General features: G+C 32.9%; 4 protein-coding genes, 1 long non-coding RNA gene and 1 pseudogene across 8 annotated transcripts; 2 read left to right on the plus strand and 4 right to left on the minus strand.

Moving 5' to 3' along the window:
* Positions 1-11,920: 11,920 nt before the first annotated feature.
* On the minus strand, positions 11,921-15,661 carry LOC128173798 (uncharacterized). Its single transcript, XR_008242568.1, has 4 exons — positions 15,549-15,661; positions 14,416-14,485; positions 14,107-14,182; positions 11,921-12,118 (listed from the first exon to the last, which is right to left on the minus strand). It is a non-coding gene; the product is annotated as an uncharacterized LOC128173798 (long non-coding RNA).
* Positions 15,662-20,013: 4,352 nt separating this feature from the next.
* On the minus strand, positions 20,014-36,152 carry LOC128174264 (uncharacterized). The gene is made up of 6 exons (XM_052839856.1): positions 36,093-36,152; positions 35,863-35,953; positions 24,683-24,913; positions 24,004-24,258; positions 22,727-22,861; positions 20,014-21,977 (listed from the first exon to the last, which is right to left on the minus strand). Exons 1-6 carry the CDS (start codon positions 36,150-36,152, stop codon positions 21,802-21,804), a joined length of 948 nt encoding a protein of 315 aa, XP_052695816.1. The 3' UTR covers positions 20,014-21,801.
* A 1,366-nt stretch (positions 36,153-37,518) lies between these two features.
* On the minus strand, positions 37,519-97,805 carry LOC128173777 (delta-like protein 4). 4 transcript variants are annotated; one of them, XM_052839447.1, is made up of 12 exons: positions 90,244-90,330; positions 67,625-67,706; positions 65,243-65,581; positions 56,928-57,264; positions 52,604-52,684; positions 48,128-48,466; positions 46,028-46,312; positions 40,986-41,123; positions 39,011-39,151; positions 38,663-38,800; positions 38,379-38,528; positions 37,519-37,911 (listed from the first exon to the last, which is right to left on the minus strand). In XM_052839447.1, the coding sequence occupies exons 5-12, from the start codon at positions 52,662-52,664 to the stop codon at positions 37,829-37,831; spliced, it is 1,335 nt and encodes a 444-aa protein (XP_052695407.1). In that variant the 5' UTR covers positions 52,665-52,684; positions 56,928-57,264; positions 65,243-65,581; positions 67,625-67,706; positions 90,244-90,330; the 3' UTR covers positions 37,519-37,828. The 4 variants fall into 4 exon arrangements, with proteins under 4 accessions (XP_052695407.1, XP_052695404.1, XP_052695403.1 ...); XM_052839444.1 differs by lacking the exon at positions 90,244-90,330 and adding an exon at positions 97,727-97,805 and having other exon boundaries at positions 37,520-37,911; positions 52,604-52,864; XM_052839443.1 differs by having other exon boundaries at positions 37,520-37,911; positions 52,604-52,864.
* LOC128173783 (uncharacterized) lies at positions 59,754-64,179 on the plus strand. The gene is made up of 2 exons (XM_052839456.1): positions 59,754-60,320; positions 63,583-64,179. The coding sequence occupies exons 1-2, from the start codon at positions 60,113-60,115 to the stop codon at positions 64,176-64,178; spliced, it is 804 nt and encodes a 267-aa protein (XP_052695416.1). The 5' UTR covers positions 59,754-60,112; the 3' UTR covers position 64,179.
* Positions 97,806-107,605: 9,800 nt separating the features above from the next.
* Positions 107,606-110,170, minus strand: LOC128174265 (multiple epidermal growth factor-like domains protein 11). Its single transcript, XM_052839857.1, has 5 exons — positions 109,927-110,170; positions 109,291-109,545; positions 108,597-108,731; positions 108,043-108,189; positions 107,606-107,763 (listed from the first exon to the last, which is right to left on the minus strand). Exons 1-5 carry the CDS (start codon positions 110,168-110,170, stop codon positions 107,606-107,608), a joined length of 939 nt encoding a protein of 312 aa, XP_052695817.1.
* A 12,846-nt stretch (positions 110,171-123,016) lies between these two features.
* On the plus strand, positions 123,017-124,356 carry LOC128173780 (uncharacterized; annotated as a pseudogene).
* The last annotated feature ends 19,823 nt before the right edge of the window (positions 124,357-144,179 follow it).

The raw sequence follows: 144,179 nt of genomic DNA on the forward strand, positions 1-144,179 counted from the left end.
CCGTGAAAAAAATAGTTATGTGTTGAAAATTAAAGACTTACAGGATGCATTGCTTTAGCTAGGGGACCAGTGCAATGATAAAGATCTGTATTAAACTTCAAGGGGTGGTTTCTGGTGGGTATGCTCTAAAAAAATAAATAAACGAAACACATCTTTGAAAACTTATGTTAGAAACGTTAAAGGTGTTATGAACCAAAAATACCAGTATGTATTCAAACAAAGGAATTTACAAAAAGTGTTATATTAATGGCTTGAAAATACCGTTTAACCGTATGAAGCTCAGTGTTTAGTGGTAATAAAAACATATGTGTTGTTGTAATGTACAAACACGTCTTATCAAAGAGATGCACAGAGAGAGAGAGAGATTGTAAATGAGTTAGGTTATTTACATTGCGACTTACTTTTTTCTATCATTAAATAGATATCATTCTTTATTTGCACGATGCAAAAGAGAAAATCATCATACAAAAACACAAAAATGACTTTAAAATATTTGATCACATTACAAAATCGTTAACTTTTTAAAGAAAGAAAAACTAATCTCATGTTTAAACGTTACATTTATTGAATGTCTTGTAAATCATCGAAAAATGTTGTTATAGAAGAAGAAAATATATCTTAACTTACTTGAAACACAAAATTCTCACTCATTTTCTCAAGTATAATGCATAAGTTATTCGTTGCTTCTACACTTCCTGGTGTATCTTCTGCTTATAACATGTTCCATTGTTACGTGTTTCAATGACTTCTTGGAAAGGGAAAAAAATTCATTTCTTGTAAAAGTATGCTATAGCTTTCAATGATCGTTTCGGGATACATGCTCTTTCATTTTAAATGATTTTTTTTTGTGGAAAAAAAAACCATAATTGTAACAGTAAAATTACATCTTTAGTAAAGTTTATTCATTAAAACTTTCTTTTATTTTGACCCATACAGGTTGAATCTGTAATTAATTATATTAATAAGTAACTAAAAGGTTACTTTTGCAGACATTTCACTTACGTTTCAGTTTTATACTGTGCTAGATAATTATTTGAATCATAAAATGATATAAATTTTATATACACCTGGACGGTTGGTGTCTGCATATTTGTATTTTATCCCTGTTCAACATAAGTTAAAAATCTAAATCAAAATCAGAATACACCAATACTGGGTTGTTTTTTTTTTAATAAATATTAGAATCTATGTTTATCGGAAAGGTACTATAAAATATTTAACGAATTAGTGTTATCAATCAATTTACTTGACAATTACAATTGACAAGTGCACATAAAACATATATACACTTCCTAGGAGGTCAATATTTTTGGTTTCAAAGTATCTTGTGTGCACTGTTGCAGTTTCATCAAGAAATTACATGTCGTATTAGTAATTAAGTGATGTTGATCTTTCAGTACTTTCATGTTGTTAAAATATTGTAGCATGAATATTGGTAATGCTATTATAGAAATGCATTATAAAGTTACAGACGGTGAGAATTATGATTAAAACACTGTAAAATTTGAGTCTCATTCAAAACTATCGAAAATAACCATCACCTTATTGAAACTTAATGCACAGGAAATCCGGAACTTTATTTTACATTTTCATTGTCTTTGATAATGACGAATATAAACTTTACTACCTTGTAAAAACAGATGCCCTGTGGATGTTTGCATAATCATACCCGTTAGAAACATCGTTCATTCAAATCTCCTGTGATCAGAATATATAATTATCTATCCTAAAATCGACGGGTTTCGGGTTAATGCATTTAGACATCTTATTTAATGAGACTTTAACAATATTGAATGTTAACGACGGTGCACCTGAAACTGTTTTGTACAACGGAATGCGAAATTTGAACTAAGTGTAATGTACGGCACACAATAATGGAATGGGCCATGTACAGCTCACCAGTTTAAATAATTGTAAAAGCTTTTTTACAAAGAAAAGAAGACTTCGAAAGAAAACTGATGTAGTAATTATTTATTGGGTTTTTTTCCAGAAATTTTCAGTTGTAAAATAAAACTTCATAAATTGTAAAAATTAAACATGAAGTTAAAAATATGACACTATAGATGGCACCGAACCGAAATCAATGGAAAATATTCTAAACAGTTGTACTATTATTTTATGTGAAACAAGCACGATTTGTACTGTTTTAGTAGACAAAACAATTAATAACTAATCCATTTGGTTTAATATTTCATTTTAAACGCGTATCCTTCTGGAAAAATGTCATGCTATGAATCATATATTAAATTGGTCGAATTTAAGGGCTCTTTATTCCACGATGTGTTTTCATATTTATATTTTATTGGAAACCTTTTGATACCTAGAAAAGCTTAGTTCAAAAGAACGGTAACTTCAAACAAAACGAAACATACCTCATTTCATATACATGTATATACACAGGATGAAGCTCAGTCACCTTTCCAGACAATTCAGTTATCATTCAAGTGACTGAATGGCAGAGCTTCATTATGTGATAATCAAGATATGGTTTTGTAGTATGGCAATAAGAAGTCAAGTAACTGAGCGCTCGAAATGCACGATTTAAAATATATACTTCTTGCTTTAAGGTACTTTGAAACAGTCGATTAAATGAATCACCTCTCAAGTGTAGAAAATATATCCTAAAATAACTAATCAAACCATTTTTTGTTCAGATGACATGGTTACGAAAGAGGAGTCATCTTCTGGAAAAACAGAAAGTACCTGGAAGTTGAAAAAATAGGAATTGAATGCACTTAACCTTGAAATTTTTTATGAATTATTACAGACATTTGAATAGTAAAACTTCTTAAAATGCCATTTACCACTTCTGTTCTCCTTGTTGTCTTTGGGGCTTTTTTTAAAGGAAATTATTGCATTAAATGAAAAATTATTAAATTATACTAATAATTACTCGAAATTTTTCTCTTTTTCTTAAAATTTACTGTATCATTCAAAAAAAAAAAATACTAGCAACCACAGATTTACGCGATCCTTTCAGTCCAACGAGCTGTCTGTATAAGAACGATTATCTTATTAACTCTAGCAAAAAAAGAAAAAAAAAAACAGAATCAAAACTGAAAGCTTAATAACGTTCCGATTGCATAAATTAAACGATGTATTACAATAACTACATGCATTAAAAAAGGTGGTCTTTGTGTTTTAGGATTTTAACTGCCATTAAAGAGTACTGTCTTTTGTTTTATATATTTGAAACATCATTAGTACTTGAAGATATTTTTTCTCAATCAGGCTTCGTTAATAAATAATCAACGAAAATTCCTCAAAATATTCCGGATATCATCTGAATTTTTGGATTTTTCAATCTTGCGCATGCGCATTACATTCACACTAAACCACGGGAGGCTCTTTATTTTATGTTTCCACATTTATAATTTGGAAACGATCAAACAAATGCGTGTTAATTTTCATTGGAATTTTTTTCTGTTCATCAAGAAAAATACGGGAAACTAGAGCAGAGCTCGTGGCAAAGCCACGAGTAGGTCTTCCGTTGTTGCTGCGAGTTGAAAATATATGTGATATGGTGTCAAACGATTATAATTACTAAACTTTCAGTTCTGCTTTTGTTATAAAAACGTGTTGTGATTGAAAGCCTGCATATAAAACGTGTTTTGAAAAAGAAAATAAGAAAATGTTTTAGGAAAACTATTTGTCGCACACAGTTTATGTAATCGTAACAAACATTATTTAAAAAATGAGATATTTAATGGCGAGTTAAATTTTCAGAGGGTAGCAAGCATTGTAATAAACAGTATGTACTCATGTGTCATGTCAGGAATTGTGGTTTTTTTTTTAAACCGAACCCGTTTACAAAACACGTAACCTTTTCTCTAAGATAACTTCTTTATTTAAATATTTGTAAATTTTTGAAGACAATGTGCAATTTAGAATTGTTGCGTGCTGACAAAATTTACAGACCCGAAACGTACTACTATACAACAACAAAAAAGCGTGCGACTTACGTGCGAAAAACGTTTCGTAATAACCGTTTAGCGTTTCGTGTGAATCGTGAAGCGTTTCGTGTAAACCGTTTAGCGTTTCGGACAAAGCGTGCAGAATTTCGGACAATGCGTTTAAATCATTTCGAGCAAAGCGTGCGAGAACCATGTGAAACGTTTATCAGATTTCATTCGGAACTCTCTGACAATTTGTTTCAAAATGGAGCCCGTGTTTTACATTACATGTACTTTAAACTGTTTGTGATTGGCAAAACTCTCTTGTAGGTATTTTCATGAAAATAAAATCTAGAAGAAATGATATACTTATCTTTTAACAAAATTGAATTTATTTTTAACAAACAAAAGAAAGGTATATGTATTAAAAGACGACTAGTTACAGAGTACATGTATATATAACGTTTTTATACGATGTTTCAGTACTGGTACAGTTTTACCGGTAACGAAAATTTGCCAGTATCGAATAATTTTTAGAAAAATTATTGGTGGAAGACAAAGTTGAGGTTTTAAAAAATTCTAGCTAGGTGATTATAACACAGAAATAAATATTATATCAGTACGTGAAGTTGTTTGCCATTTGCACGATTATTTACCGAATTGTTTACAAATTAAAAATGTGCCCCAGATATGAGCTACCGGATGTTCAAAGCAGAAAAAACGAAAGTGTGAAAACAATTAAGCCTAACTATGAAAATAAGTTTGTTATTGATCCCTATTTAGTGAATAATTAGTAAATATAATTCATTTAAAAAGATAATACATCATATCAAATAATAATGGAGCTTTGAATGAAATTACGACTTCAAATAAGTTCAAGTTCAAGTTCTTTATTAACTTTAAGCTATACAGCTCATCAGTACAATAAATATAAACAATATACACATACAGGTAGGTTAACAGGAGAATGTGGCAGAAGTGTACATACTATGATATCAACATCTAATTTGCATTAAGTAAATCTTTTCTTAATTTCAAACCAAAGTGAATAAATTTACCCAGATTACATAGTTCCTTTACATTTTCAACATTAAAAAGTTGCAGAAGTTTACACATTGAAGGTTTTTTCCAGTAATAAGGCTTAATGTATTTTTTGCGATAGCCTTCGTATATGGGACATATTAAAATAAAATGAAATAGAACCACGTGTAGTTTTCCTAGTTACGGTTCATTGCGACAGCAGTATTATTTGGCTGCAAAAATTGATAGATATACGGGAAAAACAAAGGAAAATGGCAACTACTTATCATCAATTACTATTATAAAGTGTTTTTATGAAAATTCAATATTATAAACTAACGGAAATGAAAACTGTTCAAGTCCAGTTTCAATTTGACCGGAAAACGGTATGATAAAAATAACGATCATATAATTTGTTTAAATGACATATTCCCACAATCGTTTTTCCTTGTTCATTTATAAGTCCATTAACATGTACCTCTAGAATATTTTTGAAATTAATTCGCCTCAAAATATTCGGTCAGAAGTGATAAAGGGCGCTTAATTCGATACTGGGAAACGAATTCGAAACTAGGAAACTGGAGGGGGTGTTGAAATTACTGTCTCCGTAATTCATCCTTTATATTTTCGGAAGTTTGATACAGTTTAGAAGGACAAAGAAACGCGATTTAAACAAAAAATAAAATCATTTGGAATTTTGATAATAATAGTTGCATGCACGAGAAACCGCATACTGATTCGTTACCGGTAAAATGACTGTACAATATTAAAATTCGCTATACATAAAAAATATTAAATACAGTTAGCAAAACATGATTTCTGTTGGAACAAGCCTTAATCAACTTTAACTTACACGAGCATGTTTTGATAAGCATGTATCTTTTTTAAATTTATTTACATCGATAACTCTTATTGAGACCACTCGCGGCACACATTACCTCGGACATCGGGTGAGACCTGCACCTGGCTGAACCTGTCAATCAAACTCTGTGTATTTGTTTTCATTGGATGGTCAAGCGTCTCTTTTTTTGTCAATAGCCAATGGAAAAATTAATGACTTCAAGGTAATTGGAATCAGTATCTGATGAAGCACACAATTTAAATGATAGAAAATTTATTAATTATTTGAACAAAATTAAATGTAAACATAGAAAGAAAACATACTGATCATTTCTATGAATTGCGGGAAGTAAGTTCTTTGGAATCCCGATTATAGATATTTTTACAAGTAATTATTTTAATTACTTAAACCACTGTTAACGGAAAACAAGACGTAATTAACGCACAGGGATTTGCCTACAATGTACACAGCCATGCAATAAATTATTAAGGGAATCTTTACGAATGGAACTTAATTCAAATAGATCATGATAATCTATATACACTGAACGCCGTTATACATGTAAGGAGCGCCGGTAATATATACGAAGATTGAGTCAAAAATTTAAATCATTTTTATTTCTTGTTCGTTTCAATACAATGTTAAATTACTTTGAAAAAAATCCGAAATAGTAATTACAACTTTCTTTTTTGTTTAATCATCTGAATTTTTTCTGAGGTACATGGATATGTACAGAACATATTTATTTACGCGAATGATACGACATAGGAAAAAAATTATCGGATGTTTGTATAACATCGTTTTCTAACGAATGTGACTGATTTAATTTTAAATATTTTTCAACATTATCAATGTAAATAATATCAGATTTATTTCCTGTTTGTATTTTTACATCGTATTCTCTGAAACCAATAAAAATACTAATGTTAGAAGAAAAAATCAAATCCCGCCGAATACTGAAAAACCGATTTCAGTTTGTAATCATACGGATTTTTATTTTTGGTATTGACTATTGAGTTACGGTAACATTTTTTCTGGATGATTTTTTATTTATATTTTATGTAGTAAAAGCACCATTCCAACTGTTACTCAATTACATAACAATTGATGACCCGGGGCTATATATGTTCTGAGCTGTGTGCGCTGAAGCGACACAAGATTCTCGGTCGCACGTGGCGATTGAATTAACACAGACTGACCGAATAAACAAACGGTTGGGAAAGTGAAACAAAATGTTACACATAAGAAGAAGCCACCAAAAATGATTTTCGACAGATCTTGATATCGTTTCGCCCCCCCCCCCAAAAAAAAATAAAGCGCGAGCTCCTGTCAGCGGGGCGGGAGGAGGGGGGCGGGGGGGGGGGCAGCAATGAGTTCGCTTCCATAATGAAACGAACATGTAGAAAAACTGCAGAAGTGATTAATATGTGACCGACAGAATCTAATCTAAAGTTGTTTAAAACTCATGTGAATATTCTTTTAAATAATCATCGAATGTCTCAACTCAGGACATTCTTTTATCGTGCTAGCACCTACCGCAAACATGTAACATGGAACTTTGATTATAATTTGATTTGATTTTTAAACTACCTTGTACGCTATCGTATACACCAATGCTTAATCAACTGTACAAGTAAAATAAATTTATCTTTTCATCTTAAACCAAAATAATAGTTGAAAACATAATAAAATATAGTTGTGTCCGTGCAAAATGCCAAAATATGAAACATGAACGCGTGATAAGGTACAAGATCACGAACCGACCGCGGATCACTTGTCCAATCGTGCCGGATCTCCTCAGCCATGGGCGATGGATGATCATCATTTAAATGTTTAATATTTAGGGGGGGGGGGGGGGGGTGTTGTTGTTGATTTAAAACATTATTTGTACAGTTTATAAAATATTTTATATAAACAAACCAACCATTAATTTATGTCTGACGATGTTTCCGATTTGGGTTAATATCGTTCATTAATATTCATTTACACTCAAATTTAATTAAATAAATACAAAATGGACAAACTTTTATAACATAAAATTAAAACAGTTCTTGTATTTACGACTATATTAACTCAAACACGTTCATATGCATGGAAGTGTGCGTCTCGGTGTGCGAATCTTGTGTATAAATAACCGCTATGTAGTGCAGCCGTGGCTGAGATCCTCGGCCGTGGGCGAACGATAGATTACGTAAAGGTACAACGCACAGACCCACACAGCTCAGAACCCAGTAAGCCTTGAAAATTGCAGTATAATGACCTTACTCTATCAAATAGAAGTTATTTATTTTAAACTTAAAACCCACAATTTATCTATATCTATTATTGCTTTAGATTGAGAATGACATTGCTTTTATTAATTAACTGAACGATTTCTTAATTGACACCCAATCGTTTAATCCATAAAAAAACATGTGTAATCAAAACGAAAACAATTCTTGGGTTTGCGGATAAATAAAATCATATATGAGAGACGCAACTCTCGTATATTAGATAACCCCTGACCGCTAGGTAGTCCAGCCGCGACCATGGTGACCGATTTTCTCGGCCGCGGGCGAGGGAGAGCTTACGTAATGGTACACACCAGCTCTGATTCAAGGTAGATTTTAAATGTATGGAGTTAATAACTAAAATGTAATGCATAGATTTTTTTTAATTCCATATTTTGTGGTTTACTAGAAAAGAAAAACAATGATTTGTTTTCCAAATCCCGTTTTGAAGGGTTGAGCATTATAAGAACTTAACAACAATGACTTAAACTCCTAAAAAAAGCACGTATATTCTAAAAAAACAATTCTTATGAATTAATGCCGTTTGTATAAACCAGCATACTTTCTGCGGTGACTTTATGCCAGTTGTACGCGCAAAGACTTTCGTTAACTTGTCAAATGAAAACAGGTACATGTTAACATGTAAAGCTTTTTACACTCATACTACACAAATCACATACAAAATAACATTGTAGCGACCTTTATGAGATCCCAACAAACAACTTTTCCAGCGACAGCCATATCAAAATCCTAACCGTTTTTGAGTTATTAAGCAAACTTTTTTAGGGGCCATTGGCCCTTAATTTAAGGGGCCAGCCCTTTTTTATTGGTGTCAAATGAAAGCCCTCTATATTTTGCACAACTTTTATTCTACATGTCTTAACAAAATATTTTTCGTTTAAAAGATATAAAGGAAAATATGTCTAAATTTTCGCACTTTTTTGAATCCTGTTTTTTGACCCCCTACCTTTTCCTAAATAAAAAACGTAATCTAAAAACAAAAACAGATGTGCACAACTACAATGTCTCTGTTATTCAAATTCGTTGGATTCCCATTCCCTGCTATCATAGTCTCGGAGCCTTTGTCTGGAAACAAAAGGCCCTAAAAATTTTTAAAAGGGGAATAACTCTTTAACGGAAAATTTGAGCAAAAACCGTTCAGAAATAAGCAAGATATGAAGCCTTAAAGTTCGCGTCTAGGAAGAAAAAAAAAATATAATCTTTCCCGCACAATAATAGAAAGGTCTTCCGTTGGAAACGGAAGACCTTAATAACTATAACACAGTGCATTTACTATGAAAAAAAATTCATAGAGTTTCGAATGTCAACATGGTGTGTAAAAACTGTTGTTGAGATATGTTGAATTCTGCAGTTATAGAATTAAACTTTTCGAAGAAAGGTATTTACAGCTTCAAAATGGTTTGTTGTGAACAACTTGACTCTGTTATTTTCAGTGCAAATTTATTCATTTTCTCCAGAGACATAAATAAAATGTTATCCATGTTTCTGGCTTCTCCAAAATAGGTTTGGAGCGACTCTGCAATTTTCTGCTTCATTACGGGTATATGGGAGGCATTCTAACTGTGGTGAAGGCCTTTCCCGAGACACAATTGTATTATTCAAACTCAGCAGAGTGTAGTAAAATTAATAGCATTATTTTAGACGAAGTTTGGTTATGCCATTGTCAACAATATACGGTGTTTCGATGTATCTATTTTGTAGGTGCCCGATATCATTTGCAATGTCAACCCGGCCTTGGTGCAAGTTGAGACTTTCATTGCCGGGGGGGGGGGGGGGGGGGGGGGCATATGGCCACATATGTATTTTTACCTAGGATAAGTGTTGTGTGTTAGCCATTAACAATTTAACTTCAGTTTGAAAAGAACATGGGGAAAAAGTCACTTGAAAATATTGATTGGTGGGGGGGGGGGGGGGGGGGGGTGGGGGGGGGTAATATATGGCTACATTTATATTTTTACCTAGTATAATTGTTGTGTGTCAGCCATTTACAATTTAACTTCAGTTTGAAAAGTATATGGAAAATTGTCACTCGAAATATTAATTTAAATCTGTGTTAATTTCAGGGAATCTGCAAAGTTCTGTGTATGGTTTACTTGTAGAAATAAGATGTGTGCATTTTGTGTGAAATGGTTTGTTTTCGATTTAACTGTGCATTATAAAAGATGGCATGCAAGTCTTTTATTATCCAAGTTGACATTTTTTGGCTTATGGAGATACTTTTGAACCCCGCATAAATTCCAGCCACATATTTGTGAATAAATGTTTTCATTCTTTTCAAATCTCAAAAATAAAAGCGGGATTTCAGTCAACGAATACATGATAATAATTGACAGTTTTTGGCTGTGATACTTTGTATGTGACCGACAAGGCCTGTGTGCCTGTATTTCTAATGCAGTGGTTCTATGGAAAAATTTATTCTTGTTTTTTAATTGCAAGATTGCCAACCAAGTCATAATTTTATGGGTAGTCATAATGGACACTCCACTCATGGGGACAACATTTAATAAAACGTGCCTGTTTGGGATGGTAACAATTGAAATTGACACCCTGAGAAAGCATTGTAAACCGAAGTAAAGGTTTTCGAGGGGTTTCAATCACAACTGTTACCCTCATATACACGCACTATTTATTTTATTATACTGAATGTCCTAATTTTAAAGAAAACTTTACTGATTTTATATAGGAATGACGTAAATTTTACGACAGGCCGTATGCGCATAGTTTACGCGAATGTATGAGTTCGTTGTGATATCCGTTGCCATGTGTGTTGAGAAATAGAACGGATAATAAACTTCGTCTGTTTGTAAAACACTTATCTTCCCTTCCTTTGGGAACATTTGCGAAGAAAATCAACGGAAACTACAATTAATTGACATTTTTCTACATGTTAGTCCAATGCAAATAGCTTTGTCAAAAATGCTTGAACGTACCCAAAATTAAACGTGATATAGATATTATTATGGTTAACCAGCGTACCAAATTTCATTTTAATATGTGCATCCTATGCGTATAAAATGAGCGGAAACTGCAAATAATTGGAATTTTTCTACGCCCAAGGGGCACAACTCTGTCAACAATTGCTTGATCGCACCTTAAATCGAACTTAACCTAAATATTATTATGATGAACATGTAAACCAAATTTCATTTCAATTTGTGTATCCTCTGCGATGAAAATGAACGAAAAACGGCTTGTGGATCGACCGAGCCGACCGACTGACATAGAGCAGCAAAGAAATATGCCCTCCTTTCTTCGAAGGGGGGCTTAATAAAACAAGTTGTATTCCTGGACGAACCAAGCCTTCTTTAAACTACAACACGATGGGAGTAAGGTCGGGCTTATGGCGGATTTAATAGTTAAAGATATGAGGCGTAAAACAACACACCTGATGGACACAAAGAAAAAGTGCAATTACCTATGCCTTACACCAATACTAATGGAAGGTGATTCCCGATGTGTCAATCCATAGTACTAGTCCTAGACTGGAACCTATTCCAACCTGTAACATAGAGCACGAACACCGAAAGTGCAAAATACATCACCAAGGAAAAAGTCAAAGGTGTCGCTGCAAATTAAATAAGCTCTGTCGTAGAAGAACAAAGGGTAACAAGTGAGCACCCGATAAAATTGAAAATTTTGTGAGGGCGCGAAGGGCCTGAAATAAAATATCAATGATAATATTGTAGTGAGATATAATAATGCATTGACCTTCAATTCAACAATGAAAATACAGCTCTGTAAGCGCGACTACCTATAAATAGATAAAAATCACTCAGGTATGAAACCCCTATGCACATGCCCCAGGTAAACCCCAACCGTTCGATAGATACAATCGATGACTTTCAATGCGAGCCATAAAATGTAATTTTGAGAGATTTTTATTAATCTAAAAAAGTCCAGCATTATAAACATGAAAACTATTATATATTCATCAAATTGCACAGTCAGATTGTTCAGCAATTCACAATCATGATCGTTTTTTTCATCTTTCACTCCTGTTGCAGTAGAACCACAGTAAACTGTAGACTGTCTCAATTGGGCGTCGTGGCGTTTGTTGGTACAGAGTTATCCTCCTACAACACACATTAAACTAACTATTATATGAAATATAATATTTATAAATAAACAATAAATTAGTACCACCCCCACCTTATCCAAAAATTGGCCAAGGGTGGGGGAGTGTATTATTATATCTCACTACATATTACTATATAATTTTTATTTCATTTCGGGCGGTTTGCGCCCTTACAAAATCTTCAATTATTTTTCCGTGATATAATAATGCATGTTTAAAGCCGAAAATTACCAAACTCACCATGTTCAAATCATTATGTGTATAAGATATATCAGATGAAGTATTGCACAAATAAAAGGTTTTAAATGTTCGCGCATTTGACCAGTCTGCTTTTGATAGAATTTCTCCTCATGCGCGGATCTAGAGGGGGGGGGGGGGGGTCGGGGGGGGGGGGTCCCGACCCCCCCTGGAAAATGAAAATTTATTAAATTTACATAGTAAAATTATCGCGAAAATATGCCTCGGACCCCCCCTGGCAAACACAATTATCCTTCGGACCCCCCTGGAAAAATTTTCTGGATCCGCGCATGTCTTTTAACGGTATTCCATTATAATTCGCTTTCCTTGAAGAGAGCATCCTGCACGGATGCACTTGAAATCTTGATGCATCGATACCTGCATCTACCATAACAAGATTACATCCAATTGCTAACTGTTTGTGCAGAAACTCTTTTATGGGGTTTCTTTGTTGTTCGCAGCAGAGGATCAGGTTCGGATTCAAGCTGCGATCTAAATGATTCAGTTCGATTCCGTTTCTCGTAAACGGAACAACGATGCAACACGCAGGGTTTTTCTTTATCTGTTTTATCATACTGAACAGATCTACATTTGTTATCCCTTTGAGATTTTGATAGACCTGGTAAATGAAACACGATACTCTCCCCCTTTCTTTCCTTAAAACGACGATCGAATCTTGCAATCTCTGAAATTCTCTTTCGGGCCCCTAGAGCAAGTAAAATTGTACATTTTTTGCTAAACTGTAAAGGAGAAAGTTCGTTATCATTAAGCAAGTCTAATAGATGTTTAAGAACAACATTGATATCCCATGAAAAGCCATATTTAGGCCGATTGATTTTATTAATATGCCCCTAAACAATTGTTTTACGATAGGAACCTGATCTACAGAAACTCAATTCATTTGCGGTAACACTGAGGATATTGCCTATCTATAGACATTAATCGTTCGATAATTATAGCCCTGAAAAAAATCTAAGCTAAAAAATCTAATACAGAGGCCAAAGCGGCTGAAAAAGAATCAAATGACCGATCCAAACACCTGCTATTCCATTTCAACTAGGCACTTTCGTAAGCAGATTTTGTGCCTGGTTTCCAAGAGTGCAAGAGAAGTTCTTTAAGGTTCCTCACTACACCCACACTTATACTTTTTATGACACTACGTCACAAGATGACGATTTATATGTTTTCATAAAATGTTTATATCGTTCGATAGCGTTGTATATCGTCGTGGGTCAGTGGTTAAAGTATTGGGCTTCTGAACCCCAGATAATGAGTTCGAATCCGTCCAGAGCTTTTGTTCATGTTTACTGAATTAAATTTTTAAAAATGTAATTTTTCAACCAAAATTGAACATTTTTTGCCTATTAGACTTAAATAATTCTTATCCATTATATCTATCATAATCAAGTAATATTCCGCTGATTAGCGAAAATATTTCACTGTGTAGTGGGCCACCTTAACTTGGTCTGAAAGACCTTTTGAAGTGTAACATCTCCTGATACCTTCCAACCTGCTACCTGTAATGTGTGGTTGACTATCAGAGGGTGAACTTCCCCCTGGGGAGAGTAAAGGTTCTCGAACCCATTGGTATCAGCACTGGAAAGTCCATCGACATCTGAAGGAGGATTTGTTTTAATTTTACGCTCAAATCGTGTCCAAGTCCCTTAAAACACGTGTGAGATGGTGTCAGTAAACTATACTTGAATTTAGGCTGAATGGTTATTATCATAAAGTTAATGGGAAACCTACTTCCAATTTTGATAAACAAGCCGGAAATAGCAGAAATGTGAGTAAGGTGGCTAGGGTGGATCCAAGTCGAGGTAGTCTGTTTCAAAATATATAGTTACATATAATGTAGAAAGAGTATGTAAAGAACTATATAATGATATGTTTAGAGTATACATAAAAGTTAAGATTTGACAAATGTTGTTCGCATAAAATGAGCCAATTTGTTTCTTGAATAAATGACTATAGGTTTAATTGATAGAACGCTTGCGAGGCACAACCTCATGTGAAAGTTCAAGAACGGGGTAGCCAAGAACGCGGGTGACTAATTACATTTAACGGCATGGTGAAAAGTGTAGGACAACGCGGGCAGATACCTTGGATCGGACATCTCTCGTTGATACTGAAAAAAATAAACGAAATGGAATAACTAAAGGCAATTCTAGTTTTGATGGAAAAGGGTTTTTCAGAACAGAGTTCACCAGGAATGCAGGTTGACTAATTAACGTAATTGCGGAAAGTCTAGGGAGAGTTAACAATCGGGTTAATACTTTAGACCGGACATCCTTTGTTTTAAATATGCAAATAAATGAATGCACTAGCGTTTTCTTTTTTACTTTAATACATTTTTATCCCGCCTCAGATTGGTTAAGGGGGGGGGGGGGGGGGGGGGGGCTTCCCATTTTAAAAAAATCTTAACTCTTTTTATCTGAATTTTTTTGTTTTTGTTGGGACAATAATAGCAATTATAATAAAGATCAACATTTTAAGATACGACGTACTAAAAATACCTACTCGCTAGTTTGAAATAAAATATTTTTTTCAATTCTTTAACAAAAAGAATAAAGACCACTTACATATATATAACATAAATTTCAGTTTCGAATTTGCTTCGATTCTTTACCCCTATCCGCTGCTTTACCTGTCTAGTTATGTAGTTAATTTTCTGTCTAAATAATAAAGGATGGGTTTATTGGGCAAATAAGAAAATAAGAAATAAATCGGAATAGTATATACAACAATTAGCATAACATATGTTTCAAAATATCACCATTGTACAATATTAATGTGTAAAGGGTTAATTCCAACGGTATAATTTACACGGTATATCATCTAGTATTAATGATACATGTAATGATGTGCATATCCAAATTCGAAAATAAGTATGATTTACTTATGTTAAAGCAACACATATTAAGTGAAAAGCCAAAAATCTTATTTTGTTCAATTTATATTTCAATTTTCTTTCAGAGTCGAGTACATTATCTTTCATAGAAACAGCTTATAAATACACAAATACTTTTAACCAACAAGAACGTTTAGAAAATAAGTAATTTGATTTGGATCGTCCTTTTGAATAAAATACTACGAATTCAGAGTTTCTATTTTCGAAATTCTCCGTACCTTTGATTTTGTTGCATAACTTTTCGCATTCCTTTTACTATGATTGAATAAAGAATACTGACCTGCTACTATCTGCCTCTCCTTTAAGCATTGTTATCAGTTCATCGCTTTCTTACTAGAAGATTTACGAACCTGTTCAACTGATTTAAATGGCATTTAAAATCTAGATGCAAAGACCACCTGCTTCATTCATGTAGTTATCTTAATAGACCATTCAATTTATGCAAATCATTCGTCTGACTCAGAATTTGGGTTTAGATATCATTTCAGCTAAATAGATAAACCTGAACTTGTCAGCTATTAAAGGTGTTACTCTAGAATTTATGCTTGCGTTAATTGTATTGTAGAATAAACTAGATCGCCTGTATCCTATTTTTAAAGTGTTGAAATTGGAGGAAGATTAAAACTTGTACCAGGATAAATTGAAAAGTGATAGTGTAAAGAAACATTTATGATAGCCTTAAACTGAATGTATTTGTGTATCATAAAAAATTCTGAAGTAAAGCCATTTCAAAACCACATACTGTCACTTACACTTTCTGCTTGTTTATTTGGGTGAGTGGGGTAATTGTCATCGCTTATATATTTAAAGTTCAATTCACAGACTCTTGTTGTTAATTTGAGATGATATGATTTTTTTCAATATTACTTCTAGGTCAAATTAAACAAAAAAACCCTTTTTTAGCAAAAAATGAAATGTTCTTAAGATAATTTGGAGCAAAATAGAAATTCACAAAAATCATGAACATTAACAACATCTAAACATTGAATGCAGGACAAATAATACAACTTTTCAAATATACGTTATTATTTACACATGTTGCATAAGTATTATGTTAAATCTAATGTTGCTCTTTTGTTGTTAATTAAATTATTAATGAAAATATTGCATCAGCTTATCGTGTTTGCCACAAGTTATTGTGTCAAGGAAATTGTAATATAATTACTTTACATTATTTGTAAACAGTATGGAACTCGAGCCTTTTCTTTTTTAAATCAGCTCAACTTATTTCCTCTGAATCTTGCTTTTAACTGGACTTCTCGCATTCAGATGTCCGTGAACCATTTAATATACACAATTAATCATATTTATGCATGAAAATAAATTTTCCATTTTAAATCGGGTTCAAGTCCCTTTAAAAACAACTTTTAAAACACCTATATGCATGTATATGTGACAGTATATGTATATGTAATAGTATGAATATTATGAATATCATATTATATAAACATATAGATTAAGTATATAGATTTTAAAAATAAAACCAACCAAATCTGACACACATTTTAAATACACACCACACACACTTAGATCCACCCTGTACCTTTACAAACCTGTATATATACCCATGGGGCAGTAAACATTTGGTAAACAATTTGTGTGCTCGAGTTTTATTGGTTAGATATTTGTTAGGGTTGTTGTTGTTGGTTTGTTGATCTGAGTATGATATTTTGCCGCCAAGTTTTGTCAATCTTTGTTTGGTCAGCCAGAGGGTAGCATGTAATATATAAATATGACCTGAATAAGACCTACATCGTAAAGTTTGACAACAGACTATTTCTCTTTCTTGTAAATAACATATTAACTAATATCCCATGTATTAAAATATCAACATGTACTTTTCTATAAATTAGCAAATAAGTAATTTCTTATGAAGCTCTTTAACTAATTAGAATAAATGAGTGTCATGAAAGAGTATTATAGATTTATTTAGTAAATATTGATTATAAAGTCAATATTTGATTCTTATTCAAAGGAGTAACTGATTTTCTAATCAGTTTACAGAGTGTTTTTATGATGATCAAATATTTGGTCTAATTGTTCAAAATGTAAATTTATTTAATTCAATACTATTTTTAGTATTCTGTTAATTGAATTACATATATACATAACCATTATAAACTCATCATTAGATGAATAGAGGAATTTCAAAGCTTATTCCCACAGAATGGTGAAACAATTTCTAATGAATAATATGTCTATTATATTTTCAATTGCAACCTATTTTTATGATTATTATGGGAAAAGTGCATATCGTTTTAACATTGAAATTGTATGAGTTACCTCCATTTAATTGCTTTATGTCAATATATAATATGAATTATGATAACGCTATGATATTATGTGATAATTCAAATCTAGATGGATATTAAGTAAACTATCATAGCATGAGGATTATTGTTTTATCTTTGCAGGGCTCTCTATCATATGATTAATTTCAACCACTGTCACTGTGTCCAATATATATATTCGAACCCTCAACAGGCGTTATTTATTATAAGTAAAACCTGTAACAATTTGGCGCCCACGTTGGGACACAGTGACAAGGAGGGAGAGAGACGAAACCAACCGGAGCAGACTGGTAAAGTTCCGTCGAGAGAGTATCGAGGCACCTCCTAGATGCAACGCACCTCCCATTGAATCACGCTACTCAGAGACGGCCTGGTAGATGGTAGATCCGCTCCAGTCATCGCCGCACGAGTGAGTTTATTTTCTGTGATTTATGTCATAGACTTTGGCCCGCTTCAATTCGTGTATCGATACAACAATACTTGTAATTTAAGTGTGAATTCAGAACCTTGTGAAATCAACAAAAGACTCCCGGGTGAATTGAATCAGCTGACTTGCACAGTACTGACAGTTTGGTGAGTCGGTGCACCACTAACATTAATCATCAGATTATAATTGTTAATAAGTACAGTCCTGATTGCATATAGATATTATGTTTTTAATTTGTAATTTAGATAAGTTGTGAATATCTGAATGTTTGCCGTCCGAGGTATACCACTTGCGCAATTTTTGATTGTGTTATTCACTCAAAGTGCACTTTACTAATTTTTGACATAGTTTATTTTTTTCGCATTTGATTTTTTGGTAATTTCTATAATGGCAAGATAGAAGAGTGCTATTATGGTTAAGTGGTGTAATTGATAGTGCACATTACTTCTATTTCTTTATACCCTTACATTGTATTAATCAGTTAAATATTAATCGCTATACCTATTGACGTTCGACCATTATTGACAGGACATAGTTTTTATAAATCGGGTTTTGTCTTGAGTTGTCAGAGGTTTTGCATACTGTTTAGTTTTTGGTGTGCTACCTTGCAGTTGTCGGTGTGTTTAGATAGTGTTTGTTTTTGGTGATTGTATTGTATTCTCAGATACAGCATTTTAGTCACCACATATCTCATATAAACCACAGTTTAATACACATAAGCCCATAAAAAAATTCCAATATATATACTACAGTGTAGATAAGTTTTCCTATTTATTTCCATTTCAGTGTAATCTCATACAGAAATCTAATCGGGATCGGCGACTATATTTTTGAGAAATTTCGATCGAGCTCGAGCTTCGCGATATTCGTAAGCGGTGTTTCTAGTGAAAACAAGTCGAGTATTTTCGTGTTTATTTGTGTTCAGTATATGATTTAAATTTGTTTATTTCAGCCCAGCATTTTACATACAGTATTAGGTAGACTTGATTAACTTGTATCTTCTATTTCAGGTGATCAATTACTTTTCTTATCGCAAAATCTGTATTTATTTGCATTGAATTCTGTTTGGTCAGATCAGCTGATATTTTATTTGAGTTTGATTGCTTATATAATTAAATCAATGGATGACTCTTGTTTTTCAATAAACAACAACAATATGAAAAAAATAATCAATAAATTTATCTACATATGTACAAAGAAATTATAAATCATAGTTCTCAACGGGTTTCCATAATCTCGACTTTCCACCACGTTCCACCACGATACACCACGCTCCACCACGATCCACCACGATCCACCAAAATCCACCCAGTCCCCTCAGGTTAACAATAACTTAAGAATTATAAAATTGGTCAGCTACAATTAACTCACAATTTTCAAATAAATCATTACAAACATAAGTTTTATGCAAACCCACTAATAGCTATTACTTTAAAAACAAGTAGATTAACGACATTATAGTACACACAGTAATACGTTTTTGTTCTTGTAGGTGAATATGATCAAACACGTTCCAGACAATTTATGTAATAAATAGCAATACAATTCATAAGCCGACACAATAATCGTAAAGTTAAACTTACTGAGTTGTGGCAATAAAAATACAGAAAATGTAGGCAACCAGGTCTCGCAACGCCAGTGCTAACAAAATCCACACAGGCTGCATGTTCCCGAGATCACGCAGCAGGGGAGACACAAGAGACACACCCAAGTTCGCACAGCAAGGGTTTAACATACACGAAAATCCTGCTCGGCGTCCAGACCTCTTCTCACAAAAGTCAGCCCACACCCCATATATATATATAGTCATATATATATAGTCATATGTATAGTCATATATATAGTCATATATATATATATATATATATATATATATATATATATATATATATATATATATATATATATATATATATTTATATATATAGTCATCAAACTAACCAAACAAGTTTTACTACTCTAGATACTAAATATAGCGACATCCGGCAACACCCCTTATAAGCTTCTTTGTGAACCTACCAAACAGGTTCGAAGAGAATCCCAATCTAAATATAGTAACATCGAGAGCGGAACAACCCAGTAACCAATAAAGCGTAAATAAATGAACGATAAGTTAGATCTATAAACGATAACTCTAACATTAAATATAGTAGATAAATATAGAACCAATTATAATAAAAAAATGTCATTGGCATAATTTCTATTGTGACAATGGATTATCTTTTAAAATGCCGGATTGGTCCTTTATAAATTCAAGCTTTAATTACTTTGCAGACTTCAAATGAAGTAAATACAGAAATCTATTTCTGATGTTGTCAAATGTTGCATCGAATTGTCGCAGTAACTCCGTACTTGCGTACGAATTGACAAAGATGTAGCACCGACATTTTAGCGCGCATCAATGTTATGCACCGCGTTCTTGATATAAGAATTATTCTTAAATGGTTTAACTTGTAAAACGTATTAAATTGACATTGAAAATACATTGTTAAGCCAATTTTCGTTTCGCAAAATAATTCTGAAATTTATACTCGAATCTGATTGGCTACAGGATGCAGGATATAATAGGATAGAACTTAACTTTTATATTTCTATCATGTATCATACATCCTATCCTATCCTATCCTTGTCAACTTTCAGGATAGCAGCACTGTATACTTGGGCTCGGGTCGAAAACATAAAGCGGGTTCAGTAAGCATAACCCTCTGTCATGTCTTTCTTACCCCGCCTACATATATCTTAATACATGTATTTTAAGACAGTAACCATTTATTTTCTTTTAATGACCATTATTATGTGATGTTATATATTTAGTTATTACTTAAATATGTCTGAATATTTTAATAATACTATTAAGTTTACCATTTCCGCCTTTGTCAAATAAACAATAGCCATTGTTTGACAAATATGGGAAATTGGTAATACAAAAATAAACCAACTTTGATAAGACCCCAGGAACAAACCAGAAGCTAAAAGTTTTTGTTTTTTTTAATTTGCCCCGTTGATGCCTTTTAGCAATAACTTTCATATGTAGAACAGAAAAAAAATGCTAAGGCAGACTTTTTTAAAAAATGGAAAAATGAACAAAATTAATAGATTTCAAGCAAAATCCCACAGGGTCGTATGCCAAAAAGTAATCAACTTTGAGATGACCCTTAAACATTTTATGTTGTAAATTTCTGATTTTTTCATCTTAAAATAATATTTTTGTAAGTGAAATGCATGTAAAAAATGTCATTAAAATATCAAGGACAGAACAAATTAGACCCGGCCTCGTAAAACATAGTCATCTACCTACCATCACAAACAGATTGTTAAGAAGAACAGATATGAAAGTAATTAACAGACATAGAACACGTTGCTGAAAACATAAGACCCTGCAATAAAAAGCATGCAATTTGAAAAACAAAAACTTAAAAGTATTTATAAGAAAGCTAGTCTCTAATCGTTGGTAAAATACATGCGTCCGAAACAGAAATGAGTGGTTTCCATGTGCTCATTGTTAAAAATGATTTCAGCTAGTCTGCTAAGGTTAAAATACCGATGATACATCTTAAAACCAGTTAGCCATCTGCCATGGGTGTCGTGTGGCATCATTGTAAAAAATATTGATCGCTTTATCAAACAGTTCTTTTTCGCAGTTTTCTTTTCTCTGTGAAGCGGTTAAAATATACATCTCTATCGCTAAATGTCAGATATATAACCATGTATAATTTAATTTCATATTCATAGTATATTAGTTCACTGTGTGTAGAAAGTTTGAAAAATGAAAAACATAAATGAAACACATAACGCATAATGCAAAAGACATTATATTAAAATGATAGGCCAGGCACAAAAGTACCTGAATTATCACTACCTTCATGACATAAATATCCCCTCCAACCTTCAATACAACCAAACTCACAACTGCCGTTGACGTTATTACAGCATGTACATGTTTCATTACATCTCTTTGCACAATTTTGTCCAAAAAATCCATAGGGGCAAACTGATGTGAAAATAAAAATGAATATGTGACATTAGAGGTACATATATCTATCTATCTATCCATCCATTTATCTATCCATCTATCTATCTATCTATCCGCCCCTCTGTTCAAGATGCTTTTAACTTATCATTTTGATAGGATTCTTCATATTTGCAGTATTATTAATATTATTAATCTTATTAATATTATTATAAATATTTAGATTGGTATGTCATGAACCGAACTTATCCGCTCAAAAACCCATTTAACTTAGATTTTCTTTAATACGCCATCAAACATTTGTTATATAGGATTAAAACAGTCTTATAAAAATATATAATTTGTTTAAAGAGCTGTGCTTTATGCTATCACATTTTTTTTCTTTTAAAAGGAATTATACATCAATTACACATTACATATAACATACTGTTTGCAAATATAGCTCTACATCACATGGCTTTCTTAAAGGCGCAAACATTAGGTTTTGTAATGTTGTCAAAAATACGCATGAGTGCTCCAACATCAGAATCAGTTAGATGTTTTGGACAATTGGTTACAATGAACTCTATAAAATATATGTTAGCTTTTTTATTCACCTCGAAATGACAGATAAATATTAACTGTTTAGCCATACCTTTACCCTAAAAAAATATTTTTAAGTCACGTATAATTATTTAACACATTTTGGTTTTAAGACTGTGCAAAAATATATGTTATAAGAATGTTGGTAATATGCTTTGATGTTTTTATAAAGTCAGTTTGGAATTCACCTGATTCACAGTGATGACCTCGGTACCCAGGTTTACAGCCCTGACAGGTGCCCGTCTCTATGTGACAGTACTGACAGTTTACATCTGGACAGGATATTAAACAGTTATTTCCATAGTATCCAGTTTTAGGGCATCCTTTGAATAAGAAAGTAAATAGTGTTATAATTTGTTACATCTTTTTATTCTTTTTTTTATTTCTATTACTATTTTTGGGGAAAAGGGTGAAGTTCTAAAAACGGGTTTGCATGTTTTAGTAAAGGAAACCTGAGGATAATTTGAAATGTTTTAAGCCCATAAGAATGTTTGTAACAATTGAAACTACTATTTTTTAAATGAAAAAGAGGTTCATGGTCATAAACAGTCAGTTTATGCAATCTTAAAAAGGGTTTTTAAAATGGCAATTTGATGCACGCACTTGTATAAAAATAAAAAGACAAGCTTAAGCGAAAGAGAAAAATATAGGGTTGATCAAGAAAAAATTTAGTCAGGTAATTTTAAATTTTTATTCAAATAATTACTAAGTAGAAAGTAGAAAACTATTATTAAAAAAATGTATGAACCAAACTACGACATTACGAGCTTGCGGGTTAAAACTATTCTGTTTTCATTGTTTTAGGTGACAGTGTTTAATGCATGTTCACACAGGTTCCTTACATTATATAATAGAATAGTGAGGTTTAATATTGAAATTAGTGTATGCTAGTATATAAATCATGAATTTACGAATGTACATGTACATGTACTTATCATACCATTGGGTACTTGTATCTTTAGGTTGTTTTCATAAAGTATGATTGCTAAAAAATACAGCAACGTGTGTCCCTTTTTTAGTAATTTTATGTTAACCTGAATTCTTTAAAGTCCATATCAATCAAATTGATTTGCTTTTACAGGAAATGTGATAGTACCGCCCATATGCAATTGATTTGAACAATATTCTATTCAAAAGACTGTACACCTTTTAATTCATCCTCCTTGCTATTGACGGTTAATCGTATTCATCAGTGTTTATGGGGAAAATATTTACATTTTTAATTATTAATATATACACAATTTTTCATAGTGTGTCCAGTATTTCAAATGCTGATATACATCAAATCTTTATTTGAATTTAGAAAGAAATTAAGTTTTAAAATTCCTATTTTTCAAACGTAACACACAATTTTAAAGGGTTTGGCGAAGTAAGACTTCACTACATGTGATATGCATGTATACCTCATCCCCCTAATTTCGTTATAAAGAGAAACATTTATTATCCTTGCATATACATCACTCACCATACACTTCAACTTCACAAAGGTCACTCTGAGCGAATGGAGAATAATCCTTTGGGTAGGTTTCACCGGACAATCGCTCGTTGTAGTATATGACATATTGTCCATGTATAGGACACGTGATGGTGAGATTAGCAGGTATGGTATCTAGTGTAAAAATGTTGTTCTTGAAACACAGAGTTCCTTCTAATTTATCTGTTGTGTTGGATATATACACTGAGAGTCCCAGAAAGGACGGTGTGAAGAGATTCGATGCACCTGTATACGAAATAACATGTTGCAAAAATTCCATAAGACAAAACCGAAATGAATATTTTATTATATTAACCAGAAAAACTACTTACACATGAAATGAATTAGTACAAACTAAGGAAAAGCATTTTTTTTTCTAGCAGAGCAGCTTACCAAAAGAAATTCAAATGCACTTCAAAAGAAACTGTCACAAATTCACTGTGCTAAAAACTGTTAATTTTTCTTAAATACTTGATAACTAACCGGTGTATTTTGTTTGAATTATATATTTTTGAATTATTTTTTTTTTCAAAACGCTTTAAAGAAAAGGAAAGAACCTGATATACTAAACGAAAGGTACCTTTATAACAACCGAACAGTTTAATAAAACAGGCTATGATAAAGGCTAACGGAAATAGAATAGTAAATTTTTAATCGTTAATATTTATACCCCATGGTCTTTGTCCCACCATATAATAGATGGTTATGTGATGAATGCTTCGAATGTCTGTCAGATTCACCCACCAGGTTGCGGTTTCTCTGCCAGCTGATGCAGAACATTGACCCCCATCCCATGTTAGGTCAGATTTTCGCCCATCTACAGCATTACGCGCATTGCTTGTGTTGTCATTTAGGATCAGCCGGTGCTGCAGTTGGGCTGGTTTGTTAAGGGCAATATTAACTGAAAAATAAAATATTTAACATTTCAAATCTCCTTAGAGCATCTTGGCATTTAAACTAAAATAAAGAATTGGGGAAATAACAAATAAAACAGGAGATTCTAGCCGATATTAAATATGTATAATTTACTTTTATATCGAAAGTGTTTCAGTGTTATAATGCCGCAAAAAGTTATATTGCTTTGAAAATATGATACGTGTACCTTAGAACAAATATAAAGTAGTTACGTTTATGGCAGTACTAGGTTAAAATTATGCGCCTTCGGTGCAAGGTATTACGTATAACTTTAAGAACATCCTTTTGTTGTGGTAAAATGCAAATGCACACTTGAAGATCAAGTACAAAGTCTCTCATATAGCAATGTTATTCTTTGAAAAAAGTTAATATGAATAACAGTTTCTTAATATTTCAACAAATAATTTTCAGAAGCTTTTCTTAACTTCTTTAAACACTACTAATAAAACGCACAAGCTGCTAGAAAGAGAATGATGGTTGTAAGGTAGTTAAATACTGTTCATAATCGTCATGCTAGTAAGCAAGTCTCCAGTTAATTATCGTTCTATCAAACCGTTGCTAGTAAAGATAAATTATTAACGATAATACATACATAGTTAGTTTTTGAAAATAATTTAAAACATATACACGGCATGTCTTTTACACCGAAGAGCTATTGAAGGACTGCTTACATGATCATAAAGGAAAATTACATTAAGACTATTTGTTACAAACATCTTATTGATACATCGTCTTGATTAAAATATATAATTAACATGTATGCTTCGGACATTCTGTCTGGTGGATTATATTGTAACTCTTTTAAAACCCCCGTCTTATCTTATAAAAATCGGCAAACAAAAAACTGGTTGGCGTTCGATATTGTGGATGTTTTTCTTCAATACATAGAGTACCCCCCTGAAAAACCTGCTATATAGTTCCCCCCCCCGGGGGGGGGACCTACAGTATACATGCATTAGTTTTCCCCCAGAGTAAGGTTTCTCCCTCACAGTTTTGGATAAGATTTTATGAAGATTATTCATCAAAACGCAATACAGATTAAAATAAATGTTTTTATAACCCTAGGTTGCTTCCTCTGTACAGGCTGAGTTTTGCTTTGCCATTTTCAATAGACAATGTTGAAAATTGAACAGACGTATCATGGAACACATAGAACTTATTCTAGGTATTTTTTGGATAAATTACCTGGTTTGACAAAATGGCGATATGTAGAATTTTGTATTCTGGATTTGTAAATAGAAAAAGAATTTTTTAAACAAATCTAACAGTATATATATCTGTTTTTGCAATTTTGTTCATGCTTAAGCCCTGTGTATGAAAATCTTTGAAAGTATTGATGGATTGCTCCAAGTCGCATCTTAAAGGGGCATGGTCACGATTTTGGTCAAATTTTATTTTTATATTTTTGTTATTTACAATGCTTTAGAAATGCATTTCTAATGATCAAATTAAATCTAAGAGTAATTCGTAGAGTTAAAAGCACGATACAGGGCTCACAATTCTTTAAAATGTAAACAAGGCTCGTGCCCTGTTTTTGTTTACATAGGTTCAATATACCAGTAAAAAAAATTCAAGCTTATTTGTCTATTTTTTTATTTATTCTAAGCATAGATAAACAGTTCCTAACGTTTAACACATTTGTTTAAGCTTTAAAACTGAAATTTTTACTTCAACTTTCAAAATGTAAACAAACGCTTTGTTTACATAGCGATGATTTTCAAGCTCTGTAACTTGCTTATAACTCAGCAAATGACACTCAAATTTCGGTTGCCCATTAAAATGCCTTTCTGAAGCATTGTAAATATTTAAATCGGAAAAAAAATTTTGACCAAAATCGTGACCATGCCCCTTTAAATATGTATCGCCTACATGTACAAGTATATAGAAAACTGATAATTATGAAATGGTTTTAATCAAAGTGCAATGAACAAGAAATGTTTTTTTTTAATATGTTCGACCTACAAATGCTGTGCTATAATGCGCATATGTGCGAACTAAATAAATTGGGACTTTATTTGAGTTCTAGTTTTGTATAAATTCACGTTGATTTGAACGAACAAGTAAGTGCATAGTTATCGCAAATAAGGGGGAGGGGTAATTAAAAAAATCTTGATACGCGAAATAATTTTTTTTAAACTCCAAAATCATGAAAATCTTATTTCGTGGAGGGGAGGGGGGGGGCTAGTATATCTGTTCATTGTTCATTTTCTTATTTTCATTTTAATTTTTTCTATGTTAGTTTAAAAAAGATATGCGCAAAGAAGTAGGAGGAGGCAGCCCCCCTGCCCCTCTCCCCTCCCGCTTGAAGCTTCCTGACTGAAGAAATTGTAAATATATATATATATATATATTAGATTAATCTTTGGTGCTACAGGGTTTTTTCCAGAGTTATTTAATATTACGTGTAGTGTTATTATTACGGACGGATTTAACATATCAGAGAGTTCTTTGTGACAGTTACATCCTACCGTCACCTGAAGCAATTAATTTCTGTTTAAGCTGTAATATTTGTATGGTTTATATAGGTTTGATATGAAATGCAGAATGTGTTTTTTAATTAAAATTGATTAATGTTCATTTTTATAAAATTTCTGAGCGACAGTTCCGGTGACTTTATAAATGGTTTCTCCTAAGGTCACCCGCGTTCACTCCGAGTTATAACTAAAATCGCTTCTTCTTTTAAATATTTTAAAATTGACAAATTGCATTTCAATATGTTTTAGTGGTTGACAGTCATTTTAAGGACGTTTCTTAAAAACATTATTAGTCCCCTACCGGTTTTTACCGGAGGGGACTATAGCTTTCCTCTGCGTCCGTCAGTCCGTCTGTCCGCCCGTCGGTCTGTCCCACTTCAGTTTTCTACACTTTCTTCTTTATGCGTTTAAGTAATAATATGAAATTTGCTGAACAGCTTCAAAATGTCAAACTACAGATCAAGTTTACAATTTTGTAGCGTCTGGTTGACATATTTTCGAGAAAATTAATTTTTTATATTCCAATTTTTTAATGTTCGGGTTCGATATTCTGCGTATTAGTGCATTGTTTTCACAATTTCCACAAACCGGTAGGGGACGTGTATTGCTTATGCAATACTCTCAGAATGCCTGTGTAAACTGTATTTTTAAAGAAACAAAGTGATTAGAACCACATTTTTTTGCATCTTTCTTACCGTGCAACAGAGTTTTCCACGGTTTTTAAAACTTAAAATTTCACGCATAAACAACTTTTTGTAGTATATGTTTTGTCATCTTTCACTTCCGAAGTAAGATGTGAAAAACTTTATTAAGTTTTATCATCTCAAATATTGCAAATTACTACCACGAATAGTCCAGCATAAAATTTACTATATAGGAGGTTTTCGGTGGGAGTAATCTGGCTATAAAAAGGGTAGTAATCTTACCACAAAGTCAGCTTTCAGTGGGGGAATACGGCTATGTAGCCACTTTTCCGGGGAAAAGATGGATAGGAGGAAAAGGCACTACATAACACCGGTTATAAGATGATGTTCTAAGGATTTTAGAAAAAAAAATAATATGGATCTGGTTGGGACTTTTTGAATTAGCCGATAGTGAGGGATGTTTGTTTTAAGGGGAGCCTGTATATTAACGTTTTACTAAGATTTTCTAAAGATAAGGTAAATCATGGGATCGTCTTACTGTTCCTGACAATATTTACGCAAATTACTACTAACACTAGGTCATATTGTTTTTCGTCGAGTAGGTACATGTACATTCGTAAATTAATGATTCATATAAATACAGTGTATATGCCCTGCCTCTCGGTCTAGACACCTCATGAATTTCTTGTTCAAACTAAATTATAACGTTTACACAATAGTAATTTATCGAATCAAGTAGTTTAAGGCGGTCTGATCATTTGTTTTCTTTTTTTACTTTACGTAGAACTTTTGCATTGACAACTAAAGATAACCTGCTAGTATGTCATTTCCTGAGACGCTATTAAAACAGTATAATTATTTGGGATTTATTTACAATGGTTTTATCGGTATAAATGCATAAACATTTTGTTATGCGCGGTAGATCGCATGTATTTGTTGCTTTATAATTAAAAAAAACGAATTGTTCATCAAAAACATTTACAAGTAATAAAAAGTCATGAATTTGAAAATATGAATATTATCATATATTAATTATTTGTTTTCAGGCGTCGCTAAGAAAATAAAATGATTTAACTCACCATAAGCACTTGTGATTGCAAAAACACCGACAAGTAAGTACAACGATCTCATAGTCATGACGAAGTATGTAAACTGGAATTGTATCACAAATTCCACACTATATAACGGTGTAAAAATTACGAAATAAATGATAGCATTATAATAAGTAACAAAACTGATGTAACATAGCAGGTGCATCTCTTGCTGATATCGTTACTATTTTAGTTTAGTCGTGCTTAAGAAAATTGCTCAAAAACACATGGACGTGAGAGTGCAATAAAATAACATATTTAAGTATTTTAAAATAACGCAAAAAACATTTATGGTAAAGATTTTAAGCATGTAACTGTCGACTGCATAGGAAGCATGCCTTGAAATCCCTTGTTACATTATTAGTTTGGAGTAACAATAAGTTATAATTACCTCCAAAATGAATATATATATTTTTAGAACCGTGCTTACATTTGTTTGTTTATTTAATCAGAAAGTATAATTTTCGTTTCCTTAATGTTCTTTTTACCGATAATAAAGAATAAATTATGTTAAGTTAGTGTATTCATGTATTAAAAGGTTAACTCGCGGAACGAATGTTCGCTCAATTCGCTGAAAAAAATTCGCAAATTTAACATCTAGTTAAAAAAAAACGAATTTGGCTATTCTTAACATTAACAATTACTAGCTGGAAAATTGAACAACAATAAACGTCCTATTAGCTAACATGCTTTAATTTTGTTTTCTTCATCTACTTCTAGTTTTGACAAAATCTGACAAAGCGTACATAAAACAATTTGTATTTAATTACCTCTTTAAAAAAATAAAATAAACCACAAGATTTATGCAAAAACTTTTCTTTGATTTCTTTAGCACATTTTTGTTATTTTTTATTATTTATTTTTATCATAATTCAATTTTCATAATACAAACATATAAATGAGCCAATCGCTTCTGCATACATCATATATTTTCAAGGATACAACGTATATTAAACAGTAATATAAAACAATTGCATCAACATTGAATACATAATGAACGTTTACACATTACCATAGTAAGTGATATACTGTTTCCTCAAAATTTTATTTTGCATAATTTTCGCAAATCTTTGAATGTTCCCACAGTTCGATTTAAACAAGGACAGAAATAATTCTTATCAGTTATGATCATCTATTTAGGTTCTCGTAATCTAATGTGAACAAGGAAGAAACAAATCATCGTCAATTACAACATATCTGTCACTAGTGCGAACTGTGGACAATAGTTTGGGAATCATACGACAATGATCGTGCTATCTCACGGTCACCATCCTGTCTATAATTTTCAATTAGTAAGATCATGAGAAATGGTTTTGGAGAAATAACACAAATGTCAAGTTAAAACAAGTATTCCTTTTAAAGGCATGATTGGCAAATATAATATATTGATAGCTAAAAGCAATCATCATAATCAGTTTGATGTAAAATAATTAAATAAGTATTGTATTTTTACAACATATAGAATATTTTGAATATGTACACTATAATTTCATCATTATAAACCGTCAACAAATTTAATTTTGAAATAAATTTGGGGAAAGCCGTTCGTAAAGTCCTTGTCTAGTTTTACATTTTTAACGTAATTATTAAATGTTAATGTATCTTCTCCTTCAGAATACTGAATAGGGCTCTTCAAAGAGCATTACAGTACACGCAACGTTATTTTTTACAAGATAAACGATAGGATAGGATTCACGCACGATAGGATAGCATTAACGCACGATAGAACAGTATACACGCAAAAAGGATAGGATTAGCGCACGATAGAACAGTATACACGCACGATATGATAGGATTGATACACGATAGGAAAGGATAAACGATGTTCATGCTAAACGTATGATCGCTTTAAACGATATTTACGAACAAACTGATAATGGCAGGATTTGAGAGAGAACACGTACAAATAAAGATTTACGTGGAATTTCTTTTTAGTAACTATTGCGGAGTTGTTAAGCATCGCTGCATTTATAGAATGTATAAAAATGACCAGTTAATTTTTTTTCAACTAAAATTATGAGCTTTTATGATCAATAAATTTTCTGTATTTTTAAAATTGTTTTCATTACCGAACACCCTAGCCGACCGCCGCGAACATTTCAGCCCGAGATTAAATCACTCGGAAAATAACGGGTTTAATTATATAAATCCAACTCTTGTATAAAGTAATTAAAATATAAAATCTATCATAAGTACATTTTTTTCTGTATAAGAAAATGATGCATTAAAAACGAATTATTACAGTCAAGTTAAATAAATATTTACGCAGATACACATTCCGCGTACGATTTGTTAACATTGTTTTCATCACCACACACCCTAGCTGATTGCCGAGAACATTTCAGCCTGAAATCAAATATCACACGGAATATAACGGGTTCAAAATACAACTCGGGTTTTAATCAAATATAAATTATATCATAAATAGTTTTGTTTATGTAAAATATGATGCATCAAAATTATTTTGCATAAAAGTTAATGTTTACGCAGGTATACACTCTGCGTACGATTTATCATATTCGATTTACAGGTAAATACGTTACCTTGTTCCTAAGAACTTCGTTTTTCATTTTCAATGTTAACAGATATGATTTACATATAATATTGGTTAATTTGATCTAAAAAAAATTTAAAAAAAATAGTATCCTGACGGAATGTTAGAGAGGATTTACAATTCTTGTTCAATAAATATTCGTATACGGCGCACCAAACGAGTTGCAACTTAGTAATAAATTTACTTGCTTATGAAAAGGCACGAAACGATTAACACGATAGGATAAACGGAAGAATTGTTGAAATGAAACGATAAACCTGATAGGATTAACGCACGATATGATAGGATTAACGCACAATTAAACAGTATACACGCACGATAGGATAGGATTGATACACGATACGATAGGATAGAATTGTAAAAAATAACGTTGCGGGTACTGTACCACGTATACAAAGAAAGAGTTGTATTAAAATAATTTACAGCTGACATGAATTCATAAAAGCATTTGGTCGCCATATTAGTTTTGATCGCTCCTCTACTGCCACTGGGGTATATATACCGGTTGAGAAAGTTACGGTCGGTTGCTTTCCGATCGAGGCATTCGCGTTGCTCGGACTTCTAAGTGCATGAACTACACATTGTAGTAAAATGTAGTAATAAAGAATAAAAAAACAACAAATAATGAAATACAAATTTTTAAATATATTTATTCTTTGAAAGGATTCTAAGTTATCTGTATTATTTTGCACATACAGTGCTGCCTTACTTCGCATGCACATCGAACACGTGGGTCGTTCATACAGAGTGCATAACGTCTGCATCTTCTTGAAAACCCCGGCGACACTACATCCAACACAGTAGCTAAATGATAGTAAATCCAAGAAAGTAACAACGTTTCCATCCGTTCCTACAAAAACGCCCCCATTTCTAAAATCCATGCAATAATTGACATTGCTCGATCTGCCACAGTGTGTGATTTGCGCATGTGCGATGTGCCTGGATTTCAGTCTGTCTTGTTTCGTCGTTTATTGGATATATCTTGCCTGTGAAAAGGTTGTCATATTATTTTTGTTCAAAACGCGTTTTTACAAGTCTTTTCGTCCAAGGTAACGTGTTCGGGTGTATGAAATTCCTCAATGCGGTGAAGCATGAATAGTGCGCTCGGTCTTATATAGGGGGTGTGTAGCGATGAGCAGAACAATAGAAATCGACAACTAATATGGCGGTAGTCGGAGATAAAAGGGAAATAATGCGTATTTATGAATTCATGTCAGCTTTAATGAGACTGAAAAACATTGAATGCCATCATAACTTGCTATTGAGGTCGCATTATAACGTGACCTTATTTATAAATCAAACCGTCTTCCTAGCTACTATTATGCAACATCAATTGATCGAGGTCAGTTCATGGATCATCTTCTTATGATTGAGGTCAGTTCATCGAGGTCAACTGTATTACTGAATGAATCTTTCGATCGAAATTCTTACGCATGAGACAAAATGTGCATTCTTGAATTAACAGGTCGAACTGTATTTTATGTATGTTTGCATCTCTTCAGGTAAATGAATTGAAATAAAACTGAGTAAAATGTTATATAAATACTAAACCAAACTTCAAGTTTTTATAAGAACTACTTATGCAAGCGGAATGTGTGCGCACGTGGAAGCATTTGCTGGATGCATCATATGGACACAACAGTGATCGGCCGAAGCCGATCACAAAAAATCAACCTTTTATGAAACACCTAAAAGAGTTAAACATTTTAGTATAATCATACATTTCATTATATCAAAAAGCTATATTCTATTGTGACTAGAAGATATCTCGCCTAGGTGTTGGAAATAACAGTTTTACAATAGTTTGTGTTGTATTTTTACTTCATATCTTGTAAATGCATACACTGTGTTCTAGTTTCTTTTATAATTTTTTTTAGCCATTTTTGAAACTACAATCAAAAAGCCACTGCCTCTATATTTATACACTCTAAACTGAAATTGATCATATGTGGCCTAAATTTGTTTTGTTTCTGCTGACGGAAAGAATTACAACAAACTTTGGTTTTGGTTTTGACTGTTTGTTCCGTATGCAGTTGATTGTAACTTGAAATATGTGTTCTGTTAAATGTCAAGCTTCAACACCATTAACTGTCAAATAGACTTCTAATATAAAATGGGGGGAGGGTGGAAGTTTTATTTCTGTAAATTTCGATGTTGTGACCTTTAAGTGCAAGAAACCCGTGAACATCTCTTTATGATGTGAACAGAATAACACGCGATGTTCATATAAAAGTATGTAGCCCCCCCCCCTCCCTTCCTAATACCTATAAATAACGGCATTTTCTAATAAACTATAAAATGCGTGGATCAGAGTAACGGCCTGTAGTCTGGTCCTTTAAGGTGTAAAAAATCTTTCAACGGCAATTAATCTTTTTTTTTTCACCATCATATAGTTTTCTAACATAGCTATGGTGTGATGAGTTTGAAAAAAAAATATGTTGGCCTTCGCGGAAATAGCTTTAAGTAGGCCAAAATGGCAGGTCAGAATGGCGGACAACCAAACTTCATATCTGTCTCATAATATTTACTCATTAATGACAAAATACAAGTTGCTGTCCTTTAAAAAAGGACCGCAATACGTGGACAATTTGCATGTGTTTCCAACGAAAACGTGAAAGCCTTAAAATTATCACAGATTCCACCGACTCCAGCCCCCTGCTTTTAACTACTAAATTTGTACTTTGTATTATGTACACTGTATATATATATAGAGTTGACTTTAAATCTCAGAATATTTAAAAGGGTTCATACTTCTAAAATAATAAATATCATGATCTATATTAATGAAGATTGCATGTATAGTATTAGGCATTCGGCGAATTCTACTATTTGCGCACACATTACGCTTCGCACTACTTTGTTAATTATGCAGTGACAGCTTTGTGATTTTGATAAATTTTTCTTGAGATTTAAACTTTTATACAACCATCTATTATGTATAGTCACATAATTATTCAATCATACTTAAATACTTTTAATCGGGAAGTACTCGATCTAGCCTCGCCTTCTATAAAAGTAAAGTTCAGCTACGTGGGTATTCGGAAAACAACAAAACATTGCAAATTATGCTATTTGATGCATGCTGTAGTTTCGGCATAACATTACCTTATTTCATAATACTGGCAGTTTATATCACATGCCGATTATTTCTCTAAAAGAAATATTTTGTCTCTGTAATGTTTACCGACAACTTTACAATTACAGCGCCTTTGAACTTACATGTGCATATGGCATGGAATCCCGATCCCGATTCAGATAAACCTGTGCTAGCCTGGTTCCCTGAGCTACCCATTACGCACACGAACCAGGCTAGCTCATGCGCAGACTGAATTTTCCCCATAGCACCCGGTTTAACCTCGCTTATATATTTTCTGCGTGGACCTCAGGGTCCACGCAATAATGAATTAGTCCATGGAGAGGACGCTGCTGAATCACCTAAAGTAGAATGGCTTCAGTGATAGACCCATATATCCACAAACACAATGCTGGATTTAGAAAGGAATAATCATGTGCAGATCAAATTTTTCCTTGAGGCAAATTTTAGAACAGAGCAATGAATGAAACACTACTTTATATGCTAACTTCATTGACTTTGCCAAAGCGTTTGACGGTGTACATTGTCCCGCGTTATGGAAGATCATCATGCATTATGGCATCACAAACAAGATCATCTCCTTCATACAAATGCTTTATAAGAACTTTACACAAAGGTGACCTGCGGCACAGAACTGTCATACAGCTTCATAATCCAAACAGAGGTGCGACTAGGATGCCTGCTATCACCGCTGCTCTTTAATATTTGCATAGATTTGATTATGAAAACCACCACCAGACAGGCCAATAAAGGAATATCCTGAACATTACAACAGTCACTCAAAGATCTTGACTTTGCAGATGACATTGCTTTACTAGCACAGCGACATCACGATATCCAAAGTAAAACTGATGACCTTGTCAAATACAGCAGAAAGATCAGATTTAAGATAAATGATAAGAAAACAAAATTAATGAAGATTAACTTTAAGAGAGACATTGAAGTTACAGCAAACAGCAACATAATAAAAGTGGTCAATGCTTTTGTATACCTTGGCAGCAAGATCACACCCATGGAGACTCTACCATAGACGTTCAATAAAGGATAACAAAAGCCCGTACGAACTTTGCAAACCTACCGAACATCTGGTCATCCAACCTCAGGACTCCAACCAAAATCAAGATATTCAAATCACTCATAATTGGAGTCTTCCTATATGGTTCTAAGGCCTGGAAGGTGAGAAATACCATCATACAAAAACTAGACATCTTCCAAGCAAGATGCCTCCGCAGATTCAATTGATTAAAGTTGTGTGTTTGAAACAGTTCTTGTTTCGCTTTGTTTTGTTCAGTAGACACATGATCTCACCCAGCATGGTTTCCATTTCTTCTTCAGACAGGTTCCCTGCATTGCTGAGGTTATGAGCATATCTCTAGATCAGTAGCCGGCTTCTTAATCAGGATGTAAGGTGTTTGTTCCAACCAAATCTTTTTGAACTCAGATAAGCTCACTTGTCTGTCATTTAAAAATAAACCTAATTATGCATAGTTTTCATGACAAACAATTTTCATTTTTATGTCTTCAACAATGCAACACTTTCTGACACCTATACTACTTATCAAATATGTATATCAAACTTAGTAATTAGGATGAAGTTTCATGTAGAGTTTCCGCAGTGCGAAATGTTTTATTATATTGATTCAGCAAGTATTCGTTAGTTTTCATTCAGCTGAAACTTAAGTGTATGGTTTCTTGTGGTTTCTGCAATGCGGAAACCGAAATTAAAATATATGAAACGTTGTGTAAGTTATTATGGGGATATAAGCCATTTGCAGCACATTTACGCTAGGTTTCAGTTTGCGGAAACTTCAGGCTGAGATTCCAAATGGTTTACGTATCCGTGAAACCATTACTAAAACTTATTTGATTTTGAAAGATATAATATATTTTCAGCAGGCTTAAGTTCAGTTTTACCATCATGATCATGTATGCGTAAATGTTTTTATGTACTGTAAGTTTCCGCTTCACTGAAACTATTTGCATACATGAAACCTTTAAAAATGTTGGAAATGTTGTTATTCTCAAGAGAACTTTCTTTGTGACAAGTTAAGTTTTTATTCTATATGAAAATGAACTGATTATTCGATCGATCAATCGATCGATTGATCGATCAACCAATTTTTTACTGTAAAGAATGTGTCAACAATACACAATGCCCCCAGAAAAACCTTCCTGGGGCTCAAGGATTAGTCCGGGGGTCGGCTTTAACAATTTATAAATTATCATATTATTATTAAACACTATTTGAGAATGTTTGCATAGTAACATTCTCAAATATGGTAGCAAAATAGTTCTCAAGAAAAAGATTTTTAAACATTCCAATTGTTGAGGAGAGAGCATATTAGTATTTCATCTCTTCAGTGCAAAATTAACTTATTTGTTTTTACAATATTTATGTCAAAAGACATAGTAAAATGTTATATAGCTCAATCGCATACGTTGCATGATTTTTTTTCTTTTTGAGAAAAACATTTTGTCAATAAAATAACTAAAATGCTGATTTTGTCAAGAGGAGTACAAAAAAAATCAAACATTTGTTTCCACAGGTGTTCAAAATGAAGACTTCCAGCTAAATAAACATATATTGACATCTCATTATTTATTTGATTTAAAAGAGACATCATTTTAGTATCAAACAATGAGACACATACTAGTTCACGTATACATAGCAAAAAAGAAAAAAAAAAAGGTAAACACATATTTGATATGGATTATTTAATTATCTTTGATTTTATACTTCGTATTATCTACAATAATAAAATCATATAAAGCATCACTTCAAATATTATAGTGTAAACATAATACACACAAAAATTATTAGCTAAATATTAGATTCTCTTTTATCAAATTTGAAGCTAAGTTTATGATAGGTCTATTATTTAGTTTATTAGTTTATAATCAACAACACAAATTAAGTCAGTCTGTAATGTTCGTTGGAAGAAAGCAAAATAGATAAACAATAAATGTATTGTAGCATACCTATCGAATTAAAGTGATGCACACTTTGAACGCGATGTTATTTAAATGTGTCAATCACAAAATTACTAAAATACACATATAACAACAGCAAACACGGCAACTTGAAGAACATAACCGGCAAGAATAGGAGGGATGGCATTTGTCGAATCTGACAAAAAATATAAGAATGTCAATGACATATTTTTTTTAACACACACACACACACACACACACACACACACACACACACACACACACACACACACATATATTCATTTTCAAATCTTTTGAAGCTTTATAATGATAACATAGTAACGTGACGGCAAAAACTTGAACGTTAAACGGCAATGTCTTTTATGACGTCATAGCTATTTTAGCGAAAAAAAATAATATCCAACATAGTAGATAATAAACAGTTCAATACGTGATTATTACAGACAGTGCAATTTGGGTTTAAAAATACGGATGAAATGTTTTTCTGTTTCTCCTCTTTGAACATTACTGTCACTCAACAGTTTGTAAAATGGAAATATTTTAAACTGTTTGAATAATATATTCTTCTTTTTGTTTTTACTTTTCTGCTTTTTATTCAAATAATGACGACCATAGTAAAAATAATTTTACACATATACATACCACCACTTGTACGTCCACACTTGTCACCAGACCATCCTGCTTTACAACCTTCATTGCATACTCCCGTTATATGATTGCACGATGAGTTTCCTCTACAATAAGCGCTGCATTTGTTCGAACAGTTACTTCCAAAATAGTCAGTGGAACACTCTTGGGAAAAAAAATATCAAATTTGTTATTTATATTATTTCCTTTTCAACACAACCATTTACACGAATATGTTTTCCTTTTTTTTTTGGTTTACATGTATCTCGATCTAAACTTTTTGATATTGAAGCACGTACGATATTTGCATCTTTTTCCTTTGTATCCTGATGAACACCCTTTTAAGCAGTTTCCATTGATAAAATGACATTGGTCCTCTCGAATACAATGTCCACACTCTTGGCGACAGTTAGGTCCAAAAGTTCCAATAGGACACTCTTAAAATGCAATGAAAGTAATACTTGAATATTATATATTATATATATATATATATATATATATATATATATATATATATATATATATATATATATATATATATATATATATATATATATATATACATGGTGGGTATAGGTCGATTCCTTAAAACACGAAGTGTAATGCTATCGTTGCTTTTACATCCAAAATATCCCCGGAATACCTACTCTGCTTACACGTTGTGGTGGTCCAGCCTGGTTTACACCCCATGTAACATCGACCAGTAACCCTGTCACATCGTCTGGTCAAGTAGCAGTTTTCACTGCATCTATTCTCGCATCTGATACCGTAATATCCGTATGAACATTCTAGAATAGACATGTAGTTTGAATTAACAAAAAACAAATATTTAAAATATATTTCATTTGTTTTGTTGCTTTTAAATATGTTATTAATGTACATTTAACCTGATTTTTTAAAGTGATATATTCTTAAATTTGTTTCTGCACGGTGTGCATTGTACGTTAAACTTTTCAGCCTAAGGTGTCGGACTTCATTTTTAATTGTTTCTGTTTTGTGATTAATGATAGTTTCCATCGTAACGCTGAGGACAGCAATTACGTCAACCGGACTTAATAACTTCTCATTGTAAAACCTACAAAATGTTTCTTGAAATGATGAAGCCCTGACATAAGAAAAGAAATGATAGAATCTTGGTCTTGGTAGTTTTTTATAAGGTGAAAATCTGAGAAAGTAAAATGCTTTCATTTATAACATGTTTTATCTTTTAATGGGAGAAAAGAGCATTTTATATTTTGTATTAAGTGACTATTTAGCTACAATTCAATCTGAATGCATGGCTTATTTAAAATTAATACAATTTAAAAACGACATATGTTATTAATACCGCCGAAACACTCACCGCCGAAACACTCTTAACTATGACATATAAGCAATTGACCAAATGCTTAATTAAGAGTGTCGGGTTCTAATAAGTTTACGACATGTCTGGATGTTAGGATGCCGTCGTTTTTTTGTTTATATATATATATATATATATATATATATATATATATATATATATATATATATTTCAATCGTTTGTTGAATATAGTTAGAATTTGTTTTTTTCGAAATTTGTATTATAACACTATCAAAAAGATTTTATTAAAAAAAATGAATTCGATAAATGCAGTTTACAACTTAAACAAATGAGTAATTGTGCTTTCTTATCCCTATCTTCCTCTATGTTTTAAATTATGATCACTAATGTAACAATTTGATTAGTAGATCCAAAATGGACAAATGAACCACAACAATAAATAATACTCAAATATTTGTTATTTACGTTTGTATGTTTATATTTTTTAATTGTGCTTTTCTCTTTTTACGAAAAACAAATAGGCAAAATTTAAAGTAATTTTATCTCGTAATTACGTGAATATATCACGTTATTACGGGATAATTATCTCGTTATCAGGGAAAAGGATTTCATTTTTACCAGAAAATATCTCGTTAACACAAGAAAAGATCTCGTTATTACGAGAAAATGTATCGTTCTAACAAGTTAATTATCTCGTTATTACGAGAAAAGATCACATAATAACAAGAAAAGATCTCTTTATTACGAGAACATATCCGTTATTGTGAGATAGAAGATCTGGCTATAACCAGTTTATTATCTCGTTATCAAGAATAGAAGTTGTTGTAATTACGAAAAAAAGACCTCGTTATTACGAGATGATTAGCTGGCTATTACAAGAAAAGATATCCTAATAACGAAAAAAATCTTTACAAGGAGAAAATATGTCGTTAATCATACAGTGTAATGAGTTATTTATATTTTAATTACGGTAAATAACTTGTTATAATAAAATGCATAGTAGGTTTTTTTTCTTCTAAAAAATACATATTTTAAAGTGTTCCTCATTGTAGATCTAGATCTCCAATGCGAGTTGATTAATTTACCCTTTGGGTCGCTATCTTTTTGTTTTACTTTCTAGAAACGTTTATGCATGTCTGATTCTTTTAATAGATTAAATTACAAAGATCATTATTTCTTTAATTTCTGTTATGTAGCCTGGTTTACATCCTTTGTTGGATTTGCCTGTTTGCCTGTCTCATTCACTGGTATTTAAACAGTTTTTGTTGCATCCCATAAAAGCAATTTCTGTTTCATTTCAATTATATATAACAACATACTTGTGTGATAAGTTTGTCTCCTGTGTCTTAATACATGATGTAGACAACTTCCAACAGGTAAGTTACATCTTTGTTTCGCTGCATTTCTAGAACTGGATAAGGCAAAATATGGCTGAAGATATGCCGCAATTGTAACACCTGTTGATATTATTAAAAAGCGAATAATATATATATATATATATATATATATATATATATATATATATATATATATATATATATATATATATATATATGTATATATATATATATATATATATATAATTGTTTTACATTTACATGTCATACTTTCATTGAAACATTGCACGGAACTGCAAAATATTGAAGTAAACATGAGTGAAGCAACAAAAATTTAAGAGTATTTGAAATGTGATATTAATAATTTTGATGAGTTTAAAGGAGTACAATTGGAAAAGATGTTCAGCAACTAGTTCATTGGTTTGCGAAGAGCATCGCTCTTTGTGAATAAATGTGTCACTTGATTATCCTCGGGTAAAACACATTATTAGGTTAGTTTCTGACTGACTACAACTACTGTAAAAACTTCATTTATTGGCCATGGTGTGAAATTTGTAAACACGTTTAAGTATTGGATCTTGAATTTAACATAGCGACTGGGATAACAATAAAATAGTTCAGAACCTAAATGTAAGGGAAATCAAATGCTATCACTGAGTTTCAATCGCCATGAGCGAATCGTTATCACAATTGTTTTACACTTTATAACTTAAACAAACGTGTATAATTCTTATTTTTAAATCCGTTAATCAGAGAGCTATACTTAATTAATCTTGTCAGCGTTAACGATCGTCACGCTTGATCATATATTTGACACGGGGATAGCCAAATTTTGAAAGTGATAATAATAGATACTTATTAGCTATAAAAAATGAATAAAATAATCTATATCTTGGCAAAACTTACTCGATCACTCATGATGTTTACCTGTGTAGTTGTATAATCAAATAGAATCGTCCGTCCGAAATTACGTAAGCGCTAACTTTTAACATTATAAAAAGGACTGAAGTATCGTTTTGTGACTTGGAGAAAGTAGTTGCACCAAATTGTTGTACGTCATATTTTTTCATAAGTATGTGTACGGAAAGACTAAAAGCGAAAATACCATTATTGAGTTTCGTTTTAAATTGTAGTGCGCAATATTTTCCCGTTTTACAGTATATGGTACTTTACAGGGAGACATCAAAAGTGGATACAGATTTATTGAGTATTGTCAATGTATTGTCTATTTGAATTGTATTCGAAAAGTCACTAATTGAAATATTTCTGTAGTTTTCAGAACGAAGACCACGTTAAACCAAATTCAATGGAAACGTATATTACAATACCCGAAAAACATAGTTTTAATCCGATTTGTTTGCTTTAAAGTGGTTCAATTACTTCAATTTTCTTGGTCAGTTCTAATTTCTTTAGCAACAACCACATACACAATCTCAGCCTGTTTTCATCCTAGGACACTGAAGTACACTCCTCATACAAATATGAATTGTGGAAATACATGTATATCTTAAACGGTATCGATTTTTACACAGAATGATTTTTTAACCAATTAGCGACTTGACTAATACCAAGGTTTTCTTTTTCAAATTAAAGGAAAAGCTGTACACAAATGCGTATTTTCAAAGCGTGTCCATGGTAACTAAAAACGGATGGTGGAAAAGGGATGTATAATGCCTATATTATGATGAATAAGATACTTAACAAAAAGCAGAATTAACAGATCTGATATTTAATTTTTTAAAGTAAACCCTTCAAAACAATGTATATTTAACACAACATGGCTGTATGACCCTTGAAATAGCTCATGGGTTTACTGCTTGTGCGAAAACTTTCCCTTAAAAATTGTGTTTGATAAATTGGTTTCTAAAGGACTAAGTGCGGTTTTATGCAATTTTTGCCCCCCAAAATCAAAGTTTTAGAAAGAGCTTTAAAATAAGGTGAAAGATAGTTAAAATCATATTGGAAACAAAGGTGTAAAAGGTTATCACCACAGTGACGTCATAATGTAGAAATGACGTCATGAATATTGCATTATTTTGATAAATTGATGTTTTGTAGCAAAATGTGGGTGTTTTCCGATGGTCTTTCGACTTGGAAACATCGAGCGCAGGCTTGCTCAAGTACCATTTTTAGTATAATATGTATAACTATCTGAAGAAGAAACATATGTTAAAATCGCTCATGAGCAGACCTGCGCTCTATACTTCCGAATGCAAAATATAAAGCAAAAATGAGAATATCTTCATCTGTTTGCAAATTTGCGGGAATTAGGTCATATAAGTGACGTCCTGGATTAACAGCGAGTGAGCAATGATGACTAAAATCAAGATTAAAGTTATAGGCATCCTTTTTACAATGATTTGTGAAGATTTCATATTTATACGATACTATTTAAAAATTGGTTGAAATCGGGGGCAGATATTTGACAATACCGCACATAGTCCTTTTATTGCTACTCTTTTAAAATCTGTAAATAATCAAACAATTATAACAATTATATATAACATGAACAAAGGAATTTTATAGAATTTGATGATTTTTGATAGCAAGAAAAATTAATATCATACGAAGGAATTATGGTAACTTCTGCATCATAGTCATGTAAAGCCTTATTAAAAAAACACATATGTTTTTTTTTTTTCTGTTTTTATCACAAGAAAAAAATCTAGTCTTTACTTAGACCGCTTGTGTCTTTGGGGGCGCATTGACATTATTTATTTATTTTTTTCATGAATAATATGTAAATTCAAAACAATTTGGGTGGATTGTGATAGGCATATCTATACAATCTGTTTTGTCTGTTCTATATGAGGAATTAAGGTATTTTTTTTAAATAGAGGGTGTCAAAAACAACTGTTTTAAAAAAAAAATTAAACACATTTTTTGTAAAAATATACCTTCAATGTACCGCGATAGACACAGACAAATATAACTGTTGCCAACCAAAGGTTTCTTCAAAAACATTTTAAAAATAAGGACCATACTTTGATACAAAGATACAGCCTAAATGACTAGCTTCAACATTTTTGCACAAATGGTTGTAAAGTGGACACCAATGACCTTTAAGGAGAGCTACTTAAGTATATAATTGATTATCATGTTTTTGCAAATTCTAGTAAAATATAGTGTGTTATCCTTTTTAATGTTTTTTTTCTTGATATTTGTAATAAAATTAAACACCAAAATCAAATACAGAAATATATATATATATTTTTAGATTTTGTTTAAGGAAACTCTTATTTCTTCATATAGCGTTGTCATTGTGCTTTTATGACGTTATGATGAAATGAAGCATTGTAAAAAATTAGTTATATGTAATAACATAAAAGAAAAAGTAAACATCGTACGCTATTGAAAACCTATACACAGAATTATGCTAGGCTCGGGGGGGGGGGGTGCATATTTCTTTATTTTTGAATTATGGAGTAAAATTGGTGCATTTTAATATTTTAAGATGACCCTAACTAAGAACCAGACGGTAGAGTTTAATATTTTTTACAAATAAGGTAGAAAAGGATATTACTATTCACACATTACATTTGTATAATTTGAAAAAAAAAACAAAACTATTATAGTTTTCGATCTGCTTTGAATTGCCGAAAATAACAATTTCCTATATATTCCTAATGTAAATGTACCTGTATTTTGAGATGGCCCTTTAAGAGAACCAAACGGTTGATTTGTTTAAATTTCACAGATAAACTGGAGTTGATGTTAATTACATATAGTAAAAAAGAAGAGTTTTGCTATTGTAGTTCTTCCGCAAAGAAACCCAAATCGGACTCCTTAAGTCTAAAACTACGCAGTCCTAAGTGTCTACAAAATTGTAACAACATGTAAAACCTCTTTTTTATTGTTTTTTCTTTTATCTTTAGACAACAGTTTAGACTGGTGTTTGGCAAGTATAAGTCAGTTCAAGAGATGCTTTTATTTTAGTCTTCAAACGTACAAAAAGGCCGTGCAATCCTTTTAACGGACTCGAAGGGCAGACCCTATTGTTTATATTCTATATCCCAAAAACGAAAAGATACTTCTGAAAAGTTAAAGAACCTAATGTTTATAAAAAATAAAATAAAAAAGGAATTGACTCCTCCGATCCGGGACCCAGAGTGGCGTGGCCAGAACCATCAATTTCTAAAGATGCTGTAATAAATAACAGAAGCAAATAAAAAAGAAACAATCACAGCTAAAGGGCACGTCGTAATTTGAAACCGTTAAATCTACTTTAATTTCAACCAATGGAAATGAATTGCTGATTACAACGTTTAACCCAGATAACAACGTGCACAATTATGCATCATTGAAATTTCACCAGTTCATGATTTATTAACTCATTAAACAGGCTTGCAGTTGTAGTGAATTCTTAATCAAAACAAATGTCAATATTTAAAAAAAATAACTTAAATGAACACTTGTTCTTTGTGTAAATAGAATAATTCTGATTATTATTACGACCGTTTTTTGTAAATGTGTTTAATACTTATTTCTTAATATAAAACCATTTAAACAAGAGCTTGGACTTTGCGTAGTTGTGTCAAACAGCAATGTGATGTAGGCCTTTCTATTTCATTGCTGGTCACTCAGCCACAGCCCTTTCAAATAATTAAGATTTGAATGGCTCTTGAGCTAAGACTACGCAATCGGTGCATATTTCGCTTGAAACCGCGTCATTTTAACTTGTTTTGATGCAAAAAATAGATATCTACGTCCAACCAAAAGTCCAAGGTCTTGTTAAAATGGTTCTATTTCTCAATATTCATATGGTCACAATCATTATCCACATTTGCGTAGAGACAAGCGTATCGTAGAAATACAAATACTGCAACTTAAGAAAATGTATTTAAAGTTTGCAACTTAATTATTACATGATTAGTTCGTGAGGTTACAGTTATTTGCATAATGGAGTTACAATTAAATTGTTGGCATATGTTTGTGTTTTTACTATTCAATAAAGTAACCATTATTTCGAACAAAAAGTATGTCACTAAAATAAAAGCGTATAAAATACAATTAAATAAACTTACTGTTTGGTTTGAGAAGTTGCTGATATTCCTGATTGCCGTTTCCGTAATGTATTATCCTAATGCAATATCCTTCAAGGACTGTCAAATTAAAAGGAAAACTCATTTCCAGTGCATCATTTAATGTATCGTACAGAAATATAGAGAACGTGTTTGCGAGATCTCCATCACCCCTCAATCGAAGACGAATGAGTCGTAATGGATAAAAGCGAATTCCGAAGAGTGTTTTCCTTCGTATGTTTTGCCAAAACAGAACGCCATTGACATGGTGGTTGATTATTGACTGTTCTGTAAGAAAAACAAATAATGGAGGTTTATTATATAAATTAAGGTTATTGTCTTTGGAAATAGCATCTTAAGTAAGCGGGAAATTACTTGATTATGATAGAGATCATGTTGGATAAGTTGTATGTAGGTCCAATAGGCCAAACAATTTGGAGATAATTTATCCACTGAGAAAAGGCGATATACAACCTAATTGATCGATACAAACAAGTAAGCAAAATTAAATCACCATCTTGTAATATAGCGTCTTAGAACGTATAAGTGCACGTGCAGGGATATACCTTTACATCATATTTGGCATTGTCCATGACACATCTGCTGAATGCTAGCAAAGCACTTACAAAAATATCGGTAAATACGGTACGAAAAGTAAAAAATAAAACTATAAGCGTTTTCGTTTGGAACTCGAGTTCGGTGTCTAGTCGCAAATTTTGAAATAAACAGCAAGAGTTTAAACCCGTGTTTACATCGAGTCCGACTTCTGATCTAAAGATCCAAACCAAAACAAGGCGATAGAAAGCGCTTTGCTTACGCGGATGGTAAGCAAAGGACAATCTAATTATCTTAGAAATAAACGCTTTTAATCATAGATACTTGATTCAATATAATTTAAAATAAAACTGAAAATTATAAGTTAAAGCGATCGATCGATTAATTTCAAAGCGAAATCAAAATTAGGGAAAATAAGAAAACTTTAATGATGGGCAGAGCTAACGTCATGAAATGTCACGTAATATTCATGAGCTGAAATCAATGGGAGGCCCTAACTTAGCTGCGGATTAAAACTTCGCCCCACTTTCATATTTCTAAAAAAAAAATTCAAATGTATCCCAATCAAGGTCGTGTATCATTTTTTCTTTAAAAAAAAAAAGGTAAAAAGACATCATCGTTGCGCCGAGGTGACTGTGTCTATTTTTTTTTTCTTTACATATTATCTGCAGAAAACTTCGCAGATGACTCTTTTGATTTTTTTTCAGATTAAGAGAGTTGAAAAAGGGGCCTTGCATTTTACAAATATGGTAAAACGAGTGATGGACATCATAATCATGAAGTAAGTTTTATTTTACATGTAAAGAGTATATCGGTAGATTTTGGAAATTTGAAAATTTATGACTTATGTGAAATCGCTTATAAAGCTGCGGGTCATAAGTTTCACAATTTAAACTCCTGTTATTCAAGAAATGCTTCTAATCAAAATAGTAATAATTGGCCTTGTAGTTTTCAAGAAAAAGTAAAATAAATGTAAAATTGTAAACGAACGCCACACAATGGACGACGACTGACGAAAATAGTTTGAAATATGTCACTTCGGCAACTTAGATGGCGTTAAATATTGATAATTTGTTTCGAATTTAAGAGGCAAGAATGCTTAATCGTTGACTTTTAAATCTTTAAAAGGAAATATAACTGATAAGCAATATTTATTAAATCTATTTTGATAATACTCTACACAATTTGTAACATTTTAGTTGGTTTTTTGGGTTTTTTTTTTGGTAAATATGTATGTTAAAGGAATAAGGAACTGGCGCCTATGTATCATTATAAAGGAAGAGATACTTCTAAAATGTGTAAACATTTAATCTCTTACTGGTAATGGATCAAAATTATGTTACATGCACCAAAAACAGTTATAGCAAAAATATTTATGAAGCAGTAAATAAATTTCATTTCAATCATGTAGCTTCAATGAAATTATTATGTTGCTACAACTCAATTATTGACATACTTTTTTATTAATTTCAAAAAGTTGCCATTACTAAGAGAGAAAATAATCTGGATAAATAAAACAATCTATAAACTGGTATTAAAAGTACTGACTGTATTGTTTTAAAGGGATTTGCTGATATGCCTGACTGCCATTTTTCTCATGTATTATCCTAAGGTAATGCTCCTCATAGACTGTTTGATTGAATATAAAACTTATTTCCAGTGCATCACTTGTTGTATTGTATGTTCCTTTTATAGGACCAGAGCACATCCATTCAGGTGGCACACATAACATCTGATACTCTCCGTTTGTATTATTTTCACCTTTCACTATTGAAACTGCGACAGCGTCAGGGAAATCGGATCCACAGTGAATACAGAATGTTGCTTTTATTTGTTCTTGCTGGCAAAACACATGGTCTAATACAGCTACGTTGATTACTGGGTTGTCTGTAGAAAAAAAATACAGTATGAAGAATTATTATATTGATAAAGGGCATATTTTGACCTTCTTAGTGCCGCATCAGCTGAAAACTAAGAGATTAAAAACATATTGGCATAACTATGAATGTCAGCATTACTATATCGTTTGTTTTGCAATTAGCTATCTACATGTAGTACACAAATGCCGCATTTTAAAAGCTAAAATCATCGTCAATGTATAAAATGGAGTTCTTAAACTTACAAAACGTAGATATTTCAATAGTCCGTAGATGTAGACATTTTTTAGTAATTATTCCATTGCATTGAACGTATTGAATTATCAGTAAAGACATATAATGTTCTGATCAGCATGTAACATCCATGTATTGCCTACAGAACTGTACATGTTTGCAGACAAAACTACGAAATCGTCTTGCAGAAACATGTAAGGTAAACATTATACACCACGAAAATCTTAATTTACCTAAAACGTCATTTTATACTGACATGGAGTAAAACATTCACAATTGACAAAATGATTATCATAGAGTATGATGTATATTTTTCTCGTTTGTTTTATTGTTACAATACGGTGTGGAAAAGTATGGTAAACGCTAACTTTTAACATTATAAAAAGGACCGAAGTATCGTTTTGTAGCTTGGAGAAAGTAGTTGCACCAAATTATTGTACGTCATATTTTTTTATAAGTATGTGTACGGTAATACTAAAAGCGGAAATACCATTATTGAGTTTTGTTTTAAATTGTAGTGCGTAATATTATCCCGTTTTACAGTATATGGTACTTTACAGGGAGACACCAAAAATGGATACAGATTTATTGTGTATTGTCAATATATTGTCTATTTGAATTGTATTCGAAAAGTCACTAATTGAAATATTTCGGTAATTTTCAGAACGAAGAACACGTTAAATAAAATTCAATGGAAACGTATATTACAATACCTGAAACACATAGTTTTAATCCGATTTGTTTGCTTTAAAGTGGTTCAATTATTTCAATTTTCTTGGTCAGTTCTAATTACTTTAGCAACAACCACATACAAAATCCCAGCCTGTTTTCATCCTAAGACACTGAAGTACACTCCTCATAAAAATATGAATTGTGGAAATACATGTATATTTTGAACGGTATCGATTTTTACACAGAATGATTGTTTAACCAATTAGCGACTTGACTAATACCAAGGTTTTCTTTTTTAAATTAAAGGAAAAGCTGTACACAAATGCGTATTTTTAAAGCGTTTCCATGGTAACTAAAAACGGATGGTTAGATAAGGCATTTAGAATGCCTATATTATGATGAATAAGATACTTAACAAAAAACAGAATTAACAATTCTGATATTTAATTTTTTTAAGTAAACCGTTCAAAACAATGTATATTTAACACAATATGGCTTTATGACCCTTAAAATAGCTCGTGGGTTTACTGCTTGTGCGAAAACTTTCCCTGAAAAAAATTGTGTTTCATAAGTTATTGCTACTCTTTTAAAATCTGTTATTAATCAAACAATTATTACAATTATATATAACATGAACAAAGGAATTTTATAGAATTTGATGATTTTTAATAGCAAGAAAAATTAATATCATACGAAGGAATTATGGTAACTTGTGCATCATAGTCATGCAAAGCCTTATTGAAAAAACACATATGATTTTTTTCTGTTTTTATAACAAAAAAAAAATCTAGTCTTTACTTAGACGTCTTGTGTCTTTGGGGGCGCATTGACATTATTTATTAATTTTTTTCATGAATAATATGTCAATTCAAAACAATTGTGTGAATTGTGATAGGCATATCTATACAATTTGTTTTGTCTGTTCTTTATGAGGAATTAAGGTATTTTTGTTATGAATATCGAATGTGCAACACAACTGTTTTAAAAAAAATTACACACATTTTTTTTGTAAAAATATACCTTCAATGTACCGCAATAGACACAGACATATATAACTGTTGCCAACCAAAGGTTTCTTAAAAACATTTAAAAAATAAGGACCATACTTTGATACAAAGATACAGCCTAAATGACTAGCTTCAACATTTTTTGCACAAATGGTTGTAAAGTGGACACCAATGACCTTCTTTCATTTTTTCTCGGTTTTTAAGTGTTCAATTTAAGGAGACCGACTTTAGTTTATCATTGTTTATCATGTTTTTGCAAATTCTAGTAAAATAAAGTTTGTATTATACTTGATATGAGTTTTTTTTCTTGATATTTGTAATAAAATTGAACACCATCAACAAAATACAGATATTTCTTATTTTTTATAATTTTTATTATTTTTTTTAGGAAAATCATATTTTTTCCTATAGCGTTATCATTGTGCTTTTATGACGTTATGATGAAATGAAGCTTCACGGCATTCGTTATAAGTAATAACATAAAAGAAAAAAGTAAAGATCGTACGCTATTGAAAATCTATACACAGAATTATGCTGGGCTCGGAGGGCATATTTCTTTATTTTTGATTTAATCCATTATTCCAATCAAAATTTGTAATGCTCTAATTATAGAGTAAAATTGGTGCATTTTAATTTTATAAGATGATCCCCACTAAAAACCAGACGGTAGAGTTTAACATTTTTTACAAATCAGGTAGAAAAAGATATTACTATTCACACATTACAATTTGAAAAAAAAAACTATTATAGTTTTCGATCTTATTTGAATTGCCGAAAACGACAATTTCCTATATATTCCTAATGTACATGTAAATGTACCTAAATTTTGAGATGGCCCTTTAAGAGAACCAAACGGTTGATTTGTTTAAATTTCACAGATAAACTGGAGCTGGTGGAATTTACAAATAGTAAACAAGAAGAGTTTTGCTATTGTAGTTTTTCCGCAAAGAAATCCAAATCGGACTCCTTCAGTCTGCAACTGCGCAGTCCTAAGTGTCTACAAAAAACATTGTTCTGTGCCTAAAAAACAACATGTAAAACTTCATTTTTTTTTTGATTTTTTTTATCTTAAGACAGCAGTTTAGACTGGTGTTTGGCAGGTACAAGTCAGTTCAAGAGATGTTTTTATTTTAGTCTTCAAATGTACAGAAAGGCCTGTGTATTCCTTTTAACGGACTCAATGGGCAGACCCTATTTTCATATTTTATATTCCAAAAAAGAAAAGATACTTCTGAAAAGTTATAGAACCTAATGTTTATAAAACTATTTTTCTAAATTTAAAAGGAATTGACTCCTCCAATCCGGGACCAAGACTGGCGTGGCCAGAACCATCAATTTCTAAAGATGCTGTAATGAATAACAGAAGCAAATCAAAACAAAACAATCACAGCTAAAGGTCACGTTGTAAGTTGAAACCGTTAAAACTACATTAATTTCAAATAATGGAAATAAATTGCTGATTACAACGTTTAACCAAGTATACAACGTGCACAATTATGTATCATTGAAATTTCACCTGTTCATGATTTATTAACTCATTTAAAGGGCTTGCAGTTGTAGTGAAGTCTAAATGAAAACAAATATCAATATTTATAACAAAATAACTTAAATAAATACTTGTTCTTTGTGTAAATAGAATAATCCTGATTATTATTACGACCGATTTTTTGTAAAGGTGTTTAATACTTATTTCACAATATAGAACATTTAAACAAGAGCTTGGACTTTGCGTAGTTGTGTCAAACAGCAATATGAGGTATAAATGTCTATTTCATTGCTGGTCACTCACCCATTGCCCTATGAAATCATAAAGATTTGAATGGCTCTTGAGCTAAGACTACGCAATCGGTGCATATTTCGCTTGAAACCGCTTTATTTTAACTTGTTTTGATAAAATAAATATATAGCTATGTCCAACCGAAAGTCCAAGGTCTTGTTAAAATGGTTATATTTCTCAATTTTCATATCGTCACAATCAGTATCCACAGTTGCGTAGAGACAAGCGTAGTCTAGAAATACAAATACTGCATCTTTAGAAAATGTATTTAAAGTTTGCAACTTAATTATTACATAATTAGTTCGTGAGGTTACAGTTATTTGCATAAGGCAGTTACAATTAAATTGTTGGCATAAGTTTGTGTTTTTACTAGGCTATTTCATAAAGTAACCATTATTTCGAACAAAAAATATGTGACTAAAATAAAAGCGTATAAAATAAAACAAAATAAACTTACTGTATGGTTTGAGCAGAATTCTCCGATATTTATGATAGCCGTTTCTGTCACGTGTTCTCATAAAGGAATATCTTTCAAGGGCTGTGAAAATGGAAGTAAAATTCATTTCAAGTGCATCATTTGTTGTATCATCCGGAAATATAGAGAACGTGTTTGCGAAAAAATCTTCGTCCAGAATATCAATGAATCTTAATGTTGCTTCTTTTTGTTCATCTTGACAAAACACAGCGCCAGTGACAATGCCGTTCATTATTGAATGTTCTGTAAGAAATACAAATCATGGAGGTTTATTATATAAATTAAGGTGGCTACATTTGGAAATAGCATCTTAAGTAAGCGGGAAATTACTTGATTATGATAGAGATCATGCTGGATAATTTGTATGTAAGTCCAATAGGCTAAACAATTTGGAGATAATTTATACACTAAGAAAAGGCGATATACAACCTAACCGATCGACACAAACAAGTAAACAAAATTAATTAAATCACCATCTTGTAATGTAGCGTCTTAGAAGTATAAGTGCACGTGCAGGTATATACCTTTACATCATATTTGGCATTGACCATGACACATCTGCTGAATGCTAGCAAAGCAATTACAAAAATAACGGTAAATACGGTACGAAAGGTAAAAAATAAAACTATAAGCGTTTTCTTTTGGAACTCGAGTTCGGTATCTAGTCGCTAGTTTTGAGATAAACAGCAAGAGTTTAAACCCGTGTTTACATCGAGTCCGACTTCTGATCTAAAGATCCAAACCAAAACAAGGCGATAGAAAGCGTTTTGCTTACGCGGATGGTAAGCAAATGACAATCTAATTATCTTAGAAATAAACGCTTTAAATCATAGATACTTGATTCAATATAATTTGAAATAAAACTGAAAATTATAAGTTAAAGCGATCAATCGATTAATTTCAAAGCGAAATCAAAATTAGGGAAAATAAGAAAACTTGACTCTGTCTGTGTCGATGGAAACTTTAAGGAACTGTTCCATGGAATAGGAAAGTTCAAGGGACGACAAGTAAAGTTGCACATTGATGAATCTATTCATCCAGTGGCTCAGAAACCTCGTAGAACCCCATTCCATTTACGGAGCAAGGTGGCCAAATAAATTCAATATCTGGTGGACACTGACATCATAGAGAAGGTACAAGGAGAACCAACACCCTGGATTTCTCCTGTTGTTACACCCCCTTAGAAGGATGGGGAGGAAATAGGACTTTGCGTAGACATGAGGGGGGCAAATAAGGCTGTGAAACGTGAACGACACACAATACCCACTATTGATGAGCTCATACTAGATTTAAACGGTGCTAAGGTGTTTAGCAAACTCGATCTGCGCAGTGGATATCACCAATTGGAGTTACACCCAGATTCCAGATATATCACAACCTTCAGTACGCCCTTAGGGATTTACAGATATAAGCGTCTTAATTTCGGGATATCATCCGCTTCCGAAATCTTTCATGAAACTATCAGACAAGTGATACAGAACATACCTGGAGCTAGAAACATATCTGACGATGTTGTGATCTATGGAGAAAATAGGGAGCAGCATGATGAAGCACTTATAGAAGTCCTCCCAAGACTTTCAGATAGTGGACTTACTCTTAATGGTAAAAAGTGTGTGTTCAGAACAAACAAGATCTCGTTTTTCGGAGTTATTTTCTCACAGGATAGAATTTCACCTGACCCAGCAAAGGTCAAGACTGTTCGTGATTTTAGCCATCCGCAGAATGTGAAAGACCTGAGAAGTTTTCTCGGAATGACCAATTACTGTTCGAGATTCATTGAAGGATATGCAGAGATCTGTCGCCCTCTACGAGAACTGACTCACAAAGACAACACATGGAAGTGGACTCAAACATGCGAAAAAGCATTTGTGACATTGAAAGACAAATTGTGTAGCGACACTGTAATCTCTTATTATGATCCATGGGAACCTGTAACTGTCCGAGTTGACGCTAGTCCAGTTGGACTGGGAGCTATTTTGACACAGGATGAAGACAATGTGGTGTGTTATGCAAGTCGTGCGTTGTCGCATGTAGAATCGAGATACAGTCAACCTAAAAGGCAGGCCTTAGCAGTGACTTGGGCTTGCGAACATTTTGACCTATACCTGAGAGGACTGCAGCACTTCACAGTAATAACGGATCATAAGCCACTAGAAACGATTTGGAAGAAACCATGTCCACCTCTCAGGATTGAAAGATGGGGATTGCGCCTTCAGCCATACAAGTTTATTATTCGATACTTACCAGGAAGAGAGAACATAGCAGATTATATGTCAAGGCAACCCATTCCCATATATATAGAGGAAAAGAATGTAACGGAGGAATATGTGAATTTCGTTACCCTGGAGTCATTACTAAATGCAATATGACTGGATGAAGTACGAAGAGCATCCTTTAACGACCAAACAATACAGACAGCCATACTCTATACTCGTACAGGAAGGTGGTACCAGATGAAAGACCTCTTACCTGAAGGCGATGTAAATCTTGAAGAATTAACTGCAATCAGATCAGTTAGTGATGAGTTAACAGTTCACAGCGACAATGTTTTGTTACGCAACAACAGAATCGTACTACCACAAACGTTAAGGAAAAGAGCTGTACAAGTATCTCATGAAGGACATCAGGGGATTGCAAAGATTAAAGCATACTTGCGATCAAAAGTATGGTTTCCAGGGATAGACGCAGTAGTAGAAAACTCTGTTAAAAACTGTGCGTCATGTCAGTTACTTGCCCCAGAACCGCGTGCGATGGAACCGTTAAAGATGTCAGAATTACCTGGAAGTGCTTGGGAAAATCTCAGTATGGATTTCTGTGGACCGTTACCAAGTGGAGAATATTTATTTGTCATTATTGATGAGTATACCTGTTACCCAGTCGTGGAAGTTGTAGGGTCTGTTGCCGCTAAAACAGTCATTCCTGTGTTGGATTAAGTGATTAGCGCGTATGTTATACCACGTGTGATCAAGACGGACAACGGAAGTCCATTTCAATCTTTTGAATTCAGAGAATACATGGAGCACATGGAAATAACACAACGTAGAATTACTCCTAGATTGCCTCGTGCCAACGCTCAAGCAGAAAGTTTTAACAACCAATGATGAAGTCGGTACGTTCAGCTAACATTCATCAGCTGAATTGGAAACAGGAGAATGGAAAATGTTCAAGTTTCTCAGACAATACCGATGTACGCCACATGTTACTACAGGCCAGACTCCACACAAGCTTTTATTTGGGAGAGAACCAAAGACCACGTTACCAATGGTACCTTCGCGTACGATGGATCTCCACATAGATGCGAAGATTCGGGTCAATGACAGTGAAGCAAAGTAGAAGATAAAGTGCTATGCGGACGCCCGAAATTGTGCAGATTACCGTGACATTAAAGTTGGAGATTCAAATGTGATGAATCGTGATGAATATAAAGGAAAATTACAGCCAAAGTATGAAAGACCAGAAATAGTGACGGCTAAGAAGGGACCGATGATAACAGTAAATAATGATGTTACTTGGAATGTCTCTCGTTTCAAGAAAATCAGTCCAGAAGTTAGGCGGGAACTTTCTAAGAGATCGGATATTGATGAAGAGAACGAGATAGTCATACCAAACCCGCCAAAGGAATCAATAAATTCCGGTACTCCAGATGCAAAACCATCTACTCTACCAACACCGTCTAGTCCGTTACAGATTCCGATACCAATCTCAGGCCGAGGTCAGCGAATGAGGAAACTTCCCGGACGATTCAGAGACTTTGAAGTGAAATTTTGTGAATGCATGTGATTTGTGTTAAGCACTGTATTATGTTAGGTTGGCTAGGAGTGAAAAGGGGCACAATAATCCCCGAGCTAGTCAAGAGGCTAGGAAGTTTCATTTTTTTGTGATGTTTAGTTTCTAGTCATATTCATATATTGTTAAACCATGTATCATCTCGTACAATTTATTATATTCAGACAATGCTATGAACATTGAACAGTATTATTAATGAACATCGAACAATATTATTACAGTTCTGATGTTAATTTCAAGCATATCTAAATAATGTAAATTAACTATCTAAAATGAGGAGGGATGTAATATCGTAATCCGGAATTGTCCGGGCCTCTATAATTTATACTTATTGAAACCAGAGGTGATGTAAAGGAGTGTGAAAATTAAAACTGAGTGTGTTTTTATTGAGTATTAATCGGATATCATCTGACATATAACGGGCCCTAAACATATTAATTTTTAAAAAGTTGCCATTATTAAGAGAGAAAATAATCTGAATAAATAAAACAAGCTATAAACTGGTATTAAAAGTACTGACTGTATTGTTTTAGAGGGATTTGCTGATATTCCTGACTGCCATTTCTCTCATGTATTATCTTAAGGTAATGGTCCTCATAGACTGAAATTGAATATAAAACTTATTTCCAGTGCATCACTTGTTGTATTGTATGTTCCTTTTATAGGGCCAGAGCACATCCATTCAGGTGGCACACATAACATCTGATACTCCCCGTTTGTATGATTTTCACCTTTCACTATTGAAACTGCGACAGAGTCAGGGAAATCGGATCCACAGTGAATACAGAATGTTGCTTTTATTTGTTCGTGCTGGCAAAACACATGGTCTAATACAGTGATGTTGATTACTGGGTTGTCTGTAGGAAATAAAAAATACAGTACTAAGATTTATAATATTGATAAAGGGCATATTTTCACCTTCTTAGTGCCGCATCACCTGACAACTAAGAGATTAAAAACATATTGGCATAACTATGCATGTCAGCATTACTATATCGTTTGTTTTGCAATTGGCTATCTACATGTAGTACACAAATGTCGCATTTTAAAAGCTAAAATCATCGTCAATGTATATAATGGAGTTCTTAAACTTACAAAACGTAGATATTTCAATAGTCTGTAGATGTAGACATTTTTAGTAATTATTCCATTGCATTGAAAGTATTGAATTATCAAAAAGACATATACAGTTGGGCCTCAGATATCCGGACGCCAGATAACCGGACGCTTCACTTTACGGACGATTTTATTAAGGAACATATTTTTTTATACGTTATTTTGTCTCATTTATCCGGAATTCCGCGTTCCGGATCCGGACGGTCTGTTTTTACCACAAAACCCTGATTTACTACTAATCTTGCTTCATTTAACCGGACGGTAAAATTTGATGATACCCTACTCAGTACAAAAGATTACCCCTGTCAATTAAGTTTCACACATTTTTTTAACGTGCTAGACCCTCATGAGTAGCTTGTATAAACACAATACAATTACATTATCATTCATGACAACAATAGACACATTTCAGATATCCGGACGCTTCACATGTCCGGACGATTGGACTTGGGAACGAAAGCGTCCGGATAACTGAGGCTCCACTGTAATGTTCTGATCAGCATGTAACATCCATGTATTGCCTACAAAACTGTACATGTTTGCAGACAAAATTACGAAATCGTCTTGCAGAAACAGGTAAGGTAAACATAATACACCAAGAATATCTTAACTTACCTAAAACGTCATTTTATACTGACATGAAGTAAAACATTCACAATTGACAATCGGATTACCATAGATTATGGTGCATATTTTTCTCGTTTGTTTTATTGTTACAATACGGTCTAGAAAGGTATGGTAAACGCTAACTTTTAACATTATAAAAAGGACTGAAGTATCGTTGTGTAACTTGGAGAAAGTAGTTGCACCAAATTGTTGTACGTCATATTTTTTTATAAGTATGTGTACGGAAAGACTAAAAGCGGAAATACCATTATTGAGTTTTGTTTTAAATAGTAGTGCGCAATATTTTCCCGTTTTACAGTATATGGTACTTTACATGGAGACACCAAAAGTGGATACAGGTTTATTAAGTATTGTCGATATACTGTCTATTTGAATTGTATTCGAAAAGTCAGTAATTGAAATATTTCTGTAATTTTCAAAACGAAGACCACGTTAAACTAAATTCAATGGAAACGTATATTTCAATACCCGAAAAACATAGTTTTAATTCGATTTGTTTGCTTTAAAGTAATTCAATTATTTCAATTTTCTTGGTCAGTTCTAATTACTTCAGCAACAACCACACACAAAATCTCAGCATGTTTTCATCCTAAGACACTAAAGAATACTACTCATAAAAATATGAATTGTGGATAATATATCTTGAACGGTATCGATTTTTACACAGAATGATTTTTAAACCAATTAGCGACTTGACTAATACCAAAGTTTTCTTTTTTCAAATTAAAGGAAAAGCTGTACACAAACGCGTATTTTCAAATCGTTTTCATGGTAACTAAAAACGGATGGTTGGAAAAAACGTGTAGAATGCCTATATTATGATGGATAATAAGCTGAAATCAATGGGAGGCCCTAACCTAGCTGCGGATTAAAACTTCGCCCCACTTTCATGTTTCTAATTTTTTTTTTCAATTGTATCCCAATCAAGGTCGTGTATCATATTTTCTTTTAAAAAAAAAGGTAAAAAGACATCATCGTTGCGCAGAGGAGACTGTGTCTAATTTTTTTTCTTTTCATATTATCTGTAGAAAACTTCGCAGATGACTCGTTTTATTTTTTTCAGATTTAGAGAGTTGAGAAAGGGCCTTGCATTTTTACAAATATGGTAAAACGAAAGATGGACATAATAATTATGAAGTAAGTTTTATTTTATATTTTAGAGTATATCAGTAGATTTTGGAAATTTGAAAATTTGATAAGTTTCACAATTAAAACTACTGTTATTCTATAAATGCTTCTAATAAAAATGTAAATATTTAGCCTTGTAGTTTTCAAGAAAAAGTAAAATAAATGCAAAATTATAAACGAACGCCGCACGATGGACGACAACTGACGAAGATAGTTTGCAATATGTCACTTCAGCAACTTAGGTGACGTTAAATATTGATAATTTAATCTCTTACTGGTAATTGATCAAAATTGTCTTACATGCACCAAAAACAGTTATAACAATAGCGCATATTTGAGCTTGTCTCGTAATATGCGCTGTTATCAAAGCTCTCCCCCGCAATAATCATCTTAATTTTATATCTACATAATGTGTCCGGGATTTTATGATCCGATCGCATAGGGTTTGGTATTTAGGCACTTTATTTCCCGATTATATCCCCTTTTTCATACAGCAGCGGAAAGAAAGGTTGGTAATTTAAGGAGCCCAAAATATTTTTAAAATATCTAAATGGTTTTGAGCATTTATTATATTTATAACAGTTCATCAATGCAAACCAGTATCGAAGTCTAAAGCGGTTACTTTATTTCGCTCGATGACATAATTTTAGATTGATTGGAATAGATTCAAATGGGCATGGATGCTAGCCATTAGACCAGCCCTTTAACACGAGGACATTTGTCTAGATAGGTGTACCTATTCTATATTTTAACTGTGAAAAGAATTAGTTTATCGTTTTAATAATTGAATTTGAAGTTTAAAATTAAAATAATTGGGATATTTTTTGAGCAAACATGCCAAAGGTCAAAAAAGGTCAAGCTGAGGGGACAGAGGGGCCGAAGAATAAGAGGAAGAGAACTGAAAAAACTCGCGACGTGGGAACATCGTCCGCACAGGGAGAGAGTCTCTCCGAAGAAGTTCCGCAGATGTTGGCACCAGTGACACTTCATGGTGACGCAGCCCGAGGAGCCCCTGGTGGCTTGGATGCTGCACCCATTCCAGGTAATGCACTCGCAACAGGTGCGTGTATTGAAGGTTGCATTCCGCCCCATTTAAACTCTGTGCAGTTTTCGCTGGGTCACAATGTTACCGCAGAAATTAGACAGAGAATCAGGCAAATACATTGATTTGGCTACATTGTTAAAAAATTCTAACACTGATGATAGTGCAAGTGACAGGGTTTTTGTCATGGGCAAATATGGTCAGCTTTGTTCAAGGTCAAAGTCTAGCATAAAAATTGTTACAATTGAAAAGTGGAGCGATGCATTTTTAGTTTATGTGAGTATATTTACTGCTGTGCACAGTGACAAAACTCAAGATTTGTTGAAATACATGCATGTCATTAGAGTAGGGGCATGGAGATCAGTGGGGTGGAAGCAGTACGACGAGCAATTTAGGCTTTAAATGGCAATGGACCCATCCAAGTCATGGGCAGTAGTAGACTCGGAACTTTGGGTTATGTATATGGTGGGCCCTAGCAATTCTTCTCCAGTTTTAGGGTTCTATGGTGTCAATAAGTGCTATGTGTTCAATTTTCAAGGGTTTTGCATCAGAAATCCATGTTCATATTCACATGTGTGTATAAAATGTGGGCACGAGCATTCTATGTTGAACTGTCCAATGTCGGCTCATCCACGTAGACATGTGTCAAATTTCAGCCAACGCCTGCCTCGCCCATCAGGATATGGCTCTCCTCAAAGGTTTAGACAAGCAGGACCTCAATCACTCTCCACCACCAGACCAGCTCAGCAATTCTCGGGGTACAGGAATTTGGGACCTAGGGCATTCACCAATTAGGGTTGATAAAATCTCTAAAATTTTACAAGACTATCCAGTAAGGGAAGCTGCTATGGAATTACTTGAGGGTTTATCAAAGGGGTTTAAATTAAATTATGTGGGGCCAAGGTTAGGTAGTTTTTCTAGAAATCTCGTGTCAGCAAATGAGCACAAAGATCATTTAGAAGAAAAGATTAACAAAGAAGTTGATGCAGGTCGGGTTATGGGTCCATTTTCTAATCCACCACTACCAAATATGCACATTTCCCCAATAGGTTTAGTACCAAGATCAAATGGAGGCTTGAGGATGATCACACATCGGTCTTACCCTCCTTCTCTTGGTATCAATGCATTTATAGATCCTCAATTATGTTCAGTAAAATATTCATCTTTTGATTCTGTTGTGGATATGATTGCAGAGTTGATACAGGGTGCAGAACTGGGCAAAGTTGATATTAAAAATGCTTTTAGGTTATTTCCAATTTATCCTGGGGACTTTGAGCTGTTGGGGTTTAAATTTGAAGGAAAATATTACTATGATAAATGTTTGCCAATGGGCTGTTCATTATCCTGTGCCATTTTTGAAAAAATTTCAACATTTTTAGAGTGGGCTACAGTTGAAAATTCAGGTTTAGATACTCTGTCGCATTATTTATACGATTTTATTTTTGCAGGAAGTAAAGGTTCAGGAAATTGCTACAATTTGATGAGTTCATTTCAGTCAATTTGCACAGAATGTGGTATTCCTTTGGCAGTTGAAAAACACACAAGGCCCAGTCACTTGTTTAATTTTTTTAGGTATAGAGATAGACACAGATCAAATGTGTATTAGGATACCTAGGGGGAAAATACTAGAGCTGAGGTTTATTAGAAGCCCTCATTGTTAGAAAAAAGGTCAAAGTTCGTACATCAGAATCATTGGTAGGAAAGCTTAATTTCTTTAGCAAAGCAGTCAGAGGTGGCCGAGCTTTTAACAGAAGGTTTTATGATGCAATGATAGGTATTTCAAATCCAGATTTTTATATTCGACTCAATTCAGCTGTTAAACAGGATATGACAATGTGGCTAAGTTTCTTGGTTGATTTTAATGGAAAAGCTTATTTCCCCCAAAGGGAATGGACTAGTTCTAGGGTTCTTCAGTTGTTTACAGATAGTGCTGGCTCAGCAGGACTGGGATGTGGATGTTATTTTGGGGGTAGATGGCCTTGTTGTTGGAATAATCAGGCTATTATGAGAGACATAACTTTTCTAGAGCTAGTGCCTATAGTATTGTCAGTGATGGTTTGGGTAGGCATTAAGTGGGGAAAAAGGTGCAATTTCATACAGATAATATGGCTTTAGTTGCAATTCTGAACTCCCAGTCATCAAAGTCACCAAGAATTATGTGTTTGCTAAGGCAACTGGTTTTATTTGTTATGAAGTATAATATTACATTTAAAGCTAAGCATATAGCTGGTCTAGATAACAGTATAGCAGATGCAATTTCTCGTAAGCAGTGGAGGCATTTTCGGAACCTTGCTCTTGTAGCCAGAAAAGACCCGGATCCAATTCCAGCAAGGTTTCACAGTTTGATCATGGAAGTGAGGCCACTAGATTGTTAAATGCAGCAAATGCAGTTAATACCACATCTACATACATCACTGGCATTTCTGCATTTGAAAAGTTTAGAGTTCTAACCCAGTTGTCAGTTACCTGGCCCCCTCCTCTTGATCAGTTAGTAAATTTTATAGCATACCTGTCTCTAAATGGCTATTCAGATGCAACAGCAAGAGCTTACATATCTGCTATTGGGTACAAATGCAAGATTGAAGGTTTAATGGATAATACAAATAGGTTTATTGTAGCAAAGCTCCTTCAGGGTTTTAAGCGTCTTAGAAATAGGGTGGACGATAGATTACCCTTGACTGAGCACATGCTTGCTCAACTGATTAGGGTGCTAACTAGCATATGCCATAACAAGTATGAAGCCATTTTGTTTTCGTCTGCCTATACCTTAACATTTTTTGCATTTCTAAGAGTTGGGGAACTGACTTTATCAAAAGGTTACAATTCAGAAGTTATATTAGGGATTCAAGATGTCAAGATTAAAGATAAAAATTTACAAGTAGTGTTAAGGCATTCCAAGACTGATCAGTTCAACAAGGGGGTAACAATTGTATTAAATAGTCATGCAGGCATTACATGTCCAGTGCATTGTATGATTGATTACATGCAAATTCGTCCCAAAATATCAGGCCCACTGTATTGTCATTTTGATGGCAAACCAATTACTAGGTATCAGTTTTCAGCAGTAATGGGTAAAGCTTTGGCAGTGTTGGGTTATAATAGTAAGTTATATACAACCCATTCCTTTAGGATATGTGCAGCAACTGCTGCAGCTGAGAAAGGTTTATCAGATGAGGAAATAAAGCTTGCAGGGAGATGGAAGTCAAGTGCATTTCAAACTTATATTAGGTCTCCACTTACATGTTCCAAATAAATTTTGCAGGGCTAAGATGTTCAGTCTGGATAGTGGGATCCTCCATTGTAAGAAATGCAGGAATTGCAGCCTTAAGCAGGCCAGGGGGACATGGCTTAGGACTCCAGACAAAAGGGATCGACATTTGGTGGCAGGGCTATGGGGGGTTGCGATTTGTTGATCTTTCCTGCAAGCTCAGTTGGTTAGCCCAGTTTGAGAATCCACCTAATTTTATAGTTATCCATTGTGGTGCCAATGACATACATCAAGTAAAAACCCAAAAGTTGTTAGATAGGGTAAGGTGGGATTTACATTTACTTGCTTCTATCTTCCCGAACACAAAACTAGTTTGGTCGTTCTTCCTGCCCAGGGTAGCATGGCGTTACTCAAAAAACGTCAGGGCGATGGAGCAGACACAAAACAGGGTCAACAGGGCAGCAGCCAAAGAAATCCTAAGTTGTGGGGGGAGGCTTCTTAGGCATACACAGTTTTTAGGAAAACAACAACTGTACAGACGGGATGGTGTACATCTGTCGGGTCTGGGGAACGACATTTATCTAAATAACCTACAGGGGGCATTGGATTATTTTGTCAAAAACAAGGGAGTGGTTTTCCCAGTGAATTAAATTCAAGGGTCCTTACAAACATGTCCACAGTGGTTTTAAATTGAAGTTGCTTACCTCCAAGAGGTGGCGGTGGGCACCTTTGGTGCCCAAAGGTGCCCATGTGGCGTAATTGTCACCTTCAATTTAACCATCCAACTGATCTTAGTATGTAGTGAGTTTGTTGTGGTTGATGTTGATGTATATAGATATATTATGTGGACTAATAAGACATTTGAGTAAAGAAAATCTAAATTATTTAATACAAATATATTATCAAATTTTGTGTTGAATTGTGTCCGTAGCACGATTGCGGTCAACCTAGAGTGCTACTTTTCCCAGCAGGGAGGGCATAAAATGTTGATGTAAGGGGTATGCCATGTTGTCGGCTACCCCATTGTTGTAACAATTTTTGACCACTGTGGACATTACCTGCCAACTTAATAAATCAGATCATAAACACTTGTGTTGTTGAAAATATACTTATATAAGGTCTTTGATAAAAATATAGATGTAGCAGTAAAAATATTTCATTACCATCCAATGGAAAGGAATGCTAATTACGACGTTAGTCAAAAAATAATTAGCACAATGATGCTTCACTGAAGTCTCATTTGTTCATGATTTAATTATCTCAATAAAAAAGCGTACGGGTCGAGTAAAGCCTCAAATTAAAACAACAATGAAAATAAATAAAACAATCAAAAAATAATTGTTCTCAATGTAAGAAGGACAGTATTGATACTTTTTAGGACTGTTTAGTATATAAATGTTTAAAGACTATTTCTGAATATAGTTTCCAATATCCATATGGTCAGAATTCTCTGCAGATGCGTAGAAGACAAGTGTAGCCTAGAGATGCATATACTGCATCTTTCAGAAAAGTATTGAAACTCTACTAGATCATAATTACATAATTAGTATTTGGATTACTGTAAACAATAATGTAGCTTCAATGAAATAATCATGTTGCTACAACTCAATAATTGACATCCTTTTTATTAATTTTCAAAAAGTTGCCATTATTAAGAGAGAAAAAAAATCTGAATAAATAAAACAAGCTATAAACTGGTATTAAAAGTACTGACTGTATTGTTTTAGAGGGATTTGCTGATATTCCTGACTGCCATTTCTCTCATGTATTATCTTAAGGTAATGGTCCTCATAGACTGTGAGATTGAATATAAAACTTATTTCCAGTGCATCACTTGTTGTATTGTATGTTCCTTTCATTGGACCAGAGCACATCCATTCAGGTGGCACACATAACATCTGATACTCCCCGTTTGTATCATCTTCACCTTTCACTATTGAAACTGCGACAGAGTCAGGGAAATCGGATCCACAGTGAATACAGAATGTTGCTTTTATTTGTTTTTGCTGGCAAAACACATGGTCTAATATAGTGACGTTGATTACTGGGTTGTCTGTAGGAAATAAAAATACAGTATGAAGATTTACAATATTGATAAAGGGCATATTTTCACCTTCTTAGTGCCGCATCAGCTGAAAACTAAGAGATTAAAACATATTGGCATAACTATGAATGTCAGCATTACTATATCGTTTGTTTTTCAGTTGACTATCTACATGTAATACACAAATACCGCATTCTTAATATCTGAATGTGACAATACATGTGATAAGATACAACCGTCGTTTCCTAATATATATGCTTACTTATGTTTACGTCCGAACTTAGGCCTACCTATTAATGGACGTAAAATTTAGGCATAACTTGTCGGACGTAATAATGCGTTTTTTATCGAAAAGCAAATATTCGGAGATGTTAAGTATTTACACTGGCATAGCGCTTAGTCTGAGCGTAAGACCCCGTTATGAAACGAGCCCCTGGAGCCCGTTTCTTTAAAAGACCTACGCCCGGCGTAGCCTCAAGTCTGATGTAAATCCAAACTTAAGTCATTTTTTAGAATGAGGTCTGTTTCACTAAAAGGCGTAACTTTGCGCCGGATCTAAGTTAAGCCAAACATCTATAGCTGGCCAAGGATAGTGGTAACTTTTGGAGTAAATATTGGCCTACATCTTGACTAAAGTTAAGTATATATCACGGAAGTTTTCATTTTCTAAGTTTTAGCCACTGTGTTATGGAAACGTTGAAAGGTAACGAGTGAGATTAAGTCCTTAAACTAACCGATGGGACTAATTATTATCGTATGCAAAAGTTGCCTTTTTAACTTAAAGGCATAGCTTATGACATAACAAAGTGGCTAAATCTGGGAAACCGAAAACTTCCTTGATGGTTTGGGTTTGATTTCAAGTGAACCTAGTCTACAAACACTTTCTAGATCACCATGTGGTAACCCTTTGTTAGGAGCCTATATGGGTCGGATATGGGGATATTGTAATCAGTATTAAATCAACTGCAATCGATAATAGGTTGTTAAGTTTTCAGTAATCACCCATTTTCGTTATTTCCAGTAATCGTAATTTATAAATATTGGTCACTTTAGTGATCACATTGCTAAAATAATAAAAACAAAAACAAAAGTTTGAAATCAGATCAAAGAATAAGATAATTCATTAGATACATGTATGATATAAGGGAATGAATTTCTGCCTTAATTTGTCTAGCTGTTGAAAGATCTATAGTATTGTTTTGTTTTATTTATCAATATTATTTTTCACTGACCAAATGACCAAATAGTTTTGTTCAAGACATAAAAGAGCACTGCGTTATTAGTTTACTGAGTGAATCGTATGACCAAAATTCAAAATGATCCAATGACCAGTTATACGGGTACATGTAATTCCCCTTTAAATTCCATTCATTTTACAAATACATTCAAAAGCACATTACCCTTTTATAAAGTGACATTGGCTTTTTTTAACCTTGAACTTTAACTTTGGGAATTCCAAGCCATAGTAGTATATGCAACATATAGAAGATTTGCTTTCATGCATTAAAACCCTCCCTCTCTTTTTTCAGGAAAGTGTGACATTGACACTTTTTTGACCCTCTTTATTTTACAATAAATGAATCCCTATATGACCTTGACTTTTGATGTTTGACCTTGAAAATCTCTAATTGTGTTTGTAAAAGTATAAGCTATTAAGCTACGACCTTTTGTAAAAGTCATTTACTCTTATTGCCCCCGTTTTGGGGCAGTACTTAGATAATAAAATTTAGATTTTATTTCAATCTACCTCATTACCAAAGCTCAACACGAACTATACTGCCCAAATAACGATGCGTACAGTTCAAGAAAAAAACCCTGATGTTCACATATTGAACCGTACCCTGAAAAATGCAAACTTACCGTTCCAAAAACCATTCCGAACCGTGAACCTTTTTCAGGATCTGTAATATTTTCTTGGTACAAAAACACTGAATAATGAATAGCCTTTTACTATACTTTTATTGGGAGTTTGAAAAAACCCAGACATCATCCATTATCTCAAAGGCATATATATCAATATAGTTAAATGAATATTAAATCAATATTACTTACTTTTCCAACTTTCATCAGCTAACGAAGTTCCACAGTAAAAACATGGGATAATGAAAATCCAGATTGCAGACGTAAACATCCTCTAAAAATATATCAATAATTAACAATTGGGAAAATTCAATCTTAAAAGCAGAGAGGGAGGTTCAAGTTCAAACTTCTCGAAAAAGGCATTGTCCGTCATTTTTCTCTTTTATTGCCGTTATTCCTTCAACCCCTACATAAGCAGTATACTTCTTTACAGTTCAAAGTATTTTGCTGTAGAGGTCTCAATTGTGTAAATGTACACCTTGCCTCGCCGTGTTACTCGGTCGAGATGAAACTATCTAATTGTACGCAATTTATCCAAGCGAAGAGCATACTAATATAAAATCAAAGTACTGAGAGTACTGAAAGACGGGGTCTTGAAAGTTTGAGTTTGTTATTGTCCTGGATTTCCTCGAATATGCTTCCAAAAATTATGAGTTTGAACTAGTTGATACAATCTATGTTTATTCGGCTTTTTGCAATTGTCTGATACTTTGTCTAAATTTTACTCAATCCCGACCTTCATAATTGTAGAAAAATGACACAACGGTATACTATGTAAAATAAGATTCCAAGGAAACATTTTAAAAATTACTACTAACCGGGAATATCAAACAACTATATCAAAGTAGATAATTTTAATCATTAGATTTATTCAATTTTGTAATCCAAGGGAAAATCAACAAGTCGGACGGTATCCGTAATAAAAGGTTTATGAAAACCCCGAACACTCTAAAACTGCTGAATTAACAAACAAAGGGAACATTTGTATACCGATAACAAACACAAGCACCTGACGTTAGAAATATTTCTTTTACAATAAGATTCCAAGAACTTTGACAATAAAAAGATTTGTCACGGTCGCCATTTTTATTTTTTAGACCGACTTATTTGACACGATTTTCTTCATTTGCGTTTCATACAAAATTAATAGGTAAAAGTAAATCCTTTCGCCATTTAACTACTTTTTGTGTAAACTCGTGCATCACCTACACGAATTACGATACAACCGTTCCTTTCATTAAAAATCATACTCCGAAGATCAGAGACATAAATAACAGAGATTGTCAACTCCGCCATTAGCGTTTAAATGTTACGGGACCAACCTTACTTTGAGAACTACAAGTGCAATTTTTTCCGTTGTTTGCGTTGTCGTCGTAGTCGTCGTAGTCGTCGTCGTCGTTGTAAACTTTTCATTTTTTCATCGTCTTCTCAAGAACCACTGGGCAGATTTCAACCAAATTTGGCACAAAGCAACACTAGATGGAGGGGATTCAAGTTTGTTCAAATGAAGGGCCACGCCATCTTTAAAGGGGGAGATAATTTAGAAGTATTGAAAATTTGTTGGCATTTTTCAAAAATCTTCTTCTCAAAAACTGTTAGGCCAGAAAAGCTCACCTTAAAATGGAAGCATCCTCAGATAGTGTAGATTAAAGTTTGTTCAAATCATGGTTCCCGGGGGTTGGGAAGGGCAACAATTGGGGGATCATGTTTTACATAGGAATATATAGAGAAAATCTTAAAATATCTTCCCAAAAACTGTTAGGCAAGAAAACTTAAACTTAAAATGGAAGCATCCTCAGATAGTGTAGATTCAAGTTTGTTCAAAAGGACCACAATTACATAGGAGTATATCGAGAAAATCTTTCAAAATCTTCTTCTTTTGTTCAAATCATAGTTCCTGGGGGTAGGCTGGGGCCACAATGGGGGGGGGGGGGGGGTCAAGTGTCACATAGGAAGATATAGAGAACATCTTTATAAATCTTCTTCTCAAAAACTATTACAAATGTAGGCCAGGAAAGCTCAAATTTGAGAGGAAGCATCCTCAGATAGAGTAGATAAAAGTTCGTTCAAATCATGGTCCCCGGGGGTAGGGTGGGACCACAATTGAAGGATACATTTTTATACAGGAATATATAGAGAAAATCTTTAAAAAAAAAAACCTTTTAAGGATATGTGAACCTGACATGAAACTAATTGAATAATTGAAAAAATTGTTTAAACAGACTCTAATCGATTTGTTTTTGTCAAAAAAAAACATTTTAAGCATATGTTCGTGAGTTCGTTTCCATCGCAACGACCTTCAAACTTACCCATGTTCAAAAAATTAGAACGAGAAAAAAAACCTTAAATGCAAATTAAAAATGTCATAAAAGACGTATTTACAATTAACTATAAAACTTTTCTCACCAAAATATTAAAAAGGTTAATAAAATACTCTATTTATCTGAAAATGGATTATAAGAATTCCTTTTATTTAATCCACTATTGTAGTTTCAATTTCCTCTGACCACTAAAAATGTGACATTTTTTGACGTGACCAAAACTAGAAATATTGCAAAAAATACTATTTCATATAATTACACTCTTATTTTTTAATGTAATTTTAAAGAAATGATAAATAGCAAAACATTAATAATAAATAATTGGCATGTTGGTGAATTAGAAAAAAAGATAATAACGTCTGAATTTCCTCTGACCTCTATTGAAATAGAAGCTACAAACCCTACATGCTGTTAAAAAAGACGTATAATTCAGTTTTAAATGGCAATTTCTTTCAACTAGTTATACTGTGAACCTGCATAAGTTCTTGTAGAACAAAATTAATGGAGTTGTGTTGCAAATACTACAATTAATTGAATAAAAAAGGCTGAAAATCCGAATTTCCTCTGATCTGACTTTTACAAAAAACCACTCTGCGCGCTTCATGAAAGTCAACACTGCCATAAATGGTTGTATTTCTAAAAACCAATCATATAAAGAGAAAATGATTTTCATTTAACAATTTTTTCACTTCCTAAAGAGTTTTTTTAAATGGTATTTAACAGAGTGTCATAGTTGTGCATCTGATATAATCAAGAAACTCTAGTCTCTGTACACAAAAAAGAAAAACAAGCATGAAAACTTTAATACACACAATCTTTATTAAGCCTTTGTTGAAAGATTTAAAATACAATCAAACCAAATAAATCACAGGTTTCATAAAAATCATATACTGATTGTAATCAATTTGAATTTCCTTTAAAAGTTTTGTCTGATTTGCAAGGTATTGCATTAAAATGGGTGTCGGAAAATAGGAGAATCTTTCAAATGACTACAGGTATAAAATCAAATTTGATACTTAATCATAAAAATTCTTTAAATCATATTATCTGATATTGGATTTGACAACACTGCATATTCTGAAATGATTTATGATTTGTCCTTATGTATATACATGATTGTATGCAATCCTATAATTCCTTTGAACTTTGAACCATTCCTTGGTCCCCATATTGGTCTTGATGCTATTTATAATGTATGATTTAGACTTTATCAAATTGATTATGCAGGGTAATAAATTACAATGGTTCAGCCTCAATTTGAACTAAAAAAAATAGAAAATGTGGAAGGCCACACCAGTTAAATTTCTTTTTCATCGGATCCTGCATGCTCGTGTTTTAAATAGAACTTTACAAATCATATCATTACAGACCGCCTAAAAATTTCGGCTACAAAAAATAATAATCTTATTATTTTATCGCTCGCCGGCCGCTTGTACCCTTTTCCACTTAATGTCCGACAAGCAAGAAATTATATTGGTGTGGCCTAACTAGGATATGTATATTTTTTTCATGCAAAAATGATAAAAATATAGATAAGTTATAACAAAAATATTCTTATTCACAATAATCATTTCAAAAAATATTTAAAATGAAAATTTTACTCAACCATACATTCATAACTCATTCAAAAACTCTGTAATTTAAGAGGACTGATATTTTTTATGAGGCTTGTTGTATATAAATGTCATAATGATGATCTCAACTTGATCTACATCCGTAACCTCATCAGGATTATAAAATAAAACAGACTTCAGACAGATAAATGGATGGACAGACAGACAATAATAGACAGAAATGATGATTTGATATACTATGCAATCATCAAATTAAACATAATTATAAACATAAGACATATATTTTAAAAACCAATTTCTCCACGTAAACAGTATATAGCCATTACAAACTTCATTACTGCACTTGGTCAGTATAAACACCTTTTGATATCTATCAATTGTATTTCTTATAGCATATGCATTATCATAATATATAATCTTTTATAATACTAATTCTTAATTGTATGCATTATATGTCCAAATTATTCATGACTTTTGGAGTTTCAGAAATGGTTTTCAAATCCAAGTAAATGTAATAAATCATAAATGGTAGATTATCACTGGTTTGGTCCAGTTTCATATTTCAGGATATGTTGTGCTTAATTGAAATTAACCATCTGATGATAAATGGTAAGGTTAATTGTCTTAATATTATATCATAAATGTTGAAATAAATATTGTCATCCTTAAATTACCAAATAAATGATCCAGGGCATCAATCGGGAAAGGCTTTATCAGGATGAACATAACAGAGACAATAATCTGATTATCAGCTCAACTCTGCATCACTCATGGTTTCAGTTCTTTACATTAGTCTTATATTTTTCCGCATTGTGTCTTGTATTAGGAATGACCTCATTAACACATACCAGTGATGTTCTCATCTCTTTGAGGTTTGAAAAGTCTGTATTAAAAAAAAAAACCCTGATATTACTGGTACTATTACTTATAACATATAAGTAGGACTTATATGAAAGGATGATTTTAAGAAGCTACATGTAGAAAAATAAAATTCATATAGGTATATTATGAAAGTGTATGCAACATAGACAGACAGAACCTTATATTAATGGATTATTCTATATACAAATTTGATATCAGGTGAAACTTGTCAACACTTTATTATAATCTTGAAAATTTAAATTAATGTTACTTAACTTGACAATTCCATATCTTATATAACTGTGTGTATTTAGAAATCTTGCGTTTTAATAATTTGAAAATAATGGGAAAAAATAAGAATTTGTAGCAATAATGAACCCAGCACATAAAATCTAAATATGATGTGAGCAATTCTATCAACCGATAAACCATGATATACTAATTTTTCTTTCAACTGTACTTTGATTTTTACAGTTCAATAAAGGTGAATTTCAGTCAGCTGTTCAAATGTTTTCTCAGTACAGAGAATCAACATTATCAGTTTTTGATAGTGAAGATTAATTCTTCATGTTATGAACTATATGTGCTAAAAAAAATCATCAATACAAACATATAACCTATTCCTTACAAATATACTGTTCAAGCTAATATGCATGAAAGTGTGACACTAAAAATATTTTGTGAGTAAATGTTAGTAAATAAGCTTGTCATATGCTTGAGTAAACTCAGGGCCCTCTATGCGGTTAACCTTACCATTTATCATCAGATGGTTAATTTCATTTAAGAAAATTCGAACTAAAATTGTGATTATTTTAATAACAAACTCTGACTGAATTAACAATGAATAATTTTTTAGTTTGAACAAATTAGGATTATTGTGTAGCTATTCTGAAAATAGGCTAGGTGATATTGTTTTCACGTGGATAATATACGAGCATAATAATCTGTAATGTGAACATAATACAATAGCACATGTCATGATAAGACACCTACCATGATTGAGTACCATGCTTACTGCTTGCAAATGGCAGGTTTAGATCACAGGGAACTGGTGTATGGTCTCGTCCTTTTTTCCATTCCCTTTTTATGACACCCGACATCACTTTGTGTTCGCAATATTCGACATACACTAATAATATCCATCAGTTTTTGTCATTCCGACTTGTTGTTTACATCGAGATTTGGGAAATTACCGAAAATCGGCGCAAGTATGTCGTAAACTTTAAGTTTGTAAATGATTAAAAAAGTAAAACCTTTTGATGTAAATGTTGATATAAATGATATCTAAATAAACCGTCGATGTGGAAATACGACAGCTCATCGCAAGACGACGGTTCGCGTTGCGCAATGAAGTTGTTTTTGTCAGGTTCACATATCCTTAAAAATTTTTTGGCCAAGAACGCTCAAATTGGCGTGTAACCATCCTCAGATAATGTAGATTCAAGTTTGTTCAAATCATGGTCCCTGGGGGTAGGGCGGGGCCACAATGAGGAATTGATTTTTATAAATAGAGTAAATCTTTAAAAATCTTCTTCTCAAAACTATTAGGCCAAAAAGCCCAAATTCAAAGTTGTTTAAATAATAGTCCAGGGGTAGGGTGAGGCCACAATGGGGGATGAATTTTTACATAGAAATATATAGAGAAAATCTTCTTTTTAAAGACTACTTGACCAGAAAAGCTTAAACTTGTGTAGAGGCATCCTCGGGTACTAGTATAAATTCCAGTTTGTAAAATCACAGTCCCTAGTGGTAGGGCGGGGCCGTGCTGGCGGTTTGAATTTTACATAGGAATGTATAGAGAACATCTTTCAAAATATTCTGGGAAAGTTTTCGGTCCAAAACTCAGTACTTAGAGTCAAAGCGCAAGGTGATGGAGATTTAAGTTTGATAAAACCATGATTCCCTAGAAAAAATTTGGGCCAGGAAATGGGGGGGGGGGATTTATGAATAGAGAAAAATCTTCTTACAGGTACAACAACAAAAGTGGCTTGGTAATTACCAAAAAAAAAGGTGGATAAAAATTGGCACACTTTCAATTTTTTTTTAGCAAGATCTACTGTACTTAGTTGTCAAGATATGTTGATACTGTAATGCTAATTTGATCAGAATTAAGGCAATTGTTGCTCAGTTGAGCGATGTGGCCCCTGGGCCTCTTGTTATTTTCTTTGTACAAAATTCCTTTAGGGACGAACAGCAGTCATACCGCAAGTAGACTAGAAGCCAATGAAACACCTTTTTAATTTGTAAAACATATGTGTATAGCCCGTCCCGATTTTAAACTCGGCTTGCGCATAAAGTTTGGTAGTATTAGGGTGAAAGATTGTCAAAATAAAATTCACAACTTTAAAAAAAAATGGCACATTGCGCTTGGGAACTTTAATTTCGATTCCACCATCAACCTCTTCTATTGATTAGTGAGCTCGTAAACAAACTTAATAGTCAACGGCGCTGTGCATTTAGTTACGTAACTCATTCCACATTTGAACCCGAGCAAGAATATTTTGATCTATGAAACTATTTGTTTAATTTCTAAATAGAATTTTGTTTATACACAGAGGACTTTAACAGATTTAATGCATGTTTTTAAAATACATATACTGAAATGCATGAAAACGTTCTGCACTATTTTCTTACACGTAGACTCAATTCATGTGTTCTACGCATGCCTTCCGGTTTCAGACTTCGGCTGACAACAAACCAATAGACGGGGTCACGTGACCCCGTCTAAAAACTGCATGAACGGAATGCTACACGTCAGCCACGACTTTGAGGTGTGAAATCGAAAGTTATATACCTGTTTGACGGTGCCTATTAACGATTGGTGTTCTCAGCTTTAACACATTTTTTGTTCACCTGAGATGAAAGCATCTAGTGAGAATTTCGTTTCACTCTTTTCCGGCGTCTGTTTGTCCGTAAGCATTTTACCTTCGAATTCTTCTCCATTCCCCATCCAAAGTAAGTAAAGTGCCCAAAAAGAAAAAAAAAAACACGGCCGAGGATTTTCAATAATGAAAACGTAGGGAATGTTTAAATTTTAATAGAGCAATATTTGAATGACCAGAAAACACATACGAGCGCCCTTGGAAAGAAGAGTTTATATTCTGTAAACACGTCCAACAAATCTAGTATTTCCCTTTGCATATCTTTGATGAAGATTCTCTCAAGTTTGTGTATGTTAAAATTCAACGCAGATATTTATCTTGATACATTAACAAATGGTCCTCTTTGTAACGTAATTCACATCAATCCATAAATTGCAAACCGGTATTGTTAAATGATCCAACAGTATAATTTTTACACATTAGAGTTTAAGAAATGATAATAAATATTGCAATGCCTTTACAAATGATAATATAACAAGAGGAAATATGTCAATGTGACAGCGAACCGGGTTTTCTTGTGTGTGAACATCATTTGTCAGAACCACAGATACACAAGGGTAAAACATAATTATGCACTATACTTTTTGCAGCACAAATACAAGTCACAATAAATATTAAATGTGGCAAATTAATGATTAATTTGTTACACAATGGCATGGATATTTAACCTTTAAAATGTCATTTTTTCTGCATATCTAGTCTAAAGCGGAAAACTAGCAAGTTAACCATAATTTTGTTTATTATGTATTAATTTTTGTTTAACAGGTGGTAATTGCCACATTATCCAGATAGCCGCAGCATGATGAGAGGATCACTGGTTGTCCAAACAAAATTTCCAATTTCTACCTCTGCATCTGAAGTGACAGTTCTAACTGTGAAAGGTGGTTCCACAGAGGCAAACCTGTTCAATCCAGCAAATTTGCTTTGCTTCAGAGTACTTCGTTGACTTCATTGACAAGGAAATTGAGCCATCCCTACTGGGCATAGCATCAAGTCTTACTGGGCATAGCATCAAGTTTTACTGGGCATAGCATCAAGTCTTAAGATGGCCATGTTTTAGTCAACACCATGTTAGCAGTTGGAAAGATGGATGCTTTTAAAAAAAAACATGTTGCAGGATTTGTTGATACAAAGCTTTTGTTGAGGTCACAATTCCCAAAGTTGCCATCTTATACCCAACAAACTTTAGTTTCATCTTCTTACATTGTAACTATGCTACTCATGATGCTTTACTGGCATATCTCTTCAAAGACTTGTATGATCAGTCAATTTTGATTCACAGAATAGTTAGAAGGCATCATTCTCTCTGCTAAGTGCATTTTTACATGAACATTTGTCAATGAAGAGAATCACTTAGTGTATGGATAGAAAAATAGCTGTCAGTGACTTGAACTATGCAGTTCTAAAGCTAGCATTTAGTAGAGGAAGAGGGAACACAACAAATTTTGTCAAAAGAGTGTGGAAGTGGTCCAAAAGTAACAAAGTCATCAAAGATCTTGCATTCATTTGCTGAACATTATGGATATACTTTTATAAGTGATAGTTAAAGCTCATTATATCAGAAGTGATAGTTAAATTTCATTATATCAGACGTGTATATACTGCCTTTGATTTTCATTATTCCTGAACTAGTTACTAGTTCCAGTACATGTATGTACTGTATGATGTAACACAACACAACACCACCCCCCCCCCCCCCTAAAAAAATATTCCTGATAAAGATAAATTGATAGATTCTACTGATAGTATATTTTGAATCACTCGTCGCTATAAAGTGTTCAATTTATGTCTATATTCTAGCTACCTGAATGGAATGGTTTTGTCATTCAGGGAATTATCATAAAACAAATGTTTTTCAACTGATCAGATGAAGTAATGTGCAACTTCTTATATCAATAGACAAGACAGTATTGTACTGCAACCATATATTGATGTGTGTTCATTTACAATATAACCTAACAGTTTATTAGAATATATCATACATGTAATTGTATGTATATGAACTATCAATATATGCTCTGACCTAGAACGCATATATACTGGCTAAATCTTATTGATCAGACATCAATCCATTTTGAAGTTGCAGTTTTTTCATTCCATGTTATTGCTTGCATTCATTGAGAAAACGCTGTCAATCAAAATCTATGCATTTAGCTGCTTTTTTTTCAAAGAAAAATATTAAATGAAATTTTAATTTCATAATTATTACATTATTTTAAAAACTTTGATGAATTAGAACATATAATTAGCAAGAAATACCTTATCTTATTCCATGTTAATCACACCAAGGTCAAGGTCACACCCAGAAGATGGTTCTATTAGCACTATTTTATGATTATTTTAAAGTTTATTTTGTTGTATGTCTACTATATATTCTTGAAATACTTTTCTTTACATAATTACATTTGTTATTGAAGATAAATACACCAGTTTTAAAATTTTAACGAATACAAGTTTAAGTTTTGCTGCAAATATGGCTTATTTTGTTACCATTAAATGCTCCAATGGAAATATGGGGTGGGGATGTAACCAACAATATTTTTTTTATTTATATACACGCTAACACCCACTTTTTATGCCTTCAGTTGGAACCATAATAAGTAAATAAAGTATACAAATACTTTCATAAAAAGTTAAAATCTAGAAACCTGTCAAACGTTTATTTACCATATTTGCAACGAAAAACATGCTTCAATTTTACTTGGGGAACACACATTTTTGGGCATAACTAATCAAAAAAGTTATCTCATAGTTTTGGGTTTGTCTAAAAATAAACTCCGAGATGTTTTTAAGTAAGCAAAACTGAAAATGTCTGTAATCTGCTTTTATTTTCTAAATAAGAGGGAATTTCTGGTCAAATTGCAATTTCTATGAGAATTTCAATGCACCAGTTTTGGCCCATGTTCTGGGGGTCGGATCTCTCTTAAATTCAAACGAACATACACTTTTCTTGTTTTCAATTTATGCCTTAGGAATAGTACTTTTAAAAAATCATAAGCATCTAAAAAGTTAAATGTAGGTGTTTTTGGTCAATGAGCAGAATACGCCCTTAAATGGAAACTGTTTTCTCATAACATGTACAGTTTTATACTTTTGAACTTGAAACTGTGTGGTAAGGAAATGCACTTGCGTCCAAGTATGGTTAATGTTGCTTTTATGAAGGTGTCTGCATTCCTTTCTGGCATCTGATCCAATGTCTTCTTGATCAAAAAAAAACAAGAGCAGTATGGGTTTATTGTTAGAAAGCTCCACATGCATGAGATGGCAAGATGCTTCATTTGTTAAACCATCTTTTATGTCCACATTTTGTATTATCATGTAATCATGTAATGAGCACTGACATTAAGTTGCAATTCTGTCAGGAAATTTTGGGTTTTTTGTGGATATTGACTTTTCACAATTTCAAATACAGTAAATTTCACATTTACAGAGGCTTCTCCCAAAGTGTAATTTGATGCTTCGGAAATATACTTTGGACCGTCTATGTTTGCCAAGGCTGTTTCATTGTGTTGATCTTCACGTGCATTCGAACTATACAAATGGATGAACTTGCTCAAATCAAAATGTTCTTAAGGATTTAATAGTCTTAAAAATTTGGGAGACTTATAAGTTGGAGTTGGTATGTCAAAAAATTAGGCATTACAGGTCCATAGTCTGAAGAGCTACTGATGAATATCCATTGGTCCAAAACTGGTCGTTACTGAAATAAATCCCAACTAGAAGCAAGGACATCCTACCAAGCGCTTCTTTAGTACAATATGTTTTCTGTAGCCTATCATTGATGTAGGTAAATATATGGATCCCCACTATTGAAATGTCATCAATTATGAGCAGTCTAAGTTTTACAAAGCGACATCTGAGCGTGTTCAGTGTGCTATGATCAAGAGGCATGTATGTTTTTAAGGAATGGTTTGCTGGAACACTGAATATAGAATGTAAAGTATTTTTTTTTATATCATAAGCTGCGTTGCCAGTTTGAGCACCAATAACAACTAAAGGTTCATCTGGGTTTTCACCTGCAGTGTCATAGAAGCGCATAAATGCTTGATACACTGCTCTAAGGGCATGACTTTTGCCTACTCTAGCTCCTCCTGACAGGAAAACAAAATATGGCTTGTTAGTTGTTTTGTTAAATGTAAAATGTAATAGAAGAATGTTTTTTGTTCATCGTTTAGTGAACGTACTAATTCTCCATATTCAATATCTGAAAGTTTATTTTGAATGACTATTTCGTTGGTTGTTTTACCAGGGCATCCAATGTCTAGTCCAATGTCATAATTACGACTTGTTTCATTTGGTGGTTGAAGTAATGATATATTGTCCTCTCTTGCTTCCTCACTGTATTCTTCTGTTTAACGTGCAGTTGGTGCTATGTTATTTCATCACTGTTATCTCCTGACTGACATTTTCCATTAGTTCATCAATATTACCGTCACTGATATAAGCACTGGTGGTTTGTCTGACTTTAACAATTGTATTTTCAAACTTCTTATCCTGTTCTTCAAATGAGGAACGTGTTCCCATCATTAAAAGTCCTTCTCTCCAAGGATGGAATAATACAAGTTGTTCCCTGTAATGTAATTTAGGATCTTTTTTCAGGTGAAATTTTATATATCGTATTATTTTTGAAGTCCTTTTCACAAGTCGATTCCATCTGTTAAAGGGATTCTAGTTCCTGCAACTATATTTTCAATATTATTGTTCATCATGTCAACCTCCTCTACTGGTTCTTTGTGACCTTTTCTGTTATAGATATATTTGTAAAAATCAGATGCAAAATGTGCAAGTGTCATATTTTCTAATGATGGGGGTCGTTCCGAGTACATTTGTCCTAGTCCTGTGCAAGTTGAATCTGTAGAGTCGTCTGGAAGACCTTTGAGTACTGAGGCTGGTTTCAGTATTTCTATCCATTTTTGAGGTGGGGATGTTTTAATGAATATCACATCTTTTGAACTCTGTGTTAGAAGTAGTTGCAATAAGAGATAAATTGCTTTTTGTGTTGATATTACGCAATGATTGAGGAATTTATTGGAAATTACTCTGAATTTCTCTCTGATACTCAAATTTCCCTGTTTCACTTCCTGTACAACATTCTGTTACAATACACTCATGACTCTTTGTGATTTCATCATGTAACTTGCTATGTAAACATATACAACATACGGATCAATCACATATTGCATATCAGTGTTTGCTTGCTATATTCTAAGTATATCTAAATTGTTAGAGTTTATCCTAGTATCTTTCACTGTCCTCTTCAGAAAACTGTTCTTCTTTGATATCGAGGATCTAACAGCATTTAGATACTCAGTATTATCAACTTTACATCCATCTAGAAATGAATTAAAGTCCATTTCAACATCACTTGTAAGCGTTTCTTGGGGTTTTGTGATTTTTGTCATAATTGACCTTATGTTTCGCAACATCTGATTCTTCTGTATCTGTTGGCAATGGCTCTAAAATCAGTCATCGGAAGTATTGGGGAACCAAAGCGATATAGCGTTTTTGATGTTTTACACGATTTAGAGTGTCGGTGTTTCTGTAGTTTCACAATGAACTCGAGTATGTCATCAATCTGACTAGATCCATATGTAGGAGAATCTTTCATCCAGAATAAACAGTGCAAGTTTGGAGATCCACGCTGCTGGAATTCGACTCTTATATAGTAATTTTGAACTTTGCCTATAGAACAGTTTTCGGATTTTAATATGTTATTCAAGAAGAGTTGTGTTCCATAATGAAAATGTCTTGCACAGGTGGTGGGATTTTCCTGAATCAGTTAATATCGTTCCATCCAATTCAGATTTTCTATCTCTTGATAAGTAAATTCTCGTTTGTGGATTTTCTTAGCTAATATTCCAAGCAAATCAAGCTAGTTGGTTTCAGCTGCAGAAAAAGTTGGTAAACCCAACTGGTGTAACATTGCAAATAATTCTTTTTGTTTGCTTTGATAATATGGCGGTGATGGATCTGAGTTATTTCAAAAATGTGAAGTTTTCATCACTCTGCAACAAATTGTTGATATTTTCAAAAACTTTCAATTGCCCAGCAGTATTCGAATTATTTGTTGTTTTTCTTAAAGCTGTTGTTGCAATGTCTTTGACTTGTTGAGTCTGCATTTTCTTTAGTTTAAAGAAGATGTGAGATACACAAGTTGCAATTCTTCCGTCGACATTTTAAGTTACTCTACTTTACAAATTGTATTGTAAGTCACTGGAATTTGTCTCTAATCATTTTATGTTCTCTTTTGACCAGCAAACAATACAGGAAAAGCTTTTTCTTAAGAAATTTGATCAAGGTATAAACTGATGGGGTGATTCTGTTCATCAGGCGCTATTTGTAAAGCATGACGACTATCATCTGTAATATCAATGTTTTTTAATAACGTGTCTTTATTACCGGATCCAGAATTTTTTTCTGCAGTTTCTTCACACCATCTGTCATCATCATCATCCTCTTTATCTTTAATAATTTCTAAATTACTTTGACATTTAGTCACGGCCGTGTCATTTTTATTATTTTGCATGTTTTGAACTGTATATAAATCATGACATTTTGTAGAATAATCACAAAACAATTGGATTCATTTAACGTAATATTTAACGTATACTTCTATTTTTGGTAGGTATGACATCAACGTTCTTCAAATAAAAATTAAACCTAAATTACAGCAGTATGTATCTTTACATACGCCATAACATTTCCCTCATTTGTAAATTTCGAAATACCTCTAGTGTAGCCCATGTCACAAAGTTAAATTCAAAAACCGATAATTCTAATTTGTTTACCATCAAGAAAATGTGCATCACCGACAAAATATATATTTTTTTAATTTCCTATTAACTGTGTATGCAATTTGTACATGGATTCCACTAGACTGCTCTTAACCCATATTATTTTCACAATTTAGCAGAAGATAATTTTTTAAATACTTGATAAAGCGTTTAAAGGTATTATACTTTCCAAACTTTAAATATTTAACATAAATATTATATTTATTAAGTATAATTAATAACTGTATAAAGTTTATGTTGCCTGTGGATTCTTCCCTTCTCTTCATTTGAAATTTTGTCTATAAAACGCTGTATTTATTTCATTAATCATTTACGCCGAACTTAATGCCAACACGATCTGCACAACATCAAAACAACATTCTCGAAGACACGATTAAGCTTTAATTACCTTTTACTCTGATTTACAGACATAATAACCATCTAACATCTAAATGTTGCGACATCGATATCTACACGAGCTCAGAACAGCCACCTGACAGACAGGAGCCAGCTGCAATAAAATTTAACCCTGAGTTAAAGACCTAATAAACATCTACAGAATTAAATTACTCTCACCAAAATGTAGCAACATCAATAAATACTATTTATACACTTACGTCATCTCCAGGGAGAATGCAGCAGCAGGACGCATGGCGAGCAGTTGAATTGATAGTCTTAATCATCAAGAAGCTAAGACTATGTTAGGCCAAAGCAAACGTTTAAATGATCTCATGTGATAAACATTACTTGAGACCGATCCCGACACGAAATAATCGTAGTCAAAATTTGGTTTATTATCAAACTTTTAAAGTAAGACATATATCACTATGCCTATCTGCACAGAATATCTTTTTATCTTAGAAACTGCAAGAGGAGTTATTAAGATAATTGACGAACCACGTGTGCAATATAATGAAAAAAATATATATTCAATGGCTGACATTTTTCTTCAATTTTACAAAAACAAACTACAAGTAATTTTTACATAAAACATATATGTAAAATAAAACTACAAAAAAAAACTATCTTATAAACTGTAGGAGGGAGGATCCTAGCAATATGCACATTTCCTATATATGTACATGTGATCCACAAAACAACTTCCTATTTTGAAAACTGGAGGAGGAGTTATCCGTACAATAGGAGTACCCTATATGCAATATTCTGCGAGAAAATGACTGAGTTCAACAGCTGGCGTTTTTTTTTTTCATAAATAATCACAAATCAAAATCCTAGAACTATGCACATTTCCTTTATATGTACAATTAATGTGCAAAAGAACAATTCGCTATCTTGAAAACTGTAGAAGGGTTTACCCGTACAATAGGGGTACCCTTTATGCAATATTCTGCGAGAAAATGACTAAGTTCAACAATTGGTATTTTTTCCATAAATTATCACAAATTAAAGTCCTAGCACTGTGCACACCTCCTGTAAATGTACACTTGATCTGCAAAGGAACAACTCTCTAGCTTGAAAACTGTAGGAGGAGTTATATATACACTTGGGGTACATTATATACAATATTCTGCGAGAAAATGACTAAGTTTAACAATTGGTATGTTTTTCATAAATTATCACAAATCAAATTTCTAGCAATATGCACACCTTCTATTAAAGTATATTCATTTTTGTAAACAACTTCCTACATGTATATTGAAAACTGTAGGAGGTGTTACCCGTACAATAGGGGTACCCTATATGCAATATTCTGAGAAAATGACTGAGTTAAACCACAACCAGTGATTTTTGCTTCACTTCATTTCCCATTCCCTCCTTTGAATAGATAACAGGGCGTAACGTGACTGCGTTCTTGGCAAAATAGGCCGACTAGATTTCCTCAGCAAGTCTACATGTTTAGTTTTCAGCGGAATCCATATGACTTATTGCGTGATTAGCAGTCAGTATTTCTTTTAACCTTCTAGATTGTCGTTACTGCACCTTAACTCTGTGTACATGTTTTCTGATCTCTCTTAATTCTGAGTGCATCAGCGTGGCGAATTCTTCTCTAGTTTTCTCTGAGGTCACTATTTGCATTCTTTTGAAAGTTCTTCCTTTTTTCTTAACGTCTACTCTGCAAAGTTAATCTTTTCTTCGGCCAAATTTTCTATATCATTGAGGATTTCATCATCTGATTTTAGCTCAACATAGGTATCTGGGTTTTCTAAAGTAGTAATACCTATTGTTTTCAAAGCTTTTAATTTATGAACCATGTTTTGATATCTTTGGCATAAACACGTTTTTCTGTTACTAAATTTGACGACACAGACATGTTTTGGCCTCATTCTTCTGAAAACCGTAAGACTGATCTTGGTATTGCTGTTTTCCGCTAAAAGCTTTCTGTGGAGGTTATAAATGTAATCATTGAGAATCCTTTTCTGTTTGTGTTCCTTTCCATCTTTGTAAGCATCTTTCTTGCCTGGCAAACAGGTACTATTATCATCTCTTTCCATGAACGGATCAACCTCTCCTGTCAATGCTTGGCGCTCAAAAAACACTAGCTGTCTTTTTATTCTCTTTCCTATTCTCGCTTTTAGTAACTGTTTCCTATATCCAAGGTATGTACTAATCTGTCTTCCCATCCTATATTTGTTGATTAGTTTTCCGCAATCAATACCCAAAGCAGTTCTCTGTTTGACTCTCCTCTTCGCTTTTCGGTAGAGAAGCTTTTGTGTCTCCAACTAGAAAGTTCTTAAAGAACTGTACTTTTTTTTCAGTGTTGCATTACTCAAACGCAGTGTCTTAACATTTATCCCTAGTGTCTTTACTTTCTTATTTGCCCTTAAAAGAGACTTATTGGGTATTTTTTAGTTTCACCCCTTGACTATTATTTTTAAAATCTATTTTTACAACTACAGTAGTTGGCCATATTTTAGTTCCCAAAATGGCCGCAGTAACATTTTTTTTCTGTTCATTTTAAAAAGAAATAAAGCATATTTTTCTTTGATGGCCATAATTTAAAAAAATGTGTCCAATGATTCTCCGACTTTTTTTTTGCTTTTGCCAATTTTATTTTTGGAGTTATTCCCCTTTGGTAAACATTTATCGTCTGCACAACAACCTGGCGACGAACCACAGAAAAAGTAAGGGAAGACAAAAACAAGTCGTAAAACAGATGTCAGATTTGGGATTTTTACATAAATAAAACTGGAAGGATCAACGGAATAAACAGCCGAAATTGTTATGTAAAGTTTAAAAATACGGAAGACCGTAGTAATGGTAAAATCGTAACTCAAAGTGGAAGTTGTAAGATAAAATTCCTTAAATACTCTCCAAACTGAAATTTTATTCTGCAGCCATATCAGCTTCTGACGGGGCCGGCCATTTTGACGTCTTCGAGAAAGACTGATTCTGATTGGACCATCGGGAAAATTAACCAATGAAATTGAGTTAAAAATGTTCTATCACAATGGCCGGTCTGGTCAGAAGTTGGTGTGGCTGCAGAATAAAAGTTCAGTTTGAAGAGTATTTAAGGAATTTTATCGGAATTTAAGGATGTAAGTAGCGTACGTTTGATGTGAGATTTTAAAAGATTAGTGCGAATGTTTCTCGATTTGGTGCAATACTGCTGTTGTCATATGCAAAATTCCATCGTGAGCCCTGGACCGGTAAATGCCCGAGTAAAAATAAACTGGCAACTGCGAGAGAATAATAACGTATATATCCGCTATTTTAAGACCCATCAACTTGAAATTCGGCATGAGTGTATCTTACACATTACTTTTATGAAAAATACATGCATATTGCAAGTGTTGTAAATAATGATTGATTTATTAGGCTTTTGAAGCGAGCTGGTGGTTTTTTATCTGGGTCAGAGTTCGACCCCTTTCTTTATTTATGGTTACATTGAAATTAATGTTAAAACGGGCTTGTCCCCTGTGCGATGCCCCATTAAAAATGATGCATAGACAATGCATTTAATTGCTGTAATTACTTCCATATTTTCCCAAAAATCTAAGTCTGTAAACTACGTTACAGTAAATGACGTTACTATAAATTTACTTCATGTTAAATATTTTTACCTGAAGCCAAATATTCATGCATCTTTTCTTGACACCGCTTAACACACGGGCTTTGTTTGTTTGTGTGTACTCTTCACGTTTTATATAATTTCTTCCATGCTCGATAACAAGGACGTATATTTCTGTCCGATATTAGACTGAGCAGATCAAATTAATAAATACCAGCTAGCTATAAATGCATATTCATTAATGCTTTACAAATAACTATGAATAGTTTCTAGATCGTGTTTACATTTATCGCCGGACGAATCGGTCGATTACCGATAATTACATTTAGTTAATAAGTGATGAGGAGAATATTTGGATAAAAATGTGAGATTAAACAATAGTTCAACAAGGTCACCGCAAAGCAGAGCATCCCATCGCAAAATTAAAATATTGTGCGGGGAAATGCATTATTTAGGTATAAACATGTTACTGAAGTGCCCAAATATTTAACTTTTTAAAAACACATTTAGTTAGAATATTACGTTTATACCTATCCCCATGCACGCTCTGTGGTGTATCCATGGTGGATAAGTGCATCTACGCAGTTGTACAGTTTCTCTCATTACTAGCAAAAACACACACCAATCCTGTTTAACTTTAGTATTATAGTTTTATTAATTCTCTTTCTCCTGAATATACATTACGCATTTAGACAATTTGTGCAGGCAAATTTTAGTTTCACATTTAAAATTAAATGTAGCTACGATTTGGCGATTTATAGTCTGCTTTATGAGAAATTCGAGTTAACCTGTCGTACTTTTAACCCCAATATTTAAAAAGAGTAACGTATCTTCAGCAATTTAAATAAAATTAATTCCCGGTTAATCATGTTGACGATATTTGTCAAAGTCTCTTCTGAATTATGAGCCTGTTCTTCTCTTAGTAATTCGTTTAATATAGCCCGAAATTCGGCTCAGACGGCGGCTGCTTGTTTTGATTAAATTAGGGTGAACTTAATCTCCTGCTTGATTTAGTTTTTCACTCTTGACAACATTCCAACTCCCTATTTCTAACAAAATTGTACTTCTTACCTTTTCAGCGCCTACATCCAACAAATTTTCAAGTTTTTGATTTGAAATATTAGCTTTCACGAACAGGAAGTCATAAAAAATATATATAACTGTTTTTTATGAGACTTTGACCCTTTCATATTTGCTATTTTTTCATGATTTTTCAGCTTTTTAGACCCCCCCCCCCCCCAGGCTGCAAAGGGTTGGCCTTCCGTACCCGGTTCATGTTGCACATCACATGTCAGAAACTTACCGGTGAATAGTTTACAATGTCTCATTCACCTACTTTCCGTGTTATTTACCATCCCGTCTGTAATTTGCAATTTCACCTAAAATATGGGGCCTACATTTTACATATTTATTTCAACAAAATACATCCCACTAACTAATGATAATCATTAAAGGTCATGAATTCATGAATTTTAGCAACACTCAGGCCTTCAAGTACAGCAATTCTCAATTTTACAAAAAATATTGAAGGGTATCTTATCCAAAACTATCCCTTGCTACTGCTGAATAAGTTATCCCGTTCTAAGAATTTTTGGTTTGATGTTTTAAATAGTCAGAGTAGTTGAGTAGTACATAAGTTGATCAAAGTAATTGTTTCTCAAATTTCGTTTTGTTTAAATTCCATACCCATGGGGAAGAATGGGATAAAATAGAGCTTATTTGCAGGATAGGATGTAGGATACAGGATAGGATAGGATTGCTTTGTCAACTTTTAATATAGCAACACTGTACAATGCAACCTTTCGGAACATATTTTTTTTAAAATGTACTTCCTGCTCTAAACAATAAACCGAACAGATTTTAAAATCGGATGAATAGTAAAAACGTTATTTTTTTTCTTCTTACTTACAAATTTTGTGTACGCGGTTTCTCCTAAGGTACTCATGCGATTTACATAAAACTTACAACTGCCAAGAAAAGACCGAATCAAACACGTTTCAAATTAAAACCATCTGAAATTTGGCAGCCTTTACTTCAAAGCAGAAGTCTTGTTTGATTTTTTTAAAGATACTTACAGTGACAAGCTTGATAGCACGATATTTGCATTGTGTTTAAAACTGTTACGGTAAATTTAACTATGCTTATAGCAGGACAATATCAAACGTATGTTTTGTCACCCGGCATTTAAATACCTGTCCTGACGTTTATTATTTGCAGAAGCGACTCTCACATAACAATGCACGAACTAAAAGAGATAGATAGATAGATAGATCGATCGAATGATCGATAGATTTTTGTTTAGTTTACGATGATTTAACAATATAACTTATTTAAAACTCAAAAAATATTTATTCCCTTTAAATGATAGCAAAGGGCATGCTACATGTATGTTTCTAATAACTTTAAGAAAATGAAAAAATACCTTTGAAAAGTTAAATTTTATTTTAAAAAAATTAACAAATTAACAAATAATTGTTTTAATTATGCTTAAAACCCGTTGGTACGCCTACATAGTACAACAATTTATCTTAATCATATATTACAGCTTCAAAATGTCTCACAAGATATCAACAGTAATTTACACTCGATTTTTTTTGATATAATAACAAACCCTTTGATTCTATTTAATCAAGATCACTCTTGAGCTAACATTTAACCAGATTTTTTTTACACAATCATTTTAAGTTATGTTGTGTTTGTGGTTTTTTTTGTGTGTGTGGGTTTTTTTTTTTTTTTTTTGGGGGGGGGGGGTTGTGGGGTTTTTTTTTGGGGGGGGGGGGGGGGTCATCTGGTTTTATTAAGGATCTTGAGATAAAAAGCTTTTATCTTGCTAGGTTTTTTTAGACTCATAAGCCCAAACCTAACACAAATGGAATCATATTCAAGAACACTACAAGAATTCCTGATTATATGTTGTTTATGTTATTATTTTATAAAAACAAATTGTTCTGATTTATCTGGGAATTATTAGTTTTAACTTTCTGTTCTGGCAGTACTATTTGTAACAAAAAAATATCCTACCTTTTTCACATTTTCAAATTCAAAATAGTTTTTCTAATAGATTTTCAGAAACTTTTTAAAACAACCCCCCGGAAAGAAATCGAGCTAAAAAGTTAAAGGGACCAATGTACAAGGATCGGTGTCTCTGCATATATTTATTTAGGACCTTGAGACAAGGTTCTTTTGTTTTGCTTTGTTTTAGCTCACCTGAGCTGAGGCTCAAGTGAGTTTTTCTGATAAAAATTTGTCCGTTGTCTGTCGTCGGTGGCGTTGGCGGCGTTGTCGTTGTTATAAACTTTTCACATTTCCATCTGCCCTAGAACCACTGGGCAGATTTCTACCAAACTTGGCACAAAACATTACTGGATGAAGAGATTTCAAATTTGTTCAAATGAAGGGCCACATCCTCTTTATGGGGGAGATAATTAGAAATTTTGAAAATTTGTTGGTATTTTTCTAAAATCTTTTTATAAAAAACTATTAGGCTAGAAAAGTTGTAACTTGTATGGAAGAATCCTCAGGTAGAGTAGTTTCAAGTTTTTTCAAATCTTGGTCCTCGGGGGTAGGGCAGGGCCACAATATGTGGATGGATTTATAAGTAAGAAGGTGTAGAGGAAATCTTTAAAAATCTTCTCCTCATAAACTATTTGGCCAGAAAAGCTTATACTTGTGTGAAAGCATCCTCAGGTAGTGTAGATTCAAGTTTGTTCAAATCATGTTCCCCGGGGTAGGGCTGGGTCACAATCGGGTAAATTTTACATTAGAATGTATAGAGAAAATCTTTAAAAATCTTCTTCTTAAAACTATTAGGCCAGGAAAGCTTAAACTTGCGTGAAAGCATCCTCGGATAGTGTAGATTCAGGTTTGTTCAAACCATAATCCCAAGGAGTAGGGCAGGGCCACTATAGGGGATTAAAGTTTACAAAAGAATATATAGAGAAAATCTTTAAAAATCTTCTTTTTAAAAACTATTACCCTAGAAAAAAAAGTGGGGCCATAAAGTGTGTGTGTGTGGGGGGGGGGGGGTGTATATAGGAATAAAGAAAAATCTTCTTACAGGTACAACAAAAGGGGTTTGGTATTTACCATAAAAATGGGTAGAGAAATTAAAAAAAAAAATTGAGCAAGATATACAGTACTTAGTTGTCAAGATATTTTGATTTTAATACTGTAATGCTAATATGATCAGAGTTAAGGCAATTGTTGCTCAGGTGAGTGATGTGGCCCCTGGGCCTCTCTTTTTTTTTTAGACATAAGATCCCAACCTAACCCAAACGGAAGAATATTTCTAAAATACACTATAAGGCTTTCTGATTATATGTTGTTTATGCTATTATTATCTTTATAATTTTGTGATGATTTATCTGGCAATTATTAATTTGAACTTTCTGTTTAGGCAGTACCATTTGTAACAACAAAATTTATCCTACCTTTTTTTTACACTTCAAATCCAAAACACTTTATCTATGACTCTTTTCCAGAAACTTTAAATACAACCCCCGGATAGAAACCGAGATAAGGAATTAAAGGGACAACTGAAAGAAAATCGATATCGTGATAACAGTTCTTGTTTTTCATTTTGTTTGATCATAAACATCTATAATCACATACAAAAGCTCGATTTAAAAAGTAAAAGGATCTAACTCAACCTGGTTTGGTTTGCTTATTTTTTCTTTGTATACCCGATCTATTTCTCAGTTTGAAGTTATAGTACTACACATCGGAAAGAGGGGGTGCCTCTTTCGACACTTAATCGCAGCTAACATATTTTTTTTTTTTAATTTACATATAGAAAATTAAGCTTTAAAGTAGTTGCTTTTCCCACTTCTAATGAGAGTGGTTAAACAATATATTACAATGAAAGTGGAATTTGAAAATAAACGTTATCAAAGTAGTTACAGTAAACTTTTCTTCTCACCCGACGGATCTTTATTTTGACGATTAGAGGTTTATGTTTTGTTTTTATTTTGGATGCTTAAGAATTTGAATGAATTTGCCCCTCCCCCCCCCCCCAAACTTTTCGAAAACGATTATAACTGCCTGAGTTCTCATATATCAATGTTTTTGTTATAAAACGCATAAAAACATGTGCAAGATTTAGCCTTTTAGGTCACCTGAGTCACTCACCTGAACTATTGAAATTGGTTTTCGTTCGTCGCTGTGTTTCGTGTGTTAACAATTGAGCTAATTTAGCTTTTTTTTAAATTTTCTTTTTGAAACTTTCATTATCATGACCATTTATTCTTTTCAAATTTGGAATGTTAGGTTACATAATTTTGAATTTCATCACTCTTTCCTCTTAAGGGATGGGTCAAAATGGTCCAAAGGACTATGTGCAGTATTATGCAATTTTCGCTCCCAAAATTAAAGTTTTATAAAGAGCTTTAAAAATAAGGTGGAAAATAATTATAATCAGGTTATCACCGCAGTGACGTCATTATGTAGAAATGACGTCATAAAGATTGCTTTATTTTGAGAAATTGATGTTTTGTAGCAAGAAATTGGTGTTTTTCGATGGTTTTTCGATTAGGAATAATCGAGCGCAGGCTTGCTCAAGTACAATTTTTTAGTATAATGTGAATAATAACCTGAAGAAATCCATTTATAAAATCATTCTTAAGCAAACCTGCGCTCTATACTTCCGAATGCAAAATATAATGCATAAATTGAAATATTCTCACTTGTTTACAAATTTGCGGGAATTACTGTGGTGTCATTAAAATTCAAGGGTATCAATTTTCGTGGATATAGTGAAAATCACAGTTTCAAGGATACGTAAATTCGAGGCCAATGACCCTATCAATACAAAATCTAAATAGAAATTGCACTTTAATGAACATTTTATTTCGTGGATCAACTTACAGTGGTAGCAACGTTATTGTTGACAAACGACATGCACGATTCTGATACACGAACGATCACGCACGATACACGAACGATCACGCACGATACACGGACGATCACTAACTTACTGAATCTTCACGATACACGAACAAAAACGATAAAACACGCAACCGAACGATTCTACATCATTAAACACGCAAAATCAATATTAATTTTTAAGATTAGAATTAAGGAAACGTATTTCTTTAATTTGTATTGCTTTATGTTTGTGTGTTATTGAAAAGCGGCATGTACTTTAGTCACGCACTGTTTTGTATTTTACGAGTTAACACTTTTACACATCCATACACAAATATAAAGGATTCACACACAAATTAATATTCTGTCTCCATAACAAATATTAACTTCAGTTAAAGAAAATTACGTGTAATTGAAATGAAGATAATGCATAAATTACATGAAATTATTTACATACGAGTTGACTGTTTATGTAATTTAATTCTCTTACGTACGATTTAATTATGCGTGATACAGGTAATTTTGTTACCTTGTTCCATAGAATTTCGATTTTTCACATCCAATATTTTCATAATGTACAGTAAATAATTGATTTATTTCTAATTATTCTAAATTTTAAAGCGTCTAAATAAATTTTATTTCAAACAAATGTGTATACAATCTACTAGATAATAATGCGTATCGTATTCTCATTTGAAAGAAAAACGTTGGGAATAATCGTTTAGTTTAAAACGGGGAATGGGTAAGCTTAGCCGCTTTCATTCAACGTGTCGCTTTTGCTAATATGATTGAAATTATTTGTCAAGACACAATTGATGCTTGATATAGGCTGATTATAAAATTAAGCAAAACTGACTCGACCGAACAAAGGATTGAATGAGCTATAGAAATAAAAAAAAATGTATTTAAGGAGGAGAGAGAGAATGAATGTTAACAACTGTCAATGTTCTTATATAATAAAAAATTTGAAATTCACATTGTTTTACAAAAACTACTTGTCTTTGTTTTAAGAATAAATCCTGGCATTCCGTAAAAAAAGTTACATAACGAAAAAACCGCATGATCACGCACGAACACGCACGGTAAAAAACGCAAACCAATTTTCCTGATACACGCACGATCCCGCACGTTACACGAACGATCACCCACGTTACACGAACTATTTAACACGATTGGCTTGTCAACAATAACGTTGTTACCACTGTAACAACAAAATCCACGAAAATTGGTATTCAACGAATATTGTTGAAACCACAGCAGGTCATTTATGTGACGTCATAGATAAACCGCCATGAGCAATGATGACTTAATCAAGATTAAAGTAAAAGGCGTCCACTGTACAATGATTTATGAAGATTTGATTTTTATACCCTACAATTTAAATTTGGCTGATATTGGGGACTGAAATTGGGGGCAGTTTTTTAACTATACCGCACATAGTCCTTTCACAATTAAAATAAAAACCTTTACTTCCACAAATTAGAAAGGTAAATTAAATCCATAGATATGAAGAACAAGAAGCCCTTAAATGCCTCTCATATACCCGTAATGTAGCAGAAACACCAACGTTTTTACTCGCTTCAAATTTACACACCATGTTGACAATCGAAACTCCATAGATTTTCCATACTAAATGCACTGTGTTGTAGTTATCTCCCGTATTTTCTTTGATTAACAGAATATATAGCAAATTCACAAGTATTTGTATTATTGTTTCTGGGTTCATCCATACAAATGTGATATTTTGGAAACATATACAAAGTGAGTTAGCGTGAATGTAATGTGCATGCGCAAGATTGTAAAAGCCAAATCATCCAGATGATTTCCGGAATTTTTTGAGGAATATTACGATAATTATTAATAAGTGAAGCTTGATTGAGACACAAAAAAAAATTGGTAAACTTTAAGTACCAATGCTGTTTAAAATATATAAAACAAAAGACATTACTCTTCCGATTTATATTTATGAAAGCCCAAATATTCGAATTTATTATTTTAATATTGTGGTATACATATCAGCTGCATGTAGCATTTAAAACACACAACAACGAGAGTTTGAAATAAATACTTTTTCTATATAAAATGTATCAATAGTGTAGTGACTGTAGTGTGTGTCAACAATATAGTGACTGTAGTGTGTGTCAACAATGTAGTGACAATGCTGTGTGAGCATAAACAATGTACTTACATTGTTGTGTGTATCAGCAATGTAGTGGTTATGCTCAGACAGCATAATACAAAAAAGTATTCCATTTGAAGGAATGATCGGCAATAATGATATATTGATAGCTAGAAGCAATCAACATGATCAGTTTGATGTAAAATAATTTAAAAAGTACTGTATTCTTATTTAATGTTATGTACACCATAATTTCATCATTATATACCGTCAACAAATTTAATTTTGAAATAAATTTTGAGAAAGCCGTTCGTAAACTCCTTGTCTAGTTTTATATTTTTAACGTAATTATCAAATGTTAATGTATCTTCTTCTTCTTTAAAATACTGAGTAGGGCTCTTCAAAGAGCATTAACACGTATACAAAGAAAGAGTTGTATTAAAATAATTTAATGCGACTAAAAACATTGAATGCCATCATACATGTAACTTGCTATTGAGGTCGCATTATAACGTAACCTTGTTTATAAATCAAGCCGTCTTCCTAGCTACTATTATGCAACATCAATAGATCGAGGTCAGTTCATGGAGGTCAACTGCATTACATGAATCTTTCGATCGAAATTCTTACGTGTGAGACAAAATGTGAATTCCTGAATTAACAGGCCGAACTGTATGTATGTTTCTATCTTTTAAGGTAGATGAATTGAAATAAAACTGAGTTAAATGTTATATAAATACGAAACCAAACTTCAAATTGTTATTAGAACTACTTATGCAAGCGGAATGTGTGCGCACGTGGAAGCATTTGCCGGATGCCTCATATGGACGCAACACTGATCGGCCGAATTTAGTGACTTTGTGTTTCAAAAGTGTACTGACTTGTGGTGTGTGTGTAATAGTGATACACATTTTCCTTTGTCATGTTGCCTGTCTGTCTTTTTGTCTCTCTGTGTTAACTGTCTCTCACTCTCTCTATCGCTCTCTCTCTATCTATCTCTATCTCTTTTCTTTTCTCTCTCCTTTGTGTAGTGATGTTGTTTGTATACTGACGAAATCAATAAAACATAATTTACGATAAAGAAAAATAAACCAGAATCAATTTTCAAATAGCAAACATATCCAACATTCCCATTTTTTTTTCAAGCAAAAATATATTATTTTGATGAGCAGGACGTGATAAATCGAATAGTCTGTTCTGAATATATGCTTATTTTAATTGACAGGTGTATCGATTGAACTGTTTGTATTATAAACCACTTGGTATCATTGGTATTTTGTCATCGTCAATTTTAGATAACTTTTTTTTCTATTCCAAGAAACACAATTTTTGAAATATAATGAGATGAAACTATGCGTCTCTTTCTCTCTCTCTCTCTCTCTCTCTCGCTCTCGCTCTCTCTCTCTCTCTCTCTCTCTCTCTCTCTCTCTCTCTCTTCAGTATTGAATGTTTTAAATTTCCTTTGTGCACGCACGATGGGCTACATTATTAAATGTATTGACTTTCGGGTAAATTAGGATGATTTACACACTGTAGTAAATTTCCTGTGGGTATTCAAAATGAGTCATGCGACCTATTGTAGTGAATATAGGGTATAAAATCATGAACTTATTAACTTGGATTTTCGTTGTTTCAAGTAGTAGAATAGTAAAAGAATGCCTCATTTCACTAACAAAAAAATGTTAATACAGACACAGGAACGCACTTCACCTAAAAAGCGTATGAGATGCGTACGACTTTCATATCGTATAAGAAGCGTATCGTATCGTGCGAGAAACGTACCGTACCGTATAAGAAACGTATCGTTCCGTGGGGGAAACGTATCGTATCGTATACGAAAGGTATCAAATCGTATGAAAAACGTATCGTATCGTACAAAGCGTATAAGAACCGTATAAAAAAGCGTGCGAGAAACATAAAGTTTTTTTTATGAGAACTATACTTCCCGCACTGCACGAAAAGTGGCGTTTGATATAATTCTATAGATTCGTTTACCAAAGTATATTTCTTGTTTTGAATATTATTTGTGTATAACGTTATATGACATGTAAAATATAATGTCATATACTTGATTGGATTTGAAAATAACGTATAATTTAGATTCGATTCATTTGAATATAGTAACATATCCTTTGATTCTTCTCAATGAAGGTCACTCTTGAGTTAACATTTTACCAGGTTTTTTACACAATTATTTTAAGTTCTATTGTGTTTGTGTGGGGTTTTTTTTTGTTTTGTTTTTTGTTTTTTTTTTGTTTTTTGTTTTTTTTTGGGGGGGGGGTAGGGGTACATCTGGTTTTGTTAAGGATTTGAGACAACAAACTTGTATCTTGCTATGTTTTTTTTAGAGTCATAAGCCCCAACCTAACACAAACGGAATTATATTCAAGAACACTACAATACTTCCTGATTATATGTTGTGTATGTTATTATTTTATTAAAAAAAATGTCCTGATTTATCTAGCAATTATTAGTTTTAACTTTCTTTTCTGGCAGTACTATTTGTAACAAAAAAATATCCTATCCTTTTTCACACTTTAAAATTCAAAACAGTTTTTCTAATAGTTTTTCAGAAACTTTTTAAAACAACCCCCGGAGAGAAATCGAGATAAAAAGTTAAAGGGACCAATGCACATGGATTGGTGTCTCTGCAAATATTTATTTAGGATCTTGAGACAAGGATCTTTTATTTTGCTTTGTTTTTAGCTCACCTGAGCTGAGGCTCAAGTGAGTTTTTCTGATAAAAATTTGTCCGTTGTCTGTCGTCGGTGGCGTTGGCGGGGTTGTCGTTGTTAAAAACTTTTCACATTTTCTTCTGCCCTAGAACCACTGGGCAGATTTCAACCAAACTTGGCACAAAACATTACTGGATGAAGAGATTTCAAATTTGTTCAAATGAAGGGCCACATCCTCTTTAAAGGAGAGATGGTTAATAATATTAAAAATGTGTTGATATTTTTTTTTCAAATATCTTCTTTTAAAAACTATTAGGCTAAAAAAGCTGTTACTTGTATGGAAGACTCCTCAGGTAGTGTAGTTTCAACTTTTTTTTCAAATCTTTGTACTCGGGGGTAGGGCGGGGCCACAATATGGGGATGGATTTGTACCTAAGAATGTGTAGGGGAGATCTTTTAAAATCTTCTCCTCATAAACTATTTGGCTGGAAAAGCCTAAACTTGTGTGAAGGCATCCTCAGGTAGTATAGATTCAAGTTTGTTCAAATCATGGTTTCCGGGGGTAGGGCTGGGTCACAATGGAAGATAAAATTTATATAAGAATGTATAGAGAAAATCTTTGAAAATCTTCTTCTTAAAAACCATTAGGCCAGGAAATCTTAAATTTGCGTGAAAGCATCCTCGGATAGTGTAGATTCAAGTTTGTTTAAACCATGGTCCCAAGGAGTAGGGCGGGGCCACAATAGGCCACAAAATTTTACAAAAGAATAGATAGAGAACATCTTTAAAAATTGTCTTTTTAAAAGCTATTACCCTAGAAAAAATCTGGGCCATAAAATTGGCGGAAGGGTGTATATAGGAATAAAAAAAAATCTTCTTACTGGTACAACAACAAAAAGGGTTTGGTATTTACCATAAAAATATGTGGATAGAAATTTTTTAAAAAATATTGAGCAAGATCTACCGTACTTACTTGTCAAGATATTTTGATTTTAATACTGTAATGCTAATATGATCAGAGTTAAGACAATTGTTGCTCAGGTGAGTGATGTGGCCCCTGTGCATCTTGTTTTTTTTTAGACTAATAAGATCCCAACCTAACTTAAACGGAAGAATATTTTTAAAAACAATATAAGACTTTCTGATTATATGTTGTGTATGTTATTATCTTTTTAATTTTGTGCTGATTTATCTGGCAATTATTAGTTTGAACTTTCTGTTTAAGCAGTACCATTTGTAACAAAAAAAATATCCTACCTTTTTTTTACACTTCAAATCCAAAACACTTTATCTAAGAGACTTTTCCAGAAACTTTAAATACAACCCCCGGATAGAAACTGAGATTTAGAATTAAAGGGACAACTGAAAGAAAATCGATATCGTGCGAAAGAGTTAAAAAGTAAAAGGATCTTACTCAACCTGTTTCGATATGCTTAATTTTTCGTCGTATACCCAATCTATTTCTCAGTTTGAAGTTATAGTACTACACATCGGAAAGGTGGGTTGCCTTTTCGGACAGTTAATCGCAGCTGACATATTTTTTTTTTAAATTATACACAGAGAAAATTAAGCTTTAAAGTAGTTGATTTTCCCCACTTCTTATGAGAGTAGTTAAACAATATATTACAATGGAAGTAGAATTTGAAAATGAACGTTATCAGAGTAGTTTAAAGTAAACTTCTCTCCTCACCCGACGGATCTTAATTTTGACGATTAGAGGTTTCTGTTTTGTTTTTATTTTGAATGTTTAAGAATTTGAATGATTTTGCCCCCCCCCCCCCCCGTCAACTTTTCGAAACGATTATACGTGCCTGAGTTTTCATATGTCAATGTTTTTGTTATAAAACGCATAACAACATGTGTAAGATTTAGCCTTTTAGGTCACCTGAGTCACTCGCTGAACTATTGAATTTGGTTTTCGTTCGTCGCTGTTTCGTGTGTTAAAAATTGAGCTATTTTAGCTCTTTTTTTTTAATTTTCTTTTTGAAAACTTTAATATCATGACTATTTAGTCTTTTCAAATTTAGAATGTTAGATTACATAATTTTGAATTTCATCACTCTTTCCTCTTAGGGGATGGGCCAAAACGGTCCCAAGGACTATGTGCAGTAGTATGCAATTTTTGCTCCCAAAATTAAAGTTTCTAAGAGCAATATAAATAAGGTGTAAGATAATTAAAATCACATTTAAAAAAATGTTAAAGGTTATCACCGCAGTGACGCCATAAAGTAGAAATGACGTCATAAAGATTGTCTTTTATTTTAATAATTGGATGTTTTGTAGCCAGATGATTTTCAGATTTTTTTTAGGAATTTTCCTTGATTATTAACAAGTGAAGCTTGATTGAGACACACAAGCAACACATTGGGAAACTTTAAGTACCAATGTTGTTTAAAATATATAAAACAAAAGACAGTACTCTTCCGAATTATTGGTGTGAAAGCCCAAAAATTCGAGTTTAGTATTTTAAAAAAGTAGTATACATATCAGGTGTTTGTGGCATTTAAAACACACAACAACGAGAGTTTGAAATAAAATATTTTTTTCTTTATAATATGTATCAACAGTGTAGTGACTGTAGTGTGTATCAACAATATAGTGACTGTAGTGTGTGTCAACAATGTAGTGACAATGATGTGTGAGCATAAACAATGCATTTACATTGCTGTGTGTATATGCAATGTAGTGGTTATGCTCACACAGCATAGTACAAAAACAATATAGTGACTGTGTTTCAAAAGTGTACGAGGGTTGTTCTGAAATTATTGAGACATTTTCTCTTATTCTTTTAGCAACAAAGATAAACTCTTGAAATTTTACCAAAACGTAAATCAGGATAGAGTTTATCAATGTGAAAAGTTTCTTGTTCATGGCATGAATAGATCATTCCTAGTAAGCTGACCAACGTGCCTTCGTCCTGTAATCCGGCGCAACCGCAAACTTTTCGCAACGTCATTTTAACGCTTCTTATTGCTCCCGTCTTTTAAACACCTTACAAACGAACTGAAATAAGAATTATTCTTTATTTCTCATCTTTTGTTTTAATTTCAAGATGTCATCATTTACATTTTCTCTCACTCTTGTTTTTTTAGAGAAAAAATCGAGTTATTTTTACCCGAAAGTCCAATTACTGTGATTATCTCCTGCAGTCATTTTTTTTTTACATATTTTAGAACTGTTGACAGCAGTTAGTGTGTCAAAAGTTGTTAATTAATCCCTTTGGCCTAATTCTTGTTAAACAATCAGTGAAAAAAAAATATGATGAACTGAAGTTCTATACCTTGTCTTGTCATCGTATAGTTTTTTACGCAATTGCGTGGCTTTAAAAGGTCTTCTTCTGAGATTTCCACCAGTTTAATGGTTTTCGTTGCGCCGCCTTGACGTCAAAATTCAATGTAAAGCCGTTGTCAGATTTTTATTGTTTGGTAAATATATGTGTACCATATCCGTATTTCAACTCGAACATCAGTGAAACTTAATCAACAGTTTGGCGCAAAGAATAGCAAAATGAACATATTTAATTTGATTTCTTTTATCATTAACTGTAATTCTACGGACACTTATAAAGTAGATGTTTAAGTTGTTTAATCTCCGAGTTCATGGCTGCGCCGGGTACCCCGACCACCGAATTGTTTATCTACCGTCGTAAAAAAAATATTAAATATTCTTTTAATATTACTTTGTTTTATTATTTGTTGGCGTTTCTTCAGTGTCTATGCCAATTTTCACCAAAATTCGTCAATTAGAAAAGATAATAATCGATTTGTCTCAATAATTTCCGAACAACCCTCGTATTGACTTGTGGTGTGTGTGTTATAGTGATACACATCTTCCTTTGTCTTGTTGCATGTATGTCTTTTTTGTCTGTCTGTCTGTCTGTTTGTCTGTTTGTCTGTCTGTCTGTCTGTCTCTCTCTCTCTCTCTCTTCTCTCTCTCTCTCTCTCTCTCTCTCCTTTGTTTAATGATGTTGTTTGTATACTGAAGAAATGAATAAAATATAATAATCTACGATATAGAAAAATAAATCAGAATCAATTTTAAATAAGCAAACATATACGACATTCCCATTTTTTTCATACAAAATTATAGTATTTTGATGAGCATATGCATATGCTGATTTTAATTGACAGGTGTATCGATTGAACTTTTTATATTATAAACCACTTGGAATCATTCGTCATCGTCAATTTTAAATAACGTTGTTTTTTTTAAATCTATTTCAAGAAACAAACTATTTGAAATGTTATGAGATGAAACTATGCGTCTCTCTCTCTCTCCATTTGTTCAGTAATGAATTGTTATTGTTTTAGAGAGAGATAGAGAGAGAGCACGTGGTACATTTGATTTCCAAATGTTATAATGCTATCCCCGGTTAAACCTTAGTTGAAATTATTTAGTCATAAACGGATAAACACTCAGTGATGTACAATGTAATCTAATTTGATATCTTACACATTTAATGTTCTTGTTTCTGCGAATTCTCAAATCAATGCGTGTCAAACTGAATACCTATCTCTGAAATCTCTCATTCACAATGCGAAAAAAAGTAATTTCAACGAGGAAGATTGATATATGAATTATTGTTAAAAAAAAAAGTAAATGAGAAAACATGGTAGCTTTTGATCATTAACACAATTTTTCGGCTCAGGTGACTTAACAGAAATTGTTTTTAAACAGAAAGTCCATAGCACATCACTCTTTATTCGTCCTTTTCAGATTTCTTATCTTGTACAATGTTTGCGTGTTTTTTTAATTCTAAGTAAAATATAGAGGCGTTTGTAAAACATACAAGAGTGAAATGATACATAGAGTTTAAAAGTATTTTTTTTTATGTCTATCCTTTCATCCTAAAAAAGAATGGAAAAGGTCCTGATATATAAAACCGATTAGTATTTGAAATCGAAATGCATTTTGTAAGAAAATCAGCATTAAAATTATCCATTTAAAAATTTAACCATTTTAAATGTAGCATTATCATGTGCAGTATCGATTTTATATTTTGGATTGAGAATTTCCTGTGTATATTCACGGCCTTTACAGGTAAATACATTTGGTGTAATTAATCCGTTCCCGCAAGTTTTACAGCTACGTTGTCCGGCGGGTATTTGTCTATAAGGCAATATTTAGGATTGTTATTAATGATATAAATTATTTGTTTAAACTTTTGATAATCCTGAATTTTGAATCATAATAATCCATTGTTATAAATTAACTTCATATCTACTACTACTATTGTAGTTAATTATATCTATTAACTACAGAAACCGTATAAACCGTACGGAAACGTATCTAATCGTACAAGAAGCATATCGTAGCGTATAAAAAACGTGTGAGAAACGTATCGTATCGTACAAGAAGCGTACCCTACCGTGCGAGGAGTGTATCGTATCGTACAAACCGTATAGCGTGTGAGAAGCGTGCGAAAAACGTTTAACCCTTCCGTCTTCTGGATCCACTTGAGGGTCAGCTCAAACTTAGCAATCACCGAGTCCAGGAGTTATTTCACAAGCGGTTTTATTAAAGAGTCGTATAGTCAAAGTTACAACAATTAAAAGCAGCCAATATCATAGAATCTCTATAAGCGGAATCAAAACCCAAAATATAATTCTACATAAAAATTCTTAAAAAATCCTCAGATTCTGTCTAGCATCATTTTACAGGGGTATATACAACATTTTACTTATGATTGACAGTCTGACCAGTTCGGCCTATCTACAGTGATCATGTGTTCTACAGTGATTTATTGCGGACACAGGATGCCAAATAAGTATGGTGTAGCGAGTATAGACGTTATACTTGTGTGTGTGTATATAATTCAATATTTCCCTGTCATCTTCATCGTATCCCACCACATCGGAATTTTCAATGAAGGCGTGTGAATTGTCCCGAGGATAAGGATACGATAAAGTCCAAATGGTTAATTATATACTTTTGATGGATTACACCATCAATCAAAAACCTTTTTTAAGAAAACTAAGATGAAAGAAATCAGTAAACATTCTATGAGTGTTTGCTATACGAGACTCAAAACGAATAGAACTTGGTGTATACTAAATTATCACTTATCGTTTAGTATAACGGACAATCAACTGCATTGACGACATCTTCGGATTTAAGCATCATGCAATAAATGTTTAATATATCATACTTATGATCAAAAGGGATGGGAAACATTTCAGAATTGTCTAAGTGGCGAACAGAAATAAATACAAAAACACATTCTTTTATATCAAGTGTAAAATGTTCCACAAATAATAAGTCTGTATGATACCAATATTGACGTCAAGTAGTTCATGGTCAAAATATGTCTTAATATCCAAGATTTTATTAACACAGCTGCGGGAAAGAAGTAGCCAACTTATTCTTCAACAGTCCCAATGGCATCGTTGAATATCTTGCACTCACCCTGTTAAATTAATGAAAATAGTCTTTGATCACTTATTATTCTTTTGTATTTCGGTAAATAAAGTAATCAAAATTTAATTTTTCCTGTTGCTATCGTCATTCCATCTATCCGTCTATGCGTTTTGACTAGTAAGCTTTTAAAAATTCCAACACCAAAGCTGACACCATGGCAAAAGTTTTTATTTTTTTAATGGAAGTCAATTTTAATAGTCTAAAATTCGTTAAATAATTACAAGGCGTATAAAATTGCATTCTAAAGCTAATTGCTACATCAAATAAAAACATATTTTTATGAGATTATTAAATGCAATCAAACTAGAAAACATTATAAGAATTATGTCTTAAAACTAAATCAGAAAAAAAACAACCAGGTTAATATATAACACAAAGTAATATACCGAATGTTATGATGCATATTGGTTACAGAAAGGTTTCCAATACCTTATCTCAGAATTTTACACGGGGAACTTTACATCTGTGGTCCCTCAGAGACCAAATTACATGTAAGATCATTTATACAATCATAGCATTCATGGCTGATCTGTAGCAACCTTAAGGTTCAGTTAAAGGATAACCAGAGAGGATGTAGACATAAATATTATTTTTCTCGCATTATTACCGGTGTAAGATCAGTTTGTCCTGTGTGAGACAGCAGTGTGATATTTTCCTGATTATAAACACTACGTATTACTACGCCACTTTAATTAGTTAACAAACAGAAATGAAAAATGATGGATAGTGTAGATACATGAAGTAGTATTTACGCCTAGCTGATTACAATTTAACATAATTTGATAGAAGAACAAATGTACTTTGATCTTTATTTCTTAATTTCCACCATATCAGCCGGCAGAAAAATAAAATAAATGAAATTGTTTAAGTCATCACAATAATTGTCATACATGTACATTGTTTCTGATGTAAATTTATGCAAGAAAAATAATCATTAATTACTATTTACTCGTATGGTAAAGTAAAATTCCAACTCTGAGTCAAAATATTCGGTTTAGATCTGCATGGACGTTTTTGTGACCTCACAACGATGACATCATGCGCTTATTGCTTGACGGTTGCAATATCGTAAATGTAAATCGACCATATTATTTTGAACAGTTTGCCATTCTCAAACGTAAATATTAGTAATAAACATAAATGTTTAAAAGCTCATCGGAATATGAACTTGGTTGGTGCGTGATCAGGTCATTCGAGAAGCCCCTCGGGCTTCATTGTATTTGATCACGTGACCAAACAAATTCATATCCCAGTGAATTTTTAAAATTGTGTTTTTTTTCTTAAATATCTTCATTATGTTCATGAATGAAATAAGAAAAGTAAAAAGAGAAATGCTTAATGTGCATGACTAGAGTTATGTTTTACTTACCACATTTTTTTTCTCACCATGGTCTCTATTTTCAGTTTTCATCTATAACCTGCATCAAACAGTATGCTTTATAATCATGGTCATTATTGATTTCTATATTATAGTAAACAATTTACCCATCACATATATATTGAAATTAATCCAATAAGGACACAAACATCTTTAATTTGGGAGTTAATTAGTTTATGCTATTAATACAAAGCTCTCCTTGTTAAGTCTATAGTATAAAATTAAAATTAGAATTTAGCCCTCTTAAATAAGAGCATTATTTGATGGATCGATAAAGAATCATGTTTGACATGTAATCAAACAAAAATGAGACCAAATATCGTTTTTCATTTTATTCGTTTCGGAAACTTGTTAACTTTATAATGTGTTGATGCCTATGATATTTTGAGAGAGACAAGTTGAATTATCTTTAAAGATCTAATGATGTTCCAAAAAAGTAGACTTCTTTTTATGCATTGTTAAATGACTTTGAAAAATATGAGTATATTTTTAAATTAATAATCTTTACATTTTTTCAGGATCTTTGTCTATAACATTGCATATCAATTTTGCTCTCTACAGTCCAAAAAATTCAAATAATTGAGGCGCGAGCGGGATTTACTTATTATATTCAAATATAATCATAAAGAATGACCCATATTGCAAGGTTATGAGTTCTGCAGTGTACGACTTATCCATGGTACAACGTTTCTATCATGCATTCATCTTTATATCTATATGAAATCTTTAAACAACATTTTGTTTATGTAAACATTGCCTGCAACATCTCCGTACAAACTTTTGAAATGCGATGGTCTCATATTTCACGTTATCTATCTAACTTTTGCACATATAAAATTACCTTAGGGTTAGTAATATAAAATATATTGAATCAGTGTCTTCTTTTGACAGTACAAAGTTTTGCTTCACATTAAGGAATAATTTTTCTTTTAAAGTTTTATCAACTCTGTATAATTTCGACTAAGTTCTATACTCTCTGTAAACATTGACTCAGACATCAGCAGCATTGTGGCTTACATGTATCTAGGTCAGAGAACAAATGCATGCGCGGGAAAAATGGATTACCTCCATAAACCTTTCAAATGGATAAAATCTCATGATTCAGACAAACAAACCCATAAATGTAGAAAGTTTAGTTATTACGTTTCAAAGGGCTTTTAAAAATTGATTAAGCAACAATCATTCTTTTATGTGCACTTCCTGTAAGTAAAATACATAATTTTTACTTCATTTTTAATCAATAGTCGTTATTCATATGTAAAGAATATGAAAAAAAGCTATATCACTATATCAGTTTGTAATTATTATTTTCAGTTATGAAAATAAAATCGTTGAAATGAACCCGATATTAGTAGTTATATGAGAAAACGAGACTATATATAATTAGTTTCATAAAAGATTACAATTGATTTTGATAATGATATGTTGTGTATGTTAAAAAAAGCGAAATTATCATAACTGTATGTGAGAAACACTCACCGTATGTAGATTATAAGGATGACAAAAACCAAGATAAGAATAATGATAACTGCGATTATTTTACCGTTGATTTCACTATTCTTAACCTTGGAATTTTTGACACAAGCTGCAATACAAAAGAACGATATATAAAATTTAATTTTATTCATATGGTTTTCAAAAAGGTGATTTTTTACATACATTTATACCTATATACTGCTTTTAATTATGAGAGTTTTGCAAAATGCAATTGAAGATCAAAACTACTTAGAAGAGGTTGTAAAACCTAAAAGCATTATGGTAGGTTTATGAGAAAAGAAAAGCTCGATGACCCTAAAGAGAGTAAAGCCTAACAAGCAGACACACCCACATCTGTTTATCAATTGATAAAAGCAATTGTAGTACTGATAAACTCGCCGAGTGACACAAACAAATAACTCTAAGAGTGGTTCTGTGTTAAGCAAAATTTGACGAACGTTTACCATGGATTTATTTTCGGTGTTTTGGAAACTTGTCGAAGGAAGATGACCTTTGAGAGACTAACAGAGACTGTTCAAGACACGTATCGCCTGATAGTTACTATGCATATCCTACATCATTATTTGAGGTGAGCCGAACCCATCTTATCAAGTACGTTATTAAGCTCTAAAGAAAAGTGACATGAGATTAAGAGTAAAAGGGGCATATCCAATAGAGCTCAGTGATACTTTCAGGCCTGCAATAGAACTCGATGCTTCCAGCTCAGCGAATCAGCGTTTAAAACACAAAAATCAATGCATGTAGAAGCCTAGAGTGCGAAGTATTCTAATAAAAATTACTGTATGAACACTATGATGCTTAGAAATAAAAAAAAAAAAAGATCCAGAAGGAGAAAGTCTAATTTCTATATATTTAAGAAGTCCGATTTGGAATTTGTTTTTGCTATATAAAGCAACAATAGCAACGGTCTTATTTATACCATATGTCATTTACATAATTCTTGTTTATTTGTAGAGTTTCAAGAAATTCCACTGGTTATTTGTTGGAGCAATCTCAAAATACAGGACTGGTATATTCACTTTAGGGATATAAAAAATACCAATTGTTTATTTGCCGCACTTCGAAACAGATTTAAAAAAAATACGATAGCTTTTTTTCTCAAATATATGGTTAGTAATATAATATTCTAAGTAAATTATTCTAAATATGCGGAGTTAAAACTAAAGGTGGCCTCCTTAAGTGAATTTTGTTTCGTTGGTCAGCGTTTTAGTATATATGGATAAAACTATTTCAATAAATAAATCTATATTTAAATAAAATGTTAAAAATCAATGGATTTGATTTCTTATTCATGTGGGACGCATTTTATAGGAGATGTGGCTAAAGAAACCTCAAATAGATAGACTAAAAAAATGACCAGATATTTTAAAACAATTTGTCCGGAAAAATCTTGCTTGAACCGAGCAAATCTTTTTAATTTTAGTTTGTTGTTAACCTCATGTGATCACAAAAACATATAATTACGAATCAGCTGTTTAGAAAACAATCTGAGGAGGAGAAAAAAATAGTGACTAATTTCTGATACCCAGCTCTCCATCTGAGCAAAGCAATTTTAGGAGGGTCCTTCTTTTGCCGAGAAGTTTGAACTCATTGGATTGACTTTATTAGTTTGTACTGTTCGACCTAAACAAAGTGTTACCCATACACCTATTTTATTTTGTTGACAGCTATTTACATTTGTATCGCTATTTTCATTAATGTGAAATTCTAAAACATTTTTAATCCTTTAAAAGTTTATAATTTAATCTAAAAAGGCAAAAAGGGAAATAGGCAGTGCCTTTCCATATAGTTCAGCCGGGATCAGCCCTAAATGTGTTTGATTATTACAAAAAATTATTCTTATCTTATCTGAACATATACGCACGTGTTTTACAGAAGTCTCCCTGAAAACCAGATTCACATCCAGTTAAGCAAGTGCCATTAATGTGAAAGCACTGGTCTATGTCTCGACAGTGGCCACATGTTTCATTGCAATTTATTCCATATGATCCTTTTCTACAAACTATGTAAAATATAAAATTTTTTTTTTTAAAGTGATGGTATATTAAATTATTTTTTTTATTCAATTTACATTTCCTAATTTCAAGTGCATGAATCAGGATGATATCGATCTGAGATCATGAATGTACGAGAACGGTATACAAATAAATCATCCAAACAGTTGGTTTTACATTTATTATGGGTTTTTTGTGGACAATCCGCACATGTACATGTAAATTAAAGATATCAGTTATTTGATAAAGCGCATGGTATTGAAAGGATAAATCAAACTCATGAATACCTGGTATGACATCTCTTTCATTGCAATAATATCCCGTCCATCCTGGGATACATCCCGAATCACAACTGCCATTGACACTATTACAGCCTGTACATGTGCTATTACATTTATTGTCACAGTTTTGTCCGAAGAATCCATGTGAGCAACCTAATCGCAAAATGAGAAGATTTAATTACTTCATATGTTTTAGATCTATCTATCTTATGTTGTTGAAAAAAAACACGAGATTTCTATGATATATGAAAAGTGCTGTACAACTGGCTTCACAGAAACATATAGATATTAGTTATGTTAGCTTAATCATGTAATGTCAGAGAACAGATGCAATTTAACGATGTTTGATAATGTCCCGGTTAAAAAGATTTATAAGCTACCCAAAATATGTTGAATATTTTTTCTTTAAGAATATGCGAAAAAAATATTGTTTAATTTGTTTTATGACATCCTTTAATGAATGAAAATAATCTATTTAAAATGTGTTTTTTGGGGGACACTTCTAATAACATCAGCAATACAAAGGGTGCAAAAATATTCAAAGTCAGTGAACAGTTTACCTGTTTCACAGTGATGACCTTTGTACCCAGGTTTACAGCCCTGGCAGGTGCCCGTATCTATGTGACAATAATCACAGTTGACATCTGGGCAGGGTATTGAACAATTAGTTCCATAGTATTCAGTTGAAAGACATCCTATGAAAAGGTAATAATATTGTATTTCAGTCTCGAATATAGCTTATTTTAATATCATTTAAATATTTACGGATGCTTTTAACTAAGGGTTCCATTTGTCAAATTTGTCATCGAGGTTATCAGTTAGTCAAATTGTTCTTGCAAGATATCATTATAATTCAAAGAACAAAGTGTTTTCTGTTCCCTTCAATTGACTGACTGCATTATAATTGATAGGTATGATTGGGAAAGTTATGTAAGCGTGCCCTCTGTGATAAACTTTAAAGATAAATTGGTAATAAGGCCGTTTTTTTGTTATTTACACGATCTGAAGAAGGGTTGATCATGTCCAACATTATTTACAATGAAATAAAGACATGTTCATGAAAATGCGTACTTAAAAACAAAGATTAATATTAAAGTGTATTTATGATTTTCGTGAAATGATAAGTTGCTAAACACTTAAAACATTTTCTAATGGACACAAAAATAAGTCAATGACTTCAAAAAAAAAAAAAGAGTCATTCCTTATTATGATGAATGATTTCGTTTTTCTAACATACATGTATACATCACTTACCATACACCTCGACTTCACAAAGATCACTCTGAGCAAAGGGAGAATAACCCTCCGGGTAGGTAACACTGGACAGTCTTTCGTTGTAGTATATGACATATTGTCCATGTATAGGACACGTGATGGTGAGGTTAGCAGGTATGGTGTCTAATGTAAAAATTCTGTCCTTGAAACACAAAGTTCCTTGTAATTTATCTGTTGTGTTGGATACATACACTGAGAGTCCCAAAAAGGACGGTGTGAAGAGATTGGATGCACCTGCATACGAATTAGATAACATGCAAAACATACTGTAAGACAAAACCAAATTAATAATCAATCGGTTGATTAGTAAAACCATATACAGTTGGTATAAATATAGTATATACAACACAAACTGAGACATCTCTTTTTTCATGGAAAGCAGCTTAAAAAAGAAAGTTGAATGACAAGGCAGTATTTGGCATGTGTTATTAATTTTTGTTCCTTATATATAACCAGCTTATTTTTTTTTATCTTACTCTGTTAAATAAAACTTTTTGATTTGTTTATTTAATCGCTATAAGGAGAAGATAAGGTTCCGTAAACTAAGTCAAAATCACATTAATATGTTATATGCTAATGTATAGGCTAACTAAGGATACTCGTCAATATTCATACCCCAAGGTCTTTCCCCCACCATATAGTAGATGTTGATATGATGGATGCTGCGAATGTCTGTCAGATTCACCCACCAGGTTGCGGTTTCTCTGCCAGCCGATGTAGAACATTGACCCCCTTCCCATGTAAGGTCAGATTTGCGCCCATCTACAGCATTATGCGCATTGTGTGTGGTGTTATTTGGGTTCAGCGGGTGCTGCAGGTGGGCTGGTTTGTTTAGGGCAATATTAACTGAAAAAATCATATATTGTAACATTACTAATCTCGTTGAATGGTTTCAAAATCGATGTATCTTAGGTAAGGTAGAGAATTGGGAAAATAAAAAAGGTATTTTACTCGATATTTAATATTTAATTATCATGTGTATATGTAAAATATTCTTTTAAACATAACTCTGTACTTAATTGTTTAGACTTTTATAATAAAATCGTTGAAGCGATTGAGTGTAGCATAAAGAAATATTGCTCTCAAAGTATAAAACGTGTACTTAAGAAAAAAGTCTTAAATATTTACGTTAAAAATCAAATAATGTTTTTGGACTTCTTAATACATTATGTAGTTTTAATTTCTTTTTCAGGGAATTTTTTTTAAGTACAAAGGTTAATAGCATTTATTGTCCTTAACATCACAATTGCTTTATGTAAAAAATATGAATATGATTCTTCAAAAGTTGCCTTTATGTATTTTTTTTCTGAGAGTCTCAACTTATTTGTATAGAAGTCACATAAATGGCACGTCGTCTTCATAAAATATAGATATATATATATATATATATATATATATATATATATATATATATATATATATATATAACCGAATCTTGTCACTTAGGTGTAAACCGTCTGAGTTGTCACATAGGTGCCAATGGTTGTTTTCATAGGGAAAATGTATCTTTTAAGAGATTATTCATGATGAAATCGGGAGAAAAGAAGATTTTAAGAAAAAAACATCTGAATTTCGGACAAAAAGAAAATTAACAAAAAAATGATTTAGCTTATACAATTTTCTTTGCACCTAAGTCCTTAGAAGTTATTACTGAATTTTTGCACCTAAGTTTAACTATCACATAGGTGCAAACGAAGGGAGAAAACCACTCCGGCCTTATTCTTGACTGACCATTTATTAATTTTTTATTAACATGTTGGGGGGGGGGGGGTGTTAGGATAATTCTATTTTAAGTACACATTTTCACTATGAAAACATTAAACAATTTTCTAAACGATAAATTTTCATTTAATCCTTAAATGTTTATTATCACCAGCAATGAATTGTTAAAATCATAATATGTGTGGTCAACTAGTAACCACTGTGGGCCTTTTTAACTGTGTGTTGAATAAACACATTGATTATTTAATTAAGTGTTTAATTTCATACCTACGCCGAACGCTCAACATAAACATAAATATCTTATTATGAGTGATTTAATTGTGACTCTTGCAATTAACAACATCGAAAAATCATTAACAGAATACATAGGAAAATGTGATAATTATTATGTTAATATGTCATGTATTCTAATCATTCTTATTAATTTTCTGTAATAAAAATGCATCTTTTTATCCGACAATTAGACATAATCGATAGATTTGTGCTCATCGTTGTTTGCTAAATATACTTCAAAACAAAACACGTCATATCCGACTCGAATGTGGGTCAGATCTAAAACGCTGCGTCGGGAGCGGATCAAGTGTGCTTTAATGCATAGAGGACATCTAAGCACATTTCTTAAGTGTTATTCTTTTTAAACAGTTGAACTTGGTATTGTTATAAACTTTTCCAATTGTCTAATAAATTAATCTGTTGATTAATGGTTTTTAATTTGATAAGTAATTAATTGATTTATTTAAAACTTTGATGAATAATTGGTTTTGGAATTGTAACATTGATTTATCATTTTTTTTCTACCATTTTTACAACAAAAATTCTCGTCAATTTTTTTCGTCTTCAATATTTTTAAGATTAGAAAATAGGTTATTTCTATTTGTTTGTTAAAATATTTTTTTAAAAATACAAATGATTTTTATAGGTAAAAAAATGTTTTAATTTCTTACAATTTTTTGCGGTGTTCAAAGTAGCTAATATATCGTTGAAAGATAAAAAATCTGTTTTGAAAAAAATTGTATTTAGATTTTTTTTCTAAATGATTTTAGGAGCTTTTATTTTTCAAAGTAAATAAGTTATTTAAGTTTGCGATAAAATGTTTTAAATACTCGAACATTATGGTTTGTAAATACCCTGCCACCTTATTCTTTTTGTTCACATTTTGTTGCAGATATTGTGTTCACTTTTTTATTGTTATTCTTAACCTGCCCTTGTGTCTTAAAAAGTAAAACCACTGAGTAAAACTGGCTGAATATATTGAAAAGTGGACAGGAAAGAATTCTAAACTCCTGCAGCTGATTAAAAACAAAACAAATTATTTTCGGTTTTTGATTGTTTGTTTCGTATGCAGTTTATTGGTACAATTAAGATATTTTCTCGTTTTGAAAAATTGCTTTATGTGAAATGTCACCCTCAAGCGCATGTTAGTTTATTCCCCAAACGAATTTTTGCCAAAACAAACACCTTATTATACATGTTAAACTAGGCGATTATGGGATCCTCTTAAAGGATACAAGTAGAATTTACCTGTGTTTGCCTTGATTACTATATTCAGAGAAAATATTGTGAGTTCATTAGAAATGAATGAAAGTTTCTATTTTAATTATTTAAAGCATTTTAAGCATAACAAAAAATGGAGTTATCAATCATTTTTTAAACTAAAAAAGCAATGTTTAAGGAGACAGTACTATGCATTTTATATTAAAAAAAACGCTTAAAACAATTTCCGAATTGGTTCGGTATTTTTTTACTGTTCATGAATGTGAACTTTAAAAAATTACGAATTTCTAAATGAATAAATCTAATTAATTCATTAAAATTAATAATTACTAATAACTATAATAACAATAAGTATATTATCTACATTGCAATCTGTTACAGGGTTCAGCCTTCTATTTTATCCATGTGTAGGCATTTTACACACATTATCCACCCAAAGAAAAGAAATATCATATATAAATAAAAACATTAATAGATCTGATCGGTTAATGTTAACAAAATACTTTTAAAAGAAATATCTTTTAGTCTATCTCTTTCATTTAAGATTAAAAAAAAACAATGCAATTCATTTACTATTTCTTTTACAATCAGATTTATTATTTATAAAAACACATCAAATTTCATTATGAAAAAATATCACAAATAATATAACTGATTTAGAATTTAATCCCTTAAGTTTATCAATTAAAAAAATAAATAAATGCATCTATTCTTTCATATATAAAGACAGTTTGTTTCATTTACAAAGTTTTGACTAACCATCTACCTATTCTTACGGAGTCAATACGGTTAATCAGTAAGTTAATCTTATACCATTGTATTTAACAATGAATGAATGTTTTAGTTTCAGAACGTGTGTTTATCCATTGTTACAATAGAAAATATAAGTAAATCGTTTATTAAAGTGACATTCTGCTTTATAAACACTGTAATTTATACTGTAAACGAAATAAACTAAACTGCACCCGGCCTATTTGACCTATAGGCCACTTTAGCATTAAATTATATAAGTCGTTTTAATTTTCTGTGATTAAAGGTTGTGTGTACAAATTTGTCTAATTTTCTATGGCAATTTTGATTTAACGCTTTGAACATATAACCCGTATTATTATTATTTGGGTGATCATTATATAATTTATCAAAACATTTTCCTTATAATAACTTAAACTCGAAAGCCTGATAAGATGTATTTTTTAATCGTCGACAGAAGAGTTTGAACAGAAAACACACGTAAAACCTTGTTTGCATGTCTGCAGACACGTCACAATGCATCAACGTCAAAAACGTACTAATCCGCTTGACGTAATGTTTAAATTTTGAACAGTTTAATTAGATTTTAAAAAGTTAAAGGCACCTAATTTGTACAGTAAATTCCAGAAAAATAAATCATAAGGAATGAACTCAATATCTACCTTCGATATGCACGTATTACTTAAGTTGCAGCAATTTACGCTTTTTTATAACTCGCTTCGCAGATTTAAAAGTGTAAACTGCCCCAACCAAGGTTATCCTCGTATAACTTGAGTAGACATTAAGTTTATTTCTTAATTAAAGCTTTCATATAAACATATACAATTTTGTTATCCTGCCAATGTATGCATAATATGTACCTGGTTCTAAAATTTATACATGACTCTCTGTTTATAAGCGGTATAAAAAGTGTTCTAATCTAAATATACGAGAGCATGCATGAATATATTTTGTATATAGATCCCAAACCAAAGTTGTCAATTACTATGAATGAGGACATGTACGTAGACACTGAAAGCAGATATAAATATACAAATTACAAGAATTACCGTATAAACTTGTATCAATACAATCTGAAAAAATGTATATACAATAGTACATCGATGTTAGTCCATTATCAATCCATTTTGAGCACATACAGAAAAATTTGGAAACTCCAATAATAGCCCGTTGATTTCATTCTTTTGGAGATGATCGATGTTTGTTTGTTTTGTTTTTGTTTTTGTTTGTTTTGTTGTTGTTTTTTTAGGAGATACTTTTTACTATTTCTTCTATTATCAATGGTGTAAAACAAAGAAAGAGTGTGTATTCTGTTATATGGTTATTTAGCTCTTTGCGTTTATATAGTCTAGTGTTCAACTTAGTAACAATGGTGATCCTTTCAGTAGATTTTACCAATAGCCAAGGGTACATTATGATAAATAATGTGATCCTTTCAGTGGACTGAATTAAAACCTAATGGTACTTAAGTATACCTGTTCTGATCCTCTCAGTTGATTTTATCACAAATCTAGGGTAGTAAAGATGACATGTGGTGATAGCTCTGGTTGAACACTGTTCAAACTGTGTAATGTTAATTACTGTTGATATCCTCTAAGTATATTCAATACTGTGGTTTCATCAATATTCGTTGAATACCAATTTTTTTTTATTTCGTTGCTAAGTTTATTCTTGAAATTAAATATTCATTAAACTGCAATTTCCACTAATATGGTGTATTGATAGGGTTATTGGCCACAAATTAAAGTATTCTTGAAACTGTGATTTTCACTTTATCCAGGAAAATTAATACCCTTAAATATTAACGAAACCATAGTATATAATTAAAGCTATTAACAAACTCCAATGAGACGATTAAAATACTTATACAATAGTATCCTACGTTTTTGATACAATCAACTGAAATTGTACCATGTTATAATTATGCATCAGTATCCTATACTATTGATACAATCCACTCAGAGGACACAATGGTTAAAGAAAAGTACCCTAGGATAATCGTACAGTCCATTGACAAGATCACAACATGACCTAGACTAGTGATACAGACTACAGAGAAGATCACAACACTTAAACATTATTTTCTTACACTAAGGGTACCGTCAACTGAGAGGATCACAACAGTTATTCATTAGTTCCCTAAAAAGCTATACATACAAAATATGCTATTCATACTGTTCTCCAAGATAAGATTTAAACTTAAGTATCCAGCCTACTTAAGGGATCACAAACTGATATTGCATAGTAAGAGCCAGATAACTGTTACATCTAAGTGACCTAGACTACTGATAGAGTCCATTAAGAGGAGTATAACAGTTACATGTAAGTACCAAATATGTTGTTAGATTTTACTTTAAGGAACACAAACGTTACACATTAGTTCCTTAAAATTATTTATAAAGTTGACTTGGGTATTGATGCATTCCACTGAGATAATCACAACTTAGTACCATAGGCTATTTGTGTAGTCTTCTGAAAAAATCACAACATTTTCATAAGTACTCTTTGCAATTTAGTGACAGGGGCATAACATATAATACTAGCTCCCTAAGATGTTGACACAGTCCACTAAGAGGTCACATAAGCTATGAATTGCTACCTAAACCATACATAGAGTCTACTGAAATGATCACAACAGTTGCTCATTCCTACTCCGGGTAATTGTAACAGTCTACAAAGAGGAGGGAGTTGTTTTGCTTCCAATGTCCAGCCCCTCGGGAATTTTCACAAGTATAGAGTTCAAGAAATATACCCAAGTGATCTGTAAACCTGCTATTGTCTATGTTTAGCGCCTTTCTTAGAAAAATATTATTCATTGGAAATGATTACTGTTCTGAGGTAAATACATAATCGATCCTACTTTGAGGGACATTTTATCCCCATTACACCATGTTAAGCCTTGTTCGTAAGTTTTCCCACCTGATAACCAGCAATCTTTAAAACAAAATGTTTTCAAGATTTTCTTTAGTACACTAACGCTTTTATCTTTATTATTTATATCTATTTGACAGTTAAAGTCTCCACAAAGTATCACATTATCTAAATTTATCGCATTTTAATTAATCCATGTAATTACTCTTTTGAAAAAATCAATTCTATATTTCTCATTATTAGGCGCATAAACATTTACTAGAGTCAATTGTTCATCATTATACTTTATATTAATTAGAAATCGTCTGCCGTCTACAGATTTATAATGGTTTATAATCTCTATTTTACTATTCTTTTTAAACAAAACTGATACACCCCTACTATGTACAGATTCTGGAAAACAATGCACCATTTCCCCCAAACCATCGTGAGTTCTTGCTGTTTTACAAAATGAGTTTCTTGCAGAAAAAAATATCATATTTAACATATTTTAACCAATCAAAAAGTGTTGTTCTCTTTTTGTAATTATTTAAACCTCTAACATTTAGAGAGTAAAGATTTATAGAGGAATTGTTTATGTGTTGGTAAGAGTTAGTGGGCGTTTTACTTACTTACGGGCACCGCACTTGTCGTTTTTCTTGCCCTTCTTGTCATTCCGCACATCTGTCAGCAGTTCCTCAATGTTGGGCTGTCTCTCATTTGTCGCTCCTTTCGTACGCGGGACGGAAGCACTGCGGAGTTTTCTGCCGAATTTATAAGCAATCTTTTGATAGATTTTCCCTAGTTTGTTTTCACCGGGCCACTTTTTCGGATCGGTATGTAAGGTGGCATCATCGTCCAGTCCTGTACCCCACTCCATGTCAAACGTACCTTCAGAATACATGGTGTCGTTGTTAAACGTTTCCAATTTGGTATTGATCTCGGGGATTTGGTCAACCTTGGCGTTGACTATTTCTTCCATCACTGCCTCTTTTTCAATCTACCAGTCCTGCGGGTCCCTGATGTTATGTCCAATTCTTTTGGCGTCTAAAGCCTTTTTTTTCGCTTTTCTCATTTTTTCGGCTGCATCTGCGCGAATTGCTGGCTAAGCAATTCGGCTGCATCTGTGCGAATTGCTTTAGTCAGCTGATAAGCATGTTCTGCGGAGTGGAGTTGTGCTTCTCACCAAACACATTGATAGAACACGGATAAAAGTTGGATAGTGGAATGGACATGCCCTGAAACACTACCACTTCCCCGGTTGTCGGAGGATCCAAGTAATGCTTACATTCGGTTGACCCAGGAGCGTGTCCCAGTTTTCTACAGACCCCGCAGACCCTTTCATTTTTACACTGCTGTTTCCGATGTCAAGTTTCCCAACAGTTGAAGCATTGACTCTTTGACACGGAATCATTTACCTGGTGATCACAATTATAGTAATATATACATGTAAGCATCCTTGACTTTTCATATAGGATCATAAGAGTTTTTACATAATAACTTTAGCTATTGGCACAATCCACTTACAAAAATCACAACAGTTACAGATTAGTTTTTTTAGAATAATAATCACGTCAGGGAGGATCACATCGGGTAAGTACCTTTAGATATTGATAGAATCCACTGGGAAAATCACAACATTTTAATTAGGAATCTATGCATTCAGTGCATTCCAAAGAGAGGATCACATTAGTTACACTTACAAAAACTAGTACCCTAGAATAATGATAACGTCCATTGAGAGGATTACAACATATACACATTGGTGCCCTAAGCTGTTGATACAGACTACTGAGAAAATCACACTAGTTACACATGAGTATCTAAGTCTAATGATAGAGTTATCCAAGGTGATCTCAACAAATATTCATGTACCGTAATTTATTGATATATGCGCAGTCAAATAAAAAAATCACAGCAGCTTTTATTTAGTTATATTTACATTTTCCAGTGTCTTCGCCTGTGATGACACTACGTATCGATTTTGTACTATATAACCCATAATACAAATGACGCCAAATCGAGGCGCCAGCGGGGTTTGCTTAACTATCATTTAAATATATATAATGGTACAATGGCTTAAAATTATATAAATATAAGTAATAAGGAATCATTCTTTGAATATTATGCGATGATAATTTCGGTCGGGGTGATCAAATCTATCATAAAGCCCTTCGGGCTTTATTGGATTTGATCACGCCCCGACCGAAATTATCACCACATAATACTCAAAGAATGATTCCTTATTCCTTATTTATTAACATTGCCAACACACTGAAAAATCACATCATTTCTAAATTAGTACATTCGTACTTTGAAATAATGATACAGTCTACTGACAGGATCACAACACAACCACTGTCGCAATGCCTTAAGCTTTTGATACATATAATTGAAAAAACAGTTGAAAAATTAACTACAGTACGAATAAGTATCTAAAATATATGATACTGTTCGCTGAGAGCTTCACAAAACACAATTGTGTCCTAAGCTATTGATACAGTCAACTAAGAAGATAGCAACAGTTACACTTGAACTTGAAGCTTTAATACTGTCCACAAAGAGTATCACAACAGTTATATACTATTTCCCAAAGTGTTTGATACGGTTCACAAGGAGGGTCAAGCACTTACAATTTAGGACCTAAGGCATCTGATACAGTCCACTGAGGGAATTACAGCAGTTAAGGAAGTACTGAATGCTATTTGCATATTGATAAAGTGAACTGAGAGGTTTACAAGACTTTCACATAAGAACCCTATATATTGTTAGTGTGTATTTAGAGAATCACAATTATTCAACATGGATACCTTTTGCTATTGATTTAATCAACTGAGAGGAAAACCAAAGCTATTGATACTTTTCATTAAGTTTTATATAAGTACGGTATGCTTCTAATACAGAATGCTTAGAGGATCAACATATTCACACATTTTTATCTTAGGCTATTCACTGATTTAACTGCATGATTCACAAACCTTATGCATTAATACTCTAGGCCATTGAAAAAATCTACTGAGAATATTACAACAGTTATGCTTCAGTAACGTAGGTTATTGATATAGTCGACGGAGAAGATCACAACAGTTACACATTGTTACTAAAGACAATTGACAGAGTCTACTGAAAGGATGACAACAGTTATATATTGGTTCTCTGTGTCATTGTAACAATATTATTCCACTAAAAGGGATAAAACAATTATACATTACGAAGTTATGCAATTGTTAGAGTTCATTTAGAGGATCAGAGGATATCTAAATACTATCATATGCTATCAATACTGTATTACTTAGGGAATAACAACAGTTAATTTGAACATATTTTATTGCATTATATATTGCAATGGGATTAGGCACAGGTTATAAAAACTTAATTCGCCCTCTCCCTACATGTTAAACAACAAATACCATATTATTGCAGGTACGTCTCAGTTTGTACTTATACAGTATTAATTACATCAGTACGTAGATATTTGATAAATGTAGTAAGAAAGTTAATGTTATCTACTAACAACAGTTAGAGGTAAGTGCCCCAGTGTAATGAAAAAGTACGTTGACAGGATCACAAATCATACACATTTGTTCAATATATATGCTATTTATACAGATTGCTAAGAAAACTACAACTGTTACAGTCATTTTATGTACATTAATATCTTTTACAACCTTAGCTTTGCTATGATATGCAATTCAAATGATATGCTATGAGATTTAAATGTAATGCTAGGAGATTTTATGCTATTCTATGAGGAATTGAAATGAATGGTTAATGATATGGTATGTTAGGCTATGCTATGGTATGTTAGGCGATTTAAACAAAAACGCCTCCATACACAGGGGAGCTCTAAACATATCAATGTTAAATGATTAGAAGCCAAAGTTTACCACTAATCTGCAATGTGAACATTTATTTTTTTTTATAAAAGCATTTGAAATCGAGTTAAAAGCATGTTGTATACTATGCTATAGTATGCTATGGTATGATATGACGAATGAGAATGTATGAGATTGCATGCTATGTTATGATTTTAATGCTATGGTATGAGTTTTTAATGTTATGCTATGCGATTTCAATGTTATGTTATGCTATGGTGTATGTTGTAAATGATATGCTTGAATTGACTGTACACATACATATCATAATCTAATGATAAAGTACAGGAAAGGGTCAAAACACTTATGCATTGATGTATCATCACTACAGTCCACTAAGAAGATAACAGCAGTAACAAATTAGTACCTGGCTCTTTTGACACAGTTTACTATGAGGATCAAACACTTAAGTATACGAGGCTACTGATACACTACACTGAAGAAATAACTTCACTTTTGATACAATCAACATAGCTGATTACAACACTTGTACTTTGGAACCTTTAAATCCTCGACCTTTTGATAGTCTACTTAGAAGATTACAACAGTTATTCATTGGTACCCTAGGCTATTGATTCAACCACCTGAGAAGTTAACAACAACAATAGTACTCATATATATTTTTCAATGAGAGAATCTTAACATTTGAATCTTATGCACTGATAAGGCCTCTACATAGGATCACATTGTTTTGTATTATTAGGGTACAGATTCCTCTTAAGTAATCACAGCAGTGACACTTTATTACATGTACGGTGTTCCATTGAAACAGTCATCTAAGAGAATCCCAAATTAGCGAACAATTATGATAGAGTTCATTGGCAAATCACAACTCATATATTATGGAACCCTTAGCCATTTTTAAAGATTACTGGGGAGATCACAACAGTTGAACATAAGTATATTTTACAAATTATACTTTTCACTTAGAGGGTCAAAACAGTTACACATTGTTTTTCAACTTATTTATTCAGTCTTTTGAGAAAATAACATGGTCATTGGAAGGAAAAAATGTTAGCTGACAAAAGGATAAAGTTAATGCGATAAGTTTTTAACAATGTTCTATACTAGTGTCACAGGGATACAATTGAATATAATTTAGTATTTAGTAATTCATTTATTTAGTACTCATTCATTCATCCATACATTTCATTATTAACTCATTCATGGTTTACTCGTGTTTGACTATTGTGTTGTATTTTAATTACATATTTTCTTGAATATTTGTTTAAAATTTTGTAGTATAAGTAGAATGTGGTATGATTATTTTAGTGTTGATAAGATGATTTAGTTAGATTGTGTCGATAGCATATGTCATAGACGGTAGAACATGATATTATTCTAATATGAATGATATATATTTTAAATATTTAGTAACAGTATTAAGTTATATGATTTGGAGAGGTTATAAGGGTATTCTCCCTTAAGAAATGTCAGGAGACATTTTATTTAAGTGGGGGAGAATGTCACAGGGATACAATTGAATATAATTTAGTATTTAGTAATTCATTTATTTTGTCCTCATTCATTCATCCATACATTTCATTATGAACTCATTCATGGTTTACTCGTGTTTGACTGGTATTCGTGTTCTGTCACGTGATTGTGTTATTTTGGGTTGTGATTCACCAAATACGGTAATAGCTATAATATGTCTATATTTGGTAGTGGTAAAACAGGTTTTCATGGGTGTGTATGGTCAGTGCGCAAGTGTGAGTGATAACACTTAATTTATAATGTTTTGCACCATGATTTTAGAACATAACTCGTTTGCCAGCAGACAGCGACAGTTTTACAACTTGTCTGGTTAAATAGTTTGAGACTGTCACTAGTTTCAAATTATTACATTTAAGTTTCACTGAAGGCGAATTTGGTGAGAAATACTTTCTTTAATTGTTTTTATCTTAAAATAGCTAAATATTATAAAAATGTATGCGTCAATTGTATGAGTGTTTTCATTTCAGGTCACCTTCTTATCATCATTATTCACGAATGCCATAATAAAGTAATGTTGGAAACTGGACCATCCTTTTATTTATTTATTTTGTACGAGGAATAACGACCCCGTGACAAATGGCGCCCAACGTATCCAACGTATCCAACGAATGTTCCACCGTAAATTCCAACTTGTGTTCCAGCATATAGGCCTAACTTGTGGAAAACACTGGAAGTTTCATCTGGCACGTGCGTACGACAAAGTCGACTCGGGTGACCGAATTTCATATATAAAACCGTCTTCCGGAAAACAGAATTACCGGTATATATATTCATGTGAGCGCTCAACTATTTGATTTTGTGTGAAATACATCACTGTGTTTCCTGTTATTTCTACTTCATGTATTGAATATTCTGGCCAGGCTATTGGAATTCCGGAAGATAGCGACCGTATATACAGGATCCGTGCGTGATTGACTGTTATCGGGTCAAAATCTAGGACGGCAAGGAAAGTCGAACACTCGGTTTCGCTTGACTGACTTCAGTGAACTTGTTGTGACCAACTGCGAGTGATATAATTTTACACTGAATATATTTTATGTGTTTATTCTCATTTCTATCATTGTACTGTTTATCATTTCTTTCATTTCTCATGTTGCTATTGTACCATTCATCATTTCATGTGTGATAGAGCTTGCGTGTTTAGTTAGTGAGTTTGAGTAACCTCGCGTAAACTAAATAACTTTTACTTAAATTTCATGGCCATTGACAGCTGACAGATCCAGACGAAGACAATCAGATTTGTTACTAACTCTTTACTGCACTTACTTGAGCATATCAAGCACTAATTGTTTACAGAATGTGATAATTTTGCAGAAAATCGGTGAAATTCATTTTGAATTTTGGTTTTAAGTTTGAGTTGATTTTTTAGTCGGTTTACTAGTTCTGAAGTGTTTGTACTGAGTTCAACTTCAAATTCTTTGTCATTTGTTTTTTTTTTCTCATTACAACTATCATTATCATTCATTTGCATGATTTTATACTTATCATATAGCTAAGATTATAATTAATAACTGTAGTTATTAGTTAGTGCAGTAGTGAGTGCACTAGTTTGCATTAAGTGTTGCTTAAAAGTATCTAGAGTGTCGGTTGAAAACAATAGAGCAATTTAAGTATTCATTCTAGTGCTGAGTTATTTTCAGCTTTTCATCAGTTTGCAGTTTGTTTTTGTCAGATTTTGAATTGTTGATATGGCAGAAGGAGGTGAAAACCTAACAGGTGTTGATCACGAAGCGGGAGCGAAGCCAAAGAAGGGGCGTGGCCTAGGATTGTCAAAAACAAATACATCTTTGGTAGACCCAGGTATAAAGCAACCCGGATATAAGGTAATAAGTAACCAAGAATATGACGATTTTATGGCAGTGAAAGCCAGCACTCCTATCATAGGAAATGCTGGACCATTCAATTTCCCTGGTTCGAATGCATCATTACTGCAAAGTAATTTTGATGTAACACCTAAATTACCTATATTCAGTGGTAGTCTTGAACCAAACAAGAGTGAAATTAGTTACGATGTTTGGAGTTTTGAAGTGAAATGTTTACAAAATTTGCATGCTATTCCTGAGGCTTTATTGCTTCAGACTATCAGAAATTCTTTAAGGGGTGAAGCAATGTCAATGTTGGTATCCCTTGGGGAATCAACTACGGTAGATAAGGTCTTAGCTAAATTTGAAGGTTTTTACGGCTTAGTCAGTAGCTGTGAAACTTTACTGCAGGGCTTTTATAATGATTGTCAAAAGGACACAGAGTCTATTGTTCAATATGGTTCAACATTAGAGTCAACGTTGTGTAAGGCTATCAAACAAGGTCATATCAGTGATGCAGCAAAAGAATCTATCTTGTGTAGTAAATTTTGAACAGGTCTTAAAAGCAAACCTTTGAGAAGTGCAACTAGGTATCTTTTTGATTCTGTGAAAGATTTTCAGAGTTTTCTTAAAGAAATCAGAAAGATTGAACAGGAGGAACTATGCAGCAGTAAGGCCAGCGAAAAGTCGACAGCTCATCAGAACCTTGGTACAGCAAGAGTAGAGAAAGAGTCTACAACTAACGAGGAGTTACTCAAGACACAACAAAGTATTGAAAAAAGGTTAGAGAAAGTAGAACGAATGCATAATCAAAGTAATGAATTATCCCTTCCAAACACTCAGTTTTATGGCAGAGGACGAGCATTTCGCAGAGGACATTCGTACAACAGAGGAAACAATAGAGGTAGGTATTTCAAGAAACCGTTTGAAGACAAAATCAGGAGTGACCCAAAAGAGTAGTCTCTTCCACTGCAGGGCAAATGGAAGAGAAAAGTAAGTGCCCTACAACTTTAGAACAGAGAATGGTTAGTCCATCAAATACAAGTACTGTTAATTTTTGCGGAAAAGAGGTCATTGGTCTCATAGATAGTGGATCTATGGTTACTACGGTATCAAAAGAGTTTTATAATTCTCTGACTAACAAGCCTGAATTACATAACATTTCAGAATTTCAGCTGAATGTATACGGCGCAAATGGCAGTGAGCTACCATTTCTTGGTTATATTGAGGCTTCTGTTAAGCTACCATTTCTCCAAGAACCACTTTTTGTCCCAGTTCTAGTGACAAAGACTTCAGACTACTGTTCTAAGATCCCTGTCATTGTGGGTACCAATGTAATTCGATATTGTAAAGAATTTTCAGATATGTCCGACAGTGCTTGGAAAAGTGCAATTGAAAATTTGAATTTGAACTGTTGTTTACCTGTAAAAACTACGAACAGATATCCTATTAAGTTAGAACCTAATGAAGTTAAGTACATTAGAGGTATTGTTCGTAATGTAGATTCCTCTGTAGAGTCAGTGTTAACAGAACAGTCTGAAAATGGGCAACAAGGAGTGCTAGTTTGTCCAGGGTTATTATCCATGAAGAATGCAGGTAGAAACAAAAGGGTCAACGTTAAGGTATGTAATAAATCGGCAAGTGCTATAAAGATTCTGCCGAAAACAAATTTGTGTCAGGTAAGTCAGGTTAGAGTAATGGATACTTGGAATCCGGAAACACCGATTACTGACAAGACGAAAGATCACAAACCCTTAACAGATTTAGGAGTGAAGGTAAATACAGATAATCTTTCTACTGGTAAGTATAGGAGTAGTGTACTCATAGGACTGCATGATGACATGGGTCATCAAGGGCGAGATCGAATCTACTGGTTAGTTCAACAGCGATTCTTCTGGCCCAATATGTATACAGATGTGGTTGACAAGGTAAAAAAGTGTGAGAGGTGTGTGAGAAGCAAGACAAGAGATATACCAAAAACTGGATTGGTATCCATTCATACAACAACACCTCTGGAACTTGTGTGTATCGATTTTCTTACTCTGGAGAAGTCAAAAGGTGGGTATGAAAATATACTTGTAATAACAGACCACTTTACGAGATACGCAATGGCTGTTCCAACCAGGAATCAACTGGCATGAACAACAGCAAAGGTACTGTATGAGCAATTTATCTGCCACTATAGTTTCCCAGAGCGAATACATTCCGATCAGGGGAGAAACTTTGAGAGTAGTGTTATTAGGGAGCTCTGCAAGATTGCCGGAGTGAAGAAGAGTAGAACGACGCCGTATCACCCAATGGGTAACGGACAGGTAGAAAGATTTAATCAGACGCTCCTTAAAATGATGGGGACAGTCGACAATGAGCAGAAGAAAGATTGGAAAACTTGCGTTTTACCATTAGTTCACGCTTATAACGCGACAAAGCACGAGACTACAGGCTTTTCCCCCGCGCTACCTTATGTTTGGTTGGAATCCACGATTAGCTATCGATGCCTATCTTGGATTAGAGGATTCACAAGAAAAGGTAAGAAGTAGAGAAAACTATGCCCAGAAGTTAAAGAAACGATTACACTACGCTTACAAGATGGCAAGGGGTAACATCGGAAGGAACTCGAACAGGTATAAAGAGAATTATGATCACGGTGTTAGGTTTGAGAAACTAGATATTGGTGATCGAGTGTTAGTAAAAATGTTAGTGTTTTCAGGCAAAGCCAAACTCTCAGATAAGTGGGAGAAAGACCCGTAAGTTGTAGTAGAGCAGCCTGTTTCAAACATTCCAGTTTATAGAGTCAAAAATGAGGTGTCTGGGAAAATAAGAACGTTACATAGAAATCTTTTATTGCCTTTTATGTGCATAACTGAATCTTCTCGTTCAAATATAGAGTCAACTGACAAGATGCCAAGACCAGAGCAAAAAGAATCAACAGAGAAATAAGATATTTCAGAATCAGAATCCAGTGATGAAGAAACTATCATTAGAAAAAGGAAAGGTAAAACTAAACGAAATTTGAGTATTTCAGAAAGAAAATCAACGGCAGATTCATATGATAGTTCTCGGCAGTTCTCCACAATGGGATCATCTTTCAACTAGTCGGTCATCTATCACAAGGGATTCAACAACAACAACGTTGGAATCGCCAACACCGGAAATAACGGAACCAAGGAGGTCTGAATATGTCATAGACGGTAGAACATGATATTATTCTAATATGAATGATATATATTTTAAATATTTAGTAACAGTATTAAGTTATATGATTTGGAGAGGTTATAATTCATTTCAGTATTCTCCCTTAAGAAATGTCAGGAGACATTTTATTTAAGTGGGGGAGAATGTCACAGGGATACAATTGAATATAATTTAGTATTTAGTAATTCATTTATTTTGTCCTCATTCATTCATCCATACATTTCATTATGAACTCATTCATGGTTTACTCGTGTTTGACTGGTATTCGTGTTCTGTCACGTGATTGTGTTATTTTGGGTTGTGATTCACCAAATACGGTAATAGCTATAATATGTCTATATTTGGTAGTGGTAAAACAGGTTTTCATGGGTGTGTATGGTCAGTGCGCAAGTGTGAGTGATAACACTTAATTTATAATGTTTTGCACCATGATTTTAGAACATAACTCGTTTGCCAGCAGACAGCGACAGTTTTACAACTTGTCTGGTTAAATAGTTTGAGACTGTCAATAGTTTCAAACTATTACATTTAAGTTTTACTGAAGGCGAATTTGGTGAGAAATACTTTCTTTAATTGTTTTTATCTTAAAGTTACATAGCTAAATATTATAAAAATGTATGCGTCAATTGTATGAGTGTTTTCATTTCAGGTCACCTTCTTATCATCATTATTATTCACGAATGCCATAATAAAGTAATGTTGGAAACTGGACCATCCTTTTATTTATTTATTTTGTACGAGGAATAACGACCCCGTGACACTAGGTTGTAACCTATGTTTTTTTTTCACTGTTCTGCAGTCATCGGAAGTATTTAACTTCCCTGACTTGCAGACTGTTTCATTTGTTGAGGCGTTTTGCTATTATCAGGCCATAGGCACACACAAAATTCATACACAATAAAGGCATAAAAATGACGTGGCGAATACAAACTGTAATCAAAACCAAATTAAAAAAAAAGATTACAAAATAGGAGCAGAGCAAACAAAATTAGAGGAGGGATCAGCTACCATGTATTTGCAAGTATCCTCTTGTGACAGGTCACACCCACCGTGTATTCTTTGTAGTCATCGGAAAACTGAAAGAAAACCTACATAATTAGATGATTAACTAGACACGATGTCGTTGCGAGCAACGAGGAGGTCTTCCGTCCGATTTTTAGAAGAAAATATGACATCATCAACTTTGATTTTCGACCAAAAAACATGATATGGAAAAAGGAGTGAAGTACTTATGCTTTATTGCATCGCTTTTTATATGTTCTATTACATTGCTTTTTTAAATGCTTGCATTTCCTCCAATCAAGATTGAAAAGATTAATTTTGTTTACATCTGGTCCCTAAAAACCCAAATTGGGTAACGCAAGAGAAAATCATTATATTGATAGGATATAGAAACGTATTATACCTAATCTAGCATTAATGACCTTTCACAAAATGGTTCTCATTAAAGGGTTATAGATGAAAATTTTTGGAGCCCTTTGATCCCCTAATTTAAGGGGCCAGCCCCTTTTTCTTGGAATCAAGTGAAAGGACATTTAATTCTGAAAACATTTTGTCAACAAGTGTTTAAAAATTCGTTACTGTTCTGGAGATATATGAGAAAGAAGGTTTAAGGGGCCGATCCCTTATCTCCTTATAGGGGCCGTTTGGCGAAATTTTGAAGATTGCATATTGTTAAGAACATTAATTTGAACAACTTTTCTTCTGTATTGCATTACAAAATATTTTTCCTTTCTGAGATATGGGTGATCAAAATTTTGGACTTTTGGCCCCTAAAAACCCTTAATTACGTAATACATGACAAAATCGTTACATTGCTTGGATACATAACTGTAAGATAAACACATTTGCTTCTATAACATTTCACAAAATATCTCTCAGTAAAGGGCTACAAGTTAAAGACTTTAGAGCCCTTTGGTTCCCTAATTTTAGGGGCCAGCCCTTTTTCCTTGATATCAAATGAAATGTCATTTAATTCTAAACAAATTTTGTTCAACAAGTGTTTAGAAATGTCTTACCATTCTGGAGATATATGAGAAAGAAGGTTTTAGGGGCCGATCCCTTATCTCCTTATAGGGGCCGTTTAACAAAATTTTGAAGGTTGCATATTGTTAAAAACATTAATTTGAACAACTTTTCTTCTGTGATTCTTAACAAAATATTTTTCATTTCTTAGATATGGGTGATCGAAATTTTGGTCTTTTGGCCCCTAAAAACCCCTAATTACGTGATACATGACAAAATCATTACACTGCTTGGGTACATAACTGTGAGATAAACATATTTGCTTCTATAACATTTCACAAAATATCTCTCAGTAAAGGGCTACAGATTAAAGACTTTAGAGTCCTTTGGTTCCCTAATTTCAGGAGCCAGCCCCTTTTTCTTGATATCAAATGAAAGATCTTGTAAATATAAACTTTTTTTGCATTACATGTGTTAACAAAATATTTTTCAGAAAAGAGATAAACTAAAAAAAACCATGAAAAATTACGACGTTTTTTTAGTCTCAATTTTCGAGATCGGGCGAGCTTCAACGCTTTTTGAGCATGACAAATATGAATGCCAAATTGCACATCTACAATCTCTTGCCTACAATCCCTGAAAGTTTGAACTCAATATCTTTAACCGTTTAGGAGGAGATCCCTGGACAAGCCGACCCTCTGAAAATCGCTAAAACGTCATTTTCTCAAGAACGGAAATGACGTCATCAAAATAAAAAAAATGTATATTAAGTTCGGATTAATATCTATTAGATCTGAAAGTTTTACGAAAATCGGTTCAGGCATTTCCGAGAAATCGCCTGCACAAATTTTGTAAGAAAAAAAAAATAATAATAATAGGGAAAAAGAAACCGAACGAAAACAATAAGGTCTTCCGTTGGAAAACGGAAGACTTAATTATGGTCTAACAATAAGTAAAACAAGTTGCTGTCCTTTAAAAAAGGACTCCAATACGTGGACCATTTGCATGTGTTTCCAACGAAACGTGAAAGCCTTAAGATTATCAGAGATTCCACCGACTCTAGCCCTCTGCTTTTAACAACTAAATTTGTGCGTTGTATTACGTATACATGTATGTATAGCCCTGACTTTTTATCTCAGAATATTGAGGATTCATACTTCTAAAATAATTATGATCTATCTATGAATGAAGTTTGTGTGTATAGTATCAGGCATTCGGTGAATTCTAATATTTGTGCGCACATTACTATTCGCACTACTTTGTTAACAATGCAGTGACAGCTTTGTGAAAATTAAAAATTTCATATATTTTGATGCATTTGTCTTAAGATTTAAATTTTTATATAGTGACATATTTATTCAATCATACTTAAATGCTTACAAAAATTTAATCGGGAAGTTTTCTAGTCTCGCCTACTATAAAAGTAAAGTTAAGTTACACGTGTATTCGGAAAACAACAAAACATTGCAAATTATGCTATTTGATGCATGTTGTAGTTTCGGCATAACATTAACTTATTTCATAATACTGATAGTCCATATCACATGCCAATCATTTCTTTAAAAGGAATACTTTGTTTCTGTACTGTTTACCGACAACTTTACAATTACAGCGCCTTTGAACTTATGTGTGCATACGGCACGGAATCCCGATCCCGATTCAGATAAACGTGTGCTAGCCTGGTTCCCTGAGCTACCCATTACGCACAGGAACCAGGCTAGCTCATGCGCAGGCTGAATTTTCCCCATAGCATCCGGTTTAACCTCGCTTATATATTTTCTGCGTGGACCTCAGGGTCCACGCAAAAAAGAGTCGATCAGCATGCGACCCAGTGGAAGATTGTATTTGCGGACAGGTTCCTAGTATCGACCATAAAAGTTTTATGAACTTTTGTGTCTTTAACTTACCTCGCCTTAAAATTGTTTATACGTAAAGCATGCCCTTGCGTATCAAATTGATCGAGAGACTAAAACTCTATCATACGCATTTGATGAAGATATACTGCTACATAAGTAAGGACAGTTGACTATAAAATTTTGTTTTTAGCTATAGGTTACCACCCATGTCCCTTTCCAGTGAAGAATCCAAATATGAAACAGATAAAACAGACTCTATAGTATCTTTTATTTTAAGTTCACCCGTATATATCGAGTCAACATAAGTACGTAAGTAACAATTGTTAATTAGTAATATGTCGTCGATATACTGAATGTAAGTATTGAAGGCCACAGCGAGTGATTTATATTTTTTCTGGTACAAGCGTTTAATAAATTCTGCTTCATATTATACAAATATAGGCCCGTCAATGATGGGGCGCAATAAGTACTCATGGTTCCCATAAATGATATAATTTTTCGATAACTTGTATTAACATTCCTCCTGCCAGGGGCGCGAGATTCAGAATACAAATTAGACGCATTTTTTAAGAATCTTACTTTTGAAAAAGACTGCTAACCAAGGATCAAGCTCATTCAAATACAATTCAACATTTTAACACTCTTTAAAGAATATTTTATACCATGATGTAAAATGTTTTTACTGTTTTACAGGCGTCCGAAGTAGGTAGAATCCCACACTATTATAAACATAATTAACGTATTTAAAATAGCATATCAGCTGACATCTTCGCTAGCCAAGGGTTTATGGGGAGCGAAGTGGATTTCATTTCGAAAACTCGGGTACAGTGCCTCCACAACGATGGTCTTACCAGATCGCTTTAAAAACCTATATATTTTACTGGTGATTGAACATAGTTCTACAAACCTGTCAAGGCTCGCGTGATAGCATGGGAAGTAAACATGGCGAATGTAGAAGTTGCCTATCCCGTTAGTATATACGTTCCTGCTTACCATGGCTTATGGTTATTGCTTTTAAAGGTTCAGTGAGCTGTGTTTTATTCACGATAACGATACCTGGTTTTATAGCATAAAAGCTTTCATAGAAATCGGCGACTTTTCACTCCCAGTACAGGTCCTTACAAAACACTATAAAGTAAACATCCGTACTTTCCTTGGGTTATAACTTAATTTGTATTTAATCACTGCTAAAAGCATCGTTAATTATGTTGCGATACTAGTATTCGGTAGTCAACATGTTTTCAAGTTGTATTAATGCCATGATGTGTATATAACCCGTTGTTTATTTCGATCAAAAAGTATATATGCAATATGCTCGCTAGAGAACGCATCCACATCACCGAGTTTTCGTAATGAAATCCGCCAAGGTTTTATGGGGAGGAAAATAAACAGAAATCCCTTGGCTAGCAAAGATGGTCAGCTGAAAGTTTTCCAAAATCAATGCATTTTTTTTAACAGTACTTTATACAGTGTTGTAAAATGTGTTTTTTTTTACTGTCTTGAAGGCGTCTATGGTACAGTCATTTCATGGAGGCACACACATTCCCCATACAGTAGCGCCTATAAGACACTAATTTCTATCGATCATTTTTACAGCTTCAACTACGACAATAAGATTTTGAAACTGAGTGGATAGTCATCATAACTCAAACTGTTAACCCTTCCGAGTCTCTAAGATTTTGTTGATACTGGTTGAGTTTGTTTGTGGAAATTATACCATTGAACTACGAATTATTAACATAGTTAAAAAGCATGACATTGTCAGCTGATAGTAGGATAAAATTAATTCAACATGTTTTTAACAATATTTTATTCAATGTTGTAAAGTGTGTTTTTATTTCACAGTCTTGCTGGTTTTTTGTAGTATGTACAATCCCAGACTTGCAAGCTGTTTTACTTGTTGAGGCTGCATGTCAATGAAAATGGCAAAGGCACAGTATAGACCTAATGATATACCTTATGTAGCTTCTATAAACAATAGCCCAGATTTGATGCAATAAATGACAATTATCGGTTTAAGCCTACACTGAAATAAAAGCAATTGGGAATAAGGGTGTACAGTAGAAAGGCGGCGCTTTTGTAACAATTGGTGTTACCTGGCTGACCCCAGATCAGAGTTTTAATGTGTTTCCTTGACATATTTCATAGCATTAATAGACAAAAAAGCACGATAGCAAGAACACTTATTACAAGCATTTCATAGAGAGACTCACTTTCAAATATAACTGTTAACCAATGGCCAAGCGCATCTCCATGATATTTTTCCATCCAGGTTATAATTAAGTCAGATTCAGGTGCCCTTTTTAAGTCACTCAAAAATGAAGTCAATCATAAGGACAGATGTAACACTTAACCGAAGTATGTTGTATGTTGAATACAACCTCAAATTTAAATATTTGTTAATGTGACCGTTGACTTGATAACAAGCTCTACAAATATGTTTTCAAAAGTCTTTGACTTCGTATCCGTATACGAGACATTATTTTCTAAACATCATCTTTACGGTTCGAACTAAGAAAACAAGATAGTTTGAACCTGACTGTAGAGGCAAAGTAACTCAAACTGTTATGACTTCTGAGTCTCTAAACTTTTGTTGATATAGGTTGAGTCTCTATGTGGAAATTATACAATTAAACCACGGATTACGATTTTTAACATTTATTCTCTTTCCGAAAACATAATTTATATTTTAAAATCTCTGCCTTATTCAACGAGTGATGTGCAATTAACGGAAGAGCCATTGGAACAGCCGAATCATGCTGACAAAAATAGTGCACAAAGATTTGATAATTTATAAAAGAATTTTATTTTTCATTCTGTAGGTTGATGAATATACTTTTGGTTTACTAAGAAATTAATCAATTGAATTCATCTTACTAATAAATGTATTTACATCAATGAAATATTATTCAGTGTAGGTTAATATCGGGTCGTGATCTGGCATGAAGTCTCGTGGAGAGTCAGTATTGTTTTTCGTGAAATTCTAAAGGAAGGCTGTATTCATACGCACCAGATTTGCTGATTGGGTCTTCTGTGTTATGCGTAAATATCACTCAAATAAATAAATGCAATTTGAAAGGAGGAAAGAAAGTAAATGTAAATATTGTATGTTGAATACAACCAACAAATTTAAATACATGAATTTTATGATCTGACTGTTGGCTTCATAACAAGCTCTACAAATATGTTTTAAAAAGTTTTTTACTTCCCAACTGTAAAGGAGACACTAATTTCAATTAATCATTTTTATAGCTTCAACCAAGAAAATAAGATTGTTTGAACCTGCATGGGCGGAAATCATCATAACTCAAACTGATAATTCTTTCGAATCTCAAAGATTTGGTTGATACTGTTTGGATTTATATGTGGATAATAACAAATGAACCACGGATTATGAACAAAGTTAAAAAAAACACGTCAGCTGAAAGTAGGAAAAAAAATAAATGCAACATGTTTTTAACAATATTTTAAAATGATACTAAGTATGTTCATAATTGATACACTTAAAGACTTTTATGTAACAACATGTTACACAAATGAAATTTCAACTACGTGCCGTTTTTTCACCGATTGGGCCATATCTTGTAATGGGAAATAATTAGAATTTTTTAAGCTAAAATTTGACTCAAAGATTGTTTGTGACCTGTAATTATGTCCTGATGGGAGCTTTGGTCATTGGTGCTAGTTCAACATAACTTTAAGAAAAAGAGACATATCGATTCTTTTCCATTAGAGAAAGACTTCAGTTTTAATATTTTCATTTGTGAGCTTGCTCGCAGTACCTCTAGTTATTATCAAATGATTATTATTATCAAAGTACATTGTATACATTTATTAAATTATACAAAACATATCCCCAATATTAATAACACAAGGCACCTTTAACGTGTCGGATCTAATGATATCTATAGATACTAAGCCAGTAAATTGAATATATAGAGCACTGAAAATGGCTAACAACGCGAATTTTCACAATTTCAATTTTTCGTGTCGCTAGCCATTTTTAGTGCTTTATATACGTGCGGACCCATATACGAGAGTTTTTCAGTAATTATTGAGACATTTTCTCTTATTCGTTTAGGAACAAAAATTAGCCGTTGAAATTTCACAAAAATCTAAATAAGGATAGAGTTTATTGATGTGAAAAGTTTTCTGTCTACGGCATGATTAGATCATCCCTAGTTAGCTGTTCAACGTGCCTTGGACCACTGACCCGGCGCAAGTTCTGCAAATTTTCATTGGGATATCATTTGGTATCATAGGGGTATCATAGGGGTATCATTAGGTGTATTTGGGTATCATTGGGGGAACATTGGGGTTCATTGGGGTATCATTGGGGTTCATTGGGGTATCATTGGGGTTCATTGGGGTATCATTGGGGTTCATGGGGTGTCATTGGGGTTCATTGGGGTAAAAAGACGCACCGTTTTAAACCATACTAAAAATGTGTTTTTTCACTGTCTTGCCGTGTCTGTAGTATCTAGAATCCCGGACTTGCGGGCTGTTTTTCTCGTTGAGGCCAAATCCCTACAAAAATGTTATCTAGCTGAAACCAGATCAGAGATGTTTTTGATACTGGTTGAGTCTATATGTGGATATTATACAATTGAACCACCAATTGTAAATATTGTTGTTATATAGCTGAAACCACATCAGAACTTTCAGATTCCATGCATAAAAGGGCAAAACATGCACAATAACTGGAAAGCTAAAACACTTATTAGACGAATTTCATTAACTGTCTTACCTTCAACTAATACTGTTATCCAATGGCCAAGCGCATCCTTACAATATTTTTGAATCTTAGTAAAGTCAAATCCATGTGCCCTTTTTAAGTCACTTACAAATCATGTCAATTATGTGAACACATTAATATTCAACGGAGGTATGTTGTATGTTAAACGCAACCTCAAATTTTATCCATTTGATGATGTGACCGTTGACTTGTTTTCAAAAGCCTTTTCACTTCCCAACCGCAAACGAGGCACTAATCATTTTTATAATTCCAACTTTAAAAAAAAATAGTTTGAACCTGCACGAGCGGAGAGTCATCATAACTCATAACTCTAAGATGTTTTTGATACTGGTTGAGTCTCTGTGTGGATATTATACAATCGAACTACCAATTATGAACATAGTTTAAAAAACACGTCAGCTGACAGTAGGATAAAATAAATGCAACATGTTTTTAACAATATTCCATATCATGTTGTAAAGTGTGTTTATTCACCGTCTTGCAGGCGTCTGTAGTATGTACAATGCCGACTTACAGGCTGTTATTCTCGTTGAGGCCAAATCGCTATAAAATGGCACATGCAAACAAATTTCAAACATAGTGGCGCTTTCATGGTATACTTTATGTTGGTTCCATAAACAATAGCCCTGATTTGATCCAATACAGGACAATTATTAGTTTAATCCTATACTAAAATATAAGGAATTCGGAATAATGGTGTACAATCAGTATTAACAGTATTAAGCATTTCTATTACAATTGTTGTTATATAGCTGAAACCAGATAATATATGTTTTTGACACTGGTTGAGTCTATATGTGGATATTATACAATTGAACCACGAATTACGAACAAAGTTTACAAACACGTCAGCTGACAGTAAGATAAAATTAAGGCTGTTTTCTCGTTGAGGCGAAATCGCTATTAAATGCCACATGCAAACAAATTTCCAACACAGTAGCGCTCTTATCGCATACTTTATATGTGTTCCATGAACAAGCCCACGTTTAATGCAATACAAGACAATTGTTAGTTTAAGCCTACACAAAAATATAAGTAATTCGGAATAACGGTATACAATCGAGGTTCAGAGTTTTTGTAACTATTGTAACTATTGTTGTTATCTAGCTGAAACCAGAACAAAACTTTGTATGTGTTTCGTTTACAGGTTACATGCATTCAAGGGCAAAACATGCTCAAAAGCAAAAACACTTATTAGAAGCATTTCATTAAGTGTCTTACCTTCAACTGGTACTGTTATCCAATGGCCAAGCGCATCCTTAAGATATCTTCCATTCTAAGTACAGTCAAATTCATGTGCTTTTTTAGGTCACTTACAAATCATGTCAATTATGTGAACACTTTAATATTCAACGGACGTATGTTGTATATTAAATACAACCTCAAATTTTATCCATTTGATGATGTGACCGTTGACTTGTTTTCAAAAGCCTATTAACTTCCCAACCGCAAACGAGGCACTAATTTTTATCAATCATTTTTATAATTCCAACTAAAAAAATATAAAAGTTTGAACCTGCATGAGCGGAGAGTCATCATAACTCAAATTGTTGAAGCTTCCGAGTCTCTAAGATGTTTTGATACTGGTTGAGTCTATTTGTGGATATTATACAACTGTACCACGAATATAGTTTAACAAACACGTCAGCTGACAGTAGGATAAAATTAATGCAACATGTTTTTAACAATATTTCATATCATGTTGTAAAGTGTGTTTATTCACCGTCTTGCGGGCGTCTGTAGTATGTACAATCCCGGACTTGCAGGCTGTTTTTCTCGTTGAGGCCAAATCGCTATAAAATGCCACATACAAACAAATTTCAAACACAGTAGCGCTCTTACGGTATACTTTATGTTGGTTCCATAAACAATATCTCAGATTTGATGCAATACAGGACAATTATTAGTTTAATCCTACACAGAAATATAAGTAATTCGGAATAACGATGTACAATCGAGTTTCGGTGCTTTTGTAATAATTGTTGTTATCTAGCTGAAACCAGAACAAAACTTTTTGTGTGTTCCGTTTACAGATTCCTTGCACAAAAGGGCAAAACATGCACAAAAGCAAAAACACTTATTAGAAGCATTTCATTAAGTGTCTTACCTTCAACTTATACTGTTATTCAATGGCAAAGCGCATCCTTACAATATCTTCCAATCTAAGTACAGTCAAATTAATAGGCCCTTTTAAGTCACTTACAAATCATGTCAATTATGTACGTACAATCCCGGACTTGCAGGCTGTTTTTCTCGTTGCGGCCACATCGCTATAGAATGCCATATGCAAACAAATTTCAAACACAGTAGCGCTCCTATGGTATACTTTATATTGGTTTCATAAACAAAAGCCCACATTTGATGCAATACAGGACAATTATTAGTTGTATCCTACACACAAATATAAAGAATTCGGATAAACCGTGTACAATCGAGGTTCAGCATTTTTGTAACAATTGTTGTTATCTAGCTGAAACCAGATCAAAACGTTTTAGGTGTTCCGTTTACAGATTCCATGCATTCAAGGGCAAAACATGCTCAAAAGACAAAAACACTTATTAGAAGCATTTCATTAAGTGTCCTACCTTCAACCAATACTGTTATGCAGTGGCCAAGCGCATCCTTACAGCATTTTCCAAAATTAGTAAAGTCAAATGCATGTGCACTTTTTATGTCACTTACAAATCATGTTAATTATGTGAACACATGTTGTTATCTAGCTGAAACCAGATCAGAGATGTCTTTGATACTAGTTGAGTCTATTTGTGGATATTATACAATTGAACCACGACTTATTAACATAGTTTAACAAACAACTAAGCTGACAGTAGGTTAAATTTAATGCAACATGTTTTTCACGATATTTCATATTATGTTGAAAAGTGTGTTTATTTACCGTCTTGCAGGCGTCTATAGTATGTACAATCCCGAACTTGCAGGCTGTTTTTCTCGTTGAGGCCAAATCGCTATAAAATGCCACATGCAAACAAATTTTCAACACAGTAGCGCTCTTATGGTGTACTTTATATTTGTTCCATAAACAATAGCCCACATTTGATGCAATACAGGACAATTATTAGAGTATTTACTCAAACATATAAGTAATTCGGAATAACGATGTACAATCGAGGTACAGCATTTTTGTAACAATTGTTGTTATCTAGCTGAAACCAGATCAAATCTTTTTGTGGGTTCCGTTTACAGATTCCATGCATTCAAGGGCAAAACATGCTCAAAAGCAAAAACACTTATTAGATGCATTTCAATAAGTGTCTTACCTTTAACTAATACTGTTATCCAATGTTTAAGCGTTTCCTTACAATATTTTCCAACCTTAGTAAAGTCAAATTAATGTGCCCTTTTTAAGTCACTTATAAATCATGTTTATTTTGTGAACACAATTATATTCAACGGACACATGTTGTATGTTGAATACAACCTCAAATTTTAAATATTTGATGATGTGACAGTTGACTTGTTCTCATAAGCCTTTAACTTCCCAACTGTAAAGGAGGCAATAATTTTTATCAATCATTTTTATCATTCCAACTAAAAAAATAAAACAGTTTGAACCTGCGTGAGCGGAGAGTCATCATAACTCAAACTGTTGAAGCTTCCAAGTCTCTAAGATGTTTTGATACTGGTTGAGTCTATTTGTGGATATTATACAATTGAACCAAGAACATAGTTTAACAAACACGTCAGCTGACAGTAGGATACAATTAATGCAACATGTTTTTCACAATATTTTATATTATGTTGAAAAGAGTGTTTATTCCCCGTCTTGCAGGCGTCTGTAGTATGTACAATCCCGGACTTGCAGGCTGTTTTTCTCGTTGAGGCCAAATCGCTATAAAATGCCAAATGCAAACAAATTTCAAACACAGTAGCGCTCCTATGGTATACTTTATGTTGGTTCAATAAACAATAGCCTACATTTGATGCAATAAAGGAAAATTAATAGTTTAATCCTAAAATAAAATATAAAGAATTCGGATAAACGGTGTACAATCGAGGTTCAGCGTTTATGAAACAATAGTTATCTAGCTGAAACCAAATCAAAACTTTTTGTGTGTTCCGTTTACAGATTCCATGCATTCAAGGGCAAACATGCTCAAAAGCAAAAACACTTATTAGAAGCCTTTTATTTAGTGTCTTACCTTCAACTAATACTGTTATTCAATGGCCAAGCGCATCCTTACAATATTTTCCAATCTTATTAAAGTCAAATGCATGAGCCCTTTTTAAGTCACTTACAAATCATGTTAATTTTGTGAACACATTAATATTCAACGAACGCATGTTGTATGTTGAATACAACCTCTAATTCTAAATATTTGATCATGTTACAGTTGACTTGTTCTCAAAAGCCTTTTAACTTCCCAACTGTAAAGGAGGCAATAATTTTTATCAATCATTTTTATCATTCCAACTAAAAAAATAAAAAGTTTTGAACCTGCATGAGCGGAGAGTCATCATTACTCAAACTGTTGAAGCTTCCGATTTTATAAGATGTTTTGATACTGGTTGAGTCTATTTGTGAATATCATACAATTGAACCACGAACCTAGTTCAACAACCACGTCAGCTGACAGTAGGATAAAATTAATGCAACATGTTTTAACAATATTTAATATCCTGTTCTATAGAGTGTTTATTCACCGTCTTGCAGGCGTCTGTAGTATGTACAATCCCGGACTTGCAGGCTGTTTTTCTCGTTGAGGCCAAGTCGCTATAAAATGCCAAATGCAAACACATTTCCAACACAGTACCGCTCCTATGGTATACTTTATATTGGTTTCATAAACCAAGCCAACATTTGATGCAATACAGGACAATTATTAGTTGTATACTATACAAAAATATAAAGAATTCGGATAAACGGTGTACAATCGAGGTTCAGCATTTTTGTAACAATTGTTGTTATCTAGCTGAAACCAGATCAAAACTTATTATGTGTTCCGTTTACAGAGTTCATGCATTAAAGGGCAAAACATGCTCAAAAGCAAAAACACTTAATAGACGCATTTCATTAAGTGTCTTAGCTTCAACTAATACTGTTATGCAGTGGCCAAGCGCATCCTTACAGCATTTTCCAATATTAGTAAAGTCAAAGGCATGTGCCCTTTTTAAGTCACTTACAAATCATGTTAATTATGTGAACACATGTTGTTATCTAGCTGAAACCAAATCAGAGATGTTTTTGATACTGTTTGAGTCTATTTGTAGATATTATACAATTGAACCACGACTTATTAACATAGTTTAACAAACAAGTCAGCTGACAGTAGGATACATTTAATGCAACATGTTTTTCACAATATTTCATATTATGTTGAAAAGTGTGTTTATTTACCGTCTTGCAGGCGTCTGTAGTATGTACAATCCCGGACTTGCAGGCTGTTTTTCTCGCTGAGGCCATATCGCTATAAAATGCCACATGCAAACAAATTTCCAACACAGTATCGCTATTATAGTATACTGTATATTGGTTCTATAAACAATAGCCCACATTAAATGCAATAGAGGGCAATTATTAGCTTAATCCTTCACAAACATATAAGGAATTCGGAATAACGGTGTACAATCGAGGTTCAGCGTTTTTTTAACAATTGTTGTTATCTAGCTGAAACCAGAACAGAGATGTTTTTGATACTGGTTGAGTCTATTTTTGGATAGTATACATTTGAACCACGACTTATGAACATAGTATAACAAACAAGTCAGCTGGCAGTAGGATAAAATAAATGCAACATGTTTTTAAGAATATTTCAAATCATGTTGTAAAGTGTGTTGATTCACCGTGTTGCAGGCGTCTGTAGTATGTACAATCCCGGACTTGCAGGCTGTTTTTCTCGTTGAGGCCAAATCGCTATAGAATGCCACATGCAAAAAATTTTCAACACAGTAGCGCTCCTATGGTATACTTTATATTGGTTCCATAAACAATAGCTCACATTTGATGCAATACAGGTCAATTATTAGTTTAATCCTACACTAAAATATAGGATTTTATGGTATACTTTATACTGGTTCCATAAACAATAGCCCGCTTTAGATGCAATAAAGGACAATTAATAGTTTAATCCTACACTAAAATATAAGGAATTCGGAATAACGGTGTACAATCGAGGTTCAGCGTTTTTGTAACAACTGTTGCTATCAAGCTGAAAACAGAGATTCCATGCATTAAAGAGCAAAACATGCTCAAAAGCAAAAACACTTATTAGAAGCTTTTTATTAAGTGTCTTACCTTCAACTAATACTGTTATCCAATGGCCAAGCGCATCCTTACAATATTTTCCAATCTTATTAAAATCAAATTAATGTGCCCTTTTTAAATCACTTATAAATCATGTTAATTATGTGAACACATTAATATTCAACGGACGCATGTTGTATGTTGAATACAACCTCAAATTTTAAATATTTGATGACGTGACAGTTGACTTGTTCTAAAAAGCCTTGAACTTCCCAACTGTAAAGGAGGCACTAATTTTTATCAATCATATTTATCCTTCAAACTAAAAAAATAAAAGTTGCACCTGCAGGAGCGGAGAGTCATCATAACTCAAACTGTTGAAGCTTCCAAGTCTGTAAGATGTTTTGATACTGGTTGAGTTTATTTGTCGATATTATACAATTGAACCACGAACATAGTTTAACAACCACGTTAGCTGACAGTAGGATAACATTAATGCAACATGTTTTAGCAATATTTCATATCATGTTGTAAAGTGTGTTTATTCACCGTCTTGCAGGCGTCTGTAGTATGTACAATCCCGGACTTGCAGGCTGTTTTTCTCGTTGAGGCCAAATCGCTAAAAAATGCCACATGCAAACAAATTTTCATTACAGTAGCGCTCTTATGGTGTACTTTATATTTGTTCCATAAACAATAGCCCACATTTGATGCAATACAGGACAATGATTAGAGTATTTACTAAAATATTAAGAAATTGGAATAACGGTGTACAATCGAGGTACAGCATTTTTGTAACAATTGTTGTTATCTAGCTGAAACCAGATCAAAACTTTTTGTGTGTTCCGTTTACAGATTCCATGCATTCAAGGGCAATACATGCTCAAAAGCAAAACACTTATTAGATGCATTTCAATAAGTGTCTTACCTTTAACTAATACTGTTATCCAATGTTTAAGCGTTTCCTTACAATATTTCCAACCTTAGTAAAGTTAAATTAATGTGCCTTTTTTAAGTCACTTAAAAATCATGTTAATTTTGTGAACACATTAATAATCAACGGACGCATGTTGTATGTTGAATACAACCTCAAATTTTAAATATTTGATGATGTGACAGTTGACTTGTTCTCATAAGCCTTGAACTTCCCAACTGTAAAGTAGGCACTAATTTTTATCAATCATTTTTATCATTCCAACTAAAACCATTAAACAGTTTGAACCAGCGTGAGCAGAGAGTCATCATTACTCAAACTGTTGAAGCTTACGAGTCTCTTAGATGTTTTGATACTGGTCGAGTCTATTTGTGGATATTATACAATTGAACTACGAACATAGTTTAACAAACACGTCTGCTGACAGTAGGATAAAATAATTGCTACATGTTTTAGCATTATTTAATATCAAGTTGTAAAGTGTGTTTTTTCACCGTCTTGCAGGCGTCTGTAGTTTGTACAATCCCGGACTTGCAGGCTGTTTTTCTCGTTGAGGGCAAATCGCTGTAAAATGCCACATGCAAACAAATTTCCAACACGGTAGCGCTCTTATGGTATACTTTTATTGTTTCCATAAACAATAGCCCACATTTGATGCAATTAAGGACAATTAATAGTTTATTCTACACTAAAATATAAGGAATTCGGAATAACGGTGTACAATCCAGGTTCAGAGTTTTTGTAACAATTGTTGTTATCTAGCTGAAACCAGATCAGAGATGTTTTTGATACTGGTTGAGTCTATTTGTGGATATTATACAACTGAACCACGACTTATAAACATAGTTTAACAAGTCAGCTGACAGTAGGATACAATTAATGCAACATGTTGTAGCAATATTTAATACCATGTTTTAAAGAGTGTTTATTCACCTTCTTGCAGGCGTTTGCTGTATGTACAATCCCGGACTTGCAGGCTGTTTTTCTCGTTGAGGCCAAATCGCTATAAAATGCCACATGCAAACAAAGGACTAAGTGCGGTTTTATGCAATTTTTGCCCCCCAAAATCAAAGTTTAATAAAGACCTTTAAAATAAGGTGAAAGATAGTTAAAATCATATTGGAAATAAAGGTGTAAAAGGTTATGACCACAGTGACGTCATAATGTAGAAATGACGTCATGAATATTGCATTATGTTGATAAATTGATGTTTTGTAGCAAAATATGGGTGTTTTCCGATGGTTATTCGACTGGGAAACATCGAGCGCAGGCTTGCTCAAGTACCATTTTTTAGTATAATATGTATAACTATCTGAAGAAAAACATATGTTAAAATCGCACTTGAGCAGACCTGCGCTCTATACTTCCGAATGCAAAATATAGAGCAAAAATGAGAATATCTTCATTTGTTTGCAAGTTTGCGGGAATTAGGTCATTTAGGTGACGTCATAGATAAACAGGGAGTGAGCAATGATGACTAAAATCATTATTAAAGTTATAGGCATCCTCTTTACAATAATTTGTGAAGATTTCATTTTTATACGATACTATTTAAAAATTGGCTGAAATCGGGGGCAGATATTTGACCATACCGCACATAGTCCTTTCCAACACAGTAGCGCTCTTATGGTATACTTTATATTGGTTCCATAAAAAATAGCCCATGTTTGATGCAATACAGGACAATTATTAGTTTAAACCTTCAAAAAAATTTAAGTAATTCAAACAAATGGTGTACAATCGAGGTTCAGCGATTTTGTAACGATTGTTGTTATCTTGTTGAAACCAGATCAGAGATGTTTTTGATACAGGTTGAGTCTCTCTGTGGATATTATACAATTGAACCACGACTTCTGAACATAGTTTAACAAACAAGTCAGCTGGCAATAGGATGAAATTAATCCAACATGTTTTTAAGAATATTTCAAATCATGTTGTAAAGTGTGTTGATTCACCGTCTTGCAGGCGTCTGT

Source organism: Crassostrea angulata, chromosome 2 (genome assembly GCF_025612915.1).
Source record: "Crassostrea angulata isolate pt1a10 chromosome 2, ASM2561291v2, whole genome shotgun sequence".
Lineage (NCBI taxonomy): Eukaryota > Metazoa > Mollusca > Bivalvia > Ostreida > Ostreidae > Magallana > Magallana angulata.

What these genes read in the sequence shown, in the direction of transcription:
- LOC128173777 (XM_052839444.1), bottom strand. Translation starts at nt 52,853, where the DNA reads ATGAACGGCATTGTCACTGGCGCTGTGTTTTGTCAAGATGAACAAAAA. An exon ending in CACCACAACGTGTAAGCAGA is followed by an intron (nt 38,801 to 39,010) that starts GTAGGTATTCCG and finishes TTGCATTTTAAG; the next exon opens with AGTGTCCTATTGGAACTTTT. An exon ending in AGGAAAAAGATGCAAATATC is followed by an intron (nt 38,529 to 38,662) that starts GTACGTGCTTCA and finishes TTTTTTCCCAAG; the next exon opens with AGTGTTCCACTGACTATTTT.
- LOC128174264 (XM_052839856.1), bottom strand. Translation starts at nt 36,152, where the DNA reads ATGCTCATAACCTCAGCAATGCAGGGAACCTGTCTGAAGAAGAAATGG. An exon ending in GGTGGGACAAAGACCATGGG is followed by an intron (nt 24,259 to 24,682) that starts GTATAAATATTA and finishes TTTCGTATACAG; the next exon opens with GTGCATCGAATCTCTTCACA. An exon ending in TTGTGAAGTTGAAGTGTATG is followed by an intron (nt 22,862 to 24,003) that starts GTGAGTGATGTA and finishes TCTTATTCAAAG; the next exon opens with GATGCCCTAAAACTGGATAC.
- LOC128174265 (XM_052839857.1), bottom strand. Translation starts at nt 110,170, where the DNA reads ATGATTTTTTCAGTTAATATTGCCCTAAACAAACCAGCCCACCTGCAG. An exon ending in TTGTGAAGTCGAGGTGTATG is followed by an intron (nt 108,732 to 109,290) that starts GTAAGTGATGTA and finishes ACCTTTTCATAG; the next exon opens with GATGTCTTTCAACTGAATAC. An exon ending in AGGTCATCACTGTGAAACAG is followed by an intron (nt 108,190 to 108,596) that starts GTAAACTGTTCA and finishes TTTTGCGATTAG; the next exon opens with GTTGCTCACATGGATTCTTC.
- LOC128173783 (XM_052839456.1), top strand. Translation starts at nt 60,113, where the DNA reads ATGCCAAAGGTCAAAAAAGGTCAAGCTGAGGGGACAGAGGGGCCGAAG. An exon ending in GGATGCTGCACCCATTCCAG is followed by an intron (nt 60,321 to 63,582) that starts GTAATGCACTCG and finishes TAAATTTTGCAG; the next exon opens with GGCTAAGATGTTCAGTCTGG.